The sequence below is a fragment of the Lissotriton helveticus genome, chromosome 8, assembly GCF_964261635.1.
Source record: "Lissotriton helveticus chromosome 8, aLisHel1.1, whole genome shotgun sequence".
NCBI lineage: Eukaryota > Metazoa > Chordata > Amphibia > Caudata > Salamandridae > Lissotriton > Lissotriton helveticus.
In genome coordinates this window covers 1,649,073,356-1,649,217,534 of record NC_136069.1, presented here as the reverse complement: position 1 = coordinate 1,649,217,534, position 144,179 = coordinate 1,649,073,356, and positions in this window count along the sequence as shown.

Sequence of the window (144,179 nt, the reverse complement as noted above, 5' to 3'; positions counted from 1 at the left end):
AGTCGCCCTGGCCGCGGCCCCACACCTCTCCCTTTGCATCCAACCTACAGTTGGATGCACCTGTCAGAGGGGGTACATAGAAATTATCCCAGACTTTAACTTCTGACATCCTCAATCATAGAATGAAGACCCGTTTCACTGTTCGGACCCGCTGTACTGTGGTGTAGTCCAGCGACTACAGTCAACAAGCCTAATAATCATGTGCAGCAGCTAGCTACGGAAGCACATAGTCTGATGCACCTCGACGGAGGGAGTTCTATGAAAACCAAGCAGTAGGTAATATCAAACATCGTCCATTGTGGGATCAAGACACCGTTCCACTGTTGGAACCTAGAGTTGGTTGCACCTGTTCGAAGGGAGTACCTTCATCTCCACTCTCAGACGCAGTTCTAACATGGTCCATTGTGGGATCAAGGCACTGTCCCACTGTTGGTACCTGCTGGACTACTGTATTAGTAGTATACAGAGCATTCCACGCTGCTGGGCCTCAGACTGGGCGCTGTGTGCCGGTGTTGCAGTAGCTAGCGTTGATCTCAGGAACCTTCCAACCTCGGCCCAGGAGCTTCCGTTGGCATGTGGTGGGCCCTCTTTCCCATAATGCGGTAGCAAAAGGTGAACGGTGGGGCATACGTGCATTACAGCAGCCATGACGGTTTCTGAGTACCAGCAATCTGAAAGCATCACTCACGCAGCCATCTTTGCTCACGGAGTCAACCTCGTGGCGGTGTAACCTGCGCAGACCTGGCAGACACGTTCGCCATTCCTGAAACAAACCCCACCCACAGAAACATGCCTTTTATTCATACCCCTACGTTAGCATTGTGTACGCCGGGCCAGCCCCCTACGCTAAATATTTGAGGGGGAGGGGGCACGCACACACTATGTTTTCATAATCTTCCATACTGACTCTACTATCATGGTTGCGTCCACTGTCTACTTCACTCAATAGACCATGAGTGTATGTTCACATGTATATGTCTGTGCTCTGCATACTCAGGTCTGTCCGGCACATCCATTTAACACTTTGCATTGTATACTTTTATAATCGAGAATCACTTGCCACCTTGACACACACTTTGCACCCATCTCTCCCCACACTCTGCATTGTGTGGCAGAGGTGCCATGCCATGTGTGGTTTGTGTACATGGCTAGCCACGGTTCCCACATTATGTAGTGTTGTTGTGTCTGCTAGGTGTACATGTTGTTTGTCATATTGTATGTGATTAGACAAGATAGCATGTTTATTCACGAGCAGTAGTTTGTCGCATTTACATATCTCTGTCTTAAAGAGGGTACAGAACTTTTTCTCACAGGCTAAAAGTGCGACCACAATGGCAGTCATTCATTACTATCTAAGAATGTCCACCTGCATGACGCTTTTAAGCTTACAGCCCCCAATCTTGCGTGCTTTCTTAAAAGCACGCCAACTCCCACAATCAGACCCCCGTCTATTGCCACCCACACAAAACAACTCCCAAACTTCGACTTGACCTTCAATACCTACTTTGAAAACAGATTTCATTAAACTAACCAAACTGAAAGCGCTTTTGTTCAGAACAGAAGTGTCCCTCACTTCTGCAAAAGAAATTTATTGACTGCAGATGGCCCGAACTTCAAGTAAAATACAGTCCCTTTTAAATACGAACCTCCTATTACACTTTGTGAATTATTTTTTTTTGGGAGAGTAAGCATTGTAATAACAAAGCAATCATAGCATCATAATACATGAAAAATAGTCATACATAAATAAGTAAATAAACAGCAGGAACAAAAGAAGATGCCATCATACTTTAAATCAATAAGTAAACAGATAGAGTATAAAGAAAAATTACAAAAGTATACACTCTTCCTTACTTAATCTATCAAAGGTCCCCAACTTCGATAGAACTTCTTCATTGACCGTATGCCTCTGCCCTTAGCTATAGCCATCTCTTTTTCTAAAATATCCCTTAATGCTGCCCACCATTCAAAAGTTCTAGGGGGAGTGTTTGATATCCAAGCACAAGCAACACAAAGGCGTGCAGTTACAAGCTTAATTGATATTGGAGATCTTAGTCTAAGAGGTACATCTGCCTTATAACCAAGCATAATCTCTTTCTCTGTTAAGTAAAGATCAATGCTTATACAATCAGCTATAATATCTCGTATCTCATTCCAGAAAACGGCCAAATCTGGGCAAGTAACAAACATATGTTAAATATCTGCAGCTATCATTCCACACTTAGCACATTTACATTTATCATTTGTATTTATATTAGCAAAATCTATCCATTTAGCTGTACGTTCCGATGTATAGTAAAGCATAAACATGTCCTTGAACTGTTGCAATTTGAGGTTGATAGAGTGAACCGAACTATTCATGTTCTCCATTGAGTCTTCTATCTCAGACAAGTTAACAGCTTGGCCCAGTATCCCAGTCCATTTGAGTGCTATCTTTGGGTACTCATCCTCCCAAGTTTGGGAAAGTATCTGATATGCTTTACTAATAGTCAATTTTGAGTCTGAATGCATATATTGCAATAAATCTGAGCCCATAGGTTGTTTTATCCCTTTAGATCCTAGTAGGTAATCCCTAAGCTGCCGATATTTATAAAACATATTTTTCGGGAGTCCAAATGATGTTTGCAGATCTAAAAACGTGCGGAACCCAGCACTTTTATACAAATGAGTGAGCTGTTTACTACTAAATCTAACCCAGGATTTAGCTACCGCATCATGAAAAATATCAAGAAATAAAAGGTTACCCCATAATGACGTATTAAGATGTATCACAGGCAGAGAATGCTTATCTGTAATTTTCCGCCATATGTAGGCTATATCTTTAAGAGTCTTAAATCTGACTCTCTTAAAATAGTTTGGAACATTTATTCTATAAATGAACATATTACACTCTTTGCCAATGGCAAGATTATAGCAGCTTTGTTTACTCCTAGCATCTAGGAGATCACGAAGACGTTCCATAAAGGAGGCCCAGAAATATAATTTAAAGTCTGGTAACTTAAATCCACCTTGACAGTAAGGAAACTTTAAATATTTTATAGCTCGTCTCGGCTGTTTATAACTCCAAATAAAACTACTAATGGCACCCTCAAGTTTGCTAAAAAAATAATTTGGGACTCTCAGCGGTATTGCCCTGAATAAATGAAGAAATGTAGGTAATACAATCATTTTTATAATATTGCATCCCCCTATAATACTAATTGGTAATTTATGCCAATTCTTCATTTTAGATATTATTGATTTTAATAGAGTATCGTAATTCATTTTTATAATCTTGCGAATATCTGACGCAATCTGTTCACCTTAATAAGTAGCTGACGCACAGACACCAGTTATAGACAGACTTGATTGAAAGTTAAGGATAGTCTACGTCTTACTAAAGTTAAGTTCATATCCTGAAAAATAACCAAAAAAGCTTGCTTCAGTTTGAATTGCTTCTAATGCTTTAACTGGGTCTGTAGAAAATACTGCAATGTCATCGGCATAGGCCGTGAGTTTTATTTCTTCAGACCGTAACACAACAGGTGGAATAGATTGATTGAAAAGCAAAGATTTAATATATGGCTCGATATATAAAGCAACAAGTAGGGGTGATAAAGGACACCCCTGTCTTGTGCCCCTAAGAACCTTGAAAAGTGTAGACTGGTAAGTCAAATAAGTTAGCTTGGCATTTGTAGACCCATATAAGACTCGGACCCAATCATAAAAACACCCCTTAATATTGTAGACCTTTAATATACCCCATAGGTAGTCCCAGGTTACAAGATCAAGGGCCAGATGTAGGAGCCAAAATTCCTGTCGGTAACGGCTGATTTCGGCCGTTACTGACCGGTATTTAGGAATTGGCATGTAGGGGCATGCCATTTACAGAATCGGTAAATTTACCGATTCGGTAAATATACAGAATCGGTAAAATACCTAATCTGTAAATTCACCGATTCTGTAAATGACATGTAGGTGGCACTTCAGAAAGTGCAACAGGCCCTTAAGAGTCGGTATTTTACTGCCCAATCCTATTGGGTGGTAAAATACCGAATACAGGTGTGCATGCACATCTGTGCATGCACACCTGTGCAAAGTGACAGACAGACATGCCCTTAGGGCATGTATGTGTGCCACATGTAGCATGTAAGATAATTTGCAGCTGTTCTTTCTTTCAGATGTTGATTTAACTCTGCCTGTTTTTAAATTAAAAGAAATTATATTGAAGATTGTATAGGAACTACCAGGTGTTGAGAGGTACATTGCGTAATTTCATCTGCATGTGCAACCTCTAACTGTCGAATAGCATCTCTAGTAGCCTTATTTGCTTAATTTTTATTTCTATTCTGCCTTAATACATATTGTTGGGTTGCGCCACTTATATAAGCCTTGAGTGAATCCCAGACAAAAAAAAAGCTGAGCCCTCATTATCCTGTATAAAATTGCTAATACTTTCCAGCATAAACATTTTATACTCACTATCTTTCAACAGATAGCGCGGAAAAGAAAATTGATGGACTAACCTGATCCGATATGTGGAAAAGTAAATTTTGCCATGTTCTGTGTCCCTACGTGTTCCCCATGTTATGTTGTATGTGCATGATTAATATGCATATGTATTCCCCATGATCGATTACAGATGCAATTACAGTTGTGTCCATCTCTAGTATGCCAGTTTCCAGTTCTCGTGAAAGCTACGAGTGTTAGGTCTATGTAAATCTACGTTGCCACGTTTCTCAGTGTGCACGTTATTTCATTGAAAATCCCCGTTTCTAGGCCTCAAAAGGGCCCGGACTCAGATTCAGCTCCTGTCTTCTGAACCCTCTCCGAGGAGCGATACAGCCCCCACCTGTATCCCTGACCCTTCACTTACTTCCTGCCTCACAGTGCCCGGCTCGGCCTGGCTCTGCCTGCCAGTCTGCCAAGAGTATGTTATGATTCTAGTTATCAGTCCAGCTCTCCTTCTCTGCATTCCTAAGCTACTGAATCGCATCAATAGTTTCAGTCATCGTCTAGCCTTTACGTCTCCATGTAAGAGAAATACTGTATTTATGGTCATTTAATATTCCTCAACACACACTACATGTAGAATAATGCATGCACCAGTCTTAGTGTCTGTTAGCCTTTGCCCTGATAACTTTTGGATTCTATCAACATGTTCTCTAAACATCAGATACTAGATAGTGTTTAGGTACATGTCGCTCTGACTCTCCAGACTTTCGTCTCTCCTTCTAGCTCAGAAGTCATAGCCCCCAGCTTCTCCCTAGTAACACGTCATTGCCAGCTTGCGCGCACCACTAGGTTAGAGGTCCCGGCTCCTTAGGTAGCCCCCTCCATGTTTCCGCCCCATTTATGACATATTCCGTTACGTTTACATCACATGTCTATGTATACGCCTCTTGTTACACCTACTTTCTGCCTTATCTTTCACGACTGCTACAGGCCCTGCCCACTGCTACGCCTATTGTATTGAATACCATGTATTTTGTTTAAGTATATATACTTGTGCACTGTTATTAAAAGTTGCCATTCCTTTGTCCCTGCCCCGTGCAGCGCTGCCATCCTATTCCCGTGCAGGTTGTCCTGTTCCTGTCCTTTATGCTGTATTAAACCTGCAAACTCCAGTTACCTCGAATCTTGACTCTTATTTATTGAGCTATCTGTTATTGTATATCCAGTCAAAAATAGAGGTATTATTTATTTATTTACCACATAATGGCGCCCGAACAGGGAATTGCCCTTTCCCCACGCGCCGGTGAAGCCACGCAAGCCCCCTGATCCTCTGCAGCCGTGACGGAACCATACCGTGCACGTGCAGATATTTCTGCTTCAAGTATCCCTCAGGCCCACGGAGGAGACGGAGGTTGCGGTCCAGCATCCAGACGAGGCGGTGGAGGAACGCGGCAAGTCCCGACCAGAGCCCAAGCCGAGAGTCCAAGGTCCGAGGTATCCGGAGGCCCACCCGTAACAGAAGTCCGAAGTTCGTCCGTCCGTCGTCGTAGCAGTCCAGTCCAGTCCGAGGCCTTCCGTTCTTGCTGCCCGGTGAGTACCGTTGCTGGGGTAGTATCTAGACAGGGTCAATTGCATTGTCTCTGGTCCGTGGGTTTGGGTACACAGATCCAACACGAAGTGTCCACTTAGGTGGATGCGGGTCCTGACGCGTCTCTTTATGAGACCGGTAAGTTTCGTACTGTTTTAGCAGTGCATCTAGTTTCTGTTCTAGTCCGTTCTGTTCTCGAGAAATTCATGTATTCTGTTTTCAGTATTCCAGGTAGTATTTTGTCAGAACTGTTATTTTAAATGTCATTCATGTATTTCAATGTCGTGGTATGAAAGTGGTGTATCTTCAGTAATTATCGTGTTCATTGTGCATTGTATTGTGTCTAGACTACAGTTCAGTCATGCCTCTGTTCTCAAAATTACGTCAGTTAAGAACTAGAAAAGGTCTGTTAGAAGAAGCAGTTCCTGTCCCGCCTAGGGACAGTCCAGGTCATTTTATGTATCAAAAGCATGGCATAAGTGCCATATTGTATCTAGATTTGTGGGTGGAGTACACCAAACAGTTAGAAGAAAAATATAGATGGCCCGTATCGGGTACATGGGATGCCGAGTGCATCATGCGAGTAGAAGAAGCATTATGGAAAAAGAAAGCCAGACAGTCACAGAAAGATGCCATCGAATTATGGCGCAAAGAATCTCATAAAAGAACCGAAAAAGAAATCAGAAAGTCAGAATTAAGTAGAGAATCCTCAGAAAGAGCACAAGAAAGGGAATTAATCGAAATAGGTGAACGAGTTAAAACCGAACAGTCAGACAGACAGAGGAATGCCCTTATTAAGGGTATGTACCCTCTTCTTGCCGAGGGCTTGCCAAAAGCAACCCCGGAGGCATCCAGTAATTTTCCGCCACCCTTAGTTCCGACCAAGCTACGTCACAAACCGACCGCAGCTGATATTTTTCTCTCGTCCTATTTGGACGACACAGTCCCAGAATATGCAAATCCTGTTCCACCAGCTCCTGTAAATAATGTAATTCATGGTCCTCCAGCCACCGGGGCACCTGTTACAGTACCTGTTACGGTACCCCCGGTCCAGCCCGTAGTACAAATCCCCACTACATCAGCCACTCTGCCAGCACGAAGAGTATCAATCGATGATTCCAGTTTAGGGGCCGCGGGAGGAGGTCCTCCTGGTACACCGCCGCCAAATAGACGTCTAGGAGCAGTCGAGTTACATGAATGTGCGTTACAGCGTACGCCTAAATATCAGTCCATTGCAGAAATCAGGCGAGTTCTTACTGAATGCTGTTATGATCCAGTCCCAGGCGAGGATAGTATGGTCCTATATTCCGTACGTATAAGACAGGTGTCCGAGTATTTGGTCACCCTACCGAATATGAAAGAAGATCTAGACAGAATGTATCGTTTCATTCGTACAGGACAAGATCCAGAAAGTATTGGTGAAGTCATGTCTCACAGAAAATCTGAGATCCAGTTCATGTTATTAAAGTTTCTGATCAATTGTTTAATTAGGGAACAAGATTCCCCGACTAAAGATCCGACCGAAATGAAAATTCTGACAAGGTGGAGTGATAATATAGCCGAGGGTAAGCACAAGACACTCAATAGTATAGAGAGTATGTACAAAAAAATACGTAAAGAAATAATAAGGTTACACGAACAACGCAAAGAAGCTCTAGGAAGCGAGAAAGAAAATGACTCTTCTACTGAAGAGGTGGAAGACGAGAATACCGCCAGAATAGCGTATGTAGGTAAATCTAGATTTCCAGACCGACAGTCACGCCTAGAACACAAGAAAGTCTTTCATCTTCCAGCACCAGAACAAGGTTCTCTAGAACAAGTATTTCAAGCTACCGATCACATTCTGAAATCACGAATCGGTTATAGTGAGTTAAGTACCATGCATGAACAAGAACTAGCCCGATCAGCAGTTCGATGGACTACTGATTCTACCACTTTTCCAGACGAAATAGTGGCACAAATGTTTCTGAAACTGCCCCCAGCCGAGCAGCGACTGGTGGGTATGTATATGATCCAGCATCTCATTACACTGTATGAGGATCAACATTCTGATCCAGGCCCGTTACATGATGTCCTGAACGAGTTACTCCAGTATAGATGGAAAGGTTTAGGTACCGATTTAATTAGTGTCCTTCTAGAACAGCGCCATAAATCTAGAACGTTTTTGAACCCACATTTTGTTCATGTCTCACCTCCAGAAAGTAAACCGTTTTATATAGATAGACAGCATCCGTTACGAGAAGTACACCCAGTTAGGACAGCGGGTGGTGAAATGCAACGAGTATTTGTTTACACCCCAGTTACCAAGATGGAACTCTTAGAAATGAAGAAGTTAATTCCCTGTCACGACAAAGATCCAGCAGGGTTCCACCGTGAATTAAAGGACATGCTCTGTATGGGAGAATACACGTATCCAAATATTATTAAAATGCTAAAAGTCCTGTTGCCTGCAGGCATATATGAAAAACTCAAGGAAAAAGATTGGGAGGTGGGAGAGAAAAAGATCGATTGGACAGCTCTAGAAGCTGAAGATAAGATACGAGTACCAGGTACCGGTCTTGGAGACAAATGTAAAGAACTACCAGAATTATTGATACAAGTTTTGCCTAGATTATTAGCCACTAAAAAGGAAGACTGGGATGCAATCTCAGCCTGTAAACAGAAACAAGACGAAGACACTAGTGATTTTTATTCTAGATTTGAGAAATGTTTTATAATAAACAGTGGTTTAAAGACGAGTAGCGAGTCATACCCTCATCTTTTTGTTACTAAATTAGTCGAGAATTCAAGTCCACAAGTTAAAAATCGAGTTTTGAAAGTCGAGAGTACCTGGCAAGCTAATACTCCGTCCCAAATGCTCCAGATGCTCCAGTATCACCAGAATAGAATCAGGGAAGAGCAAGAACACGAAAGGAAACGTATGAAAGACACGAAAATGAAAGTACTAGTTGCACAATCTGTTCCACAAGACAGTCAGAAGAGGGGTCCGAATCAAGCCAGTCATCCTGCAGCTCCCGTTAAAGGGACATGCAATTACTGTAAACAGCCAGGTCATTTTATAAACGAGTGTGCAGTTCTGAAACACAACATAGCCACTGGTAAGACTAAAGAAAGACCACGTCCGCCTAGACAAGAACAAGTTTCGCAGACTTCTCAGCCACAGAATGCACAACAGACAGTTACAGCACCGCAGCCTATCGCTGCAACACAGCATGTCACACAGCAGATGTACCAGTATGCACAATCCGAGTATCCAGAGCACCAGCCGTGTTCATGAAACAGCCTAGAGAGGGAGGTAGGCTTGCCTCTCATCGAGATTCCTGTAGATCAAGAGGGTCCCTATGTTCACAGTCAAGTATTAGGGAAAGACAGAAAGTTTTTGATTGATACAGGGGCAAGTAGGACGACTATTAGTCATGACGAGGTTCCAGGGGCTCCGCTCTCAGGCTCTAGAAATGTTTCCCTTGGATTTTCAGGAAAGCCTATTGTAAACGAGATATCAAAGCCAGTTACTCTAGAAGTTGGTCCATTGTCCCGAACTACTGATCTATTACTTACGAAGTCATGTCCAGAAAATTTGTTAGGCATTAAGACATTGAAAGAATTAGGTGCAGTTATTTGTTGTTCCCCAGAGGGAATACGTTTGTTTTTACGTGACTTCAAGGGTCACTATGTTTTACGAGATTTTGATCCGAGATTGTCTAATGTTCCGCAGCATCTATGGGCACAAGGTCCAACTGATGTTGGTTTTATGCAAATCACACCCCATCGTGTGACTCTCAAACAAGGTGTAGTGTTACCACGAATCAGACAGTACAGATTGCCACCTGAGGCTGCAGCAGCCTTATCCAAAATTATTGACGAGCTCATTGCTCAAGGAGTGGTTGTAGAAACTGACTCCAATGTATGTAATTCTCCTATCATTCCAGTCATGAAACGTACTGATCCAAATGCACCTCCAGTATATCGATTAGTGATTGACCTTCGAGAACTTAATAAATGTATCATTCCCCAGTACCCAGTTGTTCCAGATATTTCTTCCCTATTGACAGCCATTAATTCTGAGGCTACATTTTTCACAGTCATAGACCTCAAAAACGCATTTTTCAGTGTCCCCATTCATCCAGACAGTCAGTTTCTTTTCGGATTCTGTTTAAATGGAAGGAGCTATAAATTTACACGAGCTCCTCAAGGTTTCACAGAAAGTCCTAGTATTTACAGTCAAGCACTTAAGAGACAACTAGACAATATTCACATGCCAACTGACACTGCCCTGCTCCAATAAGTCGATGATCTACTGATCACAGCCCGTTCTGAACGTGACTGCGAGCGAGCGTCACTTACAGTTCTGTACTTCCTAGCCGAGATGGGGCACAAGGTGTCCCCTTCAAAGCTTCAATTCTGTGTCCAGCAAGTGATCTACTTAGGCCACTTACTGTCCAAGAGGGGTAGGCAGTTGACACCTGACCGTATCCAGTTAATAGCGAGTCTTCCTCAGCCCAAGACACAGAAGGAGGTACGTGCTTTTATCGGCCTCACTTCTTATTGCCGACAATGGATTCCTCAGTATGCATTTCTAGCCAAACCACTGATACAGTTAACGACACAGGAGGCAGCCGTATCGACTGTTCTCCCTTGGACATCTGAACATACACTTGCTTTTAATGAATTAAAGAAAGCCTTATGCCAAGCTCCTGTTCTAGCAACACCGAACTACAGTAAGCCTTTTACACTTTTTGTCACAGAACGTGATGGTACAGCATTATCTGTTCTCACACAAGATCAAGCAGGACAATACAAGCCCTGTGCTTATTTTTCGAGCACATTAGATCCAGTAGCCCAGGCTCTGCCTGCGTGCCTCAAGTCAGTTGCAGCCACAGCACTAGCTATCAGACAAAGTGATTCCATAGTGTTAGGACACTCCCTGACAGTACAAGTTCCACACTCCGTGGAAGTTCTTTTAAACCGAACACAGACTCAGCACTTGACTATTGCACGATTGACAGGTTATGAACTGACACTGTTCCAGCCACACATAGAAATCAGACGCTGCAACGTTCTAAATCCTGCTACACTGTTACCGTCAGTTACTTCAAATCCTGCCACACATGACTGTGTGGAAGTAGTTAACACTATGACAAAGCCAAGACAAGATCTGACAGATATTCCATTACCAGATCCCGACCTGACACTTTATGTGGATGGTTCATGTATGAGAACAAGTACAGGAGAACTAGTAGCCGCGTATGCAGTGACTACTGACACTGAAGTTATTGAAATACACCGTATTGACACCCTGTCTGCTCAGGCAGCAGAGCTAGTTGCTCTGACCCAAGCCTGCATACGTGCCAAGAACCTGAAAGTTAATATTTACACAGATTCACGCTACGCATTCGGAGTTGTACACGACTTTGGAGTGCTCTGGCAGGAGAGAGGTTTCATGACTTCTCATGGAACCAAGATTCAGCATGGGTTCCTTATTCAAGCTCTGTTAGATGCAATACATTTACCGACATCTATCGCTATCATGAAGTGCAAAGCACATACTAAAGTTACTGACATTATTTCCCAAGGTAATGATCTAGCGGATCGAACAGCCAAGCTTACAGCACAGACACCAGACATACCAGTTAACAAGACACCGACATCCACTCTAGAACAGACTACTTGTATGACAGTTAAGGACCCTACTCAAGATGTCATAGATATCCAGTTACATGCTACTCCCGAAGAAATTAAGAAATGGTCCGAACAAGGAGGGGTCCAGACAGATCAGGGATGGGTGACGAAGGGAAAAGCCACATGGTTTCTCCCCGACTCTATGGTTCAAGTCATTATTAATACCGCACATAGTCCAGCACACTTAGGAGAAAAAGCCATGATAGACAGTATCCAGAACATTTGGTTTAACAAGCATTCACGAGCTGCAGCCAAGCAGAAAGTCCGTACCTGTATGATATGTTGCCAGTTCAATCCAGGTAAAAGTGTCCCGGTGGAACAAGGTGGGTTCCAGCCTCCTGACCACTCTTTTGAAGTCCTCCAGATGGATTATATTCAGATGGAGCGATGTCGAGGTTTCAAGTATGTCCTTGTAGTTGTATGCGCTTTGTCCAGGTGGACAGAAGCATACCCAGTCCCAGATTATACAGCCGCGACCACTGCCAAGCAGTTGGTTCGTGAATTCTTCCCCCGCTATGGACTCCCTAGGGTCGTGTATTCTGATAACGGCCAGCCATTCTCATCTGAACTTATGAAGCATGTTTCCCTTTTACTAGGGTACCAGTGGAAGTTCCATTGTGTACGCCATCCAGAAGCAGCCGGTCTCGTAGAGAGACATAACCAGACCCTAAAAATCCGCATCGCCAAAGTTTGTAAAGAGAAAGGTGTAGACTGGCTAGTAGCTCTGCCAGTCGCCCTATTTTATATGCGCATGGTCGCACATTCCAGATCAGGTCTGTCCCCTTATGAGGTCGTATTAGGCCGCCCCCCGAACATGTGGGGTACACCTAGACCCCGAAGTATTACAGATGTTTCCAGTAATATGCTGACAGATTACCTAGCTTCCTTGATGTCTGCCCTACACTCTTGTCGTTCACAGGTTGCCGCCGCATTTCCAGACAATACCGAGGTGAAACCGCATGAAATCGTTCCAGGAAGTCTAGTGCTTGTCCGGAATTTCGATCGTTCAAGTCCGCTGGAGCCTCGCTGGAAGGAGCCGAAGTTAGTCCTTTTGACCACCCGCACTGCCGTCAAGTTGGAAGGCAGGAAGGGGTGGGTGCACCTGTCGCATGTCAAGAAATTTCACGGACTCCGACTAAAAACTGTTTCCAAGAACATTTCCAAGGATTGTCAAGATTTTAAAGACTGCCAAGATACTATTATCAAGGACTGTCCCGCTATTGACTCTGATTCAAAGGATTCCCTGTTAGAGAAAACTCCACAGCAGGAGTATAAAAGTAAGCTCCGGTCTAGTAAAATAAGTCAGCCAGTTTAATTGTCTAAGTCCCCCTGGGTGAAACGGTTAGACAGGTATCTGACCTGTATGAGATAGACCCCCATAGTGAGAGAGTTAGTCAAAACTCTATCCGATGTATCGTTTTTCTAAGTTTTATATTGTTTTTGAGTTTGATGATTACCTGTACAAGTTATGCATTTCATTTATGTTTTCCGATTTCTCATGTAAATAAGTATTCTAATGCTACAGTAGAGCATACGTTTAGTGATCTGCCTCCTCACGAACTATCCTATCGTCTTGCTATGCGCAACAATACATTTATCCGTATGTTACATTATTCACACCAGACCAGCAATGCCACTAATTGTTGGGTGTGTGGTCGACTCCCCCCTTTCCAGACACCGAAGGGAGTTCTGCCACTGTTTCCTTATCCGTTTTCACATAATGGTTCGTGTGGAGCCTGGTCCACGTTAACGTCATCCTCAACTGATATGTCCCTTCTGAATAGTACATGTTTTCCAGACAAGCAAGGTCTTCCCCACAGAACAGGGTTAGACCTAGAAAATGAAGTTTATAATTTAGGTAATTATTCTTCGAATTTTATGGTCCTGAATGTTCAGTCTGATCCTACTCCAGATTTACCTGCTATTTCAGTATTACCAGTCAAAGGCGAATTATGTGTCCGAAAAAATGGTTCCGCACATGTAGGACATAGTGATTGTACTACTATTGTCAAGTATAGTGACAGTGGGAAATCTATTTTCAAAGCCTCACGTCATTCATATTTTGTTTGTGGTCAGACCGCATATGTTCGTCTGCCCCTCGATTGGGATGGAACCTGTTACATTGCCTTCCTACTGCCACCAGTTTTCCTAGCCCCATCCGATTATCATAGAAACACACATCTAGTACACATTAGACATAGAAGGGAGATTGAGTCCCCGATTGTCGATCAAACTGAAACTGCTCTAGAACAATATACAGATTTCAATAAAGGATTCTTCTTCTTTATAGGACCTATCCAGAATAGTAAGTTAATACGTAGACTAACCAGAACCCTTGAAGCAGTAGTGAATGAGACTGCCTCTGCCCTGGGTAACTTAACGGAAGAGCAATCTGCTATGAGATTTGTCGTGCTCCAAAATCGTCTCGTTCTTGACGTCATACTGGCCGATAGAGGAGGAGCATGTAGAGTCATCGGATCTAGTTGCTGCATTTTCATTCCTAATAACGCACCGTCTGTTTATTCAGCTATAACCAGACTTCATAAAATCGCCCATCAGTTACACCAGAATCCAGGCACCTGGACATGGTCCGGTTGGCTCTGGAGTATAATTTCTGCCTGGGGATGGAAAGTATTGTCATTTCTAGGTATTGCAGTAGCGATCATATTCAGTTGCTGCCTCTGTTTACAATGTGGCCCTGCGATTTGCGGCATTTGTGCTACATCCTGTATTCCAAGTCCTAGTCCTAAGTCCCGTTCCAAGACAATTCGAGACGAGCAAATGATACTGTATGAAATGATAGATGGTATCATGAATATTGATGTTTCCTGATGGAAACGTAGTGACAAGGAGGGAATGTGGAAAAGTAAATTTTGCCATGTTCTGTGTCCCTACGTGTTCCCCATGTTATGTTGTATGTGCATGATTAATATGCATATGTATTCCCCATGATCGATTAAAGATGCAATTACAGTTGTGTCCATCTCTAGTATGCCAGTTTCCAGTTCTCGTGAAAGCTACGAGTGTTATGTAAATCTACGTTGCCACGTTTCTCAGTGTGCACGTTATTTCATTGAAAATCCCCGTTTCTAGGCATCAAAAGGGCCCGGACTCAGATTCAGCTCCTGTCTTCTGAACCCTCTCCGAGGAGCGATACAGCCCCCACCTGTATCCCTGACCCTTCACTTACTTCCTGCCTCACAGTGCCCGGCTCGGCCTGGCTCTGCCTGCCAGTCTGCCAAGAGTATGTTATGATTCTAGTTATCAGTCCAGCTCTCCTTCTCTGCATTCCTAAGCTACTGAATCGCATCAATAGTTTCAGTCATCGTCTAGCCTTTACGTCTCCATGTAAGAGAAATACTGTATTTATTGTCATTTAATATTCCTCAACACACACTACATGTAGAATAATGCATGCACCAGTCTTAGTGTCTGTTAGCCTTTGCCCTGATAACTTTTGGATTCTATCAACATGTTCTCTAAACATCAGATACTAGATAGTGTTTAGGTACATGTCGCTCTGACTCTCCAGACTTTCGTCTCTCCTTCTAGCTCAGAAGTCATAGCCCCCAGCTTCTCCCTAGTAACACGTCATTGCCAGCTTGCGCGCACCACTAGGTTAGAGGTCCCGGCTCCTTAGGTAGCCCCCTCCATGTTTCCGCCCCATTTATGACATATTCCGTTACGTTTACATCACATGTCTATGTATACGCCTCTTGTTACACCTACTTTCTGCCTTATCTTTCACGACTGCTACAGGCCCTGCCCACTGCTACGCCTATTGTATTGAATACCATGTATTTTGTTTAAGTATATATACTTGTGCACTGTTATTAAAAGTTCCCATTCCTTTGTCCCTGCCCCGTGCAGCGCTGCCATCCTATTCCCGTGCAGGTTGTCCTGTTCCTGTCCTTTATGCTGTATTAAACCTGCAAACTCCAGTTACCTCGAATCTTGACTCTTATTTATTGAGCTATCTGTTATTGTATATCCAGTCAAAAATAGAGGTATTATTTATTTATTTACCACAGATAGATGAGCTAAGTGTTAAAGTCAGAAGTAAAGGATTACGATCCGATACTATGTTAGTGCATACTTCACATCTAGCGCTAGTTAGAAAAGAATCACAGATAAAAAACATATTGATTCTTGAATATGAACGATGTGGCGCACTATAGTATGTATAACTGGGCATTAAGGGATGCAGTGTCCTCCAAATATCTTTCAAACCGTGTAGTCTAACCATTTCACCAATAGCAACCCTAACCTTCCTCATTCTGACCAAGGCTCCTTGATTTGTTGAATCAATTCTGGGATTCATAGTACAATTAAGATCACGCATAATTATTAAATCTCCCTGCCAATCAAGAGGTTCCATGGTAAGAGCCTCCAAGATATATGAATCATCAGTATTAGGTCCATAAGTGTGGCTCAATGGTTAGAGCGGCAGACCCTGATGCAGTCGTCTGGCCGGGACCGGGGTTCAATTTCCGCCTCAGCGGGTCTCGGGCTCAAATTCCTCGGACCTGATAATTCTCGCCTCGGTGCCTATTCTAATCATGAGTCCCACTCTGCACCTCTGGGCAATAGCTTGCTTAATCTCTACAACGGCCCCAACAACGCTGAGGATGCCTGACTTCACCTTGGGGGTGCCCAGGAGTAGGCTCCTCACAGGGAAAGGCCAGGAAGGGTTCCTCGGCGGTATTCCTACAAGCGCCGAGATGCCTACGGGTAGTCGTGCGCTATACAAGTGCGTAATCATCATCATAAACGGTGCATAATACATATTTATGACCAATAATAAATAATTGCACTATTATCCATCTGCCACGATTATCATGAGAAGTTTTAAGTACAGTATAGTCTAGCCACTTATCGGCTAAGATAGTAACCCCTCTGATTGAAACTGTCTGAGATGTACAGGCGACTATCTTATATCCCAGTTGTTTGAGTAAATGCCTGTCTTTGTACGCCAAGTGCGTTTCAACTAGAGCAACAATATGAGGCTTGTAATTATAAATTTCCGCCCAAACAAGCTGTCGCTTATTAGCTGTATTCAAACCAGCTCCATTCCAACATAAACATTTCATGATACCCATTATTATAAAACTTGAATCATCACAAGGCCACCAGGCCAAATAACTGTGGTCCCTTTAACAACATTTTTAAATATAATAAGATACAACGGACGTTCCAAACATCTCCTGCTGTATATGTCATTACAAGCATAAAATATTAAATCAAGCCTGTTTTTTCTCCTTACTCCTTCCAATTTTTCATGTTTAACCCCCACCTCCCCCACCCCCAACTCCCCAAGCCCCAACCGGACCAGCGCTAGCCGGGCATGGGAGGCCACCCTCTCACCCCTTCCTGTTCCTTGGGGAAAGAATCACCCCCATCCAGGCTGTCGATAAATTAGCCAGTGAAAACTAGCATCCCCCCGAGTACTACCCGCCCCGTCCCTAGCCTACCGTATAGCTCTTAAAGGTAACTAAGATGATGATATTATTGGCGTTTTAGTATTGTCTTAAGCACTATCACAAACATTATAAAAAATAAACATTTTGCAAATATAAAGTCCTGAGAGGTCTTAGGAAGAAGAATATTGTTTAGAAGACCTCCATTGAATGAAAAAGCCAGGTGTGACCCCCACGAGTGAGTTTCAGTCTCGCAGGTTCTTGGAGGAATACTTGCGTGCCCATACATTTCATAGGCTCAATCAGGTGGCATGAATTCCATCAGCGCTCCATTGTTTCCTTACAGAGATCTGACCTCACAGAGAACGAAAATTAATTAGATGAGCCAGGACGAGCTCGAAAGAAAACTGCTTGTCTAAGCAAAAAGTTCCCAAAGTAAATAATCAGAGGTCTTGGATGCTGTCGGCTGGCACGTGCTTCTTGATTTAAGAACAGAGGGAGCCTATGAGCCCGTTGAATTTGGAAGTCCCAGTCCCAGTCACATAATTCTGGAAAGGATTTAAAAAAAAGCTGGACTACATAGACTCTAGGGTTTATACCCTCTTTTTCTTCCGGGATTCCAAATAGCCATACATTTTTCCTTTGTTGTCTGTTTTCCAAGTCCTTGATCTTATTGTTAAGAGATGCAATCTGAGTTTCATGTATCTCTATCGTAGAAGCTGATGCTGCGACAGTATCTTCCGTAGTCGCCAGGTGCTGATGCAGTTCCGTTATTTCTTGAGTGATTCCAGTGACTCTAGTTACTACCTCTGATAGACCCTATCATATCAGACTACTATCGGCACGGGCTTGCTTTAAGCTGCTTAACATCTCCATTCTCTTATCATGGAGTAGTTGAAAGATAGCAGATAAAGTAGGTTCATTGCTATCGTTTTGTCTCTGATCATTTATATTTGTAGAAGCAACAGGGATAGATGCGCTGGTAGTTGGAAGAGAAGGGCCCCTTTCAATAACGTCCACACCGCCTGCTGAATGGACTAAAGCTGCTTCGCCACCACTAACACCACCACTAGCACCGTTCACAATGTCCATGTCAGAGCCCTGACATAGGCTAGGGTCCAGTTCCAGTGATTTCTGTATTTGTGACTGCATCTGATTGTTTGGAGAAGATCCAGATAGCCTTGAGATCATAGCTTTCACGTCCCCTTTGGCAGTGACCCATTTTCTGAGGGGGCTGATTTTGTTAGTGCAGCCGTCTGTTGAGATTGATTTCAATGCTACAGAATGTAGCAAAGCCTGATCCTTGGCCTTCTGCTTCTTCTTCAATTTTGCTACCTTGTTACAATCATTACTGGTCTCAGGTTGGCAATTTATATCAGCAGACCCCTTTGTTTTAGATGTAAGATTACTTCCTTTAGTTACTGGAACAGATGTAGCAAGTGTGGCGGCAGGGATAGAACAGTGGTTGGGGAGGCATAAAGAATCTGGGACAGCATTCAATAGGTTATTTTCAGCTGAGTCAGTATCCTGTTCTGGGGTTAGCACAGATATGTTACATATCCCAGTTTCATATGTTGCACTTTCATTAGAGTCGATTCCCCCGGGATCATTACATAGAACCGGACCTTCCCCAACTTTCTCTCCTCCATTAATAATTCTGCCATAAGAGTGGGCGATTATTGTATTAGCATGCTCTGATCTCTCTACAGAAGAGCATGTAGCAGCAGACGCTTCAGAAATCACAGTTAGTGTATTGCAGGTATTACCGCCCACATTTAACGCAATTGATACGCTTGGCTGGGTCATAGCTGTGACTTCAGTTGTAGTTACTGTTAGAGACTCAGATATTAAAGAATTCTCCTCACTCTCTGCTGAAAAGTGGTCCGAGGCAGAGGTAGTGTTAAACACCAAACAATTATTTCGCATAGCAGATGAAGTCGTCAGACTGGCGTTTAAATCAGTAAGAGGAGAGCAGGATATCAACACTTCTCGATCTCTCTCCTGTCCTCTAATATGTTCTAGCTCCACCGCTTCCAATAAAGCTGCTGCCACGTAGACATCAGAAGGAGTCACACAGGACTGTATAGCAGCTGTCCCCTTGCCCAACTGAAGTAATTTAAGAACAGGTTTCCCAATGCGGTTATTATCCCCCCTTGCATCATTGACAATGCATGGGGGAATTGTAGTAGATTCAATATTTTTTGCACACCTACCATCTCGCACTGGTGAGGCATTATTGGGCACTATGGCAGGGGTGCATTGATTTCGGCCACGCGGAGGAGCCATACTCTTCTCCAGATATGGTAGACCACTAGAGCTGAAAGATTAAGTACTCCAGAAGCCGCGGAGTAAGTTTAAATCCTGCCACGGAGCAGCTGTAAACCAGGCTAGTACATGACAGATACGCAGTGACCGGCAGGCAGTGCTCAGCATCGGTACCCTGCTCCAGCAGCCTCCAAAGAAACCACTTCAGGCAGGCACTTCTGGCAGGCAGATCAGTAAGCAGCCAAAACGGTATTCCAAAGAAGCGTTCGAGCACGTCTTCGGCGTCCGCGAGTCAGCCAGCATGGAGCACAGTCCGTTCGTAGCAGCCAGCCCATGTGGAGCCAGCACAGAGAACACTCTATTGGCACATCAGCGTTTAATCAGCATTTCTCAGCACTCCCCATCAGGGGACTCCCGGAGAACCAACAAGCCGACCAGAAGTCAAAACAGGTCCGTAGCTACCGTAGTAGCCGGGGCCAAGGCAGGGTCAGGAGCGGGAGCAGCCGGGGTTGCTAGATCACAGCATCAACCCGCCATCTTCCTTCCCCACGTGACACCCAACGTCAAATCTACACTTTGTGAATTGTTACACAATTTTCAACACATCTCACACTCAAGGTCTGGCACACTTTTTTAATACGGTCTCCTCCGGCCTTCTCACAGTCTTTCAAACTGTTTTTGGTATAATACCAGACTTCATTTATTCGATCATCTATGGAATAACAGGAACAGTGCCCATAATTCTCGTTCTCTTTGCGGCCATCCTACTACTATTTTTGCTTGTGAAAAATGGCTGCGCTCCCTGTGCTAACAACCATGTCCGACAGAATAAGCCTCTATGCGAAGCAACATCAATACTGTCAAAAAATGGAACAACTTTTTGGCTGCCTGCCTCTATTTATTATCGGAGTCAGCTACAACATGACATTTATTTACACATATGCAATTCACATAGTCATACAACCAATAATGCTTGCTCTCATTCACCCTTATACACACTAACATACATGTCGACTGACCCATACAGATACCGATATGTGTTTCCTGAGTCCCAAGATCCACATTCACATCAGCACTCAAAATAAAGTTCATTCAAGTTCAAAAATACTGGTGATTACATCTTATTCATGTATATTGTTTTCATATATTTTCATTTGTTTCCAAACCATGAGTCGTTATTTAATCTTCATAACTTTCGTCATGTACTTAATTCATTTCACAATACATCTGCCCGATGCATTTCGAGCCAAACAGCTCTTCATCAGGGGACTTTTTTTCTGAAAAAATATGTCAATACCATGTATGGGTACAATGCAAATTCTGCTTTCTTACATCAACATCAATGCAACTGTTTAATGTTCAACTACGGTCCCCACTTTTTTGTAAATCTTATGTACTCATTCCTTACACCCCTTAACTCCGAACCTCGTGATTTCATAAACATTGTCATATGTGACATACATTGAAATGTGTATTCCGGGTGGTGTTTCTATACGGTGCTCAACCCGTGCCATAAATAGTGTACTGACCTGGGTGGTTCATATGAGTATTCAAGCCCAAAACGCTGTAATGACAAATGTAAATGCTAAGTCACCACCGGTTTTCACTGAAAAAATGTGAGTAGATTAGTTGGATCGAATGTCATCTACGGCTTTTAAACGGTTTTTAATTCTTACCGTGCATATAAACACCCGCGGCGTCTTCGCCTCCCTTATCGGTTTGTGGCCTGCGTCGCTCTATGCTAGTTCATCTCTATGTATTTTTGGTGTCCGATCACGTGGTGCGTAAATGTCACGAACACTGTGGACGGACTACGTTAGTCCCGTGGTGTCCATTCGGTGATTAAACAATGTCAATAAACGTGATAGACGAGCTCTGCCTAACATTCAATGTACGTGTTGTCACCCCTGACTCGGGTGATCTGAAATATATTGATGTCACCCTGTCATCGCGATGCGATAGCTCGGATATGAATGTAGTGCATATACCTGTGTATGTCGTTTGGCCCCGGTTCAATCTTCAAACTTAAACCAATAAACTTGAAACAATACTGTAAATATCACCTTATCATGACCATTAGTACAATAAATTCCTGAGAGTTCCACGTATTTACAATCAACATTATTTACAGATAACAATAAATTCCTGAGAGTTCCACATATTTACAAGCAACATAATTTATAGATAACAACTTAATTCCATCCTTTCATTCAGCCCTTTTGGGTGTAGGGTACATAAGTAATTTATCCAGAATATTTCCCTTCTTAGTAACTGAGCGTTTTTGTCTCTTCCTGGCTGAACGGTCACTATTTCCAATATGGAAAACTTTAACTGTGATGGATTATGTTTTGCTTCATTGAAATGTACTGCCACGGTGGTTTTTTGTTTTTTTTACCTTATATTGCTTTTATGTTCGATTAATCTGGTTTTGATTTTCCTTTGTGTTTTCCCAACGTATGATAATCCGCAGGGACATCTCAACATGTATATAACATTACTGCTGTCACACGTTCCTGTTACTTTCAATTTGATTGGAGTTCCTTTCGTGGGGTGATTAATCACATTCCCTTTGATGATGGCCGAACAGTTACCACAGTTGTGACAACGTAACGTTCCTTTGTACTTGTCACGCTCTTCATGTTTTGGTAGTTTGATTAATTCTTTCAGATTTTTTGTTCTTTCAAATGTAAATATGGGTGCTCTCGAAAATATTCCCTTGAACTCCTCTTCCTGTGTCAATAATGGCCAATGTTTAATTATTGCTTTTTTGATTGCATAACTACGTGTTGAGAACTTCGACACGAATGCCATTCTTTGCTCCTCCATTTTTGTTTTTGAAGATAACAGATGTTGTCTTTGTAGTTTATCAGCTCTTTCTTCCGCGGCATTCAAGATGGATTGTGGATATCCTCTATTTTTGAATTTTAGTAAAGTTTCTTTTTTGTGTTTGATATATAATCCTTCAGTGGATGCTATCCTTTTAATTCTTACGAGTTGTGAAAACGGGAGTTGCCTTTTTAGTGATGGTTGGTGGAAACTGTTATAATGTAACAAGTTGTTCCTGTCTGTGGTTTTTGTGAACACACTTGTAACAATTTTTCCTTCTTGATTCGATATTTCTACATACAGAAATGACATTTTTTCTTTACTGATGGTGAACGTGAATTGGATTCTGTTATTAATGTGATTGAGTTGTTGTAAAGCTTCCTCTAGATTTTCTGTTGTTCCCTTCCATAACACAAATATATCGTCAATGTACCTTTTATATAGAATCAAGTTTTCTTGCCAAGTTTGTTGATTCAATATGTGGACCAGTTCAAATCTGTGCATGAACGTGTTCGCATATGTGGGTGCCGCACGGTTGCCCATTGAAGTACCGGAGGATTGGACATAAAATGTGTCTTTCCACACAAAATAACTATGGAATAAAGTGAAATGGATGAGCTCCATGAGAAATATTTTAAGATCATCACTCTTATCCTCATAGACCAAAAAACTTTCAACTGCGCTCATTCCAAAGTTGTGCGGGATGGAAGTGTATAAGGACTTTAAGTACACAGTTGCCATAATCATGTCTTTCGTGAAGTTAATCTTGTGTTCCTCCAGAATGTTTAAGAAATGGGTGGTGTCTTTTATGTATGTTGATGATTTCTGAACTATGTTCTGTAAATGTTTGTCAATAAAACTTCCCACTGGCTCATGTATGGATCCCACTGTAGAAACAATTGGACGTAAAGGTGGTCTTGTGGCATGTTTATGGATTTTGGGTGTCAAGTATATGTAGGGTATGGAGGGATTAGATTTCAGAAGATAATCTTTCTCTTTTTGACCTATTACACCTTTCTCCACTGCATTTGAAATGATGTGAGTTAAAATTCTTGTGAATTCTTTGGTTGGGTCAGATTCCATGCTCATGTACGTATCTTGATCTTGCACATGGATGTTTACTTGTTCTTCATAATATTCCGTGTCCATTATAATGAGTTTGCCTCCTTTATCTGCTTGTCTGATTGTTATTTGGCGGTTGTGTGCCAGTTTCTGTAATATTTGTCTGTCTTTTTGCGTAAGATTAGTTTGTCTCGGGCTTGGTTTTCTAAAGATTTCCTCGACCCATACAGTCACTCATGCACCATCTTTTTCCATATAAACTAAATGGACGCTAAGCTGGAGCTCTGCGAATTAGCTCTGGGGCTGGTGATCACTTTTTGGTGAGTATCCCCGTTATGCCCGTACAGCCACCCTTTTGCTCGACACCGCAGCAGTGAGGACTGTAACCTCTTGACGGTGGTCTGCCGCTTTTGCCTGGGAAGCTGCCCACAAGCCTGGACTCCGACTGCGAGGATGAGTCAGCCCCTGAATTGCTGCTGACCAGGGAGTGGACATCAACAACGTTGCAGAAAAGCGCTGACCATATGCACATCCGCTCTCCGCATATCTCCACATATCTCTGCATATCTGCATATCTCAGCTCTCCGCATATCTAGGCAGAATCGCTACCAAGGGACCCCGGGAGGTGCACCAACCTTCTGTACCCTGACCCTGCAGCCGCGGGCTGAGACAGAAAGCTTCTCAGCGCACCCCAAGCTCCGAATGCCACAGTGGGTGAAAATGGAAGGAGCTGTGCTGCGTCTTGAGTATCATGTCCCGCATCCACTGGTGAGCCGGAAAGCTCCGCCGCACGCCCCGGTTTCTGAATGCCACAGAGGGTGATAGTGGAGGGAGCTGTGCCATGTCTTGTGAGTCCCGTCCCTGCAGCCATTGGTCTCCAAGACAAATGAACCCTTCGCTCATCTCTGCAGACTCTACAACAATATCCCACACACAGACACACATTGAGAAAGACTGGAGGGTGAAACCACTACTGACTCTCTCTGCATGTTTGAGCTTCCTATGAGCATTCTTGCAACACAGTGTCACGGAGCATCAAATTACGCTCTGAGCTCTGTTTGCTATGGAGGCGGAAACTTGAGGGAGCTGTGCCACATCCTGTGATTCCCGTCCCCGAAGTCACTGGTCTCCAAGACAAATGAACCCTTCGCTCATCTCTGCAGACTCTACAACAATATCCCACACACAGACACACATTGAGAAAGACTGGAGGGTGAAACCATTACTGACTCTCTCTGCATGTTTGAGCTTCCAATGAACATTCTTGCAACACAGTGTCACATAGCTCGGAATAGGTGGCCATTTTCATTTGTCTGTCCCCGCTGAGCCATTTTTTATAAATACTGGTATTGAAAAAAAAACAGAAGGAAAAAATCTTGAAACCCCTCCACACAGAAACTGAAAGAGGACTGATGCAAGAAACTCATAGTAGTCATAAAAAGAGGACTGACCGAACCTCATCATTAGCTCTCTTGGCATCGGCATTTGACCAACTACACTCTTAATCTATTCATCTGAAGGAGACCCGATAATCCCCACTGTACAATAAGATGGCGTAATTTCCACTTGAAGTGATTTGAATTTTCTTTGGCTATACTGTTGAGCATTTTAAGTGGGGCAAGGCATCACCCTTTGCAATGATGCCAATTAATCCATCCACATCCCTAGGTCCAATGACAATAGCTCAATAGTGTGCCCTCGCCCCGCCCACAGCAGCAGCAATTATGCCTCCCAGTGAGTAATCCTGAATTTTCCCTCATTTGAGGCACCGCAGGATGCTTCCGGGTGCACTCCTCCCTTTTCCCAGTTATCTGGCACATCTCCAGAAAATCACTGAGCCTACATCCTCCCTACTCGATCTCCACACGGCTCCGCCCCCCCCCCTCACCGGCACAAACCTCTTCAAAACAGACAATGCAGCACGCAACAAGGCACAGTTTACCCCTGATGTGTCTCCCACAATACCCATCCCACTAACCAATCCCAAAACCCACCTGTGTATCCCCCTTTCTCCTTACCCCTTAATCAGAAAGATGCCAACCAACTGATATCCCCAAGAGACCGCCCCATCAACCCCCACCTCTCTCCAACCTGAAACCCCACGGCCCCCCTCCTTCTCCATCACCTACCCACCCAACCTTTCAGCTAATGCCACCAAAATCTTCAAACATAGTCTACTCAAGCGACACCCTGACACACTCATAGCTGGCCTCTACCATAACTCCTCCAAAGGCAAGACTAAAACATACCTTATCTTCTACACCCCCCACCAAGCTAAATGGAAAAATAATCTAGCTAACCACCTGCAAGTTACCAAAACCACCAACATCCCCCACGGCCAAAGACTAATTATCTCTAAGTGTTCTCCCTTCACAATCAACGCCACACTAACATTATACAGAAATGGAAAAGTCATGTTCCAAGCCAACAACTTCAACCTGCACCAATTTGAACTCGCCTTCCCCAAGCTGCCAAACTCTATCCTGACCCCACCCAACTGTTCCACCCCTTCCCACCTTGCCCCCAGACCTCAACCCAAGAAAGACCGGCCGCTAATCCTGTCCCCAGCCCTCAACTACCTAACTCTGGAGATCTGCCCCCTATCCCAGGCCAGATTCCCTGCTACCCCCACTCCTATCCCCCCAACCACACCTGCCACCCTGAGATTCTGTGCCCTGCCCCACCCCCTCACCCCTCCCAAAACATTCACCCCAATACCCCACTTGCATTAACACGAACATCTGCCTAACAAACGTCCAACCCTCAGACAAAACTACACCAGTATTCTCGAGAAACATCCTTAACAATCCCCCCACCACTGCCTATCGGAAGACGCACGCCTCTCCACTTCGCCTAACCCTCCCAACCCTCAACCCTCCCTGGCCCAATCCACACCCTCAACCTAACCTGCCCCCTGACCACTCCTCCTTACCTTAACAAACCTCAAACCTCCTGTCCCAAACGACAGACTCAGTTGAATACTTCCCGCAAACCCACCCCTCCCCCAACCCCTAACCTGGAAACAATGGAGGTAATAACTGAGCATCTCACACACATAGAAAAACAACTCACCTCCCTCTTACCTATGACCCCGACTCACCTGAGAACCATAGCTGAAAACCTGTCCCTACTCCACAGCCAAATCAACACAATCACGCAGGCCATTAACGAAATCCTTCTCAACACCACTGCGCCCTCCTTCCCCACAAACACTTAATACTCCCCTCCCTCATAAACTCCAGTGAGCCACCTCAACAGCCAAATCTCTATACGACCAGCTGACGCTTCTCCCCTCACAACACCCAATCTCTCAGACCAAAAAGAATGATCCCTGATATGTCTCTGAGAGAGACAATGACACTCGCTAAAACCTGCAACCCCAGAGAAACCCAAACCCCCCCTTCTAACATCCAGGTACTCACCGGAATAGGTAGAGACAACAACCATCCTAGGCCCACAAAACTTCCCTCCCAACGCACAACCATTCGTCAAGTTCCCCCCTCCGCCCAAAATCCATTCCAACAGCGGCAAGGTAAACTGCATGCTTATGTACTGCAGATCCGCAGCCAAGCACACAATAGAGCCAGTTGATGCCATATAGAGACACAACAACACTGGCATCTCATTCATCACCGAAACCTTGCTCAATGAAACATCATACCCGCTCCTTGACCTCCTAGTCCCCCCTTGCTTCTCCATCATTAAACAAGACAGAATAGACCAACGCATTGGCGGTATTGCCATCATCCATAAGAACAACATTAATATAGTTGAAATCAAAACCCACTCCTTCTCAACCTTTGAATACCTCAACCCCAACATAACACGTCAAAACAACAAAGTAACAAAATGCCATCTCATCTACCACCCCCCAGGAACTTCTCCTGCCTTCGGTAAACAAATCTCGGACCTACTAACGCAGGGCTCCCTAGCAAACTCCGACAACAGCATCCTGGGTGACTTCAACCTCTCTTGGAATAACAAAAAGGACACTGCTATACAGTCAGTAAATGAACTCCTTCTCACAAATGAGCTCACCCAACACTGCAAGGGTCAAACCCACAACAAGGGCTCTACCTTAGATGCAATCACAGCCAAAAGCGAAATTATAACCATCAATAACATTCTCCCAATCAACTGGTCAGACCACCATATCATTATATTCAGCATCAATCAAACAGTAGCTCCACAATTCAAAACACAAATTACCCATTAAAGGAGCAGAAACTTCAAGGACATTCCCCTCCCTGCCCTTCAAGAAACCATAACATCACTGCTCCCAACCTGTAGAGACAACCTCAACACGTTTGAGCTCACTGCACTGTACAACAGGACAATGACAACTGCTCTTGACCAACTAAACCCCATAAAACTTAAAAGAGTCAGAGACATCCCCTCCCGAGCATCGTTTAAGAATTACCTCAACTCCGAATTCCAAATTTGTATATCTAGGGTTGCGGACCCTCAGCAAACCCTCCCGATCATGGGCAGAGGTCTGATTGGCTGCCCAAACTTTAACCAGGAAATGTTTCCAACCATCTTGGGACTTGGCTTCAACTGAGTCCCACAAAAAACATTACAAAAAAGGAAAGGGGGCAGGTTATGAATACTCTGACCCATTAGCTCCGGTTATGGGGTCCCAGGCCAAAAAGCACTTTTAAAAAATGTGACGGAGCCAGGAATTCTCAGCAAAAAAAAGTGTTTTTTTTTTAAATACAGCTTCTGTATGGGCCATGTCCGAGAGCATTTTAGAAAAAGGAGTGGGTGCATGGGTCCCCAACCTCATTGAGCTCCGGGGACCGCTACTGTAATTCTCACTTGTAATTTCCTCAGGGGCGAGATACAAGATCTGAAGTAAGGTCCCACTTCCCACACCCAGCAGTGCAGGCCCAAGAGCATCAACGCCAACATGGTGGAAATGGGGGACAAGGGGAAACAAAACAAAGAAAGAAAAAGGCAGAAACGTTGCCAACTCACTTCAGGAATGGATATTCTCGTTGAGTGGTCTTTATGTGGTTCCTCTAATGAAGATAAGATAATTAATATTACCATGTGCCTGCATTCTAATGATAATGCTTACAATCAGTATCATTCCACTAAATAGAATTATCTGTTTAAGGCCCCTCTTCCGCTTAAGTATATATGATATCAAAGAGCAGAATCAGTTGTATCATCTTTTAAGGAAATTAAATCATTAGGGGTATTCTACTTAGTACAACAGGGCCTTACGTATTCATATCTAATAAAAAATTTGGAAAAAAAACATATTCTCCTGAAAATGGAAAAAGTTAAAGTAAAAGAAATATACACATAAATGTGCAGGGCAAAGATACAATGTAATGATCAGTCCCTTAAATACTCAGGAGACTAATTTATATTTCCATAGTTCTTACAACCATCAAGCAGTGTTAGTAAGAAAGCAGAATTTCCATATAAAATCATCACATATTATTATTCAAGTCAATTTAAATGTTATCGCCTTAAGTGTGTGGATTCTTTATGAATTAATTGTCTGTTTCTATTTTTATATTTCAGGTGCCATTGTGAAGGCCCCCACAGCAGCACATGAGATGCTGATATGCAGAATATGGATTCCCACGAGAAAATGCTAAAAAGCTTCACTGGAGCAGCATGAAGGTCCCCGCGGCATCGGACAATCACAGGGAAGCCAGGGGTGGAGCCCAACGAGGAACGCTGGGAATCCTGTCCAGAGTAAAATGATTCTGCATTGCCGGATGAGCAACATAGAAGTCGAGAGTGGCACCTGATGAGGGAATGTAGACAAGCCCCTGACTAACCAGAAAGGAAACAGGTAAGTGAAGGGAGGAGCAGGTTGGAAGACCCGCAAGCATTGACTAGAACATTAAGCACTCGTCAGCACTCTGCCCCGTGCCCACATATGATCAGGAGCAGAGCAGTCCTGACAGCCACCGACCTGGGGCTTCTCTTGATGGGTGGCACACAGGGCCCGTCCATGGCCTCTCTACGCCCCAGGGACCACCCCTCCATGGCTAAATATTTATACAAAAAATGGAAGAGGGTTTGTGCAGCCCCTCTCCAAGGCCACATATGGCCCTGGGGACAATCACCTCCACAAGGCCAGCCATAAAAAATAAAGGAGGGGAAAGAGCGGCCACCCTCCTGGAGCCATACATTGCTCTGGGGACCCCCCAAGGGCCGGCTCTTGCTATATCCTGGGACACCCATCCCCAGGAAATAGCTGTTTGCTTTAACTAGGCTGCAGCTGTGACAGCTCCACCAAAGCAAACACTCTGGTTGTAGCAGGAAGGACTCGTCAAAGGGTTCCTGCCCAATGGAAGTAGAGGTTTCATCTCTTTTTCTGCCCACAGACATGCAGGCAGGGAAACAATAGCTCCTGTATGGAGGGAGCTGCCTTTCCAGTAACTTCCTCTGTGCAGCAGGAATGCTGGCTCCCACTGGAGATGGGAAAAAGGCTGGGACTGCGGGTTGAGCAGAAAAAAGGCTGAATAAAGTTCAGTCACTAGCAGTAAGAGGCATGTTGAGGGTGAGAAATGAGTGGGAAGAGGCAGAATAAAGGTCAGAAAGGAGCAGAAAGAGGCAGAATAAAGATGAGGAACAAGCAGAAAGAGGCAAGAAAAGATGAAAAACAGGCAAAAGGGGTCAACAAAATAGGTCAGAAATTAAAAGAAAGAGGCAGAATAAAGGTCAGAAATGAGCAGAAAAATGCAAAATAAAGGAGAAAAAACCAAGCATAAAACTACAAATTAGAGGTCAGCAAAAAGCAGAAAGAGGCAGAATAATGGTGAAAAACAAGCATGAGGAGGAAGAATAAAGGTCAGCAACAAGCAGAAAGAGGTAAGCTAAAGATAAGAAACCAGCAGAAAGAGGCAGAAAAAAGGCCAGCACTGAGCAAAAAGAGGCAAAGTAAAGGTGAGAAACGAGTAGAAAGAGGCAGAGAAGACTTCAGAAATGACAGGAGGCAGAATAGAGGTCACAAATGAGCAGCAAGAGGCAAATTATAGTTGAGAAACAAGCAGAAAGAGGCAAAATTATGGTCAGAATTTAGGAGAAAGAAGCAGAATGAAGGTTAGAAATTACCAGAAAGAGGGAAAATAAAGTACAACGAAAGGCAAAAAGAGGCAACATGAAAATCAGAAATTAGCAGAAAGAGGCAAAATAAAGATCAGAAATTAGCAGGAAGATGCAAAGTAAAGGTCAGAAAATAGGACAAGAAGGCAAAATTTAGGTCAGCAAAAAGCATAAAGAGACAAATAAAGTTGAGAAACTATCGGAGAGAGATAAAAATAAAGATCTGCAATGAGCAGAAACAAGCAAATTAATTGTGAGAAACAAGCAAAATAAATGTCAGCAACATGCAGAAAGATGAAAATAAAGGTGAGACACAAGCAGAAAGGGCAGTATAAAGGTCAGGAACAAGAAGATAGAGGCAACTAAAATTGTGAAACGAGCAGAAAGAGGCAGTATAAAGGTGAGAAATGAGCAGAAAGATGCAGAATAAAGGTTGGCAATGAGCTGAAAGGGGCAAAACAGGTCAGAAACATGAAGCATGAGGCAACATAAAGGTGAGGAATGAGCACAAAGAGGCCAACTAAAGGTGCGAAACAAGTAGCAAGAAGCAAAATAAAGTTCATAAATGAGCAGAAAGAGGCTGACTAGGGGTCAGAAAGGAGCAGCAAGAGTCAGGATAATGGTGAGAAATGAGCAATAAGGGCAAGATGAGTGAAGGAAATGAGTAGAAAGAGGCAGATTAAAGGTCAGAAACTAGCAGAAAGATGCAAAATAAAGATCAGAATGCACAGAAACAAGCAGAAAAAGGTAAAATAAAGATGAGAAACAGGCAAAAGGGGCAGTGAAATAGGCGAGAAATTACCAGAAAGAGGCAGAATGAAGGTCAGAAAGAAGCAGAAAGACCAAAGATAAAGGTGCAAAATGAGCAGAAAGGGGCAACATAATGATTTGAAACGAGCAGGAAGATGCAAAATAGAGGTCAGAAACAAACAAAAAAGAGATCGGCAGAATGAGGCAGATTAATGGTGCAAAGCGAACAGGAGGAGAAAGAATAAAGGTCAGCAACAAGCAGAAAGAGGCAAGCTAAAGATGAGACACTAGCAGATGTAGGCAGAATAAGGGTGAGAAACGAGCAGAAAGAGGCCGAATATAGAGGTCAGCAATGAGCAGAAAGATGCTAAATAAAGGTGAAATACTAGTAGCATGAGGCAGAATAGCGTTCAGAAATTAGCACAAAGCAGCACAATAAAGGTTAGAAATTACTAGAAAGAGGGAAAATAAAGGACAGCAACAAGAAAAAAAGGCTAAATAATGATCAGAAATGAACAGAAAATGCCAAATAAAGGTCAGAAACAAGCAGAAAAAGGCAAAATAGAGGTCAGCAAAAAGCACAAAGATGCAAAGTAAAGGCTGGAAATTACCAGAAGGAGGTAAAAGAAAGGACAGCAACAAGCAAAAAGAGGCAAATAAAGATCAGAAATTAGCAGAAAGATGCAAAGTAAAGGTCAGAAACTAGGAGAAAAAGGAAAAATGTAAGTCAGCAAAAAGAGGCAAATAAAGTTGGTAAAATAGCAGAGAGAAAAAAATAAAGATCTGCAATGAGCAGAAAGAAGAAAATTAAAGGTGAGAAACAAGCAGAAAGAGGAAATATAAAGGTGAGCTAAGATGCAAAATAAAGGTCAGAAAAGTGCAGGAAGATAAAAATAAAGGTGAGAAACAAGCAGAAAGAGGCACTATAAAGGTCAGTAACAAGTTGATAGAGGCAAGCTTAAATTCTGAAACAAGCAGAAAGAGGCAGTAGAAAGGCGAGAAATGAGCAGAAAGAGTCAGATTAAAGGTTGGCAACAAGCAGAAAGGGGGAAAATAGGTCAGAAACCAGAAGCAGGAAGAAAAATAAAGGTGAAAACGAGCAGAGAGCCGCAAAATAAAGGCAAGAAATGAGTAGCAGGAGACACAATAAAGATCACAAATGAGCAGAAAGAGACAGAATAAAGGTTTGATATGAGCAGCAAGAGACAGAATAAATGTGGAAACTGAGCAGAAAGATGTAGAACAAAAGTGAGCAATGAGGAGAAAGAGGTGAGACATGAGCAGAAAGGGGCAAAATAAAGGGGGGAAACCAGCAGCAAGAGGGAAATTAAAGGTGGAAATGAGCAGCAAGAAGGAAATTAAGAAAAGCAATGAGAGGAAAGAGGCAAAATAAAGGTGAGAAACCAGCAGAAAGAGGCAAAAATAAAGGTCAACAATGAGCAGAAAGAGGCAAAATAAAGGTGAGAAATGAGCAGAAAGAGGCACGATGAAGGTGTGAAACAAGCAGAAAGAGGCAGAATAAAGTTGAGAAACAAGAAGAAAGGCAGAATAAAGGTCAGGAATGAGCAGAAAGGGGCAGTATAAAGGTACGAAATTTGCAGAAATCTGCAGAATAAAGGTTGGCAATAAGCTGAAAGGGGCAATATAGGTTAGAAGCAGGAGGCAAAATAAAGGTGAGAAATGAGCAGAAAGAGGCCAAAAAAAGGTGAGAAATGAGTAGCAAGAGGCACAATAAAGCTCACAAATGAGCAGAAAGATGCAGTATATGGGTCAGAAAGGAGCAGCAATAGTCAGAATAGAGGTGAGAAATGAGCAATCAGAGGCAAGATGAGTGTGCGAGAATGACGGTCAGAAAGAAGCAGAAAGAGACAAGATAAAGGTGAGAAATGAGCAGAAAGAGATAAAATAAAGATTAGAAATGAGCGGAAGATGCAAAATAGAGGTCGGAAACAAGCAGAACAGACAAAATAGAGATCAGCATATAGCAGAAAGAAGCAGATTAATGGTGCAAACCGAGCAAGAGGAGAAAGAATAAAGGTCAGCAACAAGCAGAAAGATGTAAGCTAGAGATGAGAAACAAGCAGATGGAGGCAGGATAAAGGTGAGAAACGAGCAGGAAGAGGCAGAATAAAGGTCAGCAGTGAGCAGAAATATGCAAAATGAAGGTGATATCCGAGTAGCAGGAGGCAGAATAGTGTTCAGAAATTAGCACAAAGAGGCACAATAAAGGTTAGAAATTACCAGAAAGTGGCAAAATAAAAATCAGCAACACGCAATAGGAGTCAAAATAAAGATCAGAAATGAGCAGAAAAAGCCAAATAAAGGACAGCAAAAAACACAAAGAGGCAAAATAAATGTTGGGAACAAGCAGAAAGAGGCAAAATAAAGGTCAACAATGAGCAGAAAGAAGCAAATTTAAGGTGAGAAATGAGCAGAAGGAGGCAGAATATTGGACAGACACCAACAGCAAGAGGCAAAATAAAGGAGAGAAACTGGCAGAAAGAGTCAACTAAGGGTGCAAAAAGCTGCAAAATAATGGTCAGCAAAATGCAGAAAGAGGCAAAATAAAGGTGAGAAAGGCAAGCTAAAGTTGTGAAACTAGCAAAAAGAGGCAAGAATAAAGTGAGAAATGAGCAGGAAGAGGCAAAGTAAAGGTCGGCAATGAGCTGAAAGGGGCAAAATAGGTCAGAAACCAGAAGCAGGAAGCAAAATAAAGGTGAGAATGCACAGAAAGTCGCAAAATAATGGCAAGAAATGAGTAGCAAGAGACACAATAAAGTTCACAAATTAGCATAAAGATGCAGAATAAAGGTCATAAATGAGCAGCAAGAGACAGAAGAAAAAATGTAGGAACTGATCAGAAAGATTTAGAACAAAAGTGAGGAATGAGGAGAAAGAGGCGGAATAAACATGAGAAATGAGGAGAAAGAGGCAATAGAGGAAGGATAAAGGTGAGAAAGGAGCAGAAAGAAGCAAAATAAAGGTGGGAAACCAGCAGCAAGAGGAAAAATAAAGGTGGACGCGAGCAGTAAAATGCTAAATTAAGGTCAGCAATGAGAGGAAAATAAAGGTGAGAAACCAGCAGAAAGAGGCAAAAATAAAGGTCAACAATGAGCAGAAAGAGGCAAAATAAAGGTGAGAAATGAGCAGAAAGAGCCAAGATGAAGGTGTGAAACAAGCAGAAAAAGGCAGAATAAAGGTGAGAAACACCAAGAAAAGGAAGAATAAAGGTCAAGAATGAGCAGAAAGATGCAGATTAAACATTGGCAATAGGCTAAAAGGGGCTAAATAGGTCGGAAGCAGGAGGCAAAATAAAGGTCACAAATGAGCTGAAGGAGGCAGATTAGAGGTCAGAAAGGTGAAGCAAGAGTCAAAATAGAGGTGAGAAATGAGCAGTCAGAGGCAAGAGGAGTGTGAGAAATTAGTAGGAAGAGGCAGAATAAAGTTCAGAAACAAGCAGAAAGAGGCAAAATAAAGATGAGAATAAAGATCAGAAACAAGCAGAAAAAGGGAGAAAAAAAAGTTAGAGACAGGCAAAAGGGGGAGGGAAGTAGGCCAGAAATAATCTGAAAGAGGCAGAATAAAGGTTAGAAAGTAGCAGAAAGAGATAAGATATAGGTGAGAAATTAGCAGAAAGAGGCACAATAAAGATTAGAAACAAGCAAAACGATGCAAAATAGAGGTCAGAAACAAGCAGAAAAATACAATATAGAGAACAGCAAAAAGCAGAAAGAGGCAGAATAATGGGGCAACCCGAGCAGGAGGTGAAAGAATAAAGGTCAGCAACAAGCAGAAAGAGGCGAGCTAAATATGAGAAACTTGCAGATCGAGGCAGAATAAAGGTGAGAAACGAGCAGAAAGAGGAAGAATAAATGTCACAAACATTCAGCAAGAGGCAGAACAAGGGTAAGAAACAAGCTGAAAGAGCTAAAAAAGTATCCAAAATGAGAAGAAAGAGGCCGCATGAAAAATTAGAAATTACAAGAAAGAGGCAAAATAAAGGAAAGCCACAAGAAAAAAAGGCAAACTAAAGATCAGAAACAAGCAGAAAGATGCAAAATAAAGGTCAGAAACAAGCAGAAAAAGGCAAAATCAAGGTCAGCAAAAAAGCAGAAAGAGGCACATTAAAGGTAAGAAACAAACAGAAAGAGGCAAAATAAAAGTCAGCAATGTGCAGACAGAAGCAAATGAAAGGTGAGAAAGGACCAGAAGGAGCAAGAATAATGGACAGAAACGAACAGCAAGAAGCAAAATAAAGGTGAGAACCTAGCAGAAAGAGGCAAAATAAAGTTCAGCAACAAGCTGATAGAGGCAAGCTAAAGTTTTGAAATGAGAAGACAAAGGTGAGGGATAAAGGTGATAAATGAGCAGAAAGAGGCTGAATAATGGTTGGCAAGAAGCTGAAAGTGGCAAAAGAGGTCAGAAACCAGAAGCAGGAAGCAAAATAAAGGTGAAAAATGAGAAGACAGCGGTCAAATAAAGGAGAGAAAGAAGCAGAAAGGGACGCAATAAAGTTCACAAATGCACAAAGCAAAATTAAGGTCAGCCATGAGAGGAAAGAGGCAAAATAAAGGTGAGAAACCAGCAGGAAGAGGCAAAATGAAGGTCAACAATGAACAGAAAGAGGCAAAATAAAGGTGATAAACAAGCAAAAAAGGCAAAATAAAGTTAAAAAATTAGCAGAAAGAGGCAAGATGAAAGTCTGAAACAAGCAGAAAGATGCAGAATAAAAGTGAGAAACAATGAGAAAAGGTAATAAAGGGGTCAGGAATGGGTAGAAAGGGGAAAGATAAAACAGAGAAACTATCAAAAACAGGTTCTAGAAAGGGCAGAAACAAGCAGCAAGAGGCAAAGGTCAGAAATGAGCAGAAAGGTAAATTAAAGTAGAAAGAGTTAAAATAGAGGTAAAAATGGAGCAGAAGAAGGAAAAAGAAAGGTCAGAAATAAGCAGAAAGGTAAAAAAGAGAGCCACAACTAGCAGAAAGAGGCAAAATAAAGGTCAGAAGCAAGCAGAAAGAGCCACTTACCTTAGTATATGTGTTTAACACTCTTTTAGAAAACACTCACAATCACTTGAGGATGTCTTCAGTAATGTAATCAGTGATGCCATTTGAGATGTCATCAGTGATGTCACTGACCATGGCATGAGTGATATAATGTGTAAGGTAATTAGCAGTGCATTGCGGGGGAGTAAGTTACAGTTAGGTGAGCTAACTATAACTACTGAAATTTACTAGTTTTGTACAAATTAAATGTTAGTATAGCTATATCATCTCTACATATATGTCTGCTTTTCTATCAAACTTTTTAAGCATGGGATTAGCACATTGCCATCCATGCTGAGATGGAAATGGGCAAAGTCTTTTGCCATTTCTACAGTAAAGTCTTCAAGTATTGGAATAGCTGAGTGTAAGATCTGGGGGTCTCTAGTTGGCTATGGTATTCAGCTTTGTCCAAATAGGGACCCTTACTTCTAAGTCAGGATAAGGGGATTACACTCCTTAATAACCCCTGCTCACCCCCTTGGTAGTTTGGCACAAGCAGACAGGCTTATCTCAGAGGTAGTGTGTTAAACATTTGTGGATACACACAGTAATCCAGTGAAAACACTACAGATGGACACAACACAGGTTTTATAAAAATAAGTATTCTTTACATAGACTTAAACACAAGATCACAAATGACAAAAATCCACAATTCTACACATAAGATTGCTTAAAAGATGATTAAAGTTGCTTAGTTCAAGTTGATGATAAATGCGACAATGTTCTCAACAAAGTACCTGGATGTGTAGCGCAAAGTAAACAAAAGGCTCATAAAAAGGGAGATGCGTTGGTTCCATGATCTGGGGGAGATGATGCGTCGCGCCTCAATGCTTGCGCAGAATAGGGGATGCGTCGAGATCCTTACCGCTGCGGAGGTGTGGAGTAGATTCTCGGCCTGCGGGCCCGTTGCGGTGCGCAAGATGGTACCTTGATGTGATGATCCGGTTGCGATGTGAAAGATGGCGCCCTTTATGCGGCAATAAAATGACGATGCGATGACGCCCTGGCAGCCTTGCAACAACTCTGTTCTTTGGAGCAGCGACAGTCACAGCAACACGCTTCTCCGGTGATGCAATGGCGACTCTCTCAATGGCGTCACGCATCTCCGGTGATGCAAAAGCAGGCAGCTTTGATGAACACACGCTTCCAGGGAGATGCGGCGAAGGCTCGCTTCTCCAGTGATGCAACGATATCAGCTGCGGCTGCAATACGCTTACTCTTGATGCGTCGTGCTTCCAGCTCCCAGCGACACGCAAATGTCTGGAGTTAAGAATTCCCAGCAAGGAAATTCAGAGGGGAGCTGGAGATGAAGTCTTTTATCCCTGAGACTTCAGCAGGAGGCAAGCACAGTTCAAGCCCTTGGAGAATATTCTATAAATGAAGAAAGTCCTTAAAAAGTTCCTTCTCCTTTCCTTGGCAATGAAGCAATCACTGCAGGCCAACCCAGCAAACAGCACTCTGGCAGAGGGGCAGTACACGTCCTGCAGCTTCCTTGGTTCTTCTCCTTGGCAAGAGGTTTCTTGTTCCAGAAGTGATCTAATTTCTTGGGGTCAGGGTCCCAATATTTATACCCCAACATCCTTTGTTCTCTGAAGGCAGAGAGGCCTCTGCTTAGTCCAAACCAGATCCTGAGCACTTTGTTTACATGACTTTCTTCTTCCTTTCACTGTGCAGAGCAGAGACATCAGCCGCCCCACAGGAGGTGGAGCCAGCACAGGGGAGGGAAGATACAGCTCTGGAGCACTCTGTTGACATTTTTCCTCCTCTCCTTTTACAGTGAAGGGCAGAGACATCAGACAGGCCACAGGAAGTGGAGCCAGCATTGTAGAGGGAAGGCTCAGCCCTATTCAAGTCCCAGGTGCAATTCCTCCCTCCCATCTAGATGGAGATCCCTGCATTCACCACCGGGCTGCCACAGCCTGTCTCCAGGAATCCCCCAGCCCTGTCACTCACAAACCCAGACAAGGAATACACAACCTAGCAGAGGCAGGCCTGGGCAGTTAGGCAAGAAAATACCTACTTTCTAAAATTGGTATTTTCAAACATAGAATATTAAAACCAACTTTACTCAAATATGTATTTTATTATTCTGAGTTCAGGCATACTAAATTCGAATGTCTACCATGTTCTCTTATTCAGTTAGGATTATAGGAATATAATAATCTAACTGCCCATTCTGGCCTATGTAGAACAGGTAGCCTTCAATAGTGAAAAACGAAAATGGCTGTAATTCACTATTAGGACATGCTACACACATCAGAGTATGTCCTACCTTATACTTACAATGCACCCTGCCCTTGGCCTACCATAGGGGTGTCTAATATGAAGCAAAGTTAAGGTTTAGGGACTGGCAAGTGGGTGCACTTGGCCAAGTTGACATGCAGTGCTGGACTGCACACAGGCCTTGCAATGGCAGACTTGAGACACACTTTACAAGCTGCTTCTGTGGGTGGCACAACCAGTGCTACAAGCCCACCAGCAGCATTTGATTTACAAGCCCAGGGCACACATGGTGCACTGTACTAGGGTTTGACAGATAAATCAAATAACCCAATCATGGAATAACCAATTAGTACATACAATTAACATAGGGAGCACAAGAGCATATCATCAAGGAATACCATATGTGAGACTGCCAATATAGCATGTAAAGAAACATACAATAACATAGTTATTTATTACTTAGGACCTCATTATGATGTCCGTCGGAAAGCATCTTCTCATAAGCCGACAACCCGAGGGTCCGGCAGCGTATAAACTCGATATTATCCGGAGCTCATGGTGGGCGGGGATAAATAAAAGGTTTCATATTTTATAATACATACACAACAAAAAGAAAACACAAAAAAGAGTTTGAGGCAAAACCAAGCAATATAAGGACTGTTACATGCGATGGGGGGAGACAAATGAGCAGCAAGCACAGAAAAACCATGGAAAAGGGGAGTGGGGATCGAGAGTGAGCAATACATCACAAATAACAGTGAGGCAAAGTACCGAAACGTACAGTCAAGGAGATCGTGGAACATCAGGGGACTCAACAAAGGGAGGATCACATATCTCTCCACGGTATGAATTCCACTGACCCATATCCTTCCCCACTTCTTAGGTCTACCACGGGAGATGTACACAATTTTTTCTCTAAACACTCTAAACATGCACCAGTCCATGTTCTCTTCCCAGGTCGAGACCAGTGGTGCCCTCTGAGATCCCCACAATTGAGTGATATCTCTCTTTGCTATCATGTTGCCCAGTGTGACCCATTGAGTCTGAGCAACCGTACAGTCATTCGCTTCCCAGATATTCAGCAAACAACGTCTGGCCTCGGGGAGTAGCCCAACACCAGTGACCTCACTCATCACCGCATGCACTCGATTCCAGAAAATCACTACCTCCGGGCATTCCCATATAATGTGGAGGAAAGTAGCAAGCATACCACAACGACGCCGACATGATCCATCCTCAGAATAACCCATATGCATCAACCGTGGACCCGTGACATAGATACGATGCAGAATCTTCAGCTGCACCAGTCGGAGACGCGCCGGAATCGCGACTTCTTTAGGGGAGGATATTGCAGCCTGCCAGTCTTCATCGTCTATCTCCAAACCATCACCAGTCCATGTATCCCTTAGCTGTATAAGAAGGTCCAAACGGGCATTAATACGTTTTTTATATATGAGGGAGATAGTGCTGTCAGGGACATGCCCATCCAGCACTCTATCCTCCATGGGAGAAGACTCAGGGATCGTAGTACCAGCAGGGAAGACCGAGTCAAGAGCGTGGCAGACCTGAAGATATCGGAAATACTCCCTATCACTCAGCTTATACTCCCGTTTCAGCTCGTCAAATGACTTGACTCTATCAGTGGCCCAAAGATCACCCACCCTGCTGATACCAATAAGGTCCCATCTATCGAAACCCCTCGAGGACCACAGGCCACCCAATCTCTCAGCTGCATACAGGGGAGTTGCTCTAGTCAGTTTATCCGTCCAGCCCGTGGCCGATGTTGCACTATCCCATACACGTACCACCACCGCAGTGGGGCCCGTCAGATTCCTCCTGGCTGTCCTGGAATAGAGCGCTCTATTATAATCGCCCCCCGGCAATTGCCACCTGTTCATCTCATAAGCGGGATTTGGAACAGGACCATAAATGGCATGATTGATAGCACTCAACTGAGACGCCCAATAATAGCGTTTAACATCAGGCAAAGCTATACCGCCATCATACCAGGGCAAAGTCAGTTTTGCCAATGCTATGCGAGGCCGTCCGCCCCAAACCAGTTTCCTCTGGAGGCCCTCGATTTCACGAAAATAGCCAGCCGGAACCAGATCAAGCGTGTTTTGGATGGCGTAGAGGAACCGGGGAAGAGACATCATTTTAAACAAGGCCGCTCTACCCAAAGGGGACAGAGGCAGTCCACACTACGCCGCCACATCCGACTGAAGCCGGGCAAGCGGAGGAAGTAAATTCCGCTGATAGCGTACTTTGGGGTCCATCGAAACGTAAATCCCCAAGTACTTGAAGCCAACTCCGGAGACAGGTATAGGGCAAACGCGAGGCAAAGAAGGCTGTCCACCTGTAAGTGGATAAATACAGGATTTAGCCCAGTTGATGACCAAACCAGAGTTCTTTCCAAAAGAATTCAGGACGTCAAACAAAACACCCAATGACTTACGGGGAGAAGTAAGGTACAACAGTATGTCGTCGGCATAGAGCGACACACGATCCTCGAAGGTAGGGGACCACTGTATGCCCCAGAGCAAGGGCTCCCAACGGAGCCACGCGGCAAGGGGTTCAAGAGCAAGTGCAAAAAGGAGAGGCAACAGAGGGCAGCCCTGCCTCGTGCCACGCCCAAGGACAAAAGGATCCGAGGCCCTTCCGTTGACCACCACCTGAGCCAGTGGTTGCTCATACAAAAGTCTAACCCACCCGACAAACTTAGGACCAAAGCCAAACTTGGCAAGGGCAGCCCACAGATAAGGCCATTCCACCGTGTCGAAGGCCATCGAGGCGTCAAGGGAGACCAAGACGGCCGGCTCCTCAAGAGACCCCGCCCTTGCCAGGACACCATGAAGACGTCCAAGATTGAGTGCGGTATTGCGGTGGGTGATAAACCCGGACTGATCAGGGTGTACCAAATCACCGATCACCGTAACCAGTCGGCTTGCCAAGATCTTAGCAAGGACCTTGGGTTCCACATTCAAAAGCGAGATCGGCCGATATGACGAACAGTGGTCACGAGGTTTGCCATCCTTCTGGATGACCACAATGGACGCTAGTCTCTGATCCGGTGGAAGAATCCCGAGATCTCGCGATGCCAAAAACGTCCGACGAAGATATGGCGCCATTTTGTCTGGGCTCAGCTTATACAGTTCAACTGGTATACCGTTCGGGCCCGAAGCCTTACCCGAACGAAGCGCACGGATAGCGAGCGCTACTTCATCGGTGGAAAAATCCGCCTCCATAAGCTCATGGTCCGAGTCCGACAGTCTAGGCAACGCTATATCGCGGAGCAACAGGTGTGAATCCTCCTCTGGTCTGTCCGAGACCGGTGCATAAACCTTCTTAAAGTGCTGGGCAAAGACCTCCACTATCTCGACCGGGTCCACCACTCGCACACCATCCACTCTCTCAATAACAGGCACCACCCGATTCAATCTTTCCCGTTTATCAAGCCAAGCAATTAATTTCCCTGCCTTGTCACCCACATCATACAGACGCCCCTGCTGCTCACGACTCATTGCCATAGCTGCATCAGTCACCAGAGCTTTGTATTCAGACTGTTTAAGCGCCAAGGAGTGCAAGCCATCAGGCGTAGTTCCAGACTCCATCCGCTCCTCCAACTCAGTAATATCGTTTTCCAGTCGCACCACTTCCATAGTTCTGCGCCTCCTCTCGCTAGCAATCAAAGAGAGAGTCTGACCACGGATAACAGTTTTATAAGCCTCCCACAAAGAAACAGGGGAGGATACTGACCCCTCATTCTCAGCAAAGTAGTAATCCATATGTTTAACCACTTCCGCACCAATGTGGGGGTTACGAAGATGCCACGGATTAATCGGAGCAACCCGACCCCTGGACTCTAGCCGCACGTCAAGAGTGAGCCAGAGTGGGGAGTGATCCGAGAGTCCCCTAGCCAAATGCCTAATTTCCCTTACAGAGACCATCTGCACCGCTGGTAAAAGGATGTAATCGAGTCTCAAAAGACTACCATGAGCTCCTGAGTAAAAGGTGTATTGGAGCTGTCCAGGGTGAAGTTGCCTCCAACAATCAGCTAATCCCAATGAGTCTAAAAAATTCCCCAACCACAACTGCGACGTGGGGAGGGTCCTACGAGGGCTACGATCCTCCTCTCCACTGACGACTGAATTAAAATCGCCACCCACTACCAACAAGCCATCGGGGAGCCCGAGGACCACCCCGCCCAAATCAGAAAACGTGGTGGACTGTAGACCAGGGGGAACATACACAGACAAAATGGAGATCGTCCTTCCCTCCCATCGACCCACAACAGCGGCATAGCGACCCCTATCGTCCAGCACCCTGTCGTCTATTTCGAGGGGGAGGGAATTTCTAACCAGGATGCCCGCCCCCTCGATCCAGTAGTGAATCCAGAGTGGGCCACCAAACGGTAGCCTCGTCTATTCAGTGCGTGGCACGTATTACCTACAAGATGTGTTTCCTGTAGCAGAACGATATCCGGGGAGTGTCGCTTCAAATACTGCAACACTATCCCCCGTTTAATCCCATCCCCGAGACCATTAACGTTCCAGCTCAACACTCTTAGCCCCCTACCCCCATCCCAGAAATGAAAAAACAGTCCCCCCCACCACGAAACAGGCACAAATGATAGAATACCAACCAAATTGTAGCCTTGAAACAAACAAACAAGAAAAGACCCCCCACAACCCCCGAGGAAGCCTCAACACACAACCCCCCACCCTGCACCCCTGCGGTAGACCAAAAAGCCACCCCAACTTGCAGTGTGCCTGTCGCCCCATTAAACTAACCTACAAGAAGAGAGAGAAAAAAGTCCCCTGAGGAGGAAGAGTCCCGAATCCCCCCACCCCAGGGTATCTACAACGTACAAACATTGCTATCACAGAGCCACTGCAAAGCATCCAGAAATTGGCTCGTCGGCACAGACTCACTACTCCTGTTCTTCCAAGCCGCCCTCGGCTCCCCTCGAATTCTCCGGGCTGGTATGTTGCATCGGCAGGTTGTCCAGCAAGTCACTGGCCACCTCGGGTCGATCTAAAAAGAATGCACGGTCATTATGTTCAATTCTGAGGCGAGCCGGAAAAAGCATGGCGTATTTCAGTCCCATGTCCCTGAGACGTCTTTTCACCCCCGTAAAGCCCATACGTTGCTTCTGTACAGCCTGCGTAAAATCCGGATAGAAGCTGATCGACACATTTTCAAACTTGGTAGGGCCATGAACACGGGAGGCCTGCAGGATAGCGTCTCTGTCTCAGAAGTTAAAAATCCTGGCTATTATGGGCCTCGGAGTGGCACCAAGCTTGGGCTTCCCACCCGGAATCCTGTGAGCACGCTCAACAGCAAAAAGATTACTGAGGCCCTTTGGTGCCAAGTGGTTCCGGATAAGGTCTTCCACCAAGAGGTCCGTAGGCACATCTGTAGAATTCTCCGGCACACCTACGATGCGAACGTTGTTGCACCTGGCCCGGCTCTCGAAATCGTCCAGTCTACGGGCGAACGAGTCCCTCGCCGTTCGGAGATTACGGACTTCGGTCTGGAGATCCGAGACATCCGTAGTCAGGCTTGTCGTCTTGATGTCCAGGGACTTGTCCCGCTCATTGGTTCGCCCCAAATCCGTCCTGATAAGATTCACCTCAATCGCCACCGTGTCCAACTTAGTGGCTAGTGTTTCATATTGCTGGCCCATCGCGGTCTGGATACTGGTAATGGGGCCCATGACATCCTTTAAAGTCGGCTCTTCAGTCGCAGGCGTATCGTCACCAGTCTCCCCAAGGGCCTTGTTCGCTCCACCTGGGGATCCCTTCGGGCGAGTAAAGCGATCTATAGTCTGAGCTTGGGCAGCCCCCCCATGGTTTTGGCCTCTGGTGTTGCGCCTCTCAGAGTCCGCCCTGCCCGTCATGATAGGCGAAGAGCTCCGACAGGACCTTAGTAATCTGGCCAAAATAATTCCCTCTAGGGCAAGCCTGTAAAGTCGAAAGGGCGAAGATCGACGGCAAAAGTAGGGTTAACGACCAGACCAGGGCAGCAGTATAGATCAGCACTGAGGTGGCGTCAACAATAACCAAAATCGAAACCGAAAGTACCACAGGGGCAGCAGAAGTATCTCTCCAGCCGTTGTTGTTCAATTGCCACCTGGGTATCTCTGGAACTCAAACCCTCGGTTGGCCTACGCTATAGGCCTCAAATTACGAGGTGCAGCAAGTCCCGTTCCCGGCAGCCAAATCGAGTTGTAGAAAAAGTTTTTAGTATCAGCAGGGCATCAGCAAGAAATACCCGTTGTCCAAATCAGGATTTGCTTCAGGATAGATGAGGATGGCGGAAGGGGTCTCGGGAACCCTGTGCTCACGCGTCCATCTTGGATCCGCGCGTAGCTCCTCCTCTTCTCATAATCTTTTTCAACCTATTTGGATTCGGAGAGTCCAACAGACCCATTACGATGGTTCCGAACACTGTTTGGCCGGACTCCCATTGACTACAATGGGAGCCTGTGTTCTGACTGCCAACACCGGCTCCCATTGAAGAAAGGGGTGGTTGCGTAAAACCCTGCACCCTGTGGCAGGTGCCCCATGGTGTCTACCACACTGTGCATTGTTGTAAAGAGGGGACCCATGGGTACCCCCAGAGGCCCAAAGCAGAGGCCTCTGGGTCAAGGAGGGCCTGCTTTGGGCCTCCAAATTTGGTTTCACACAGCATTCCCTGTCAGATATAACAAGTTGGAAAGGTTGTCCGAATACAGCATCATAATTGCTCGGGCAGAAACACGGTCCCAGCTCCAACCGACTCAGAGTCTCTAAATGCCAGTTGGGACTGAGTCGGAAGGACCAAACGATTACTTTCCATTGTAATCTGGTGGTCAAAAATGTTTCCGAGTCAGTCGGAATCATGGGTTTCGACATGGGTTAGGAAAAACCTAATGCCGTTCGGAGCCTTTCTGACCAACATCGTAATGAGGCCATAGTGTTTTTGACTTGCAGGTATCTTACAGCCTTTATGAAGGACAGAGGCTTTGGATTGCCAATCAAAATGTCAAAGTAAATGGGATATGTGAATGGGTCACTGCAAAATAGATCATATGTTCTGAATCCTGAGGAGAACCCTAAAAATGAGGAGAAGGGTTCGAAATGCGACAATACTTTGTATAATACAAAGCAAGTGGTTTCCAAACAGAATACTACTGGAGATTTGAGTTTCTAAAATAGTAGAAGGATAGGAGTAGTGTAGTATCCCCGAGCTCTGTAGGAGCACAGTTTAGGCTAGGCCACTTGGTTAGGAGCTCCAAAATCATTTAAAATCTAGATATAAAAAAAGCTTCTTTGATGCATGTACAACATCAGAACACGAGCAATGTAATGTTGGTTTGTTTGTATAATTGTGCCAAATTATCATTTTTTGTTAATATTTGCTTGTTTTGTATTAATGATGCACCATTTAGAAATTTTTACCCTGTATATGTTGGTCGAGCATCTCTAGAAAGTTCCAGAAATTAATGTGTAACTTAAGAAATGTTACAAAAAAAAATCCCAAAAATTGACCAAGTAAATGGTGATCGTAACAATTTGGGTGTATGATCAAGAATTTGAGTGTGATTGTGAAAGCGCATAAGTAGTGGAAGTGTGCTGTTTTTAGACTTTTGAAATGATGGAATTTTTCTTCTCTTAGCCCTGTGCGCCGGCCACCTGTCTTTAATAGACTTCTGGGAATGGTAACAGCTGGGCTTTGTGCATTCCCTCTGGGCAGCCCCACTAAAATGGAGCTTAGGTGCGACTTGATTGGCCATCCATATTCCTGATGGGCTATCGAGTGCTGGATGGAGGGAAGCGCTGGACTCAGCCTCACACATCTCAATAGGCTGTGTCATATCCCGCACTAGGACTGTTTAACCCCCTGTAGTGAATCAGGAGTCATGGAAGGAAGGGAGGACCTTCAAAGGCACCACTGGATATAAGAACTGGACTTATGGCTCTACTAACAAAGTACACTTCTGAACCAGGGAAAATGCTTATTAGAAGAAAGCCTGCTGTGCTGCAAAAAGACTGCCACTCTGCTGGACTGCAACTCTTGGAGAACTACTTTTCTTCTGTGCTGACCTGCCTTCTGCCAGCTGCACTTCTTGTCTGGGCGAGAAGGGCTGAATCTGTACCATGTTAACCCAGAATGACTCCAGAGGACGTACTAGCTTCCAGACACCCTGCTACAGCAACTGCACTCTGTTATCTGTGAGGTTTGCCCTGTCAAGTTTTGCAAATGCAATCCTGGGCCCTTGGAAGTGGGTATCAAGTGCTGTTTCAGCAGAAATCCAAGCATCAAAGCCATTGACCACTCAAACCGGCCCATCTTCCTCGACAAAGACACACCATGGATACCATGAGGGTCAAGGACATCGCATTGCCAGCAGTACATTCCCTCCATTCCTGGAGCACCCTTATTTTGTGCGGTTCAAAGCTGACGCATTGCTTTCTTCCTGACAATGAAACATCACGCCTTTGCTCTCATATCTTGGCACCGTGGACAATGAAACTAAGGTAATTTGTAACCTGTACCCAAGTCATCTGACGATCCATTATCAGCTTGAACTTTTGAATGTGTCCCTTTCTAGTGCAAACAGATAGCTCGGGTTGGTGCTTTATGCTTTTAGGCACTATATTTCAATATTATCTTTAAAATGTGATAACTTTAGTTCTACATTTTGTAGTGGAGAAGTGTGGCTCAATGGTTAGAGCAGCAGACCCTGATGCAGAGGTCTGGCCCGGGACCAGGGTTCAATTCCCCGCCTCGGCGGGTCTTGGGCTCAAAATTCCACAGACCTGAGAATTCTCGCCTCGGTGCCTATTCCAATCATGGAGTCCCACTCTGCAACTCTGGGCAATAGCTCGCTTAATCTCCACAAGGGCCCCAACAACGCTAAGGATGCCTGGCCTTCACCCTGGGGGTGTCCAGGAGTGGACACCTCACAGGGAAAGCCAGGATGGGTTCCACAGCGGTATTCGTACAAGTTCCTTGAGACCCTTGCGGGTGAGTAGTGCGCTATACAAGTATCAGTTTACATTTACATTTTTGATTTTTGCCATTCTGATCTTGTTTTGTTCATTAAATTGCGCTTCACTTTTCTAACTGGATGTGGTATCTTTTGTGTGATGTTTCACTGATTTACTGTTTGAAGTGCTACACAAATGCTTTACACATTGCCTCTCAAATTAAGCCTGACTGGTCTGTCTCAAGCCATCTGCAGTCCATGCAGGCAAAAACAGTGGACCGGGTGGTAGGGGATTTTGACAGAAGATGAGGGAAAATTAATGATTTATTTAGATTTCCTCATGTTCACCTGCCAAATCTTCCCTGACCCGGCCACACCGCATCACCACTCTTACCTGCACGGGCCTCAGATGTACCAAGCTAACAGAAGTTCAGAGAATGTTAATTTAGGGTGTGTCTGTAACTTATCTTGACTAGGATTGTAGCTCCTGCTTGGACAGGACGCATACCTCTGCCAACCAGAAACCCCATTTCTAATAGTATTATGGATTGAAATTAACACCTTCAAATCCCAGAGATCATCTAGAAATTTTGGGTGTGGTTCTTTCTACCCTTTTAGTTTATAAAGCAGAAACTAATGTTTTATTGTCTGTCCTTAACTTGAAAGGTATACCACAAAGGAAATATTTTAAATGGTGTACTGCCTGATATCATGCCAATGCTACACTTTCCACCACAGAATACCTAGACTTATGATCAGACAATTCAGAATCAAAAGCAACTTTTAATTGTTTTCCCTTTATCTATTTGACTGAGAGGTGTTCATGTAACTTTAGTGCTGGCATTTGTCATTAAGTATAGTGTTTTTTTGTATCAAAACTTCCAGGAAACAGAGCATTAGTTATTTCTTCATTTTTGAAAATCTGTGTGCTGGATACATTTCTCATTCTTCCTTAATATTTTTCTGAGAGGATGAGCGAGGTCATCAAAATTCTTTACAAATTTGGAATAATATTCTGGGAGTCCCAGAAATGACTTGATATCATGTTTGCTGTTGTAAATTGAGGAACATTTTATAGCCGCTTCTGGGTCATGTTTGAGCTTAATTACAGTTTTCAATATACATGGCCAAGATATGCAACTCTTCTCTGCGCAGTTTGACATTTATCTATCTTCAAATTAACTCCTGATTCCTTTAACCTGTTTTGCACATTTTTAAGGACTAAATTATAATTTTCTACGTGAGCGTAAATAAATAGATCATTTTGGAAACATAATACATCCTCAAGCTCTTCAAAATTTGCTGCATGAACCTCTGAAAACCTGCCACAGCAGATATACGTCCAAAGAACATCCTATGGAACATATTGACTCCAAAAAGTATTATGAAAGAAGTAAAAGATCTGAAGAGAGATCAATTACTGTGAAAATATTTGCCTCATTCATTATGCTGAAAATGTCATTATTGTTAGGTAAATGGTGACGATCCACCCGCATGTTGGTATTAAGATCTTTTAAATCAATGCGAAATCCTGCATCAAAGGTTCTTTCTTTGGGGGGGGTACTGGTCCACATTATGTGCACTACAGGATTAGGATTAGCCTTTAGATGTTTTCTATCTTGGAAGTCTTTTAAATATTCTAGCTTGCTAACAAACATTTCAGGAAATTCATCACATCATTCCTTACCACATACTGATCTTTAAAACAATAGACCAGGGTCATCTAAAGTAGATTCCAGTTTTATCCCTAAGTTTCTCTGATGCCTCCATCTAAGATAATAAGAACCTCTTTTTGCAACATATCTTTTTTCTAGCATACTCTGTTTTAAAAAAGAGATTATCCTGGTGGCCATCCAATCTAGAGTAGTAGGATTTGTATTGTATCCAACCGGGATTAAATCATGTTTCTGAAGTAAGTATATTTCCTTATCAAAATAAGCATGAATGTGTCAATTTCAATAAATGTGAAAGGTGAACATGAGTCAGCAAATACATTGATTCTCTGATCATCCAAATAATTTCAACTGACTAGTTTTGGATTATGTGTTTTGTCATTCCATTGGAAGACACATGTATTTAGGTCTTCTTCATTGTACTCTTACTGTTGACCATGTTAATTCCCAAATCTATGCTTACACAAACAAAATAGACTGTAGCTAGGGCTTTTTTTTCCTGATTTTTCAAGTTGTTTTTTGCAACATACCAATTGGTCCCTTTTAAAGGAGTCAGTTGAATCTCCAACACTCACAAATGTTAGCTAATCTTCTCAAAGCAGTTGTGAAATTTGCTACTTTCTCCAAATATTGCATGTCTTTCAAGTACTCATTTTTTTTCTTAAATTATTCCTCTAGTTGTTAATAGTAGATACATATTCATATCACCAGTGCCATCATTATTACTAGCAGGTTCAGAAAGCCTTTCAAATGCTTTCCTGCCTTCAATTCCAAAGTTGTGCAGTAATATATACTGATGCCAAACTGAGGAAGGTTTATAGGCCCCAGTGGCAATAAGGTAATATTCAAATAATTGTAACCATCTTTTCCATGGTAAAATTGGTTCACATGAGTCATATAATAATGGAGGCGGTTGGCTCATACTCGCTGCAGCCATTGTTATCTGATACAAAGATAATACTTGAAATATTCAAAAGAAATGTAAAAAAAATATAGAATCAGTACTAGAACATGTACAAATATACTTAATTCCAAATATTATAAAATACAATACTAATTTTACTGCTGCACAGAAAACATTACTGCTTTGCAATAGTTGGGTCAAACAAATAGACAAACAGTATACTTCATGTTTCAAAAGAAAATATGAGATAATATTACATGGTCAACTTGCTGACTGCAGCACTGAAATGACTGAAACTCAAAGATTTACTGCAAATGGTCAAGGAGGAAAATGAATTCCAGCACCTATCGTCAACAATTAACATAAGCAAAAAAAAAACTAGTCTCCACCTACAAAACAATGTCAAAGTACTCCAAAGTAACTTTATCACAAAGGTAGGACGATTCCTATACAATGTGGGCATATTGAAGATCTGGCACGTTGTGAGATGCAACATGCAGCAGAAAGGATCTATGATTCTGCTTGAATTTTCAATGACCAAAGCTTTATTTTACAAAAGGAATCTGAAGGTTCTTTATAGATAGAACTAGTTTATTGATCCGACCTGAAAGTTCATTTAGCAATGTTCTATCTGGGAAGACAACATTCTAGAAAGTTCTGTTATTGTCTTCTTTTTTAATTCAAATTAATTTATCTTCATACGTTTTTTACCCATGTGAAAATGAGACCATCTCATATGGTGCTAGCAAAGTTACACTTGCAGCACACAACACCTGAATTGCTTAACCATGAAACTGGTTCAGTCTGAAATGGATGATTCATTTAACGTCTCCTGTACAGAGGCCCCAAACAGATTTTGGGGCCTGTAGCAGCCCCCCTAACTCCCTTGTCCAGGTGTCTGCCACGTAGTCCATGGATATGTGTGGGGTGTTTGCTTTGTCTTGTGGTGACTGCTGCAGAACTATGCACCCGCCGCAATACAAAACATGACCGATGCGACTGCCACAGTGGTGTTGGCATCCTAATTTGCCTGTGGGACTGCCGCCTTTTAAGCAGGCGGTCCCAAATACGAATGACATCCTAATAACCCCCTATGAGACAAATGAAGTGATGCAAAATCGAAGTGATGTGTAGTCGCATATTATTTGTAGTCCAGCCATGGAAAAAACTTAGGGGCTGAATAAGTTCTCGGTGGACTGCTTACTCTGGCTCAAGTGTGATGGATATACCCTCTGCTGAAATCTAAATCCCATTGAATCAAAAGCGATTTAGATTTCGGGGAATGGGATATTCTGCATCATTGTTATTGAGTAACTCGTCTCCCGAGATTGTCCCTTAGTTTGGTAGTCTCATGTAATAAAAAATGTATTATAAAAAGACATTCATATATGCACATGGAGAGTACAAGTACCCTTGCTATCATGGCCAGGTAAGTTCTGCTTGTCTCTTAGTTAGGCCTAGGTTTGTTCCAAGGTATCAGCTTTAGTGGAAGAAACAGACAAGCTGTGACCCACACATATCCCACAACTTAATTGAAGATAAAACACATGGACAACTATCACATCCTGTCAGAGACTGTGAGAACAACATTTGATTTTAGTGGGTTACTGCAATGAATTTCCCTGACGACTGCACACACACAACGAATCCACACTATTAATTAAAAAATGCTACGTTCATGTGAAAAAGCCCTGTTTCAGTGCAGATTAAATGAAATAGCATATGGTACTCCTAAGCATTATGGTGAGCAAAATAAAGGCAATATGATATTAAGATTGGGATCATGATAAATGACAATCTTTGATGACTTTGTTGATGGGATGCCTTGTTGCCTAGCTTTAGCTAGTGTCTATATTAGCATTAAAACCTTGCCAAAAAATAGGAGATTCTTAAATGACACTCACTAATAAATGCTCCTTGTTCATAATCATCCAGACTGTCACCTATTTTAGACTCTGTTTTGTCTTTGTTCTCATGAGTACCGCATAGCAAGCAAGACAGAAAGGTCATGGCACAGACTGGTTGTCATGGATGCCTCTGAAATATCCTCTTTGTTCAGGATTCATATCATATTTCTTAACTTTTTGGGGAAAAACTGTTCTCTAATACTACCCTAGAACAATAATGTGTGAATTCTATTGCACAATTCTTCATATTAACTGTGCTTTTCTGAACATTTCACAATTAATAAAAATATATACCATAAGAGCTAGAAATATACCATCAAGTAAATGAAATATTGTTTTATAAATGCACATAAATTACATTTTAAGAACTGTTATCCAGGCTAAAACATAGGTGAAGATGTAGACAGCAATGACTCTATCAATCAAATATACATGAGAAGAGGGATGAGAGGATGAACTAAGTCACAGCATACAACACCACCAGATAATACAGCATGGTTGAATGGATCAACACACTTCTGGTATTGGCTTTCTTGTAATTGAATTTGATGCAATTCATTCTTATTGCATTTGCACATCTGCTTTATTATGCTAATGCTTTTTTGTTTGCATTCTTTAACCTTTAATTTTCTTTAAGTCTCAGTTGTTTGTTACCCTTAGCTTAATGATAATCTAAGCCAGCAAATGTTATCTTTGCACCAATAGGATCATTATTTCATGTGGTGTTCAATAATAGCAAAACATGTTCTACATATATTCTAAGTACACCTCCCTGCCACAGAGCACCTTTCCTGTCCAATTAAAATTTATCGGACGCTGTTTTTCTTTAAATGCCTCAAACATGCCTTAATTAGTGTACTTTACAATAGAACAAAACTATTACATGTTTTTTTAGGCGCTGAGTGATTAAGAGGCCAATTATGATGTTGGTTGGCCTCTTAATCTGTAGTTCCCGGTCCAACCGACCGATTACGATGCCAGTGGTCAGAACATTCTGACTCTGTTCCGACCAGCTCTTGGAGTCTTCCGACCATTCGGAACTGCACCATAATCCCCTATGGACATCATTTCTGCAGTCAGAATTATAATAATGTTGGTTTCACACAGTGTTTCAGTGCCAGCTTTTCAAACCTAAAACGGCTGTCAGACAGAGACTTTTTGAGCCCTAGCAGGTGCACCTTGCCTCCGTGGCCTACGGTTGGTGGTCGAGGGGGTACCTACTGTACCCCCTGTAAAACCCTGAACTGTGTTGCAGGCATGATGGGGTGCCTGCCACAGGGTGCAAGGTTCCCCCCCCCATTTCTCCATGTGAGCCTGCATTAGGCCGGTTTACGGCTGTGAAACAAGGTCCCATAGAGAACAGTGGGAATCCAACCAAACAATGTTCGGCCACATCGTAATCAGGCGGTTGGAATCGCCGACCTCAGGTCGATCGGTCCTGCGTAAAGATGGTGTTGGTCGTAAGAAACTCAGACCAACATGGGAAGAAGACCCCAAGTGATTCGTAGATGTGGGCATAACTTGTGTAAATCTCTGTAGTGTTATCACTCGTAATTACTTAAAAATGTATTATAATTGTTTGTAGTTGTGGGAGAAGCCTAATCCATCATTTATTGCTTCGTCCAAAACGGCCCATGGATGTATTTTGCGCTAAGTAATTATCATCAAGTCACACAGGCCATAGCTGTAGTAGAGAGCAGCCAGTTGCTCTTTCTTAATGAATTTTTCCTGTGCTCCTGTGTTAGGTTTGTTGCCCAAAACGACTCTTAATTACTGGTGTAATCGCACAATCTAAGTAATTTCACATCATAAGACTAAAGCATAACTACTGAAACTACTCTGATTACATTGAAAATATGTAAATGTTACCCTGCCCTAGTGCTTGGCCAAGAATCACAGAATGTTGATCTGTGGCTATGAATCAAACAAAGTCAGATGATAAATTCTGCCCATAAGGAAACAACATACAATAGATAACCATTTCATCAGGTTACCAAGGCCAGATAAACATTGCTTAACTTGTTATTAATTGCTTAAAGATATTATTCTTTATCAAGTAAAGCATTTTCAAAGGTGTTTTATTGGACTCCTTGCTTCACCGTGTAAATAGTGTATTTGCCTACTTGTCTAAATCCATTTTCCTTGTTAATCATAGTGTTCTATTACATTTTATTAAATAAATTAATGCTTATCCCACTTTACTTTATTGGTTTAACATATTTTTAAACACCATAAACATGCAAAAAAACGCTCAACTGGAAATTTTAGGGCTAGAACAACTGTTGTCCTACACCTGATGGCTCGTCAGGTCACTTGATGGGCACTGGATTTATTATATTTTTTTTATTAAATAATGTTGATTGCAGTAGATAAGAGCATCCATAGTAATAAAAAACAGTAAAAGCATGCGCTTTAAAAAAATATCCCACCGGGTGACCCAGGCCTGGGGGCGGAGCAATTGATTTTAAAAAAATGTACCCAGAGGGGTTGATGGGGGAAGAAGATGTGCAGAAACAACACACCCCAGTCCTCCCAGAGGCCCAGGAGGCAATGCTTGATTAATGGGCAGATGGGTGGGCAGCCCTCTTCCACAAGCCTAAAAATTGCCCCCGGTGTTGAAATTCCAGGGAGGAGGGCATGCAGTGCCCTTCCCCAAACCTCAAAAAGCCCCAAGTACTCCATCCCCTCAGGGTGCTATTTTAAAAGGGGAGGGGGACATGCAGCCCCCTCCCCGACCCTCAGAAGACTATTTCACACCATCCCTTTGGGTTGAAATTCAAAATAAGGGGAGGAGGACATAACAACCCTCCCATGCACCTCAGAAGTCTCAAGGACCCCCATTCTCTGGGGCTGCTATTTCAAAAGGAAAAGGGGACGTCCAGCATCCCCTCCCAAGCTTCAATCAGTTGTTGTGTTCCCGAAGAACTCACCCCAGGGACATTGTCTCCTTGTCCATGTGCTCAAATTAAACATTTATAAGTCAAGTAACGGCGTCGGTAACTTGTACCCTAAAGAAACTATAATTCGTGCCCTCAATAGCACTACCTATGACCTCACATATTACATCACTCATGACATGTTCTGTGACATTATTGATGGCATGACTGAAACATCTAAAAATGACATGATTGCTGACAACACTATGAATCATAGGGGTGCAAATTATTGTTACTTAAGGACACCTCTTGTGTTACTTGATATAACTATAACTGGTGAATTTCAGTGGTTTAGTTCATTTTAAATAGTATGTTTCATATGACATTTTCACCTAACTATAACACCCCTTTAACTTTGGGGCCCTCAGACAAATCTGCAAGAAACTTTCCAGTAAAAAGTTCATCAAAAATAAAGCTTGAGCCTAAAAGTATGATTTCACATGTTGATTCTGAAAGGAAAGTTTGCTCTCTGTTACCATACCAAAAAAATCCTAGGCCAGAGAATAATTTAGATTACTCCTGTGTAATTCCTGTAATTCCAGAATTTTGCATTTTGCTTGCATTATGCCATTTCACAAAAGCATGCTCCCTTAGTGGTAAAAATTTAAAATATACACACCATTTGAGGTAACAATTTGGTAACGAAAGAACGCACATTACTAGTACACAGTGCTTTTGGGTTTGTTTGTACTTATGTTTAGCTTTAAATGCATTTCTTATGTCATAAATTGACACAAGGATACATTTTTTCACTAACTAACTACTAATGAGAAATGATTGATTAACATTTAGTGTAATCATGTGTAAATTCACATAACTTTCCCTACATTTCACATCTCTCACTGGAATGACACAATATATGGCAAAAAATTAGAACTATCCTAATAAATTGTGTTTTAATTATTCAGTGTAAGTCCATTCTGCTGTTTTCAAGAAATGAGTATAAAGAATTGCCCAAGGTGGTTAGTCATAAACTCAGCCGAATATTCTCAAAAAACTCAAACATTTGCTGAAAAAAAACTAAGGTTAAAGTGCTGTCATAGTTATGTTTTGAATTGAAATGAGAGTTAAAAACCTGAAAATTCACTGGATTTTGCAAGTTATAGTTTTGTGATTATCTACCATTGTCTGTCTGGGCATGTGCCCCTGTTAAATAGTCGTAATACAGTGCTTCTGACAATCTCTAAGTAACCACTGATGTTTTTATGGTGTGGATGTTTATTTTTAGAACTTCACTCGAGATTGTGAGGTACTATAGATTTTTTTATTAAAGTAGAATGTATGGGTGGCCCACTTATGTATTATTCAACTCGCACTATCAGAGGCAAATGCATACCTGTCAGCCTCTTAACTGCGGGTCATGTGAAGCCTTTAAGAGGGTGGTCACGGTAAGGGAAACATAATATGAACTCTTCTTTGGAAGATGTTCAAATGTTTAAAGGGGGATGACTGCATTAACATCAATGAAAACTTTTTGTTTGATAAATGGGTAAACACCACCACAAATAGGGTAACACCCACCCATAGTGGGTTACTTGACAGATGTTCTATATGTCAGCATGTGGTCAAACGTTAAGTCCAATAATACATGAATGGTGACAGACAATTGGCACAGGTGTAGCTTGATGAATTACTTCAATGCCATAAACAAATAATATAGGACACTGCCACAATGACTGAATGATGTGATCAGTAATGTCATCAATCGAGACACATGTTTATTTTGTCACTTATATCATTGAACATATCATGAGTGATGTGCTATGTGAGATTACTAGCAATGCATAATGGGGTGCAAGTTATAGTTAGTTCGCTAAACAATAACTGGACAATTTTGTGTTTTTTCTGCTCCGAACAATGTGTTTCTCATTCCAAAACTCAACTAAAAGGTTTCTTTAATTCTTGTTTTATTAGTGAAATTATACATATCTAGACTGCAGAGGCATTTTTCGTTTCCTTAATAACTTTGCCACATTTTGAAAAACAAAATCTGTATGTGGCTTTGAATAAGAAGTATATCCATTTTGGCACTGGTGCCTTGTACCTTATCACTCAGTGTAGCCTACCGTGTGGTACTGTATTGCAGTTAAGTTGTACCACAGTACTACTGAAATATTAAAAAATAAGTACAGTCTGGTCATAGATCAGACCCTGCGTCTAACTTCCATTAATCTTGCTGTAGGCTGTGTACAGTGGGGTATGCCCATGTGCAGTTGTTTGGGACATGTGCCAACCCACCTCTGTGCAGGGGTGAAGGATGTGTGCAGCAAAGAACTTGGGCACCCACTACGGCCCCTCGCGGCGGGATGCCTGGCTTTCACCTTGTGGACACCCTGCCGGGGTTTCTCACAGGGGAATACCAGGACGGGTTCCCTAAGCAAGCGCCGGGACGCTTACGGGCAGCCGTGCGCTTTACAAGTCCAATACATTTACATTTACATAAGGTTTCCAGAACCAGTGGTATGATCGGCACCTCTTGCGATGCTATGCAATGCATGTGTAAACACAGTCATTCTATGCTGAATATGACTACACTCCCTTTCTCAACAACTTAATTTTTTTAAATGATATGAGGGGTATTGGAATGACGTTAATAGTAGTAGCATGGACGATGTCCTTTGAGATTTCAATAGTAATGCCATCCAATATGTAATTTTGCGTTATATGTGCTTTTATAAGCAATGCATGACATAGGTACATTTTATGGTTTTAAACACTAGTTCTTATCTCATCTCAATACCTAACCATACAATTAATTTATTGTGTGGGTTTTTTCAGTGCACATTCAGTTAATGTTGTATTTTGGTGAGAGTTTTCATAGAAAAGGCATTTTTTGTTTCTTTAACAGCGTTGTGCCTGTTGATGAATCTTCATTTAACTTTTTAAAAAATGAATTCACTTTAGCTCCTTCATAGAGAGTTTCATGCTAATCTGTCAAGTGGGGGGCCAGGAAAACGGGAAAATCCCAAATGTGCAATGTCCTGTTTTAATTCCCATTGGAAAGTCAGCACCTGCAGTAGTTCAGACACTGTAGAATGTGACAAGCTACCATGCATGCTAATCCACCAATTCCAGTATGATTTCAAAACAGATCTTCCAACCTCCAACTCGATTACCCAATGTTGTGGCATGCTAAAAGACTGATCACCTGGAGGCCAATCTACCACCAATGGATCCACCAAGTTCCTCCCAACATAGCCCACCTTTGCTCGGACTAGCTTTCCCCCACTGCACTTCACAATACTGGGGATAACCAAATGACTGAAGACTTTGATGATGACTCCACTGCACTCCTCTACAGGGGCGTAACACAGGCCCCTGCAGCCGTGCGGGGGGGCCTCAAGCTCCAGAGGGCCCCCTCGGCACTACACTCTGCACAGAGAGCTCCAGATTGAGCCTTGAGGGGGCCCCACCGCGTGCCGTGCAGGAAGGCCCCCTCCGTTTTCGTTACGCCCGTGCCCCTCTATAGGCAAATCTGAACCTGATGAATCCTGCTGCTGCCACTCTAACCATGTCCACCAGCACTGAGACCCACAATCTGAGGGGGCCTGCGGGTTATCCACTAAGCTTCCCCCAAACATGCCCACCAATGCTCGGCAAGTCACTTGGGCTGAAGGGCAAAGTGAAAATTCCGATACCTGAGGATTCTCCAAATCTGGCACCCACCCCAATCCACCAATGCTGAGGCAAGTCAAATGGGATGAAGGGCATTGTGGCAGCCCCAGACCAGCAGAATCCCAGAGATTCCCCACCCTCGTTCATCAACAGTGTATAATTCCACATTTTCTGGCCACAGGAGCTAGGCCCAACTCCGACTCCAAAGGAAAATGTAAAGAGTTGGGGGGATCAAGCTGGACTGCGACCTGTCAATGGGCAGCCAAATCTCTGCCGTTGTTGGGAGCTGCACGAATATTATCAGGCAGCTACGTAAGCTAGCGCCCATCGTCTCCCAGTCTATGTTGCGAACAGTTGTGGCAGCAACAATCATGTCAAGAATAGACTACGGGATGCCCTCTATCTAGGTCTCCCAAAAACTCTCATGAACAGATTGCAGGTCGTGATGAATGACGCGGCGCGACTGATTTTTAGACTCCCCAGAAGCACTAGAGCATCTCCTCTTTTACGGAGCCTACATTGGCTCCCTATAAAGGAGAGGGTAGAGTTTAAGAGCATGTGCACGGCCCATAAGGCTATTTATGACCATGCTCCGGCATATATTAGAGATCGGCCTGAAATGTATTGTCCAAAATGAAATCTTAGATCTTCTGAATCTCAGCTGTTGACCTGCCCTCGGTTCAAGCTGGCAACTAAGGGAGGGAGAACATTCTCTGTGTTGGTCCCTCAATTATGGATTAAGCTGCCTGAGGAACTACGCAGAGAGGTGAATCTCCTGCGATTCAGAAAGTGTCTAAAGACATTATTGTTTGGGAGGGCTCTGGGTACAATATAGTCCGGCTGCTGTATTACCTTCTTGTGGGACATATAGTTATTGTATGAATCCATCGATTTCCGAGCGCCTAGAGACCTGTAGGTGATTGGCGCGATACAAATCTAAATTAACAATAACAATAACAATTTTCTGAAGGGCTTGGTGGTGACACATCAGATCTTCCAAGCTTTCCCGTCCCTTATCCAAAAACACTGTGTTGAGCAACACAGACTAAAGGTTTTGATGGTGACTCAGACACTGGCATACCCGCTAAGCTACCCTGGACCCCACTCCAAGGGACTCTGTCACCAGTGGATTAGCCAGCTGCCTTCACTACCTGGTCTACAACGCTGGAGCAAGCAACATTGACTAAAAGGCCTGGAGGCTTTTGCCTCCATGGTCTACCATCTCAGGGCAAGTTGTAAAAACTAAAGGGCCTGGAAGCCACTTCACTTGCAGAAGATTTACCAAGTTGTCCCTCCTAAGTCCACCAAGGCAGGGCAAGCCCCTTAGAATAAAGGGACAGTCAGTGACTCCACCATTGGTGGATTTGCAGATCTACCCCCACAGTCCACAAACATTGAGTCAAGCCTTGTGAATTGGAGGGATCAGCAGTAACTCACCCACTACCAGGTAAACTGATCCCTTCTTTACAGAGTCCCACAATGGCTTGGTGAACCCCAAGGAATAAAGAGACAACCTTGAACTTCACCAATGGGGGATCCATCAATCCCCCATAATCCACCAACATCAGATAAACAACATGGTCTGAAAAGCTCTGAGCTACTACATCATCAGCTGATCTGCCAAACTCCCCTTCACCCCACTCTGGACAACTTTGACACTGGTGTATCATTTAGGTTTTCACTCCACCACAGGCCACAAATACCAGGGCAAGCCAATCAATTGAAGAGAAGAGAGATAACTCTCAAACCATTGGATCTGTCAAGGTCCCCCCACCCCATTATACCACACTTAAGGACCTAGTGGTTACTCCATCACTTACAGATCTGTCAAACGCTCTCAGCCTGGTTCACCAACTCTCGGCTGAGGCCCACTGACTGATGGGGCAGGTGGTGACTTTGTATCCAGTGGATCCAGCTAAGTCCATCCTTCCTTACTCCAGAAATTCCAGGGAGAGCCACATGGATTGAATTGCCTGATGGTGATACTGCTACAGGCAACCCCAGCTGGCTTCCCTTGCCCACTACACCAATGACAGGGCAAGCACCACAGACTTAAGGACCCAGTGGGATACCACCACCCACAGTTCTGCTAGGACCTGCCACCATACCTACTCCACCCACACTAGGGAAACCTTTCCAAACTGAAGATGTATCTGTAACTCAAACACTCCACCCCACCCTTTGCCACTGTTGGGTCCACCAAGTGCCTCCAAACCAGTCTACCAATGCCAAGGAAAATCCCACAGATTAAGGGGCCCAGAAGAGTCTAGGCCAGGTTTCCCCCAGACCAGTTCACCAATGGTGGAGGAAGCCCCACTGACTAAATTGCCTGCTGTGAATCTGCCAGTAGTAGATCCACAGAGCTCCCCCCACAGTGGTCCACTAATGTAATGGCAAACTCTGTGAACGGGCTACTGGTCACTCTTTCACCAACATATCCACCAAACCTTTTCCTACCCTGGTACATTAATGTCTGGAAAACCCCTTGGAGTGAAGGACCTGGCAGTGACCCCACCACCAGTGGATCAGCAAAGCTACCACCCACCTCTGTCCACCAAAACTATGTCAAATCCCACAGAATGAAAGGCCCAGTGGCAACTCAGCCACCAGTGGACCTTCCACATAGTTCAATATTCCCAGTGTTTCAATGATGGCGCAAGCCCCAGGGTCTGAAGGGAACTGGCAGTGACTTAATCACTTGCATATCCACCAAACTATTCCCACACTTGTCCATCAATATAGGTGCAAGTGCCACCGATTGAAGGGCTCAGTGGCAATTCTACCAATGGCAGATCCTTCAGACATCTGTCACTTCTGCTCTACCACAGAATGCAGGGCCCCAGTAGTGACTCTGACACAATATATTTGCCAACATTTTTCCCTCCTGTTCCATCAATGCCAGGGTGAGCCCCATGTACTGAAGAGTCAAGTCCATCCACCAAGCGGCCTCTGATCCCAATCCACCAACTCCATGGAAGTACCCACAACAACTCTGCCACCTACTGATATGCTATGCTGTCCCCCACCCCATTCCACTGAAGCAGTGACAAGGACCACAGACTGAAGGTCCATTGGTGTCTTCACCACTGGCAGAGCTGCCACTTTTTCCCCTACTACAATCCACCAATGATGGGGCAAGCCTCACGGACTGAGGAGGACAGCTAAAACTCTGCTAACAGTGCAACTGCCAGGCTGCTCGCCACTCAAGTTCTCTAAATCTGCAAAAAGACAATTGCAATGAAGAACTCCTCAGTGAATCTACCAATGGAGAATCCACAAAGCTCCACCCCACCTAGTCCACCAATGCTGGTGCAAACCACCGAGGATGAAGGGTCCAGTTATGACGTCTCCACTGATGGATATGCTACATTCTCTCCTACACACCCCAACAATGATTGGGCAACCCCTACCGATGTAAGGGCCTAATGCCGATACCAATGTATGTAAATTATCCATGCACCCCCTCAATTCAGTCCACTGAGCCAGCATCAAGTTGTTTAAACTGAAGGGCCCAGCAGTAGCACTGACTCTGGTAAATCTACCATGCCCTAACCACCCTGCTCTACCAGCACTGGGACATATACAATGAACTGAAGCGATCACCAGTGAATCTACTGAGGTCATCCCCAACCCAGTCTACCAGGGTAATCTACACAAACAGAAGAACTTGCTGTTGGGATTGATCATGGACTGAAGGGCCTGCTGGTGACTCTACCAGCAGTTCCTCAAAGCTGCCCCCACCACCATCCACCAACAGACGTCTAGGGCCCAGTGGCAACTCCTTAAATGGTGGACCTGCCAACCATCGCAGGCAACCAATACTGGTGCTGACTCACCCAGCTTGAACAACGGCAGGGTAAGAACAATGGACTACAGCGAAAAGTAATTACTCTACCACTGCCAAATTTGCCACGATCCCATCTACTTCATTCCAATGCCACCAGAGACCACACTGTTGCCAGTGGATTCCAGGACAAGCTCCACAGACATAAGGGCTTGACTCCTGCTGATCTGCCATGCTCCCACTCCCTTATCCCCAACACCAGTGTAAACTCCATAGAACTAATGTACCCAATAGTGACTCTGCTCTGCTATTAGCAGATTGACCAACCATCCTTCCGTTTCTACCAATGCAAGGGTAAACTCCCCAGACTGATGACCGCTGTGGCCAAAGTGCCACCAACGATTACACCAAGGTCCCCCAATACACTCTATTACCTCCAAAGATAGCTCTCATGGCCAGAAAACCCCGCCGGTGTATCTGCCTGATCTCCAGTCCAGCAACACCAGGGCAAGTTCCACAAACTTAAATGTCCATCAATGAATCCGCCACTAGCAGGTCTACCAATTGCCCTGCTACCCTTTCTACCTACACTGGGGTGAGCTCCAATGTAAGTGTCCCAGATGTGTCTCAGACTCAGTGGATCTTCAAAGCCTATGCCCACCCCAGTATACCAGTGCAGAGACAAGCACCACTGTTTGAGGGACCTGTCAGCAACTCCACCACCTATGTACCTGCCAAGAACCCCCATATCCTGGTCCACCAACAAGAGTGCAAAATTCATGGCCTGAGGGATCTGAAGCAGCTCAGTCTTTGGCAATTTCACCAAGTTGCCCCTTCCTCGCTACACTAACCCTGGTGCAAAATGCATGGACTGGCAATGACTCATTGGTGGATCTGTCAAATCCACCTTTCAACATGGTTCATCAATGTTGCATAAAAGCATATGGACTGAATGGCCTGGTGACAACTCGGCAATGAGGGATCTAACAAACTCCCCCCGAACACAGTCCTTATACACCAATATGAACCCAATGGTCTGAACAGCTTGCCAGCTATTGCCCCCACTCCCTCCTACCCCAGTCTACCAACACTGGGGCAAGACCCACAGATGTATTACCTGGTGGTGCCCCGCCTTTAGATTAGCCAAGCACAACAGACAAAAGGGCCCAGACATGACACCACTAATCACAGAAAACACCAACTCCACTCCATACGACTCCAACAATGCTATCGGAAGCCTCATAAACAGAAGGGGATCTGGCAGCACAGGCATCAGCTAACCCGCAAAACTCTCCCACTCCATTTCACTAACACTGGGTGTCCTGTACAGACTGAAGGGTCTGCCTGTGACTCTGCCACTGTTGGATCTGTGGCACTCTCCACTGCCTTCTTCCAATAACACTGGAGTGAACCTCATTGACTTATTGGATCGCAGTGACTCTGCCCCTAGTATATCTGTCAAACTTTCCCCACTCCAATCTACCAATGCTGGGGCAAAGATCACAGATTGAAGGGCCAAAGTCTACCTCAGCCTATCAATGCCAGGGCAAACACCACAGACTGGAGGTGGTGACTCCAATACTAACAGATCAACCAAGCTCCCATACCAGTCCACCAATGCAAGGGCAAACTGCATGGAGCATAGAACACAGTCTAAAACTGTCATGGTGAAGTGGGCAAGCTCTCCACCAACTTTCTCCATTACTGCTATGGCAAGCTTGCAGGACTAAAGAGCCTAGCAGCCAACTGAAACCACCAGACCTACCTAGACCCCATCCACCCCAATCAACCAATGTCAGGACAAGCACCACTGACGAATGTACCCAGCAGTGAGACAGCATCAGCAAATTTACCAGACTCCCCCTACCCTATTCCACCAAAGCAAGAAAAATCTCCACTTACTGATTGGTTGCGCGGTTACTCGCCCACAGCTGGAGCTGCTAAACGTTCCTCCACCGTGGTCCACTAACACCAAGGTGAACCCTATTTACCACCTAGTTTCACCTTCTCGATTCCATCAATGCCAGGGAGAGTCATCTGACAATGGTCCACCAACAACAGGGTGAGCCCCACAGACCTAAGGGTCCACAGCCACCTGGATCCACCAACACCGGAGTTATCTTCAAAGATGGAAGGGCCTGGCAGCAATACCACCAATGAACAGATACACCAAGATCAAAATCGCTCCACTCCATTAACCGTTGGGCAAGCCCCACTGACAGAAGGTCCTTACAATGATACCACCGGACGTAAATCTTCCAAGCCCTCTCCATCTGGCTTCATCAATGTCAGGGCGAGCCCCATGGACAGATGTGTCATAGGTGACACCAACGCCAAATCAAACCCTGTTGGATAGAAGGTTTGTATTACTAGATGCTGTCTTATCTGTCATTGAATGTTTGCTCATTCACCTTTCAGTCTATTTTTAACTCCATTCCTTCCTTTAATGTATCCCTTCACCCTTGCTCAGAACAAGCATGAGCTTTAACTACATCTTTGCAGTAGGTCCCAAAATAGCAGATTGCAATAGTTAATTCAGACCTATACTACACTCTAGACTATACTACAGTCTAGAATTAAGGACATAAAAAGCTTTGTGGAAAATGAGCAGTGAACAAAATACATTTTCTAATTCTACAATAATTGATTATGATATCAGAATCTAAGCATTTGTGCCTCCTATTTCTTTTTCAGAGCTGCAAAATGATGTTGGAGACAAGAAGTTTACTGACCATTAACTCCACCGCTGGACAAGTCACAGAGTTCATCCTCCTTGGTTTTCCAGGGTTTGAGTCCTGGCAGCTCTGGCTCTCCATCCCTTTGGCTCTTCTCCTTCTTCTTGCTGTGGTGGCCAATGTCACTCTGATAATAACAATATACAGAGAACAGAATCTGCATGAGCCAATGTGCTACTTTCTCTGCTACCTGTCCATCGTGGACCTACCAATAAGCATGGTTGTCACCCCCAAACTTCTGGCTATCCTGTTGTTTGACTCTACCAATATTAGTCTGCCTGGTTGCTTTACACAAATGTTCTTCGTTCACATATTGCTCATGTCAGAATCAGGTATACTTGTTGCCATGGCTTTTGACCGGTACATTGCCATCTGTAGCCCTCTAAGGTACACATCATTTCTCAACAACAGACTTGTGATAAAACTCATTCTTGCAGCAACTGGAAGGGCTCTATGTTGTGCTCTGCCTGTGCCCTTCCTTGCAGCCCGATTGAACTATTGTTCTGCTCAAATAATTTGGTTTCCATTTTGCAACAATCTGGCAGTTACAAGACTTGCATGTGATGACATAACCATTAGCAGCACATACCAAGCTTCTGTGCCGAATTTTGTTCTGGTTGGAGACGTGACAATGATCTTCCTGTCCTACTGCCTGATCATATATGCAGTGCTAAAGCTTAACACAGAAGGAGCCTTAAAAAAGGCCTTCAGCACCTGCAGCTCCCATTTGATAATTATTTTAATTTCGTATTCTTCCATAATAGTAATAATTATCCCTCGCATCACAGATAATAAATATGCAATTTATTCTGTGGTGCTGCTCAATGTTCTCTTGCTCATTGTCCCACCAGCTTTAAACCCTGTTGTATATGGGGTAAGAAACAAAGAGATCAACCAGGCCATCAGGAAGCAATTCAGCTGTGTATGTGGTTCCTAGACTTTGTAATTATAACATTCTGGTTGCCAGATAATGGACAACTACTCATAATCGAGGGGGATTTACATATGCTAATAATACTGCTGTAATATACCTATTCCCAGAACATTACTCTTTGCTTTTTAGTGAATTGCATGTACCAAAGCACACATATGTCTAATATCCAGTTGCTGAATATTTCAGTTGAAATAAAATGTGATCTACCATCAGGGATCCTCACAGTCTTCAGATGTGAATAATATCTACCTTACACCAATTTACAGACATTTAGAATCCAGGCTACTTGACTCATATTTAAGTTTAAATATATCAATAAACAAATTCTAGTGTTGTAATGCCCAAATTGCACAATCCAATAGATGTCAAGGATATTCAGATGAATAAGCATGTGGCCAATGTATGCGTAAATATCATCAGCAAATAGTATTGCCATGGTTTTGGTCATTTTGTGAATCCCAGTGTATTTCACTACTGATTGACTTGATAAGTGCAACCTTTCAATACACTTTGAGCAGCTCTGTATTGCCTGGAAGATGAACGTCAAGCCCTTGCATCTTCACTATGGTTCCTCTGGCCAATGTCTTGAATGACACATTTCAATCACAGTTGTAAGCTATTTTTCAATACCATCAGTTAAATGCTTTAGTTTAAGGCTAGCAATTCAGAGAAGGTAGCTGGTACCTTGCAAGGGCATGGATAAAGTGAAGAATTGTTCTGTCCTCTCTGTCCCACATGGTCAAGAAAATTTGCAACTCAGAATATAACTTAATTATATTGTTTTCAAATGACTCTCCTGCTAATCTTGGGAACATTTAGACAATGTGATCCTAGCTCTCTTTCATGGGTGAGGTTTTTGGAACAGGCATAGTGTGTGCGGCTTAGTCAGGAAAGGTCAGTTACAAAACATGCACGTGCTTATTTGGAGAGTGACCAGGTAGTTAATAATTGGTGGATGTTTATTAACTGTGACCATCTAACTGCACCTTACTTCATAACAACATTATCAACATTTAAGCGCTTTACACACATACGCGGCTTTGCTAGTCACTGGAATGGAAGGAAAACTGACAATTCTTTTCCATCGCCTAGGCCCAAACTTTTAGGACTCAGCTGCTGTTTGTCTAATATGGAAATAAACAACTGTTAGACCTGGCATCATTGGCGTGGGTCTCCCTTCCTCTGTTCGCTTCCTGTCTTTCATGTTGGCTGGATTTAGATGCTCTGGGCGCTGTGCTACTGCTAATCAGTGCCACAGTGCAAATGCTCTCTGTGTAAAGATGACTGTATGAATTGGGATAACCATAATGCCTAGGTCTGTGTAGCATGTTCTAATAGCGAGTTACCCTCCATTTCACTGTTTACTATTGTTAAGTTATCCGTTCTCATAGGCCACAATGGGCAGGCTGAGAATTGCCTTCCCTACTCCTATCTGACCCCAGGAACTTGATAGGAAATTCGAATTTGATATGGTTAAGCTCAGGACATTGAGCTACACCTTTTAGTAAGGACCCTTTATATATACCATGCTCGTAAAAGCCTCTTCTGGAAATGCGGTATTTTCTTGCCTTAGCTCCCTGTAGGCTTGGCTTGTATGTCTATTGGCCATCTGGTTTTTAAGCAGCAGGGCCGCCAACTGGGTCAGACCTGGCTGAGGAGAGAGATTGGCATTCAGTGCATGGGGCGGGGTGACTCTTTGATTTGAGCAGGGCCGTGCCTGGCAGGGTGAATGATGGCTCCAACTCCCACTGAGCCTCTCATAGCAGACCCCCTCATTCTGAAAGGACAGGTTGTTGCCTTATAAACTAAGAGTTCCCCAACCCCACCAAACTGGTTCTGGCTGGATTGAGTGACATGTGGCTTTAGAGAACAAAGACTTTTTAGGTATAAAATGCTGCGCTAGAACCTTGTTCAAGTGTGTTCCATCTGGATGTCAAGGCAAAACTCTGTCCAAGTGAACAGAGGAAAGGACTTTGAAACTTTCACCAAGCTTTCCAAAGAAACTACCCGAGAACCTGAATTGAAAGCGCCTCCTGCTGAAGTCTCAGGGACATTAGACTTCACCCCGTCAGCCGTCGGAATCCCTGTGTGAGGAATTCTACCTGCAGGTGAGGCCTCCGTCGAGTAATCCAGAGCCTCTAGTGCTACTGTAAGGAGCGCGTACTGGTAACCCTTGTTAACTCTGTGTGTGGGCCGCTGCAGGTAAGAGGGAGCTGCCTCCGCTGGGAGCCCACCTTAATTTGAACCTTCAGAACCTTCGCTGAAGCTGGGTGGGTTGCTGCAGCTAAGAGAGAGTTGCTGCCGCTGAGAATACGCCTTGAATTGTACCTTCAGAACCCTCACTGAGTCTGTGTGGGCCGCTGCAGAAAAGAGAGAGTTGCCGCCGCTGAGAGCCCTCCTTGAATTGAACCTTCGGAACCTTCACTGAATCTGTGAGGGCCACTGCAGATAAGAGAGGGTTGCCGCCGCTGAGAGCCCGCTGGATTTGAACCTTCGGAACTTTCGCTGAATCTGTGTGGGCCGCTGCAGCTAAGAGAGAGCTGTCGCCGCTGAGTGCCCACTGTTGTGCCAGCCTGGTCGAGATCATCCTTTGACTCTTAGAAAAGATCACCTTTGCAAGGTGGATCAAAACACGTCACAGGCCCATCTACAACAAATAATTACTTAAAGTGATCACATATATATCTCAAACACATGACAACTTAATATCTGATAAATTTATTTTCTTTTTTTTGTATTTTTATTTCATTTGATAACAATGATCACTTGTTTTTAAAACATTTCCCACAGACAGATATTTGTTCAAGACAAATTTTTTACGTATAAAACAGGTTGTTTTAGGGCACATACATTTGATACTAATAATTACTCTCACAATGATCTTATCACTACAAATAGATTAGTTATTTACAGAAGAAAAAAAATGTTTTTTTCAACATGTGCATTTCATTTCATCATATAAAAGCACCATTACTTTCAGTATATATTCAACTTTTTCTTAATCGTGAATTGTCCTGTGGGCTGCTGCAGCTAAGAGAGAGCTGCTGCCGCTGAGTGCCCACATCGTGTTCACCATTGTCGCAGAGCATTGCTATCGTCTCATGGGCCACCATAGCTAAGAGAGGGCTGCTGCCGCTCTGAGCCCACCACATAGCCGCACGATGAGAGTCATCGCCATCACCAACCCGGACTTCCGCAGCCGCATGCTGCTGCTGCTGAGAGCCCGCCTGTCCCTGTGTGCCCGAATCATTGTGGGTGCACGCTGTGGACCACTGCAGCCAAGACTTGTGGTTGCTGGGAGTCTGCCTGTCACCACCTCCACTTCTTCGAGAAGCTACGTGCTGAGTCCCCTTCCAACGGCAGGTATCTGGTGCACAACAGGCCGCGTAGACCCGGCCTTGAACTCAGTCAGTGCCACGTTCTGGTGAACACGTTAATGCATTTTTAAGTCCCTACTGATTTATGTGCATGGTAGCTTGTTAAAACGCTTTGAGAGTCTTGAGTTAAACTTTAGATAAAGATACTATTTTTCTATACCCACTTGAGTTGTGCCTTTTTGTGGTGTTGTTACTGTCTTATTGTGCATGGTCATAAATGCTTCACACACTGCCTCTAGGGTAGGCCTAACTGCTAGTGCTACGTTACCACAGGGTTCAGCAGGGGGTTATCATAGGGGGTAGCACACTTGCCCTGACATAGGAAGAAGGGTGCCTATTTGGATATTGGCACCAGCCATTGCCAACTGGAGACCTCCATTTCTTAAGTTTAAAATGCTTTACAGAGACGGTGTCCCGCGGACAATACAGAGATGGCCGGTGCTGCATACTGAAGCTTCAACCCTGTGATTCAATTCCCACCCGAGGAGCGTGAGACAAGGGTCCCCCTCGAAGGAAGCAGTTGACCAAAATCTTACAACTTCAAATCTGTGATTTAATTTCAACCCGAGGAGCGTGAGACAAGGGTCCCCCCTCGAAGAAAGCAGTCGACCAAAACCTCACAAAAAAAAAAAATCCGGCTATATTACCCCCGTCCACCTTCTGGTCATCGTCCGGTTGGTGCATGTGGAGCTCTCGTGCAAGTTCTGAGGTCCTGATGAGAACCCCACTTAATAGTTAAGGGTTCGAAACGCGTAGACCATCCTTCCGCACCATAAGAACAAATTATTTGTTGTGTTATTTTTGCTAAAAGAAACTGAGTAATAGTTGCGAAAATCTATTTTCTATGGTGTTTTTCCATTGTTTGTATTTTTCCTACAATCTGTTTATGACATTTCATTTATATAGTGAGTCTGGTATGTATGAGGTGTATGAGAGAGTGAGTGATGTATGCATATGTTGATCAACTTAGTATGAAAGATTGCAATTTCACTAATTGTTGTGGTTTCATTGTTTGTTTTAAGCAAAATGTCATTTTTATGAATATTGTCCTCTGTATGGTGTAGTATTTGTACAAGTTTTTGGTAAAATTTCAACCAACCTATTCTTTCAAAAAATCCTCAAAATAAAAGAGATTAAATCAGTGATTTGTTTCACTTCCCTGCACTAAGTTTAATTCTTTGCGCGCAGGTTAGTTTAATTCAGTTGAGTAGAAGTCACAGTATTGGCTTTCCAGTTGTCTAGTTATTTGAGTCCCCTTCCAACGGCAGGTATCTGGTGCACAACAGGCCGCGTAGACCCGGCCTTGAACTCAGTCAGTGCCACGTTCTGGTGAACACGTTAATGCATTTTTAAGTCCCTACTGATTTATGTGCATGGTAGCTTGTTAAAACGCTTTGAGAGTCTTGAGTTAAACTTTAGATAAAGATACTATTTTTCTATACCCACTTGAGTTGTGCCTTTTTGTGGTGTTGTTACTGTCTTATTGTGCATGGTCATAAATGCTTCACACACTGCCTCTAGGGTAGGCCTAACTGCTAGTGCTACGTTACCACAGGGTTCAGCAGGGGGTTATCATAGGGGGTAGCACACTTGCCCTGACATAGGAAGAAGGGTGCCTATTTGGATATTGGCACCAGCCATTGCCAACTGGAGACCTCCATTTCTTAAGTTTAAAATGCTTTATTGAAAGTATAAGAACAATGTAAAACATCATTACAAAATATTAGCAAGATATAGGAAAAAATAACAACTTGGAATGCGTAGCAAAGGCAAAGAGATACATTATCCTATAAATAAAAACTGTACTTAGTAACAGGAGCATTTTGGTAATTGTTTAACAGAAGAAACAAAAAAGAAGAAAAGGGAGAAGAGAAAGAAGAGAAAGGGAGAAAAGAGCAAAAGAAGAGAAGTAGAAAAGGAAAAAACATCAGTAAACAAAATTGCAATAAGAAATATGTAACAATTAAGAGATAATATCAACATAAGTCAAGTTAACTTCCTAGACAAAAAGGTAGTTAAGGGTAACCATAATAAGTCTCTCTTGATTAACAGGGAGGTGGAGTTTGCATAAGCTCTGTCCATTCTGTGGTGATGACATAATACATTCCACCAAGCTTGGTAAGAAATTTTAGAGGTATCCTTCCAGTTAACAGTAATACTCTGAAAAGAAATTGCTAAAAAGAGGTTAATAAAAGGGCCTACATCCTTATGGATAGCAAAAACTGGGGAGAGACTGCCCAAGAACACATGGTGAAAATGAAAAGGAACATCTAATTGGAGGATATCATTAAGTTGACTCCAAATAGTGGTCCAAAAGGTGTTGGTCACAGGACAATGGTAAAACATGTGTAATAAGTCTGCCGTAACATGAGGATATGGCCAGCATTTAGGGGAGTCTATCAAGTGAAAATGATGATCGCAAGGGGTAAAAAAAAGTCTATTATAAAAATAATATAGGGTTTGCGTTGTACTAGCAGAACGGGAGGTAGTATGAATCCTGGACCAAAGTAATTCCCAAGTGTGTATAGGAAGATCAATGCTTAAATCTTTTTCCCATTGTAATTCTAAGGGAGATTTAACTCTTGTGACCTGAGAATGAGATAATAATTTATATATAGTAGCTGCCTTAAATTGAGTGGAAAAATCAATAGTGTTAGGGGGATGTATGACATTACAACGCATGCTTTTACCACGCATGCTGTTACAACGCAGTTTTTACAACGCATGCTGTTACAACGCATAGCGCTTAGGGGTGCTGGATAGTGAATAGTTTAATTTACTATTTCAACTCTAGTCCCCGTGGATAGTAGGGAAGGTGTTGGATAGTAAATTAAATCCATTCCCTATCCTAGAGCGCCCCACAGCGCAATGCGTTGTAATGACATGCGTTGTAATAGTTGCGTCGTAATGGCACTGCGTGGTAAAAGTTGCGTTGTAAAGGATATTTCCCGTGTTAGGGGTGTGAGGTAACAGGTCAGAAGAGATAGTGGGATAGGAATGCGCAGGAGTGTAATAACAAGTGAGGACATCCGTGAGTGCAGTATAATGAGAAGCAAAATGTGAGGAAATGTGATAAAGGAATTGAAGGGCAGAGAAGGGCATAAAAGCACCATCTTTCATCAAGTGTTGAGGGATTAAGATACCCTTATCAATCCACTCCTTCCAAAACAAGGCGCGATTATTAATCTTAAAATGTTTATTATACCAGAGAGGAATGTTACTGGAGGAGGAATTAAAAAAAGGATGAGCGCGTAATGAAGAAAGAGCTAACGCCTTAGAATGAGAAAACGTGGGGAAAGAGAAACGTTTTGGAGGCAAAGTAATCAAAATGGCAGAGAGAAGGCAAAAGGGAGAACATTGGGCCTGTTCTAAAGAACTCCATGCAGTACAAGAAGAGGAAATAGAATCAGAAAGGAAAGTCCAGATTTGTTTCAAAGTGAAGGCTGAGTGATATCTTTTAAGATTGGGAAAATTAACTCCCCTGGAATCTTTAGGGAGTTTAGTCTAGCTAATGACAATCTGTATTCGCGATTATTCCACAAAAACTTAATAAATATAGCGTTGATGGTACGAAAGAAAGTGTTAGGAAGAGAAATGGGAAGCATAGAGAGATAGAAATAATAATAGGGAGAAGCATCATTTTAATTGAGGCCAATTTACCCCACCATGAAAGGAAAACAGGAGACCAACTATTAATGAGGGCTGATGTTTTCCTACAAATTTCAGCAAGATTAATCTTAACAAGAACCTTGAGATTGTTACAATAAAGAACACCAAGACATTTGATATGGGACGAGGACCATTCAAAGCCGGAATCAGAAAACATAGAGGGGAGACAGAATTTGTTGCGGGGTAAAATTTCAGATTTATCAACATTTAACTTATAGCCAGACACAGCAGAATAACTGCTCAGTAGTAAAAAAAATTCTGGTAAGGAAACGGAAGGGTTGGAGATGAAGAGAAGGATGCCATCGGCATAAGTAGTGAATGTAATATCAACATTCTGAAAGTGAAAACCGGTATATTGTTTGGGACGTCTAATGGTTTCAAGGAAAGGTTCATGGGCAAGAATGAAAAGAAGGGGAGAAAGGGGGCAACCCTGTCTAGAACCTCGAAGGAGAGGGAAATAAGCAGACTGACAGCCGTTAACCCAAACTGAAGTGGTCGAAGCAGAATATAGAAGTTTAATAAATTTAATAATAGTGGGGCTAAAGCCGTGCCATCTCAAAGAGCCAAAAATAAAGTCCCAACTAACCCTATCAAAAGCTTTTTCAGCATCTAGGGTAACGGCTGCAAGAGGAGAGTCAGATTTTGAGGCTAGATGTATGATATTGAGCAGGGTGCGTGAGTTGTCGGTAATTGAACGGCCCTTCACAAAACCAGATTGGTATATGTTAACTAAATCGGGAATAACCTTATTAATACGGAGAGCTAGAAGCTTAGCATAAATTTTACAATCGGTATTAATAAGGGAGATTGGTCTATAGTTCTTGCACAGGGTAGGGTCTTTATCCTTTTTTGGAATGAGGCAAAGCTTGGCCTGCGTGAAGGAGCCCTGTGATTCACCAGCAGATAAAAAGGAGTCCACCAGTGACAATAAATATAACTGTTTACAACAAGGGGTGGTGAGGGACAGAGTCTCTGAATTAAGCAGAATACTCTCACCCAGTCAAGAGATCAGGGCTAGATCCAACACCGTTTTTTAGCTCATTGCACTATCCCAGTTTCAGAACCTGGCTGTATGCAAATTAGTCTGGTCCTGTCCCAGTGCATGATGGGAACAGGGCAAACCAAACTACAAAAGCCAATTCTTACACTGGGAAGGAAACAAGCTTCCGGGGACCGGTTTCTGGCATTACAGCCGTCTTCGGCCCGGCTTGCTTGAATCCTGATGGTGCAATGAGCAAGGGACTCATGTCTGAGTATACCCTTCCACGCTTAGGGTGGACAAATTATTTACAACAAGGGGTGGTGAGGGACAGAGTCTCTGAATTAAGCAGAATACTCTCACCCAGTCAAGAGATCAGGGCTAGATCCAACACCGTTTTTTAGCTCATTGCACCATCCCAGTTTCAGAACCTGGCTGTATGCAAATTAGTCTGGTCCTGTCCCAGTGCATGATGGGAACAGGGCAAACCAAACTACAAAAGCCAATTCTTACACTGGGAAGGAAACAAGCTTCCGGGGACCGGTTTCTGGCATTACAGCCGTCTTCGGCCCGGCTTGCTTGAATCCTGATGGTGCAATGAGCAAGGGACTCATGTCTGAGTATACCCTTCCACGCTTAGGGTGGACAAATTATTTACAACAAGGGGTGGTGAGGGACAGAGTCTCTGAATTAAGCAGAATACTCTCACCCAGTCAAGAGATCAGGGCTAGATCCAACACCGTTTTTTAGCTCATTGCACCATCCCAGTTTCAGAACCTGGCTGTATGCAAATTAGTCTGGTCCTGTCCCAGTGCATGATGGGAACAGGGCAAACCAAACTACAAAAGCCAATTCTTACACTGGGAAGGAAACAAGCTTCCGGGGACCGGTTTCTGGCATTACAGCCGTCTTCGGCCCGGCTTGCTTGAATCCTGATGGTGCAATGAGCAAGGGACTCATGTCTGAGTATACCCTTCCACGCTTAGGGTGGACAAATTATTTACAACAAGGGGTGGTGAGGGACAGAGTCTCTGAATTAAGCAGAATACTCTCACCCAGTCAAGAGATCAGGGCTAGATCCAACACCGTTTTTTAGCTCATTGCACCATCCCAGTTTCAGAACCTGGCTGTATGCAAATTAGTCTGGTCCTGTCCCAGTGCATGATGGGAACAGGGCAAACCAAACTACAAAAGCCAATTCTTACACTGGGAAGGATCTAGCCCTGATCTTTTGACTGGGTGAGAGTACTCTGCTTAATTCAGAGACTCTGTCCATCACCACCCCTTGTTGTAACTAATTTTGTCCACCCTAAGCGTGGAAGGGTATACTCAGATGTGAGTCCCTTGCTCATTGCACCATCAGGATTCAAGCAAGCCGGGCCGAAGACGCCTGAAATGGCAGAAACCGGTCCCCGGAAGCTTGTTTCCTTCCCAGTGTAAGAATTGGCTTTTGTAGTCTGGTCTGCCCTGTTCCCATGATGCACTGGGCCAGGGACAGACTAATTTGCATACAGCCAGGTTCTGAAACTGGGATGGTGCAATGAGCTAAAAAACGGTGTTGGATCTAGCCCTGATCTTTTGACTGGGTGAGAGTACTCTGCTTAATTCAGAGACTCTGTCCATCACCACCCCTTGTTGTAACTAATTTTGTCCACCCTAAGCGTGGAAGGGTATACTCAGATGTGAGTCCCTTGCTCATTGCACCATCAGGATTCAAGCAAGCCGGGCCGAAGACGCCTGAAATGCAGAAACCGGTCCCCGGAAGCTTGTTTCCTTCCCAGTGTAAGAATTGGCTTTTGTAGTCTGGTCTGCCCTGTTCCCATGATGCACTGGGCCAGGGACAGACTAATTTGCATACAGCCAGGTTCTGAAACTGGGATGGTGCAATGAGCTAAAAAACGGTGTTGGATCTAGCCCTGATCTTTTGACTGGGTGAGAGTACTCTGCTTAATTCAGAGACTCTGTCCATCACCACCCCTTGTTGTAACTAATTTTGTCCACCCTAAGCGTGGAAGGGTATACTCAGATGTGAGTCCCTTGCTCATTGCACCATCAGGATTCAAGCAAGCCGGGCCGAAGACGCCTGAAATGGCAGAAACCGGTCCCCGGAAGCTTGTTTCCTTCCCAGTGTAAGAATTGGCTTTTGTAGTCTGGTCTGCCCTGTTCCCATGATGCACTGGGCCAGGGACAGACTAATTTGCATACAGCCAGGTTCTGAAACTGGGATGGTGCAATGAGCTAAAAAACGGTGTTGGATCTAGCCCTGATCTTTTGACTGGGTGAGAGTACTCTGCTTAATTCAGAGACTCTGTCCATCACCACCCCTTGTTGTAACTAATTTTGTCCACCCTAAGCGTGGAAGGGTATACTCAGATGTGAGTCCCTTGCTCATTGCACCATCAGGATTCAAGCAAGCCGGGCCGAAGACGCCTGAAATGGCAGAAACCGGTCCCCGGAAGCTTGTTTCCTTCCCAGTGTAAGAATTGGCTTTTGTAGTCTGGTCTGCCCTGTTCCCATGATGCACTGGGCCAGGGACAGACTAATTTGCATACAGCCAGGTTCTGAAACTGGGATGGTGCAATGAGCTAAAAAACGGTGTTGGATCTAGCCCTGATCTTTTGATTGGGTGAGAGTACTCTGCTTAATTCAGAGACTCTGTCCATCACCACCCCTTGTTGTAACTAATAAATATAACTGATCAGAAGAGTTTTTAAGTGTAGGAAGAAACGAACAGTGAAACCATCCAGACCTGGTGTTTTATCTTTAGGCAAAAGGGACAGTGCTTCAACAAGCTCCGCAGCACAGATGGGTGAATCTAAAGATGTGAGGTCAGGAACATTTTCGAGAGACTTAGGAATTTTTTGAAAAAAGGAGTCAAGAAGGTCAGAAGAAGGAGAAGTCTCCGGTGTATATAAAGAGGAGTAGTATTCATAAAAGCAATCAAGTATGGAAGAATCAGAGAAGTGTAAAGTACTTGAAACATCTTTAATAGCTGCAATGCTGGACTTTTGTTTTTTAATCTTCAGGTAATTCGCTAGAGATCTACCGGCTTTGTTACGACCGCCATACATCTTAGCATTAAACTTAACAAGAGCAGTGCTGGCCGAATCCCTGGAAAGTTTGTTATATTGCATCTTGGTGCGAATAAGAAGAGGTAAAGTATCAGGAGAAGAAGTCGTAAAATACTTATGCTCAAGAGCTTTAATTTGCTTAAGAAGAGATAAAGAATGAGAAAGAGCTTTCTTTTTCTTTCGAGAAACGTAATCTATAATAAAGCCCCTAGCTGAGGCTTTAAAGGTGTACCAAAGAACATGAAATTGAGAAACGGAGGATAGATTAAGTTGAAAAAATTCTTGAGCGAAAGCAAGGAATTGTCCAGAGAATTGAGAATCTAAAAGAAGAGAATTATTAAAGCGCCATCTCTTAGAAGCAGAGGATGGAACCAATATCAATTTTATTCACAAATTGAAAAGCGGGCTGTGTGAGGAAGAAATATTCAATCCGTGAGTGCGATTTATGAACAGGGGAAAAAAAGAAAATTCAAGAGTATCGGGCTGTGAAGTACGCCAATCGTCTATGAGTCCTCTATTGGCAATAGTCTTGGAAAAACCTTTCTGCATTCTATTAGGGACATATCTAGTCTGAGATTTACGGTCAAGGAAAGGGTCCATTAGTTGGTTACAATCTCCACCAAGGATTAAATGCTCAGCAGAGTGAGAGCAGAGGAGGGTGGAAAAATCACTCCAGAAAGATAAATCAACACCATTGGGACCATAAACATTACACAGAGAGAAAGGGTGATTATTAACCATAACATCTAAATATAACCATCTATCATTGGTATCCGAGAATTCATTTTGCAAAACAACAATAATCACAGCGTTCTTATTATTAACAGCAGATGAACAGAAGATCTCGCCAACCCAATACATGCGTAACATGGACATGTCTTGGGTTGTGAGATAAGATTCTTGCAACATAGCAATTTGACAGTTCAATCTAGCAAGGTGCGAAAGCACTCGATGTCTTTTAATGGGATTGCGCAATCCCTTAACATTCCAGGTTATAATGCGTAAACCATTCATAAGAAAGGAGTAGAAAAGGATAGGGGGTTAGAAGAGGAAACATTTTGAAAAGGAAAAGAAAAAATAAATAAAGTCAAATAGATGAGAGAGAAATTGAAAGAGAAAGATGAATGGTTAAGAATGAATAAAAAAGGCAGAAATGCATGGAGAAAAGATAATTATATAGAGGGTGAAAAGAAGATAAAGAGGGAAAAAGAACCCGGAATTATGAGATGAACCAAAATATGAGAAGCGGAAGGAAACCTGAAGAGAGAATAAGACGAAATAGGAATAGGAAGTCGTGGAGTGCAAAAGGAGAAAAGTGAAACATGAAAAGGAGGACGAAAGAGGCAAAGAGAAAAGAACAGAGAAAGGCAGTGGAGGATAGGACTCCACCAGAATGGATAACAAAAAGAAGATGACCGAGAGTCCACAGACTCTAGTCAAATAGCTGCAAAAAGGAGGAAGCATTAAAGAGGGAGAGGGGCGACGAAAGGCCAAATAGCCACACAGAAGAGGAACACCGAGAGAAGTAAAATGATAAAATGGGACAGTAAGAAGGAGAAGTGCACAGTGGAATGAAAAAGAAAAAGGATGGAGAGATTGGTACTTGACAAAAATACAAAGAAGGAAGGATAAAGGGGACTTACCATACAATAGGGAGGAACGGAGCCATGGAACAGTACAGCACATGGAGAACGAATAGGAGGGCAACAAATGGAGGAGGAACCACCAAGCAGGACGAGGAAAACATACCTGAAAAACAAGAGGGGAGTGATAAGGAAATAAGGAATGAAAAGTAGGAAACAGTAAACAACAAGCAAATGACAATTGCAAGAACCAATAAACAGTACAGGAAACAAACTACAGAAAAATTAAGATGTAATCATGGCTTGCTGAGTTCCATCTGTTCTCCTCTGTGTGAATGGGTAAACTTGCAAAGGTCAGCTGGATCCTCAAAACTCTCAAAGTTCTTTCTGTATATGTAACCTTGTAGAAACAAGGGTGGATTAGTCTGTAGCGAGCGTTCATGGACCGAAGTGCAGGTCTCAAAACGAGAAATTCTTTCCGACGACTAGCAGTGGACTTGGAGACATCTTGACTAAAAAAGATTCTGTGACCAGACCAAAAGAGTTGTTTATGCTGTTTCGCTGCAGTGAGAATAGCCATCAGGTCTGAATAAAGAAGAAAGTAAGCAATGATGCCACATGGTTTGAAAGATGTAGAGGTAGACTGGGGTCTGAGTCTATGTGCCCTCTGGATATTAAAGCCCATAGTTTTAGGGAGACTAACAAGCTGGAGGACTTGCGACTTCAGGAACCTTATTAAGTCATTGCCTTCAGAATTTTCTGGAATTCCATAAACGCGCAGGTTATTGCACCTATTACGATTTTCCAAATCATCCGTGGTCCTTTTCAATTGAGTGACTTCTTTTTGTAGGGACTCAACAGTAGTAACCACATCTTGGGCATCACTGATCTTCTGTTCAACATCAGAAAGTCTGGAATCAAGGCTTGTCCATTTGTCCTCTATACGCTGCAAGGAGGCAGCAGTATCGGTCATAAAGGGCCAAATGAGGCGCAATTCCTCCATAATATCTTCAAACATAAGTGGAAGAGGCGACTTAGAAGGAGATGGCGGGTCATGCTCGAGGCGTCTACTAGAACTGGCCTTGCTATCTTTACGACCTCCAGTCAAGGGACCCTGGGGTTTCTGAGAATGTTTCATGGTCAACCAATGCAATACAAGCCAAACAATGCTGCGTCAAAATCAAAAAAGGCACCAAAAGGGCTCCACAGAAAACGGGAAGGATAAGGAGAAAACAAGCTTATCCTGAGGAGCAAGCGTGTAGGAGGAAGTAAGGCAGTAATGAAGGAAGTAGCTGCAGCACAGAGAGAAACACAGGCACTTCACTCAGCAGGAGTAAATCCCAATTAAGAATATTGCGGGAGGCTGAGGAGAAAAACAGACATATTCCCCTTCAAGCAAAAACATCATAGTCAGTGCAGTTGAAGGACTGGAAAGAAGGAACAAGACATAAAAAGCGGCACCACAACATCGCGCTAAAAGGGTAGAAAAGCGTGGGAGAAATTGCACAAAATGGCGGCCGTAAAAGCTTCGAAATAAACGGGAGCAAAAAAGAGTCAAAAAGATACTTGCAGGGGGCAGTCTCCATGTGTTCCGACGCCCGAAACTGCTGGCAGAGACAAGCGGGAAGAAGTAGAAGAGGTCCCTGTTTGTTCGAGCACTGCTCGATGCGACGGGACTCCTCAGGTGGCGGCCATCTTGCTTCGCCGCGTGCAGCGTCTCTTTGAGACCTCCATTTCTAACAACAACATTATACTTTAAATAATTATTTAGCTTTAGGGATTTATTACCAGACCTTAATACATATTTGTCCATGTGATGTGTTACAGAAAAAAAAAGATATAATTAACAGGACTTGTGGATTTGGGGTGCATGACCCCATTGGACCTTTGCAGCCCCAGGGGTCTGCATCTCCCAACTTTCAGTGTACCAGAAGGCATACCTGCAGCCAATCACCAGTTGATGTGGCAGGGCCTCCTCCTCTGGGGAGCACTGATGAGCAATTCTGCATACCCATAGCAAGGGATGTGCACAGGCTGGCTCCATGGCAAAACCCAGGCGAAAGGCATGCCCATCTGCACGCATCCATGGACATACAAGTTATGGCTTGGCCCACTCTTTGACACTGTACCTTTAGGGTGACTGCTGTCCACCCTTTTCATATAGTCTTTAAGTGAAGTGCCTGCCTGTCTGGCCCAACTGTCCTTCTAGTTTTGTTATTGTGTTGCAATTTTTCATGTATCTTCCACACTGAAGCAACATGGCTAAAAGGGAAGATTCAGGAGGCACTGTTACTTTGTTCCCTCCCCATGAAACACAGCATAGATATGCTGCAGAGAGCCATGAGGATTATTTCTACCAAAAACTGCATTGACCAGTGATAACAAGACCTCCTCCAACGTTTGAGGGTGTACCACTTCTTCTGTTCCACCACTCTTGCCCTGTTACTTCAGCTGAATCCCATGGATTGGTTGATAATCAAGTATTTTCACCAAGTGGTTAACCCACCCTTTATCCTACAAGAGCACGACTCAAAGACTGCATATGGAATTCTAGAGCTGCCAAGCAGACCATGTGGCTGGCTTTGTATCAAACTACACTCGCCTCTGCCAGCTCTCCTGTAGTACTTGCTGTACTTGAGCATTCTAGTTCTTGTTCGATGGGGATTGTGCCCAAACCACTTTGGTCAGAGGAACTTATGGAGGATTGTATTGGTAAAATTAAAGCCATTGTGTTAACGGATTTCTCTCCTTTTCTAACATGTTTGGCAGCTATTAACCAGGGCCTAGTGACCATCACAGAATCACAGTGCCTTGTACAATCAGCTTTTGGTACAGTTCCTAAGGGGGCCTAGGAACCGTCTTCCAATCAGTTTGTAAAGGGAATTGATCACACACATAGTGCGACTTTGTATACCCAGCACTCAGATGCCCATAATAATTGCACCTATCAGTTACGAGCTACTCACCCAATAAGCATTACCAGTAGAATTCAGGATTCTGGTGTTTTAATGAGCCACAAGGGCAGTGATGCAGAGAAGTCTTTATCCATGCCAAATGATCATGATCCATACTAGAGACACCCTTTGATTGACCTCCCACCTACATCCTGTCCATGCGTGGAAATCCTAACATGTTTCCCAAAGTTGCATGTTAACCAGAGGGAGGGCCAGAAATAGTATACTAATGAATGCTTGAACTGGCTGGTACAGTAGAGAAATTCTCCCTTTTCTTTAGCCAATAACATTGTACTTACACACAGGGTGTGATGCATGGGGCTTGGGCTGGTGGATATCTCTCGGATTTGTTTTGTTAAAATTTCAGGACCCCACAGGTAGTGAAAGGTTTGCCAGATTGCAACGGTAGTAAGTCAAGAAGAGAGTCCGGCATTGAATTGGTACCCCTTGGGTGTTTTTATAGACCTAGCTATGTGCTGGGGGTATGATTGCAAAATTTATACGCTTCACACTCAATCAGTATCAGCAAGGCTGGTTGTTTTTAGTGATCACACAAGTAGACCGGATGCATTTAGATTTCCCATCTCAAATCGCTTTGATGTCTTAGTGAGCCCTTCATCAATATATTGTTTTATAGAGGCAAAGGTAGGGGGTGCAACCAAACAGCTGGGAATGGATGGCCCTGGTAGTACCGCAGACGCTGCATGGAAGCCGCACAAGATCCACTTGGCCCTAGGGTGCAGCAATTGGGGAGCTCTCAACGTTTCATCACAGACTTTGTTAGAGGCAAAGGAGATCATGGGGACAGAGTTATGTAGTCCGCTAAAGAATTATAAACACCTGGAGGCTTTAGGAGAAGACTTCCAGTTAGCCCATAGTGAGCTAGGCCAGATACATTCCAACCACAATGGTCTACTGCCTTGATATTCTTGTTTGTTTGATAGCTCTTTATTTTGCTTGAACAGCCATAAACAAATACAATAATAATACAGATTTCAATAAAAACAGGCAAACAAATATACAGTAATAATATAGATATCAAAAAAAATATTCAATGTATCAATTATGACAGCATACAATAAACAGGCATAAAGTAATACAACTTGCATCATTAAAAAGAAATCAGTGGGTCAATTACAGCAGCATTAACTAACATCATATAATGACTGGCCACACACCTAAAAGCATCACAAAGAGGGCTTTTGAACATGTTGCTACCTAATATAAAGTGCTTCTCTAATAAACTTGATAGCAGCCGGGCAACCTTCCAGGGTTTCCAGGTTGGTTAAAAATCTATAGCCTTCCAGATATGAGTTAAAAGAGCAAGAGTGCCAAATGGGGATTAAAAACTTTCTCATCACAAATTTATAAAGTGTACAAAAAAGTGCGAAATGCTTTGACTCGAGGTACCATCAAACGGGCATGCTGGAAGATTTTCTTAACACCCTCCTTGGACCGGAAATGTCACTAAAAAGTGTACAGTACCCAAATATATGCTTGTCAAATAAAGACTGTATTAAGAATTTTTCATAAACCTAAGACAGAATTTCACATCCTAATTAAAAATCATGTGTTACAAATTTGCAGAAAATGTGAGAATATGCTTGTCCTGGGCTTGTTCATAGTAGGCAGTCATAACTAAGCCTTTCGCTGCACGTGATATTTGACTTTGGTTCTTCAAAAAGCCCACTGAGCCCCCGGCGGCATTAAACTGTGGGATACATATGCAAGTAAGGGAATAGTATCAGAGTTATTCTCGGCCAAACAACCCTGAAGTATGAGCCTAGAGAATCTTAATGCTGGTGTATTCCACACCTTTTTCCACAGAAGTAACAGAGCCAAACCCACACATACAGTCTGTAGAAATTGTAGGCCCACCTCCAAATGACAAAAAAAGGTCAGAGTTCACTGAGGTTCCATCAATGTTGTCTGAAGAAAACAATTTTCTAATAATTGGAGCAGCCAAAATAACCCCCACACTCCTGCCTTATATGAAACAATGGAAAGACACTTGGATTTGAAAAGATCAATTATTTATTTTACAGGTCTATGACCCAATATTACTGCAAATTGGAAGATTGGTTTAATGGCTCTATTGGTTTGTTGAGCCTTTAAAATTAACGGTGGGTCCCAACTTAGCTGTGAGTTAAAAAAAGGCCAAAATAACAGAAGTTAGGTATCTCAACTGCTATATTCTCCTGGATGTAGAAAGCCTTGGACTTTGTTTTTTTGGCCCACACACCATTATGTAGGAATTTTGATGATTTATTTTCAATTCCAAAGGGGCCATCCATTTTACAAAGACTTCTTGAGCTTTTTACAGACTTTTTGCTGTTCTAGCTAAGATGAATGCTCCGAACACCACTGCTGCTGTTGCCTTGTTGCTGGGGGGCCTCAGGACCACAAGCCCCAGAGGCCTCTACTCCCTGGAGTGTTGCAATCCTATACACTTATTGACCCTCCCTTTATCGAAACTATTGATTTATAATTTTATAATTCCATAATACCATCATACCCAATTGTTCAGTTGCTGGATGTTTTTTGTGGTCATTTGGTGGCCCTTTATTTCGGCTGGGTATTTTTGTTGTGCCTTTTCTTAGGGAAAACAAGGTCCCCTAGGGAGGCTAACAAGTGGGAGCAGTCTCCTTTTTGTCGTAGGAGGATACGCCACTCATGGGGAAAAGGAAAGTGGCGGAAGGTGGGGGGTATGGGATAGCGGGGAAGTGGAAATAGCAAAGAAATTGAAGAAACACGCTGGCAGTAGCTGTGTTCTGGATCAAATTGATTGCTTACTGGAGGAATGTGACAGCATTCTAAACATCGAAGCATTAACCCCATCAAGCCCATTAGGAAGTCAAACCCCCCCCAAAAAAAATAACGCCCGATCGAGCACTACGTCATCCATCGCAATAATGGTTAATACATTTACAAGTAAGAATCTCACCCCTAGAGAACAGGGAGACACTTGCCACATTGCGAGTGTTCATTCACCATAAATTGATACACACAAAGAGCCATCCCACCTTTAGGGATCCAGTGCAGCAATAGATATTCTTCTCTTTCTGACTTAAACATTGATCCAAAAAATTACAATATGCACCGTCTCACTGAGGTGGCATATGAGATAGTTCCACTTTTTCAAGATCACAACTCGAATACCACCCAGCTCATTAGTGACCTGAGGTCAGAAGTGGTGGTTTTAAGATCCATGATTGCTGGTTTAGAAGGGTTACTGACACAACTGTTGGAAAATAGCTCAGGGACTGCCCCTCCGGTTAGGACGGTACTGAGTGAACCCAGCCAACCCGTTCACTCATCCAAAACACTAATGCCCCCTATTAAGCATTAAAGGGTTCCTTCAGCTCAGAGCAGCCAAAATTCTGTGATTGATTACCATGGCCAAGGGGTATCAATCATAAATCTCCCTACAACTGGTCTCCCCCTAACCTAATGGCTGGGAGCAAACTCCTTATTCATCATGTGACAAGATATATGGTATACTAGGAGGTTCCACTGGTCAAACCGGGCTGGTTCCAGCAAATCCCTCAAGCCCAAGCACCTTTAGCCCATACGCCACTCAGAAGATCTATGTGACCAATGTTACCAAACTGGGTGAGTAATTTGTGATGACATCCTAGGGGCAATTTGATGTGTAGTCCCAAATCAGTCCACTGATTGCATAGAATTAATTCTCAAAGGGAATGAGTTAGCTGAGAATGTTCTAGCCTTAGAATATAGCAGCTGCCCACCAGGTTCTTCTCATATCCAACTGAGACAATATATTCCCATTAATAAACCCCAAGCGCAATCAAAGCCATCTATCTTACTGGAACAGACAGGCCCCAAATCATCATTGGACCTCATTGATTGACTTCAGAGGAAAATCATCGCCAAGATAGAAATTCTTGCACTACTACCATGATATATACCCCTAGTTTTCACCAAAAAGGTGCTTCCTTTCCAATCGAGGGGGGGAGTAGGACTGTCAAAATTGAAGGTGGTAGAACATAGAATCAAAACTTGGTGGGGTGTTTCTGGCTCAAAATCTGAACCTAACACTGATAAAACAATCCCAGCTGTTACCAACATTTGTCAGCACTCCAGGCCAGGCCCAATATAGTATCCTGGAATGTGGCAGGACTGGGCAACAAAATGTCCTTCCCCCATTGGAACAAATTCATACAGGGCTTTGATGTATTGCATTGTATTGTATTGTATTGTAATTGCATTTATATAGCGCTTACTACCCCTGACGAGGCGTCAAAGAACTTTTCCGGCGAGTAGCATGCTACTCCGGGACCCATAGAGGATTAGTGTTGAATTAGTATAGTGAAACGGATGTATGACGTTACAACGCAGGCTATTACAACGCCTGCCTTTACAACGCGGTTTTTTCATTGCAAACCTTTACAACGCATAGCGCTTAGAGGTGCTGGATAGTGTTAAGTATAATTTTCTATTCCAACTCCAGTCCCCGTGGACACTAGGGAAGGTGTTGGATAGAAAATAAAACTTATTCCCTATCCTAGAGCGCCCCCCAGTGCAATGCGTTGTAACGGTTTGCGATGTAATGACCGCGTTGTAATGGTAGTGCGTTGTAATAGTTTCGTTGTAACGGTTGTTCACCAGTGAAACATGCAAGTACATTTTATGTGGTGGATAGGTTAGTCAGTTATTTGGATTTGAAATGATAGCAGAAGTTTAGAGGAGGAAAAGGGTTTGTATTTATGTAGCGCTTGTTACCCCTGATGTGGTGTTGACGCACACTATTCAGGAATCCCATAAAGGATGAGTGGTGAATTAATATGGTGAAATATGAAGTATTTTCAGTGGTGGATATTAGTCAGTTATTTGGAGTGAGAAGGATAGTGGAGGGATAAAAGGGGAAGAAAGGTTTGCATTCATATAGCACTTGTTACCCCTGATGGGTTTTGGAGCGCTTTTCTGGAGAGTAGCACGACACTCCGGAGCCCATAAAGGATTAGTGTTGAAAATTAGTATAGTAAAATATGAAGTAATTAGAGTAGTTATTTGGGTAGAGAAGGGTAGGTGGCGGGATAACAGAGAGTAGAGGTTTGTATTTATATAGCACCTGCTACCCCCGATGGGGTTTTGAAGCGCAAGTAGCACGGTACACTGGAACCCATCAGGATTAGTGTAGAATTAGTATGGTGAAACATGAAATTAATTTTAGTGGTGGATATGTTAGTCCATCAGTTATTTGAATTGGGAAGGGTTGGGGAGGGGTAGGGAAGAGTTTAGAAAGGTTTGTTTTAGGGGATTGGTATAGTAAAAGAGGTGTCAGATGATGCAAGGAGGGGTAGAGTAGGAGAGAGTCTAGAAAGGATTATTTTAGGGATCATAGTAGTGGTATGGGATTTGGGATAAATGAGAGAGTGGATGTAGAGGATATATTGATAGATGTATAGGCTGAGAAATAGGGTAGTGCATTTGAAATGCTAAATTAGAAGAACGTGATAAATATATAGATCCATAAGAACATTGAAAGTATATAGATGTATAAAGGAGGTAAGTATATTGGCAACTGTCCTTGTCCTGTCCATCCTTAGCCTCAACACCCGGGCTGAGACACCCTAACCCTGGCTTCTTATAGCCCTAGTAATCAGGTGACCCCTTCAGCCAATGTGAACCCTAGCCCTAACACTATCCAATCACAACACTACTCCTAACATTTAGAACATATAGTAGACCAGGACATTACAGCCAATCTTAGCCCTGATCCAAGCACCCAATCAGTTCAAAAACCCTGATCTCTACGTCCAATCGAGGCCCTAGTCCAAGCAACCAATGGCACAGGAAGCCTTAGTCAGTACTTCCAATAGAATGCCTAACCCTACTCTTAGTCCCACAACTAATCCAGCAACCAATCACACCAGAAGCCCTGAACGCTACTTCCAATTAAAGGTCTAACCCTAGCCCTGGTCCCACCCTATTCCCAACAACCAATAACATAGGAAGCCCTAGACCCTACTTCCAATAAAAATCCTAACCCTAGCCCTAGTCCCAACCCTACATTGATTGAATCACAGACCCAGAAACCAATCAGAACCCTCAAATCCCCAACCAATGAGGGCACTAACCCTAATCCAAAAGAAACACCAGATACAACCACCAGTCAGTGTACACATGTAATCAATCAATCAATCAATCAAAACATTTGTATAGCGCGCTACTCACCCGGAAGGGTCTCAAGGCGCTTGGGGGAGGGTTCCGCTACTGCTCGAACAGCCAGGTCTTGAGTTATTTCCTGAAGGCGAGATGGTCCTGTGTCAGCCGGAGGTGAATGGGGAGGGAGTTCCATGTCTTGGCTGCCAGGTAGGAGAAGGATCTTCCTCCGGCGGTGGCTCTTCGGATGCGTGGTACGGCGGCGAGGGCGAGGCTCGTAGAACGTAGCTGGTGGGTGGGCGTGTAGAAGATTAGGCGGTCGTTGAGGTACTTGGGGCCCAGGTCATGGAGAGACTTGTGTGCGTGGGTAAGGAGCCTGAACGTGATCCTTTTGCTGACGGGGAGCCAGTGCAGGTCCCTCAGATGGCCGGAGATGTGGCTGCGTCGGGGGATGTCCAAGATGAGTCGGGCGGAGGCGTTCTGTATGCGCTGGAGTCTTTTCTGTAGTTTGGCTGTGGTTCCCGCGTAGAGGGTGTTCCCGTAGTCCAGTCGGCTGGTGGCGAGTGCCTGGGTGACCGTCTTCCTGGTTTCAGTCGGGATCCATCGGAAGATCTTTCGGAGCATACGCAGGGTGTTGAAGCATGAATAGGAGACGGCGTTGACTTGTCTGGTCATCGAGAGGGAGGAGTCCAGGATGAAGCCCAGGTTGCGTGCGTGGTCTGTTGGCTTGGGAGCGGTGCCCAGGGTGGGAGGCCACCAGGAGTCGTCCCAGGCGGAGGGCGATGGTCCCAGGATGAGGACTTCCGTCTTGTCTGAGTTCAGTTTCAGGCGGCTGTTCTACATCCACTCGGCGACGTCTTTCATCCCTTCGTGTAGGCTCGTTCTGGCGGTGGCGGGGTCTCTGGTGAGGGAGAGGATCATTTGGGTGTCGTCGGCGTAGGAGATGATGTTGAGGTTGTGTTGGCGTGCGATGGCTGCAAGAGGTCTCATGTAGACGTTGAAGAGGGTGGGGCTGAGTGATGATCCTTGTGGTACGCCGCAGATGACTTCGGTGGCCTTGGATTGGAACAGGGGGAGGCGGACTCTTTGTGTTCTTCCGACGAGGAACGAGATGATCCACTCCAGTGCCTTTTCTTGGATACCGATGTTGCTGAGGCGTTGAACTAGGGTGCGGTGGCAGACGGTGTTGAACCCTGCAGAGAGGTCCAGGAGGATGAGGGCCGCTGTTTCCCCGTTGTCAAGCAGGGCTCGGATGTCGTCGGTGGCTGCGATGAGGGCGGTCTCGGTGCTGTGGTTGGCTCGGAAGCCGGACTGCGAGGGGTCGAGGGATCCGTTCGTCTCGAGGAAGGCTGTAAGCTGTCTGTTGACGGTCTTCTCGATGACTTTGGCAGGAAAAGGGAGGAGCGAGATGGGGCGGAAGTTCTTGAGGTCGGTGGGGTCCGCTGTTGGTTTCTTCAGTAGGGCGTTGAGCTCGGCATGCTTCCAGCTCTCCGGGAAGGTGGTGGTGTTGAAGGAGGATTTGATGACGTCCCGGAGTTGGGGTGCGATGATGGAGTCGGCCTTGTTGAAGACGTGGTGGGGGAAGCACTATTAGCACTAGGATTAGCACTATTCAACATGCAGAGTAGGTTTCAGCACTACAAGCAAATATACATCTTCATTCCTCAACTACCTGTGCCTTGGAAAAAGCATCAAACTCCAGTGTGGCTTTCAAGTGTTTGTTTATTTTTAGGGAAAGGTGTTTCAGTAACCCATTTTAAATTAATGGATTCCTGCAGCCTCTATCGTGATTGTGCCCCACTAGACAGTATCTTTAGGTAAGATGTAGGAAGAGCATGTTTAGAGCAGACATGAAAAAGGTACTTTAAATAAAGTATTTGCAAGCCTAGCAGACTTATTTCCTAAGGAAAAAATATTATTTCAGTCTCTACTTTAGGGACTTGAATGAAAGACTATGTAGATGTATTTATGGTATAGGGGTAAAAAACAATCTGCCTTTTTTGCCATAAAATTGAGGCTGGTGGTGATTTTGTTGTTTTATGCATTAGTTGCAATTGTTTGGTGTACTGACGCATACACTGTAAGAAATTGTGTAACCTGAAAGCCACTGGTTCATATTTCTACTGTTCCAATTCAGCCTCTCTTCCTTAGGACAATGAAAGTAGTACTAATAAATTGGATGCTAAAGCCCTATGTTAGTCAAAAGCAAGCACTTTGGTGCTAATTTTACTATCTCCTGAACACTGGAAAAATTATTCAATACACTTTACTTACTGGTTCATAGTATTTCTCTCTTTCAAGGCTTTCCAGTTCTTCTAGCAATAATTTGTTTTTGCATCCCTGCAGTCTTGAAAGGGAAATTATGCCATCTGGGGTTTGATTATCTGGGTCAAGATTTCCCTGTGTTGTAAGATCACACAACTTTGAATTTGGATAGCCCAGATATTCTTGGGCTACGAATTATGGGCCAACCAGGAAAATCTATTGAGTTATTTAACACATACATGAGAGGAACAAAGGGGTACAGACAATCAGTTACCCTTGCACATTTGGGGGAACTATTCGACAAGTGTGCAGTCCAGTCAAGACTTATGGTAGCAGGTGACCTTAATATTTAATTCGAACCCTTAGACCTAACTGATATAACAGGGACGAGCAAAGTAGACCGGATGTGGGGAGTCCCCGCCCTTGACCTGCCGCCAGTTAAGAGATGGTAACAATTAGGTATTCAAGTAACTCCCCTAAACCTAGAGTATGGGCTGAGGGCAGTGAACGGGAGATCAAAATCTAATCCCTTAGTAGCACACACCTTCAATAGAGCAATTAGTCCATCTTGAATCGATTACATCTTAATAGACCTGAGGCTATGGAGCAGTGTTGTTGATATGATTGTGGGTCAAACAACTAACAGTGACCATAACCCGCTTTGCCTAAACATGAAGCCAGTGTAGGATGGCACTGCCAATGAGCTTCCACCCTCGAACATTTCAAAAGAGGTCCTTCCAACGAACTATGGCCCCAGATTGAAATGGCATAGGGTTATTCTTGAATTACAATCCTTACCCAAGAGCTGTGAAGGGTTAGTAAAAGTAGGTTATGCCCGTTCTCGTTTCATTGATCAAACAGGCTCCTATTTTACTGAACCAGGGAACAAACCAAGTGCTAGAAAACCGAAAATGGGCCATGCAAACTGGTACAAGAAGGACTGTAACACACAAAGGCAAAACCTTGCGTTGGCTATTAAATCTAAAGATACCATCCAAATTAGAGTAAGAAGTAGCTATAAGGCTCCATCAATCATGCGAAAAAGGAGTGGGACAAATCCTGCTGGCCGACACTTAAGGAAGCTTGTGTCAAAAAAGATACACAACTATTCTGGTCCTTATTTGTATGGCAGAATGACTCAGAGGGGTCCTCACCCCCCAACTATATTGAAGGCCAAATTTAGCATGATCATTTTAAAAAACTATACACTGATCCCACGGACCCACTTTCTGTGGGAGATATCTTGTGCCCTCACTAGGATATGGACCTGGGTTTTTTTTTTCTTTGAAGGAGATTGAGGGTGCAATTGGGCAAATATTCCAGACCAAAGCCTCAGGGCAGGACGGAGTTCCTGGGGACCTTTTTCTAGCTGATACTTCAAATTGGGCCTGTTATATACTTCTTCTTTTCAACGCCATTGACAGTGGCGCCCCTGTTTCAGGCTCGTGGCTGGGGCGGAGGTGGTCCCTATCTATAAAAAAGGGATTTAGCCCAGCCTTGTAACTCTAGGCCTATTAGCCTAATAGATGCGCTCCAAAAAGTTTTTATTAGAGCCCTCCTTCAGAAGATTTTGGCTTGGGCAGATAATAATGCAATCTTCATTCAATACTAAGCTGGCTTCGGAGAAAATACAGGACCAATTGACCAGGTTTTTCAATCATTATTGCTCTTTTGGCAAACCGTAACTATTGGTCATGGTAGCCTGTATCTGGCTTTTATAGTTTTGAAGACAGCTTTTGATTTTATCCGTAGATCTAAACTATGGCAAATGCTGAATGATGTGGGAATTCCTTGCCCTATCCTGAATTTAGTTATCTGATTTACAAAAATAATTTCGCTTTAATAAGGTGGGGAACACAGGGGCAGCTTACTGACTGCATTCTTGTTAGTAAGAGTGTTCGCCAAGGTTGTGTCCTGGCGCCTATCCTGTTTTCACTCCCCATGAATGAAGTTGTATGTTTTTTATCTCGAGAGCCAGCTGATGCCGCGACTTTAGGGGGAGAGAAGGTAGTGACACTCTCATTTGCTGACGACATGTGTCTAAAACTCCAGCAGGTTAGCAGTCATTATTTAATAGATGTAATCACTTTTGCACTGTTCAGGGACTTGAAATCAATATTTCCAAGACAAAATTCATGGCTTTTAACCCTCACAGGTCATACAATCGTAAGCCAATTTTAGGAGGGACACCTCTGGAGAGAGTAAGTGCATTCGATTATCTAGGGATCAAGATCTCAGAGAAGATGTCACATAACATAAATTATATTAAATCACAAATGAGTAATGGGAGCACTAGCGAAAGAACACCGTTCTTCCCATACCAGACCAGTTGCCCCTGCTCCACAGGTCTACAACCTCAAAGCTGTTAGCTCTGCCCTGTACGGTTCCAAATTATGGAGATTTGAAAAGATATTGGAGCTCACTAGATCGGAGCACAAATTTATAGGGAACCTTTGGCTGCCCCAAAATACCTCAATATCACCACGTATGCTAGATATTTGCCAGCATCCTATTAGTGACATTGCTAAGCTTCGTCCACTGCTATTCTGGGCCAGAATCAAGAGGACCCTGGAGTTGTCATCTTATGCTGAAGCTATAGCTGAGGTCATCCGTCTAGATATTTTTAACAAAGTGGGATGGCTGAGCAACATAAAGAAGCTTGTATTCGGCATGGGGCTTAAAGAAGCTTGGGAAAATGACGACTCGCCCCTGCTCCAGTAGGCGGTTTTAAAGAAGCAATACTGGGAAGGGGTTGCACAAGTCAACATTGGTGGGGTTGAGAGGGGGAAATTAACCTCAGAGTTCTTACTCCAAAAACAGACCAGATTTCTCGAACCCTATTTTGATCTAATACAAGCAACCCAAGATAGTATGCTCTATGTCCAATTCAGGTTTGGCACGCTTCCAGTAAATGAGGTAAAAGCCAGATGGCAAACTAAAGATCCATGCCTCAGTAAATGCCCAGGATGCGAGGCCCCTGTAGAGTCCACAGCCCATTTGTTGTTTACTTGCCCTGCTTAAGCATGCCCAAGAAGGAAATGGATTAAGCCCATTTGCCAGCAACTGGGCACAAGGAACATTTGGGAAGCCCTCCGCATCCTAAGATCGGACACAAGAGCTGTATTTGTTTGCGGAGTTGCTAAGTTCCTTTGCCACCTGTGAGACATCAGGCTACAAAAGCAGGGAAGTCACTCAGCATGTAGTAGAGTAGCTAATAGCATCTAACTGGTCTATCATTTGAGGCAATATATAGGGGTCATGTTACCACAAGCTGTTGGACAACAATCAAGGAGGCCTTAACTGTACAGCCACTACTAAAGTGATTTTGGCTGTTTTAATATTGTGTTTATATATCCCTTTTTATTTTTCTCTTTTTATTCCTAGTGATGTTCTGATGGCCATTATTTTATATTTGTATGCACATTTATCTGTACGAATGTGTTCTTAAAAAGAATGATTTTATCTAGCTGATGTATGTGATACTTTTGAACGCATTTTTGCCAAAATAAAGTAATTTGATTGATTGATGACTGCATTGTCTGCATAAAGAGGAAGGGGGATAGGCCGAATGCCCATTATTGGGAAATCCAACTTCTCTTGAAGTAAGCAGCCTTTAAACCATTTATGTAGACCAGGAACAAAAAAGGAGCAAAGATACATCCCTGCTGGATGCCCTCAGTAGAAACAACAGAGGGAATACACTCACCTACCAGGCCATACTGAACCTTCACCATAGTATTAGAATGTAGTCACCAAAGGAGAATAATGAGGGGTACTTCCCCCCATGTTTTTTTCCAACTGATCTCTGTACACAGCATGTGGAGGTCTGTAAAAGTAGGCAAAAAGTAAAGCTCTAATCTGTGTGAAAGAATCTGCCAGATAGTTTACGGCTAAAAGAAATTTCCTCACCAACCACTGTTAATATTTCATGTGAGAGATCGTTCATCCAACATGCATTTGATCTCAAACAATGCATAGTGTTATGTTTCAAGTCCTCCTCCTTTTCTTCCTTTCCCTCTACAGAGGATTCATCTACCTCCCTTCTCCTCCACACCCAAATACATCATCTGCTGCATCCCCCAGGGTCCCTCACTTAGCTCCACTCTCTTCAACACCTACATGGCACCTCTAGCAGATATCTCCCACACCCACAGACTAAACATCATCTTGTGCAACAACGTCACTCAGCTAGACCTCTCCCTCAAAGCAGATGCTGACACCACCAAGACCAACTTCCTTAACACCATGACCGACATTGCCACTGGACAAAACCGAGGTCCTCATCTTTGGAAATAAGCCCTCCCCTTGGGACGACACCTGGTGGCCCACTGTTCTCAGGCCCTCTGCCACCTGATGGAGCAAAGTTTCGTACGTGAAGAAACGTGCTCGGATTCAATCCTCTCGAATAACATATAATAATGTAACCAACATGTTCGTGGTAAATTAATAATTGCATTACACAACATTTACTTCATCTAGATGAAGCTTTTAAATGTGCTTTACTGACCAGTAATCCAAGTGTCTTAAAATGGCTGCCAAAAATGCGGGAATCTTCTGCGCATGCGCCTTCTGCATCTACGTAGTATAACGTCTTTTGCTTTGGTGGGAAATCTTTGCAGCTGTGCAGTAGTAATAAAGATGGCTGCTTTGAATCTCACATGTTAATGCACATGGCTTTGCTTAAAGTAAATCTTGCATGTCTTATTAAACTGCTAATGCAATAGTAAATTAAAGGGATTAGAGTCGGAATAAGTGGTTTTTAGATCACCTCTCACTTTTTCACGGCCATCACTTAAATTTAGTAGTGCATCCCTGTCTCCAGGTGTATGCCCACCCTCTATCAAACAATGTTTTTAGAGGGCAAGGACATCCGATGATGAAGCATGACACCGGGCGGTGTGTGAGTCCAGTTGTAACTTTTTATGAGATGCCCCCATTAGTGCTGCATCTCAAGATAACTCTGTAGGAAACCTCTCCTGGGGCAGCCCATTTGTGTGTATACATAGTAGAGTGGAGGCTGGCTTGCCCCTAGGCTCCGTGCCTCTAGTTCCCATCCCCAGCAAGGTCTGGGGTTAGTGTGTGTGGTTTGGGATTAAAGCATGTGAAAATAAGTAAGGGGATGAAACATAGAACAATGAGCTTTACAAAAAATGACATTAAATTAGTATGGTGTGAGGACCTCTCCCCATCCCATTGTTCAATCACCAGTAGGGAGTATGCGAATATTGAAACATTAGGGGGTGGTATATACACTGAGAATAGTATAACTAAGGTAGGCTCAGTCAGGTAATTTGTCAGACTTGTCACCAACCCGGCACCGACCCATCATTGCTGCAGAAGATACTGGAGGCCACGAAGGTCAGAGACCTTGATTGAGCACTCCGGCAGAAGATTCACGAAAAGAGAGCCGGAAAGAAAGAAGAGCCGGAGAGATCGCTGAGGGAGAAGAATCTGTCCATCCAGAAGTGGGAAGAATTAAGGAGAGTAGCACCAGAGAGGGGTGTAACACTGGTGTTGCACTTAGAAGAGGTTACCAGTCCTGTCCTGAACCTGTCCTGAACTGTTGGCTGCTGACTACTCGGGAGTCCCTTTCCCAGCTCCTTGGCCAGGGGTTGGTCCTCACACCATTCTAGGTAAATATAAATCTGTGTGGTTTGTCCTTGTACCGTTTTCTTTTCCACCCATCCCAGGTACTAACATCATGAGATTTTACTAAGTTTCTTTGCAAATTCTCTTTGATCATTCTCTTTATAAATTGGTTTTTGACATGTATTGGTATTTGACTCACAAAATGATTGCATAAATACAGTTTTTAAAACTCTCCCGAGCCTGTGGTCATTCAAATAAAGGTAAATGTCATTTATACCTATTATGCTAAGAACCTGATCTATCGACCAGAGGAAATTGAGAACTAAGATGATAAGGTATTGGTAAGAAATGGTGTACAGTTATAATTCACTAGAAGGTAAATATAATTCCTGATCACCAGCGTATGATTGCCAGCTTATTGTATGAATGTTTACTGTGTCCAGGTGAGTATGGTATTTTTAGACTAAACCCAAACAGGTAATCTCGCTGCATCACACTCCTTCCGGCCACACACGCAACCTCCGAATTGTCCTGGACAGCCAACTGACAGTGAAGCAGCAGATCAACGTTGTCTCCTCTGCCTGCTTTCATACCCTCTGCATGCTCCGTAAGATCTTCCAATGGATCCCCGTTTCGACTAGGAAAATAGTCACCCAGGCCCTCGTCTGGAGCTGACCCAACTAAGCAATGCACTCTACTTCAGAACCACAAAACATCTCATGAGCCATCTCCGGACCATTTGGAACTCAGCAGTTAGACTAATTCTTGACCTTCCCTGGGGAATTAGTACCTCCTCTCACCGCAGAGCCCTCCACTGTCTTCCTGCCAAGGAAGGATGCCTCTTCAAACTCCTCATTCATGCCTACAAAGTCCTTCACAACTCTGGACGCCTGCATCATCAAACAACTGATGTTCCACCAGTCAACCAGGGAGCTCCCCTCCTCGACCCTCACCCTGGCCCATATCCCCTGTATTTATGGAAGTAGCTGTGGAGGTTGTTCCTTCTCCTACCTCACCACCTACGCACCTCCCCCTCTCTGGAGGACATCAGGAAGAAGCTCAAGACCTGGCTCTTCGACCACCACAGCCAAGCGACTGAGGCTCACTGTACCCCAGTGCCTGGAGACCCCCCGGGGTGACAAGTTGCGCTTTACAAGACCCTCTGATTGATGGATAGGATTGGGAGATTATCCAAAATTATCACATGCGTGGTAGAATCCGAAGATAGATACAGGCATGGTGGAATTGAAGTGGTTTCCTTAAGGCTATGGTTCATTATGTTCCTTGCTCTCTCGCCAGTTAGGCAATAGCTATACCAGCAGTGGGGGCCGAGTTCCTAGTAGCTACCCTAACATTTTTGCCCAATGCCATATTACCAGTGGAAGTCTGTGTAGCACACCGTGAATCTTGTGAGTCCTGTGTTGCAGAGTTTTGCGCAAAAAGCTGATCATTTGTTATGTGGGGTGGAATCGTTCCTGAATTTAAAATCTGTTCCTCTAAGGATTTTGAAAGTTGACTGAGGGCAGCCTCAATGGCTGTTCAACAGATGTAGAAAGGGGATAATTTGACATTCAGGAGGTCACAAACTTGTTTGCTTAGGGGCTCCCATAAGCTGGCATTGGTAGAGTGTAAAGTTGCAACTAAAGTTGTAACTTACAGGCGCCTCCTTGGAGGTTATCGATTTGTGTTTTGGCCTTTTTTTGCGTGACTTTTACCTGGACATGGCTGATGGCTCTGGATTGGGAGAACACACCTGGTTTCCTCCAGGGGATGTGTTAAGTAAGTCAGTAATGGAGATAGGGACTTCAATTATTTCAACGTTCATTGTTAGAGGAGGCACTAAAGGCTCAGGAGGGGAAAAGATAATCTGATCCAAATGAAAGATGCTGGGCTGCCAGCTCTATCTCATTAGCTTTCACTAAAAAAGCTGTCAGTGTCTGTGCCGGGATAATGTTGTGGTTCTGCACTATTTGCTGGGAGTGCATTTCTTTTCCCCAGGAAATCACAGATAGGAAGAGGCGGATAAACAAACGGAGATAAAGGCAAGTAACAAAGTGGTTAAAAATAAATAAATACCTTCGGGTCTGAGAGGCTGCACCTCTTTCAGTGGATGGGAGGATTTGATTCATGGACCAAGAAAGTATGCCCGGCGCTGCGGCAGCCAAAGGCAGTTTTTAAACAGGTGCCTCCCGCGCAAAAAAAGCTTTCTGCAGTATTCCTACTGCATGGGAGTCTAGGGAATGTGGTTTCAACATCTCACCCGGCAGTGCTCTCTCCATCTCTGTCAATCGTAGCCATAATTGATATAGCAGATTAAGTGGGCTGGCGGTTTACTAGCAGGGAGAGTGCAAGCCGCACCAAACTAGTTTCGGGCTACTTCCACACCCTCTGGCTGTAAACTGCAGCCTCCTAGGGCCTTGCCTTGGTCGCCTCAATACCCCTCTGCTCAGCACTCCGAGAGCGGAGCATGCAAGCTCGGGCTACGCTGTGTGAGCTGGGGCAAGCACGCAGCCTGGGTGGTGGCCAGTGACCGATTGGGGGGCATACAAGTGCCAAAGGAGCAAGAGAAATTCACTTTTTTTTTAACTTACTGCTCTCTTCACGCCCCTCTCCCTCCCCACCACTGGTGCCTCGGTTCACTGTGAGACCAATCCTGTACTGGAGACATGTCTGGGCAACACCCAAGCTCAACTCATCATGAGGGGCTGAAGAAAGTTTTAGGTATCACTGGCTCAGGAAGTATACCTTGGATGAAATATACAAGAAAGCCCCTGGGAAAGATGGAAAGTGGGAACTGGTGGGATGCCCGCAGGCAGCCGCAGTTATTAATTATTAGAACATTGGAATGTTGGGAGCTCCATTGAAAACAATGGAGTGCTCCGGGCTTATAATGGCTGGTATTAGCCTGGAGCTCCAACATTCCAATGTTTCTTTGTTCACAGCTCTGGCTGTGAACAAAGGCTTCAGGGAGCCTGAGGGGATTCCAATCCCCTCACGCTCCCATAAGGCTTTGTTTTTTTTTGTTAGAACATTCTGCCCTCTAGTGGTAGAATGTTCTAATAGCCTTATAGCCCTTCGTAGTCGGGCTATACGGGCTATTAAAGTCCCTCTCCCTTGTTAAAGGCCCTCGTCTTCGGCTCGGGGCCTTTAACGCTGGAGAGGGCCTTTAATGGCCGGTATAGCCTTCTACGGCGGGCTATAAGGCTATAATCAATCTTAAAGGGAAATTGAGGTCAGCACAAAACGAGTCAACTACAGCCCAATCCACTCCTGGCATCTTGACTAACTCCTTCCTTTTGATAAAGCATGCATTTAAATTAGAGCAGTTTCTTGATGAGATCAAACCTCCATTAGAAAGGAAGCTTTATCTGCAGTTTTGGTACAGTACATTACCACTTGCCCCATTTTACTGCTAAATGAGCTTTCACGCCTGAGCCAGACAGATAGGTTTGTCCCTTTTGTGGAGCCATCAAGGAAACAGAAGTTTGTTCTTCTGTCCAACCCATCTGAAAGGAAGGAGGAAATGGCTGGTTCCAGTTTGTCGGAACATAGGTGTCAGGACACATGCGGAGGCCTTTTTATTTTAAAATCTGATGTGGGGCAAAGTATGGGCTTTGCTGTATCTCGTTATATGTTATCAATGTGGTGAAAAAAGGTGAACCCGCAACCTATCACCATAGACACACCAGAGATATAAGTCTCCTCCCGAGCTGCACTCATTGTTGCACTTAGCTTTTACTTGTTAAAGCAGGGCATTATGCACTGATCCCATATATGAGATACATTTTGTGATAACATATTTGAGAGGGATTTTTTAAACTGTTTTCAATTAATTATGTATGTGTTTTGATGTACATTTTGCTTAATGATTTTATCTGGATCTGTAAGCAAATAAGTAATACATCTGTATTCGATTATGCATCATAATCATAAAAGGTAACATCATAAAAACCACATAAACACTTTGAAAAACATTAAAATATTAAAATAGACAGTAAATCATATTGCGCCCAAACTGCACTATCTGTAAACATTGGGTACAAATTATAGGAAAACAAGCCAAATTAGAGGGAAAAAACTGTTTAACTATCAAATCATTTTGAATTGGGTGCACATGATTTTGTTCCAGTAAAGAGCTCCTTTTAGACAGGCAGTAACCGCTTGCATCACAGCATGACCATGCAATAGCTGTAAGTGTAAAAAGGCAGGTCGAAATTGGACGAAACCCCAGGATTTTAAAAGCGGTTTTAAATACTTTGTAAAAAAAAATCATAACATTTACAGAATAAATCCAGATGTTTCCAGGTTTGGGGGAGCAACCCTCACACGGGAATACTAAAAGTGCATGGAGATCAAACTGACCCAGGGGAAACAGATCAATGTGAGGATAGAACCTTTACAAAATTTTGTAAGCAATGATCTTTCCCAGGGATGTTTAACAGCTGTATGGTACGGTTCGATACCTGGTACAATTTTCAGGAGTAAGAAAGATCTTTTTTTGTGTTCACCAGCACCTTGGCTTCCCTCTCAACTCTCAGTTGGATTAAGAAGCGTTCCGTAAGAGGCGCTGATCTCCTTTTTTGAGAAAATGCAGCCTAAATTAAGTCCATATAGTCTAGAGAGCATGCAACAGTTTTAATATGATTTAACAAAGGTTTCTTATGGCCATACATGCGCTCGAGACAATCCTGAATCACACTCTTGTTAAAATTCAGACTCTCGTTACACCATACTGCAATCCAGGCTAACAATGGGGCCAATTTTGGGGGGCGTGGCCAGCAGCATGGCCAGCTAGGACGTGTCTTCTCGTAGCTCCGGACGAGCTGCTACTAATCCGACGAACTAAACAAGCCACATAGCCCAAAACAGAGTTTTATCACGTCCTTTGGTCTCGGTACCTCCCTGTGACCCGCAATTCACCGTATTTGTGGAGGAACTGGCAGAAAACAGCGAAGTAGAGACGGACGCGCGCCCGGCCGCGGAACCCAAGATGGCGGCGCACTGAGTCCCCGGCGTATTCCCGGAGAGAGGGAGCTGAGCGGAACTCCGCGAGGACGTCGGAACAATGCTGGGCGCATCCGATCGCCTGAGAGACCCCTACGGCTGGGTGACAGTGACGGGCGACTGCGGCCGAGAAGCGCACTGAGGCTGCGGGGTCTGGCGGAGGATCCCAACCGGGACGACGAACCATCCCCCCCTCCCCCTACGGAGCAACGGAGGCTCCAACGCCGGCCCGCACCCGTCCGCGACTCGGACGGGGCGCAATGACAGAAACGGCCGCCGTGGAGCATTAACTTCGGCTGAGACGGCCGGTGCGGGGCCTGCAGGCTCCGCACAGTGTCGCCGATTCCCGGGAGGTGGAGAGATCTCCCGAACCCCTCTCACAAAACGGACACCTGGCCTCCTGGCTCGAAACCGGCACGAGCAACCTGCGGCGGGCCCTGCAGGTCGGAGAAGGCCTGATGCGGTAAGCGGGCCCTGTACACGTTCTCCTGTGGTGCGGGATGGCTCCCTCTCTTCCCTGACCCTTTGGCAGCTGGGGCTGGGACCTGGTGGTGGCCCGGTGTGAGATGCATGACCTGGGCCCCAACGCAACCGCGTTTTTGGAGGTGAGATGAACTCCCTGAGGCAGAGGCAGTCCTTTGGTCTGTGGGTCCCCGGGGGCAACGGCAATTGCGTGGAATTTCCCCAACTGACTACCTTGCTTGCATGCCACTTCGAAGCCGGCGAGGAGGACCGGGTTAAGGCGGGAGAGAGGCAGGATACCACGGACCACTGAACACACACACGGCGCTCCACCTGGGGGAGCGTGTGCCTTGTACCCCGATCTCTACGGAGGGTGCTGAGAAGAGCGTGGGCTGCAGCAAGGACCCGGGGCCCGAATCGGGACTACAGACAAGACCTAAGGGCCACGACTCGCAAATCCGCAGACCCATAACACAAGAGGGGGAAGTCTAGGGCCCCACGTGGAGGGCGCTGCGTGGCACCATTAAGCATGGGAAAGAAAGATGTGCCACCCAGGACTGCCAAACAGGGCCCCATGGATAATTTTGCCGCACCACGGCCAAACACAGAGGCCGCGCCTCCGGCTAATGGCACACGAACAGACACGGACCCCTTGATGGCGGCTATCCAGGCGTCCAGGGCCGACATCCAGGAATCCAGGGCGGCGCTGGAGGTGAAAATCGGCGAAGTGGGATCGGAGGTGACGCTGCTGCGACAAGACTTTCGGAAACTGTCAGACCGGGTGACCTCGGCGGAGACACGAATAGGGGAGGCGGAAGACTCGATCTCCACGTTAAGGAAGGATATGGCGGGGGTCCAGGCCTCGCATCGTCAGCCTGCTGTGGAAGGTCGACGATGCAGAAAATAGGGCGAGACGCAACAACCTGCGCTTCGTTGGATTTAGGGAAGGAGTTGAGGAGACGGACATGGTGGCCTTTCTCCACACCTGGCTAACAAAAACCTTCCAGGCGGTGCAGTTCTCGAACTGTTTCATCATCGAAAGGGCACATAGGGCCCTACTGGCACGCCCACCGGAGGGAGCAAGACCCAGGCCCGTCATTGCGCGCTTCCTCAACTTCGCAGATCGGGACCTGATACTGCGACAATACAGAAAGCTTGGGGAAATACGCATGGAGAATGCAACTATTATGATCTTCCCAACTATAGCCAGGAAGTGCAAAAGCAACGCTGATCCTTCGATGCAGTCAAAGCGAAACTAAGAGACATGAACGTCACCTATATGCTGCTCTTCCCGGCGAAATTGAAGGTGATCTACAAAGACAAAGAACACTTTTTTAATCATCCCGAGGATGCTTGGCAGTGGCTGGAGGAACGTCCCATATTCCACAGACAAGAAAATACTGCGAGGGGCGGACCAAGCGGACCGACTCCGCGACGGCCGTTGTGGGAACGCCCGAAGACCCGACGACCACAGGCGCAGAGAAATAGAAGACGGACACAAACTATGCCCTATCCGGGACGTACTCAGATGAACAGGCGAAAAGGACAATCGGCATCACCCGGAGGGAGAGACGCGACGGGGACTGGATCCAATCGTCTAAACAGGACCTCTCGCTCGGAAGGAGAAGAGAGAGAAGACTCCGTAGCTCACTCATCGGGGGAGGATGAGGGAGAGGCACGCTCCATCCATCCGCTGGAAAGGGCGATCCATGACCTGGAACAGGATACTTCTGGGCAACCGGCGGATCCCCGTCCGGATACGCAGGACTCACATTCTTGACCAAGGGCAGATTGGGCAGCCGAGATTGCAGCTCGCCGCTAAGAAGACACGCAAGTTGTTAACCCTCTTTTATCTATCGGCTCTGTTGCGCGCAGACTCTTTAGCACGCATTTCATGAATTTGACTCTTAAGACTATTCCATGGGAAAGGAGATATATGTTTTTTGCACTGAGTCCATCAGAGTAGGTTAAAAGGGAGGGGGACCTTTGGGAGGGCGATAGACCTTCTTCTACTGACGGTTCTACCTTGCATTGGGATGGGACTGAAAGGGGAGGGAGGTGGGGTGGGGGGAGGAAAGGGGGGAACTGTTGTGTTGAAGCAGAATGTTGGGGTTAGCGCAAGGGGGGAGGGTGAGGGAGTTGGGAGGAGTTGGAGGGGAAGGGGGGAGAAGCACACCATCTGAGTACCGCATATGTATCCCGAATGGACACGCACAAAAGGCAGCACATCCAACCACACACAGTCAGAGACTACCCACCGCTACATGACGCATTATGTAAATTAGCGGCCTCTGCTCCACGACAGACACTGTCCCAGAAGCTTCAAGGCCAGGCGTTCATTCCACGCCAGCATGACAATGGGGGACTCTGAGAGGGGGATTGCACGCGAAGAGGGCATTAAGGTGATGACCTGGAATGTCAACGGACTAGGCTGCAAGATTAAACAAGGCTTCGTGAACTATTACATTAAGAGGTCTGGGGCCGATATTGTACTCCTTCAGGAAACACACCTGCAGGGTAATAGATGCGCCTTTTTGGCAAGGGGACATTACAAAGTCTTGGCACATGCAGGGTTCTCCTCGGGGTCTAGAGGGACTGCAATACTCATTAAAAAAAAAACGCCAATGAGAGTAACACAAGTCTGGACTGATAGGCAGGGCACATATGTGGGGGTTCGGGGATCATGGAGAAGGCGGGAGTACACACTCATATCAGCCTACGCCCCGCCCAAACTGCAGACAGACACTATGAAGGGCATTTCGGACATAATTCTCAACACGTCGGACACGATCCAAATTCTAGGGGGGGACTTTAATGATGTGATGAACTCCTCTGCAGATCGGACAGGTGAACGAGATAGGCCTCAAAACAAGACCCCTTTAGCTAAATCTATGGAGATATTGGGCCTCCTGGATGTATGGCGCTGGCTACACCCAGATGTTAGGACATACTCTTTCTTCTCGGGGGCGCACAAGGTCTACTCTCGCCTAGACTACATCTTCATGGCACGACAGGCGCTGCAGGCTACGGACTTAGCGGACTATCACGCTCAAGGGATATCTGACCACTCCCCCTTGGTGATTCAAACAGGTAGACGACAGAAGAGGGATCCCGGGACCCTCCGACTTTCGGCATGGGCTTTACAAAACCCGGACATTAGGAAGGGGCTCAGAGCCGACGTGAAGGTGTTTCTGCGGGAAACCGAGGGATCTGTGGATTCCCGTGTAGTCCTATGGGAGACGCTCAAAGTAGTACTGCGTGATAGGGCCCACGGTAGACTGGCGGAGGCTAGGAGAAGGAACCAGGCTGAAATACAGACCCTGGAAGCACAAATACTGCAACTAGAATAGGAACACCTACTCACGAAAGATATAAGGACACAAAGACGTCTTGTAGATACACAGGCACAGTATAGACAGCTAGTGACGGGAGAGGCCAGGACGCAAGCACTGGCAACCCTACATCGCATCTATGATATAGGTGATAAGTCTGGGAGACTACTGGCCTGGCTCAGTAGGAAGGAGAGAGATGAACGCTGGGTGGAGAAAATAAGGGTCGCCCCGGACTCATGGGCATGCACAGATGATAAGATATCGGAAGCTTTTGCTGAATGCTATGAAGCTTTGTACACGGCCCGGGATCTGGGCTCCAAAACAGAGGCACTGCAGTACATGGCGCCCATTACCCTCCCAACTCTTGAGGAAACTGACTGTGAGGACCTAGAGGTCGACATTACGGAAGACGAGGTTCGAGAGGCACTGGCCAAACTCCGTACAGGGAAGGCAGCAGGCCCGAATGGCTTTCCTGCGGAACTCTTTAAAAGCATGGCTGACCTCTTACCGCGCCATTTGTTGGGCATGTTCCAGGATGCAGAAGACAAGGGGCAATTCCCACTAGACCTGAGGCAGGCTACGATTGTCCCGATCCATAAACGAGGGAAGCCCCCGGAGGACTGCACCTCATATCGCCCCATTTCACTGCTAAACGTGGAGGCCAAGATATATGCAACCATACTGGCGTCACGTATGAGAAGGGTCATCCCAGACTTGATACACATGGACCAAACAGGGTTTATCCCGGAAAGGGCCACCAGGTATAACCTGAGGAGGACACATAACTGGCTACACGTGGTAAAAGACAGAGCCGACCCACACTGGTTCTTATCCCTCGACGCTGAAAAGGCATTTGATGCTCTCCACTGGCCCTTCCTTGAGGCGGTATTTGAACGGATGGGGTTTGGACCCAAATACAGGAAGAAAATCGGCCTGCTGTATGCAGGTCCTGGGGCCCGAGTAAGGGTAAATGGGGTGCTGTTGAGGACTTTCTCCATACAACGGGGCACCCGGCAGGGTTGCCCCCTGTCACCACTGCTGTTCGCCCTAACAATCGAAGTGATGGCCTCCGCGGTCAGACAAAACGAGAGGATCACGGGGTTCTATATCAACCAAACAGACACAGGGGATGAAAAACTGTCCCTCTATGCAGATGACGTTCTCCTCTACGTCTCACGTCCTGAGAGCTCAATACCGGCGCTGTTCGAGGAGCTGGCAAAATATGGCGCGAGATCAGGATATCAGATTAATTGGCACAAATCGGTACTATATGATCCCCGAGGACGAGAGGAATGGCCCCAGCTGCCACAGAACCTACAGAGGACCGACATAGGCTTCCAGTACCTAGGAATATTCATCACTGCTGACAGAGACGCCTCACATGTTCATAATATTGCACGGATCGTGCGCGACGCCAAAGCTGATGCAGATAGGTGGCAATCTCTTCCCCTGACACTACTTGGTAGGGCAGCGATGTTCAAAAGGATATCGCTCCCAAAGTTCCTCTACGCCTTCCAAAATGAATATTACCAGATACCACCTAAAACGCTCCGAAACATACATGAGGACCTCCGGTCATTTTTATGGCTGGGGAAACACCCTAGAGTCGCACTGAAAACGCTGCAGAGAAATCAATATGAGGGGGCGATTTCTCTTCCTGACCTAGAGACCTATTATTGGGCAGAACACCTAGCTCCCATTAATGACTGGATCCACGCGCCTGCCACTCACCCCACTAATGCTTTAGAACGGTACCAAATGGCGGCCCACTCAAGTCTACACTACATATATGAGGGAAAGAGACAGGCCAGACTGTTGACGGCCACAAGGATTACACTAGAGGCGTGGAATAGAGCCTTGAAGGCCATCGGGTGGACGCACAGGGCTACGAAGCACACGCCATTGTGGGAATGCACCTGGCTCAAAGAATTACACAAACTGAAGGGGTTCCGGGGGTGGGATGATATCGGCATCTCCACACTCGGGGACGTCGTTAAAAATGGCACGTTGAAACCCTTTGCCTTCCTACAGGCTGAATTTGGGCTACAACACTCTCAACTTTTTAAATACCTACAACTCAGACACGCATACATGGCGGAAGAGACACTGCGGGAGCTACTCGCCAAATACGCACCACTAGAGGGCCGTTTACTGCAAGAGAAGATCCCAGAGAGGGCGGTTTCATTAACCTACAAAACAATCATGAATAATAGACCGAACATGCTGATAAGCCTCAGAGCCATGTGGGAGCAGGAAGTGGGGGAAATGGATGAGGTAAACTGGGGGGGGAGTGCTAATGCACCCTAGAGAAGTAGCAATCAAATCGCGCTTACGCCTAATCCAGTTTAAGATCTTACACAGGGTATATTACGACAGGAGAAGACATGTAGAATGGGGAGGGTGTCAGACCCCAGCTGCGTACGATGCAGACATGAGAGCGAGACTTTCCTGCACATACTATGGTCATGCCCGCATATATAGGCCTACTGGAGCGAGATTACTACTGAGTTAAGTAAAATACTAGAGATAGACATTCCACTGGAACCGAAGTTGGTCCTACTGGGAATGACCAATGACATAGATCTGCCCCGCCCACAGCTAAAATTTCTGGTACTGGCATTGGTGGTGGCCAAAAGAGATGTAGCTAAGAAGTGGGGAGCGGCCGACACGCCTCAGATCGGGGAATGGAGGAAGGGATTGGACACCTACATGGCGGCAGAAAGAGTTACATATAAAGTAAGAGGCTGTCCGAGGAAATTCCGCAAAGTATGGGGTAAATGGAGACGCTATCATGGTCTGGACGGGGGTCTCTGAAGGGACCAAAACACATAGGAGCGGGCCAGTAGGCGTGAGGGAAATGGGGAGCCCCGAGATGGTGGATGAGAAGCGCAGAAAGGCCTGTAATAGAGGAACACCTAGACTGAAAAAATACGATAATGTACACTTAGACGGAAGAGGGCGGGATAGGGGGTCTGGAACGTAGGGCCACTGCCGGATGAGTGCAAGCATGGCTAGGATACTGCCTTATGGGAATGGGATACAACCATTCTAGAACAACTGTATTGATATTGTGCTATTGCCTCCTGGAGTTATAACAAGTTTATATGTTGGGTATTGGGTGGAGGGGGGTGATAATAGAAAAGCAGATGCAAGGACTTCCTGCTGAAAAGTTACACTTGTCCTTTCTTAATATGCATATATTGCTTTTATGAATAACGCCGCCCATCCTCCGGGATACGGGTCCGATGGCTGTGTAATGTTTTATTTAACGACTTATTCCTTCTCAATCTCACGGCAGAAATGTGGATAAGAATGATTATGCATTGTATGTATCGGCAATAAAAAAATTATTTAAAAAAAAACAATGGGGCCAATTTAACTTGATCCTCCACAAAATCTGATCCCAGTTCTTCATGTATAATAAAGAATGCACTATTTATTCCCGAGCCCAATAATTTTCTACAAAATCAGTCCTCTTCCTCCTATATTGCCTTACAGTTATGGTACCTCTAAATTGACACCCATAAGTCAACACTGGGAAACATATATTCCATAGATGTGCAGTAGGGGCAGAAGGGGTTTGTTGCCTATCGAAGAGGAAAATCTAAAAAGAGCGATACAGGCTTGACTAAATTTAGAGCATCAGTTGGATATACCAGTAAGCCAATTCTTATGATCAAATGAAACTCCCAAATATTAAAATGTAGATACCCTATTAATTGCTTTGATCTGTATTTTAATTTGCTTTCATGGCAGATTGCCCAAAAAAGATTTATATCGATAATAATAACAATTAATTTTGAAATGGAACAACGCAGACTTCTCCAGATCCTATTTTGAGGAATGCTCCCTTTTATGACATATTTGCCCACTTGGCCTTAAAAAGTAATACTTTTAATGGTTCTTAACTATAGCACTGAAGACTGCTGACTGGGTAGGCATATTTAACAGGTAAAATATTGTAAAATGTCACATCAATTTTTAAAGATGTTCTTGAATCACTTTTAATTTTTATTAATAACTCTACATGCTATTCAAGTCTGTATTTGAATGTGGTTTTATAAGCCCCTACTTTGTAACCTTAAAAAGCAATTTACACATCTTTTCATTATTTGTGCCAGTTGCAATAGGTTGTAAGTCGTACAAAAAGATATCCACCCGATGATGGCCCTTGCCCTCACCATTGCTCATAAGGATCATCTGAGTAGGATGGACACCTTCTCATAAATGACTCAGCCTCTGACCAACTACTGTACGCAGGGTTTGTAACATTAGCCCATTTTAATTTTTTTAATGTACTTAAGGTACACATAAATGACTGTTGTGCTGCTGTTGAAACTTGCTTGTATTTTGCTTCTTCAGTATTTAGGAGTTGAATGAGAACTTCTTTTGCAGAAAACACAGAGAACATCTTCTAGTTTTCATCAGTTACATCACTGTTCCACGGTGGATTGTCTTCAGAACCCATGGCAGTATAGTCTGTTGTGCCAGCCTCTTGGCCTGATACAATAGGAGTTCATGTAAAATATGAATGCATGCTTTTTGAGGTTGCAGAGTGTTGGACCACATGGAAGGGTCAGTGATGAGGAATTCACCTGTAACTCTTTTTTTATGTTTGAAAAGCTTTATTTAGAATAATAATGATAACAATCGACATCAGTAAGGAGAACATAAATCATAGAAGTCAAATGAGAGTTACAATATTGCTAATGTCAAGCTAGGGAACTAAAAGCATTTTAGGGTATTTTGAAGGGGGGATGCAGGGGGAAGAGGGAGGGAGCAGGGGGAAATGTACTACAACAAAACAATGCTTAAAGGAGAGCGGCAAAGGAAAATATAATACACGTGAAAATCCAAAAACTGTAGGAGATATGTATAGAATCATAATAAAGAGAAACTGTAAAACAATATTGAAATACACAAGTAGGAGAGAGTAAAAATATTCATGGGGGTTTAGAATATTCGGAATTGGTAGAAATTGGCTTCTTTTGAGTTAAACGGGCTAGGTATGTGGTAAGAGGTAACCAATATAGGTCAACATTGCGAGTTGGTTTACAGGAGGAAGCGAAGGAAACATCTAGTCTATGAAAGTACATAAAGAGTTCCACCAATGTTGTGTGGAAACATTTGTAAGGGATTTTCAATTAGAAGAAATATGTTGAAAAGCAAGTGCAAGCATAAGATCAAAGAGACCCTGGGAGTGTGAGGGAAAATGTAAAGAATCTGAGAGACTACCAAGAAAAAGAAGAGGGAGTGAATAAGGAACAGTAAGTGAAAAACACGGGAAATGCAAGACCAAACTTGCATCCAAAAAGTAGAGACCGTAGGACAGAAGAAGAACACGTGTAAAAGATCAGCCTTAGGTGATTGACAGGTCCAACAGTTAGAGTCAGAGGAAGATGTGAAACGAGAAAGGGAAAGGGGAGAAAGGTAAAGCCTGTGGTTAAGAAAAAAGAGAGATTAAGTGAGGGACGCAGATCAGGAAATCTTCAAGTTTTTGGAATAGAGCTTATCCCAAAGAGAGATAGGCCAAGTACAACCTAGGTCTGATTCCCAGGAAAGTTCCAATTTGGACTTGGGACGGTCTGGATTAGGAGAAGAAAAGAAGTTATAAATAAGAGACGCTTTAGGAAGAGTAGAGAGAATTACAAGAAGATGAGAAGGAGAAGAAGGGGAAGGCGAAGAAAGGAGAGAATAAGAACGATCAAGAATGATTCCCATAAGAAGAGTGTATTTCTGTAGAAAGGGACAAGGACAATGAAATTGAAGTTGAAAATGGGGAAAGGAAGGAGGCAAAACCCCATCAAAGAGCTGATGAATCCATATGATACCCTTGAGTCTCCAAGAGGTCCAACAAATAGGTATATTGTTTACAAGAATGAGTGAATTATACCAGATGGGTAAATGTAAAAAGGAATTGCGTGAGAGAGGTGACAAAGAGAATAGAGGTTTAAGAAGAGAGGAAGTATGTTTAAATAAGGGGAGCAAATCATAAGGGGATTTACAGGAGAAAGGCACAATCTCTTCAAAATAGAAGGGCGATAAAAAGGATTGTTCAATACAGAGCCAAAGAGGGGAAAAGGGAGAAGATTCCGATGAGAACCAACATGAAGCCTGACAGAAAGAGAAGGATTTGTGATATAGGCGAAAGTCTGGGAAACGAACGCCACCATTAGATTTAGGCTTGTGGAGAGAAAGAAGAGAAATTCTAGCTTTTTTATTTTTCCAAAGAAATTTTGATATGGAGGAATCAATACGTTTGAACTATAGAGCTGGAATATGTACAGATAACATGGAAAGAATATAAATAAGAATAGGAGCGATCATCATCTTAATGGAGTCTAGACGGCCCCACCAAGAAAGAAAAAGAGGGTTCCAAGAGGAAAATAACTGATCAATTTGCGAAAGAACAGCAGACATATTCAATTTAATGGAGGAGGAAATAGAGCTGCAGAACCATATACCAAGATATTTAATCTTAGTGCTATTCCAGGCAAAACCAGTGGAAGAGAAGACATGAGGGAGACAAAACTTAGTTAGAGGGAGAATTTCTGTTTTATCGGAGTTGATCCTCTAACCAGAAACAAGGGAGAATGTTTCAAATTCAGATAACAAGAGAGAAATAGATGATTATGGGTCTGAAATAATCAAGAGAATGTCATCGGCATAAGCAGAAAGTTTTAATTGGTGGTCACCGTGGGGAAAACCGGAAATAGAAGTATTTTGTCGAATGGAGGATAAAAAAGGTTCAAGAGACAAAACAAAAAGAAGTGGATATAAAGGGCAACCTTGATGAACTCCTCTGTGAAGATCAAAGGAAGAGGAAAGTTGGCCATTCACAAGTACAGAGGCCTTAGGTGAAGAATATAATAAAGAAATAAAAGATATAAATTTAAAACCGAAGCCATGCCAGTTCAGTGAAGCAAATAAAAAAGACCAATCAACTCTGTCAAAAGCTTTATTAGCGTCGACAGAAATAGCAGCCAAAGGTATGGAAAGAGAGGGGGCTTTATTTAAAACATTCAGAAAAAGACGGGAATTATCGGAGGTGAGCCTCCCTTTGATAAAGCCGCACTGCTCCTTTCCAATAAGATGGGGCATGAAGGAATTTAATTGCAAAGCAGGTAATTTAGCAAAATGTTTGTAATCAACATTGACTAGCGAAATGGGACGATCATTTTTACAAAATTTGGGATCACGACCTTCTTTCGGAATAAGGCAAATGGTGGCATCGTGAAAGGTACCAGCGGCGGTACCAGAGGAAGAAAAGGATTGAAAAAGTAATAAAAGATGAGGTAAAAGAAGGTCAGAGAAATTTAATTAAAACTCCACCGGGAAGCCATCAGGACCAGCAGTTTTACCCTTAGTGAGAGAAGATAAAGCTGTAGCAAGGTCAAGGTCAAGAGTTGAAAAATTAAGGTTAGATGAAGAAGGTTTAGGTAGCTTTTGAAAATAAGAGTGAATCATAGACGAAGTAGGAGGGGACTCTGGAGTATAAAGTTGTTGATAGAAAAGTCTGAATTGTTCAAGAATATGTCTATCCGTATTGAGAAGAACATTATCAGAGGAAAAGATGGATTCAATGGAAGTACGTTCCTTACGAGATTTAAGGTAATTAGCTAAAAGCTTGCCAGATTTATTACGACCTCCATAATAACGCGCACTACTGTGAAGAAGAATTGAAGAAGCATTATCTGTGGTAAATTTGTTGAAAGAGATCTTCGCACCAAGGAGTTCTGGGGACATACACTTATCGGAAGAGGTATAAAACTGATGTTCTAATTTTTTCATATATGCGAGAGTAGACTTACGTTTTTGAAGAAATTGTTTCTTTTTCCTAGAGACAAAATCAATAATAAATCCTCTCGCAGTAGCCTTAAAGGAGTCCCAAAGAATATAAGGAGGAGTACTGGGAGTAGCGTTAGTTTGAAAGAAATCATTAGTAAAAGTTCGAAACGAAGAGGAGAAAATAGGATCAGTAAGCAATGCAGAATTAAAGCGCCAGCGAGAGGGTTTTGGAGGAGGAGGGAGAAGGTCAATATCAGTTATAATGGGGGCATGATCTGAAATAACAATAGGTTCAATAGAGGAGGATGAAAGATTTGGGTGAGCGATTGAGAGAGAAAAATGTAATCAATCTAGAGGAAGATGCATGAGGGTGTGAGAAAATGGAATAATCCCAATTGTCTGGATGCATGAGTCTCCAAGAGTCGGATAGATGCATTTGAAGTATAGTGTTCAAAAATTGCTTGTGGGGTTTGTGGGGGATGAAACGGACAGAGGATTTGCGATCAAGGAATGGATCTATAATCTGATTACAATCCCCTCCTAGAAGAAAGAGATCATCCTTGTGCTGCATACGCTTGCTTGTGATTAAAGGCTAAAACAAACAGTCAGGTTGAGTAGGACTATAGATATTAAAAACAGTTAGAGACACAAAAATAATCAATAACTTAACCAAAATCCATCGTCCCTCCGAGTTTTTTTCTTCTAATAATACTTTACACTTCATTTTTTTATGGATCAGAATAGCAACTCCATTTTGTTTATTGGAAGAGGGAGAACATAGGCCAGTACCCACCCAACTTCTTTTTAACTTAAGAGATTCAAGATCATTAATGTAAGTCTCCCGTAAAAGAACAATATCAGGGGTATAGGAGGATAAATGAGAAAGTACTCTCTGCCGCTTAATGGGGTTAACAAAACCTTTTACATTCCATGAGATAACTCTGAATTTGCAAACATGGAAACTATTATAACATCAAAAAGTGTAATAAAGGATATACAGTGTAAAGCCGAAAAGAGAAATGCCAACAACACCAGGAAAAGGAAATGATTGAAGGATAGCAAAGGAAGGGTAAAGAACAAGGGAGAAAAATCTTAAGATAAAGAAGAGGCAGTGCATATCCAAAGGATGACTGAAGGAAACATACCTGAAGGGGAAAAACAAAAGGAAAGATGGGGTAATGGTGGCACTCATAAAGACAAGACGAACCACCCAAAGAACAGGAGTCCAACCGCACCAGGATACAAATAGGGAGCCAAGGGATAGGAGTCATACAATGTATGGGATCAAGGGATACGAACAATGCGTCGGGATATTTGAAGACAAATAAGAACAAGATGAAAACATCATTAGGAAAAAGCAAAGCAATTGAAACAGCAAATAGACATATATAACAGAACATTAAAAAAATTCCTTATACTAAATTTGATAAAAAAAAGCTAACAGGATAACTGTGAAAAGATAAAAGAAGCAATACAGATGCAAACATCAACTTCAATCAGCCAGTAGGAGGAGCAGAGGTATCCATGCTGCTATTAGACTGAATATGAATGAAATTCTTAAGCTCATTTGGATCCAAAAAAGTCCAAGTACGATTCCTGTGGGTAACCTTGAAAGTGCATGGGTGAAATAAACCGTATCTGGCGCCAAGCGATCTCAAAGGCGCACCAAGATTCAAGAATTCTTTTCTTCGATTTGCAGTAACATTGGAGACATCCTGAGAAATAAACACTCTCTGACCATTGCAGGAGATTAGACGCTTGGCTCTTGCTGCAGAAAGGACCAAAAGTTAGTCAGTAATTTTCAAGAAGAGGATAATGACTCCACGTGGTTTCGATGAAGTAGATGATCGGGAACCAAGTCTGTGAGCTCTTTGAATGCTAAGAGAAGTAGAAGGAGAAAGGAAGTGAAAAAAGTTACGGGATCATCACTCTCCAGGGATTCAGGTAATCTGTAAATACGAAGATTGTTCCCCCTGTTCCTGTTTTCTAAATCTTCCGTGTGCTGCTGAAGAGAGTGGACAGACTTTTCCAAAGCAGAGATACGTTGAGAATTGGAATGAATTTCAGTTACATGTTGTTCCACTGAGGTAAGTCTGCTGTCCATAGAAGACCATTTCTCCTTCAAAAGTTGCATATCCCTACTAGTCTCCTCTACGAATGGGCGTAAAGCGCGAATTTCCTCCAGAATTAACTCCATATAGATGGTAGAGGATGACTTATCAGGAGACGGAGGATCATGTTTCAAGCGCCTGTTGGACGTGTTAGGAGGAGACGCTTTGGTAGATGTAGATTGAGTAGAGGAAGAGTGATTAGGTGTTACGCCAGCCATTTGAATACCAGTGATAGGAGAACCTGGGGTTGAAGGCTGTGATGGTCGAGCAGAGTTGGAGGGAATAAAAACAAATTTGGGTTTACGCAGTTTTCCCATATAAGTGGAGTGTAGTAGATGTGGTCTAAAATGAAGAGCCTGGAGCAAAATACCAAAATAAAGAGTTGATCTGCAGGTAGATCGCAAAAATGAGCCGGCTAATGCAGCACATCCAAAACATCAGAGAAATTCCATTGACCGTGATGCAGCAAATGGAGGGAGAAGGACCATTAGGTAGATAGAGCAGTGAGCTGCAAAGTGATGTTAGAAGTTGTACAAAAGTTACACAAAAGGAAGAGACATGTGACTTTGAGGCCAAGTACAACCTAGGTCTGATTCCCAGGAAAGTTCCAATTTGGACTTGGGACGGTCTGGATTAGGAGAAGAAAAGAAGTTATAAATAAGAGACGCTTTAGGAAGAGTAGAGAGAATTACAAGAAGATGAGAAGGAGAAGAAGGGGAAGGCGAAGAAAGGAGAGAATAAGAACGATCAAGAATGATTCCCATAAGAAGAGTGTATTTCTGTAGAAAGGGACAAGGACAATGAAATTGAAGTTGAAAATGGGGAAAGGAAGGAGGCAAAACCCCATCAAAGAGCTGATGAATCCATATGATACCCTTGAGTCTCCAAGAGGTCCAACAAATAGGTATATTGTTTACAAGAATGAGTGAATTATACCAGATGGGTAAATGTAAAAAGGAATTGCGTGAGAGAGGTGACAAAGAGAATAGAGGTTTAAGAAGAGAGGAAGTATGTTTAAATAAGGGGAGCAAATCATAAGGGGATTTACAGGAGAAAGGCACAATCTCTTCAAAATAGAAGGGCGATAAAAAGGATTGTTCAATACAGAGCCAAAGAGGGGAAAAGGGAGAAGATTCCGATGAGAACCAACATGAAGCCTGACAGAAAGAGAAGGATTTGTGATATAGGCGAAAGTCTGGGAAACGAACGCCACCATTAGATTTAGGCTTGTGGAGAGAAAGAAGAGAAATTCTAGCTTTTTTATTTTTCCAAAGAAATTTTGATATGGAGGAATCAATACGTTTGAACTATAGAGCTGGAATATGTACAGATAACATGGAAAGAATATAAATAGGAATAGGAGCGATCATCATCTTAATGGAGTCTAGACGGCCCCACCAAGAAAGAAAAAGAGGGTTCCAAGAGGAAAATAACAGATCAATTTGCGAAAGAACAGCAGACATATTCAATTTAATGGAGGAGGAAATAGAGCTGCAGAACCATATACCAAGATATTTAATCTTAGTGCTATTCCAGGCAAAACCAGTGGAAGAGAAGACATGAGGGAGACAAAACTTAGTTAGAGGGAGAATTTCTGTTTTATCGGAGTTGATCCTCTAACCAGAAACAAGGGAGAATGTTTCAAATTCAGATAACAAGAGAGAAATAGATGATTATGGGTCTGAAATAATCAAGAGAATGTCATCGGCATAAGCAGAAAGTTTTAATTGGTGGTCACCGTGGGGAAAACCAGACATAGAAGTATTTTGTCGAATGGAGGATAAAAAAGGTTCAAGAGACAAAACAAAAAGAAGTGGATATAAAGGGCAACCTTGATGAACTCCTCTGTGAAGATCAAAGGAAGAGGAAAGTTGGCCATTCACAAGAACAGAGGCCTTAGGTGAAGAATATAATAAAGAAATAAAAGATATAAATTTAAAACCGAAGCCATGCCAGTTCAGTGAAGCAAATAAAAAAGACCAATCAACTCTGTCAAAAGCTTTATTAGCGTCGACAGAAATAGCAGCCAAAGGTATGGAAAGAGAGGGGGCTTTATTTAAAACATTCAGAAAAAGACGGGAATTATCGGAGGTGAGCCTCCCTTTGATAAAGCCGCACTGCTCCTTTCCAATAAGATGGGGCATGAAGGAATTTAATTGCAAAGCAGGTAATTTAGCAAAATGTTTGTAATCAACATTGACTAGCGAAATGGGACGATCATTTTTACAAAATTTGGGATCACAACCTTCTTTCGGAATAAGGCAAATGGTGGCATCGTGAAAGGTACCAGCGGCGGTACCAGAGGAAGAAAAGGATTGAAAAAGTAATAAAAGTTGAGGTAAAAGAAGGTCAGAGAAATGTAATTAAAACTCCACCGGGAAGCCATCAGGACCAGCAGTTTTACCCTTAGTGAGAGAAGATAAAGCTGTAGAAAGGTCAAGGTCAAGATTTGAAAAATTAAGGTTAGATGAAGAAGGTTTAGGTAGCTTTTGAAAATAAGAGTGAATCATAGACGAAGTAGGAGGGGACTCTGGAGTATAAAGTTGTTGATAGAAAAGTCTGAATTGTTCAAGAATATGTCTATCCGTATTGAGAAGAACATTATCAGAGGAAAAGATGGATTCAATGGAAGTACGTTCCTTACGAGATTTAAGGTAATTAGCTAAAAGCTTGCCAGATTTATTACGACCTCCATAATAACGCGCACTACTGTGAAGAAGAATTGAAGAAGCATTATCTGTGGTAAATTTGTTGAAAGAGATCTTCGCACCAAGGAGTTCTGGGGACATACACTTATCGGAAGAGGTATAAAACTGATGTTCTAATTTTTTCATATATGCGAGAGTAGTTTTCCCCATATAAGTGGAGTGTAGTAGATGTGGTCTAAAATGAAGAGCCTGGAGCAAAATACAAAAATAAAGAGTTGATCTGCAGGTAGATCGCAAAAATGAGCCGGCTAATGCAGCACATCCAAAACGTCAGAGAAATTCCATTGACCGAGATGCAGCAAATGGAGAGAGAAGGACCATAAGGTAGATAGAGCAGTGAGCTGCAAAGTGATGTTAGAAGTTGTACAAAAGTTACACAAAAGGAAGAGACATGTGACTCCGAAATTGATGGCATGGAAATTCTGAGATGGCAGTTAATGACGCAGGAGAAGAAGCAAGGAAGACGTTATTAAGTACGATGTGCTGTAAAGATCTGAAATGGCTTCACTCTATGGTCTAGGTATTCTGCAGAACACCGTTGCTGACAGGAACCCACAACCACATTGACAGCAAGAGTAAAGATGCTGAGAGAAGGTCGGTGGAGATGAAGTGCTTTGTCATGCAGCCATCTTGAAACGGCGTTGAAAACACTCCTCAGCTTATATTACCTCAGATATAATATGTCAGCTAGAGCGTGCAGCATGGAGCATACAGAGCTGTTAGTAGGAAGCTCAGCAAGTTGCAGTCACTGGTCAGCGCCACTACCATGTCAGTAAGGCTATGTGTTGTTGTTATGCGTGTACCAAGAAGCTCTCAACTCTATGGAAAGGCAGCCCCTATTGTTATGAATAGGCTGACTGAGGCATAATGGGAGCTGATAAATAGTTAAGGACACGCAGGGAAATGGCATAACACAGCTCCCTTGCTAGGTTTGCAAACCGTTCCATAGGCAGCAATGTACAGTGTTGCATTTTTAAATATTAAGTCCGTCATAAGGTGATGCAGCGATACACGCTGAGGAAAGCATCAAAATGGCAGCCATTGGCTCCGAAAATGCCGCGGGTGAAATAATTTCGGGGAGACACGCTGAAAAGTTCAAAACTGCCTCTCCCCGTGCCCGAGGCACTCAGCAGCATACTGGCGTTGAAAAGGACCCCCAGTCACAGGAATAGCAGGAGGAAGCCAGTGATGAAAGTATCGGCTCGGAGGAGCTCCGTCTCAGGCGGCCATCTTGCCGCGGCACCAAAACCACGCCCCATGAACCTGTAACTCTGTTAGAGATTCTTTTAAAAATTATAAAAATGCTGAAATCTTACATCATGGAATTTCTGAATACGCAAGTTAGAGTTTAAACAACTGTGTTTTATTATTGCTGCTTCAACAAAGTGCTCCAGGGAGAGTCACCATGCTTTGAGATGTGTGCATACTCCAAATTGCACCATTCCATGAAGTCTACTGATGAACCTTTTCTAACAGAGCTTATTACAAACCTCCAAAAGAGGTCTATCATCTTGGCCTCCACATTCTATCCGCTCACAGATGTACAGCTATCCATGCCTTCACAAGTTCTTATCTGAGCAAAATGGCTATGACGAGCCACCCGATCCCAAAGACTACGTTAGTTGTGGCATTTGCAATACAGACATGTTTTTGAATTACATATCCCACTTTAAATAGGCTTTAGAAGCAGAAAATATGGGTTCATCTGCACGTGCTCCAGATGAGGCACACATCATAAGAAGGGGTGGTGAGACCATGCACTCTTTTCCGCCTCAAATGCTCTTAAAACAGTGACTTCCATGTTCTCTGCCCGGAGCCATTGGAATCATCAATGACATGCTGAAGAAATCATTGCGGGATAATCAATATAGGGTTCTGGCCTGAAATCAACAAGGCTGGGCCAACTAAATAATAAAAAACACAGAAGTGCCAATGCTGATACCACTTATACGGAAACACTATCAATCACTCGTGCCACTCATAGGGATTAAAAATAATTTTTCAAATTATTTTTAAATTGATTTCTTTTTATTTAGTGTTTAAATCTACTATTTGGAACCTTTTTTTCTTTTGTATACAAATAATCAATTTCAACTGGACCAAACGATAATATTTACATTGTATACATAATTACATCCATATACATTTGTACAATGCAATCAAGCTATAAGTCCACTTTCCGACAAAAAATCAAAAAGAGTAATTATAATAGAAAACAATCAAGAAGAGAGAATGAAAAAGATTTTAGGAGAAAAATAGAAGAGGAGGGATAGATAAAATCCAAACAATTGGTGGCAAAATTAGTATAAGCTTCAGGTTTAAGCACTAAAATTCTGTAGATTTAAATATTCTTTTAAGTCAACCTGACACCTTTATTCTGATAATGCTTAATTTTGCCAAACACAAAAGGTCTACGCGTGAAGAGTTCATTGCAGCACAGACTCGGTGTACTGTTTTTCAATTGTGACATAACACTACAACTGTATGTATTCAATGTACTCTTGTATTTCTTATGATGGTTGGCGGATGCTGAGGTTTTTTTCTTGAATTAATTTACGGAGTTTTGCTCCTGAGTGGAAGATGGAGTGACTGGTCTTCCACACCCTGCTGCTCTTTACCCCTACAATTGACCAAAGGACATAAGAGCGGTCTCAATGCCTCAGCCTCTTCTTGTAAATCACCGGTTGATTCTGAGTCTGCTGATCTATACTTTTTGGAATTGCTGAATCTGGAAAGATTTCTTTGAATAAAAGGCCAACATAGTCCGTTTTAGAAAGTAGTAAAGTATGCTGTACTTTTTTCTCCATGCCATTGGTAGGAACACTCATATTGAATTGCAATGTTTGCTGTAATTTTATTGCATTTGCTTTCTTCCTGTGACTCTCAGTACTGCACTGCACTTGTATGCTTCTGTCTTCTTGATGGTAATATTTCATTATTTTGAAGCAAGCAACACACTTATGCAAACAGATCATTATGCTTTCAATAGACAGGGTATTCTTTGCCCCAAGATAGTTTTTACTGTGTTTTGTTCTTTGCTGCACCATTCAAACCCCTCATCTTAGTAGGAATTGATGTTACTGCTTGGGGGGAGATGAATCATGAAACTCTACTAAAGCAACAACCACAATCCCTGTGAGGGTGAGGCACAAGCAAACCCTACATTGGCCTGTTTTCAATCATCTAGTATTTTGGCACAGAGCAGCCAGGTTAAACTTGCAAATTATGCAGCACTTTAAACAGTAGTGAAATGAGAACACACCATATTTAAAATGCAACAGCAATTTAGAAACATATCGCAAAACTTAATAAATAATTTGACAGCAAAATAATGAAGGGGTCTGTTAGGATGGCGGGCGGAAAACCATTCTGACCACTGTGGTAGCGGAAATGAACTGTCCACAGGTACCGCGGAAAAAAACTTGCGGTCCGATTAGGATCAACCGCCAGAAAAAAACAAGTGCGACGGAACAATTCCACAAAAGACTGCCGGTAGCGGGCGGAGCAGGTGAAAATCTGTTCGATTTTGCAGCGGAAAAAGCCAAAAACACTGCAAGGCCAGCGGATTGACCGCACGTACAATTAGAATTCCATTGAGGTGACAACGGAACGATCCACTGTTCCTGACTGCCTTGATCGCAAACAGTGATGAATTGGAGAGCCGGCAGAAGGGCTGTTGCTTACCCAACGCCGTGGCGGTAGCGGAACAATTCTGGCGGTCGACAAAAAAACATACAACAAGGCCACCAAGTGTACACATCAAACAAGCTCAGCCCCCAAAAACACCTATCACAGCCCAATGATACACCCCCATGGCAACTAAAAAATACAAATCCCAGGACAACCCACACAACACACCTGAAAGCAATACTCCATTTTGACACACACACATAGCTGAGTATAAAACCAGCCCCTTCCCTAACCACAGACAAAAAAACAAGTCTTGCTAATCAAAGCCGACACGGGGACCTACGACACACCAGAGTTGGATCTGCCTCAAATTAGCACACAAAAGTGGAAAGATACCAGCAAATACAGCCCTAAATAATGAGGTTGAGGTCGATTCCATTGAACAAAATAATTGGTTATCTGCGATCAATAATACACTCATGACAGCAACGAATGCCCTCAATTGGCAGTCAAATAAACTAGAGGTCCAAATGGACACAATGCGAACTATAGCCTTAGCCATAGCAAATATAAGCCTCAAGCTAGAAGCACTAGAAACTTTTGTAAATATCGAGGACTGCCACTGCAGCCATCATAGAAAAACTTTCAACCCTTTTGGAAGTCTTGACTATGCTAATTACAGTAACGGAGGAAATAACTCGGAAACAAAGGCCGAAATCACGCGCACAGCAGAAAATATAGAGGTACTACTGATACAACTTAGTTTAATAACCCAGAGTAAGGAGACCAGTCCAGCCTCAGCCCCAGTAATTGCCAACCCTCAACATCGCCCACGTAAGACAACAATAAATAAGGCCAAAAAAAAACAACAGTTCCATTATCAATTTTACTGCTAACTTAAACCCCACAAAACTCTCACAATCTGCCAACATGAAGCAATAGTAGTCAGAATCTACAGGTGGATACATCAGATGAGCACCTTGAGATCAGGTGAATCAGTAGCCCAAAGCCAGCTACCTCTGCCATAAAGGATAATAAGCCCCTGTCTAGACGAGAGAAAAAAAGATTACAGAGACAAAAAATGAATAGGCAAATTCAAGCTCAAAAGGCCTAGGAACACTCAACCACAGAAGGGAAGATAACTCCCATAAACAGAAAACCGCCAAGCAGGAAGCTTTTCTCAATCTTTGAAAAACAGAGGAGGACCTCCATGAGGAATGCACCAGTCCATGTTCCATAATTATTGGAAACTGACAAAGCATGCAGGAATTCAATTCGCAAACAATCTTATGAGGACACAGAGCCAGGGTAGGGGTAGTGGGGAGCAGCTCAAAATCTACTCATAAGGCCAAGCCTGAGGAGAACAGAGGAAGTCTAAGACAAACAAAATCTCATGGCACAGATGTTGTCTGTCAGGCATTGCAGGAAGAGGGGATGGATGGGAAGGGAGCGACCACAGTGGGAGCTGGGACAGAGAGAATTGCTACAATGGAGCAAACCCAAGTGCATCTAACAGAGTACAGATCCCCAGGAGCACATTTAAACATCAAAGAGAACTACACGGTACAGGCACCGACCTCATCGAAAGTCATGTTCTGCTCCAGTATAGGTCATGTTGAAGGATAGACACCCTTAACAGGGGATATATTTTTAAGCTGCTTCATCTCATCCCTACGCTAGTTCAAATACCAAACAAAGAGCTCCTCAGTATACACAAGAAATATTGTTTCTGCAAAGGAAAAGATCCAGAAGGGGGACATTCATTGCCTGCAGGAAACATGGGCCACAGAGGACAACCACCTACAAGGGTTTGCCGGTACTCATGTACCAGCCAGGAAACTACAATTTTTTGGTAAGCTCTCGGGAGCCTTTTCAATCTATGTGAATCATGCAATGGAGGTCTCAATTAAAGAGATTGTAAGACCAACGGACACTGCACAGTGCATTGTGATAAACGATTTATGGGGTGGTAAAACTAGAAAAGAACTCCTAACCTCAATGTATATCTCAACCACAAGGGAATTTCGAAAATGGCAAATACCAAACAGATTATCTCAACCCTAGAGGAAGTGCTCTGTGAATTCAATCATTTGGACTCGATTATCACTGGGTTTTTAATCTCCATAACCTGAGCCCGGAAAAGACCAAGGCTCCCCTGCGGAAAGTGAATATAATCATTTTCTAAGGTTATTTGATCTAATCACAGTACAGGCTTGGACTGAGCAACATAACCCCATTTGACTATATCTTCAAAAGTATGAGGAATAGAATTCAGGACTTCCAGATACAACAACATGAAACCAGCGACCATGCAATGCTTATTGCAGAATTCAAACTCCAGTGCGACCGCCATGAGGAATTGGTGCCCATAAGCAACAGCTGGGTGGGAGGAGCACAAACTTGTGAAGAGGATTAGATTGGACCACTTCATGGTTTTAAATTGGGAAAACTGCAAGCAGAGACTAGTACAGAATGGACATAGTAGACTTTTCTTCTCTATCATCCAGAGTTGGGACAGTTGAATCGAAGCACTGCGGGCAGTCCTATTGAAAGGGGCAAGGAACACAAACTACAAATCGGGGAGGAAACAAGAACGATGCAGTAGATACAATATAAATTTGAAGAATAGCACCTCAGACAGACCAGGCGAATATACCGTAAAAGTGGCATCCTGGTGGCAGAGTGAGCCTACAAAGACGCTCATCGGAACCTGAAGCACTTAGTATAGAAAGAAAAATGCCAGATGATGAAGAAGGAATGGATCACACTATTCGAATTATGCAAACTGAACAAACAGAGGCAATTCTAGGAGTACATAGCCAAGATGGAAAATATAAAAACGGACAGGTGGAATGCAGTTACAGCAGACCATACGGCAGAAATATATACAATGAACCCAGGTGGCCAAAATGTCAGCTCTTTCACCGGAACAGATGGGGCCGAAGTGGAGGAAGACAACCAAATACATATGGGGGGTCAAGTGAGGGAGCCGAAAAAAGTAATGAAGATTTAAAAAAAGATAAAACGGGACTGAGCCCCGGACCCAAATGGCCTACCGGGCGGACTGTTTAAGCATAATCCTAAGGAGTGGACAGACCTGTTAACACTGCTATACAGGGAATGCAGAGCCCTAGGTGACGTGCCAGATGCCTGGCTAGAAACTCCATTGCAACCAATATATAAGAAGGGAGCAAAAACTGACCCTAAAAATGATAGACTCATTCCTTGCTAGACATTGAAGGCAAAGCATATGCCAGCACTTTGTTACACTAACAAACAGCCTGGATAGAGGATAATGAAATGCTACCTTTTTACCAGACCGTATTTCGAAATGGCTGCTCCACTATAGTTAACATTATGGCCCTTTCGTTCCTGGCATACCAGGCAAACTCTGGTAAGAACCCGCCAGTATTTGCATGTTTCATGTTTCATAGATTAATCAGCCACCTTCGACGGGGTTAAACGAGGTAAGCTGTGGCACAAATTGTCCCGCTGGAAGATCCCCGGAAAACTATTGAAGGCACTGATGTCATTGTATACCAACACGTGGGTGACCATCAAACTGGTGGGAGATACAGTCACACATAAGATGTCAAATGACCGTGGCCTAAAGCAGGCCTGCGTTTTAGCACCCACACTTTTTAATCTTTACACGGCAGACCTGGGGAAAGCTTTACAAGGAGCAAGTTTGATAATGCCAAACATTGGACAGCAACGACTAAATATACTTCAGCACGCTGACTATCTGGTGATTCTTGATCACGAGAGAGTAGGTTTACAAAGATAGTTGAACGCACTAAACAACTACAACCTGGAAAATGAACTTGTGGCCAACCCCAGTAAAACAAAAGTTGGGGTGTTTGGTAAACACCTGAAGAAAACAGGTTTAAAGTGGAGACTGGGCAACAACAGCATAGCTCAAAAAGAGCATGCCAATATTTAGGAGCATGGCTGAATGACAAAGGCAAGGCAACCTTGCACCAGGCCAAGAAGCAAGCCAAAACACAAGCCACAATTTATGCCCTCTGCAAACTCCAAGGCAAATTATATAGCCCTACCAGGGAACCCATCATGAGAGTCACAAAATCAAAACTCCTTGCGGTTGCTGGGTATGCATCACAGGCATTCCCAGGTAAGATGGAAATGATGATGGAAAAAGCCTAGTGCCCGTGTTACAAAAGGCTTTTTAGGCTCCCCAGGTACACAAGAAATGCCCTGATTCAGCTTGATTTTGGCCTTGTATAACAAAAATATGAATGCAGGAGCACCCAGGTTAAATTTTGGTTCAAAACGACAAAAGCTCAAAAAGGATCCCTTAAGGAGGCATTGAGAACAATATTTGAAGGGTAGTGAAACGCATGGCAGAAATACTGCCTGGCAACAGTGGCAGAGTTGGACCTATCTACAGCATCCTGGTCACAAAAAGAACTAAACTACCTTGCAATAAAGAGGGTGCTAAAAAAAGCACACCGACCAGATATCAAGGAATGAAGCAATAGCAAGACTGAAGGTAAACAGAGGTCTGCCAGGCCTAACTAAAGCATATGAGTTGCATAAAATCCAGCCATACATGAACAGTTCTCTAGGAAGGAAGATTGGGAAGGTAATTCAATGGGCACGATTAGTCACCCTACCAATAAAAGAACTGAACCCGGCTTGGAAATTATTGAACAATATAGTCAGTTGCAGGCTGTGTAATTATACTATGCTTCCCTGCATTACTACAGCATTAACGTATTCTGACCAATGTTTCTGAGACATGGGACCAGAAGATGCAGCGATGCAGTGGCACCGCTACAGTCAAGTATAGATTCTTCAGACCTGGCCAAACTTTGCAAATATATGAACATGACACGAAGGGCCCAAATCAGAAACAACATAGAGGAAAATGTGGGGTGGCAACTGTTGAGCCCCCAGAAGTAACATAAGGAGCAGTATGGCGAATAGCCCATCCCAGGAAGGAATTGCACGGCAACTTTACACCCCACAATGAATTGAGAAAACCCAGGGAATACAGACCCTTGCTAATATTTAGTTTTAAAAAACAATGAATATAAGAACAAGATCACATTTTAGACATGGTCTGATACTAAAGACCAAACGATAGTCTTACATTTTTTTACAAGTCTAGAAAAATGTTTTTTAATGTCGTAAGATTTGCATTATATTGTAATTCTGGATAATGCCCTCAATTTTGCAAAGATTTTAAGTAATTATGCAGAAATAAAATTCATTAATTACCTGACCAGAATCCTTTGCAATACTCCACCCCTGAAGGAATGAACCCTACAGCACAAAGGAGAGGCAAACTATCACACATCTCACCAGCACAACAACACACACACACCACTTACGTCACTACCACCAATCTCACACCTGCACCTTTAACACATTTGCACATCACACACCATGACACAGAAGAAAATGCCAAAATTCGCTGACAATGAGTTGTCAGTCATGGTAGATGAGGTAATCAGAGTAGAACCACAATTGTTTGGTAACCTGGTCCAACAGACACCATTAGCCACCAGAGCACAAAGGTGGGGAAGGATAGTCAGCAAAGTCAATGTAGTAGGTACAGTCCCGCGCACCAAGAAGTAGATTGTAAAGCAGTGGCATGACCTCAAAAGCAAGGTTCAAGAGAGGAATAACAAGAACCTCAAGCTGGCTCGGAAGACTGCAGTGGCCCATTCCACCAAGACCATTAACTGCATGGGAGGAGAAGTTGCTTGCCATAATGCATCCAGAGAGTCTCACAGGAATACCCGGGGGAGTGGAGGCTGGTGAGTACAAACAAATGTCCTACATCACACTGCTATGTACTGTCTTGCACAACTACAAAGCTACACCTCCTAGGCCCAATTTCATTCATGTACACCATACTCTCCCCAACACATATCTCATAGATCCAACATTCACTACCTGTGATTCACCCCAAAGGTAGCTAGAAACATTACCATGGGGGGATGTGTACAGGCAGCCAGGACTACAACTCCCACCATGTCCTCATGTCCCACAGCTCAGCAAGATGGAGTCCTCCACCCCACCCAGAAGCATGTGGCAGCCATTGTATTTCACCAACCAAAGTTACAGGTAGGTAGCCATCTTCACAAGGAGGGGGGGTGGTTAGGAAGACTGCAGTACTACTCCCAACAGGCCCACTTGTCCCACAGCTCAGCAGGATGGTGAATTACCCCCACCCACAACCATGTGTCAGTCCTTGCATTGCCCCATCAAACTAACAGGTAGGTAGGCATCTTAACAGGGAAGGGTGTTTGCCCACATCACACTTATAGGTAGGTAACCACCTTAACAGGGAGGAGTGTGTGTGGTGAGGTAGCCTGCACCAGTGCTTAATTTGTGCCAGTGCTTTCTGGTGCTTAGCTCGGAACTTATTTCTCAGGGCTGGGACTACACCGCAACATGTGTGACAAAAAACGATGAGTACACCTGTTAACAAGTCCTGCACTCTGACTGTATATGTTCGCGGTGAAGAGCTGAACTTGAGCGGAGTGCTGATTTAAAACTATGCCTTCATTCAGTGTTGTCATGTTTACGTACATGCGTAACCTTTTGAAGCTTTCTTGCTGCACACCCACCCTATCATTATTTAGGGGCACACACGGACGATGCACCATCGACCATATTGTTTTAAGCAGCACGTTGTGTGCTGCAGCAGGCTCAGGTAGGCATTTCTGCCATATCCAAATGAATGCAGATTTATAACTGTCTTTCGTAAATTCACAAAACGTTCAAGGAATATTTCTGTGAAGCTGCAAGAGCCACAGGACTCCAGTTGCCCTCCTGGAACTTATGTTGTTATTCGTTGTTGTGTGTGCTGTTCCTAGAAACACTACTTGGCACCCCTTAAGTGACTGGCTGGTTAAGGCTGGAATCATGGTTGAGCAGGGTTCAACTCACCTCAGAGCTGAGAACCACATTGAGACACACTCCCCCGCGGCGCTGGAAGTCCTGCACTATCTTTTAAAGAGCAGTGTGTTGTGTGCAGTGTGCAGCAGCAGGCCTCAGTTAGGCATTTCTGCCAACTTTACTGACAAGGGGTGGATGGTAACATTTATTAGGAGGTATTTTTGGATGTCATGGGACCTCAGTAGCAAAAAAAACCAACAACGAGCACTGACGGCCAGGCAAATATTTGAAAATGAAGGAGCAAGATGAATTCTGGATGGTGTTTCACTTTTACCATGGCTGATTGTTAAATTGTGCTTGTGGAAACAACTAGTTTTATCAATGGAATCAGCGTTTGGGATCCTGGTCGAGGATGCACCAAGGATGCTATTTTTCATATGGAGAAAAAAAAAACTAAGACTTTTAATGTGTAATAGCACGATTTACATGGTACTGACACATGCATAAATATATACTATGTGCTATGTGCTATGTGCAATTAAATCTGTAAAACTGCCACCATCTCTTGGACTTCACAGTAAAATTCCAGTTCTTCATAGTGGTATTATTTTTGTGGTGAATTAGCAAAAATAGGAATATTGTAGAAAATGGTAAACGTATAACCTTTCCAGTAGAAAGTAAACACAAAGGCCAGAGAGTTGGTTCCCCCAGAAACTTTAACCCATAAAGTAGTCACATGCAGGACTGAGTGGAGGAATGAAAGAGCGCACCAAGAGTTCATGTCATCACCATGATCTATGTGAGGAAGGTCACCCCTGTACCCACTACACAAGAAGATATTATGCAAATAATCCAGAACTATGATATATACTTAACGTAATGTTAAAACTTTCATATTATGCATGATGAAAAGAAACTTGACTGGGTTTTGCAATATTTGCACGTCTGGTGACAGACATTTCTCACATCCTCCCCTGATGACATTATGAGCTGGGTTCGTGCTTGCTTTGGCCAGTATCCCAGCCATTGTATGTTTAAGTGATTCTTCTTCCTCCAGTTCTCTCTGTTGGTCATGTTCTTCTCATACAGGTACGCTCATGCATCAACTATATGATTGCCATTCTGTTTTTTCCTTCTGGAACTCTGTTTGGAATGTTTGCATGCGTATGTTTCATTATTCCGTTCCATTATCATTCTTAAGTATATTTTTAGGCTCTGTTTCCGATGATATAGACATTGCTCCTCCTAGTGCACGATTACTTGATCTTTTCATTGCTATTGCTTTCAAAGTGATCCTCTCATGTTGGAAGGATAACTCCAAATGATCTGTACTTACATGGTGGAACTTTATTTGTGATGAACACAGGATTGCTATTGCTTCCTCCTCTTCTGTCTCTTTAAAAGTTAAATCTGACCTCCTCTGGCTCCCTTTTTCTACTTATCTTTCTTCCACTTCGCCTGACTGATTACTGAGCCTTTTTCTCCTATTGCTTTTCCTCCTGCTTCTTTCGATACAGATTTTCTCTTCCTTTTCTTTTTCTTTTTTCTTCCTGTACTGTCCTCTCTTCCTTTTCTCCTTTTGTCTCTTTTTCTCACTTCTCCTTTCCACTCTTTTCTTTTTCTTTTCTCCTATCATTTCCTGCTGAACCGTTATTTGATAGTCATTTTTATGCCTTATGTTTTTTCTCATTCGCTTCTCATGTACTATTTTATTATCTTGTATTGTGTTTCTCTTAAAACCAAATAAAAATTTCCTAAACTGAAAAAAAAAAAAATGATTCTTCTCTGGGGTCAGCCACCCACAAGTGGGCTGAGTTCTCCCATGCTTTTGTAGTGGTTGTTTTGGTGTTTCTGAAACAACTTGAGCTTTCCAGATACATTTGGTAATGGTGCTTGGGCATGTGAACTCCACTGTTTCTCCCTTCTCTGAAGAGAGAGCAACCCGATCTCCTCATTGATCTGCAACAGGCACAGTAAAGTGGGAAGTATTTGTCAGCAACCAGTTAAAATAATATAGATGTCTCCCAAAAACATCATCTGCACATCCAGAGGGTGCTGTCTTACAGCTGGTATGTTAATGCCCCCCTACAAACAAGATGGCGGAAAACTGAACAGTCCTATAAAGCCTTGTTACCAGGGTTAATAGGACCTGTTTGTTAACATGTATAGTCAATGGGACTCTGAAAATCTTTACATTGGAGCTGCATTCACATTAAGCAAGTGAAGACATTATAAATGCTGGGGTTAGCCTGTATGGAAGTGCTTCCAGTTTCAGCAGACCAGGAGACTGAAGCACAGAGATATCAACTCAGTCCACCTTTAGCCCTATTTACACAGACTAGTCAGTCTGTGCATGAAGATAACTTCATGGTCCGCTTTCCAGATCACTGTCCTAAGTCCTCACTTCTTCGGAGTCTTGTCCCTTTTCAATGCATCAGTCGTTTAGCTAATTTATTCTCAAAATGTGCTTTAAATGCTTTTTCAAAATGTTCACAGGGCGGGGGAACTCCCTATCAAAATGTTACTTGAGGCAAGTTCCCTTGATAACATTCAGATCGGGTATTACCTCTGACTGTCAGCAGTGCTAGTTGAGGATGTGGGTGTAGCCAATAGAGTAAGTGGGCAGAGCTGGAAAAATGGGTGTGAACTCCAACAAACATTTGAGCAACTGGACTTCATATTTTACAAATTAAGCACTGCCCAAAAAAAGGAATTCTGGTCTCTGCTTTATCAAACATATGAAAGTGAAGCAGCAGTTGCTAAGGCCAGGGGTCCCCGATCTATCGAAAAAGGTGGAACACATCTGGTCTCGTCTTTTATGGTTATAATCTAATTTTTATAGATGTATCCATGTCTCCAAACCAACTTTTCTTTTTCAATGTTCTGTTCTTCTTCATGTACCTGCATTGTGATGTCTTACAAATGCCTGGAATAAACGATGATTTAATGTATTAATCGTTCTAACTCTTGGTATAATCAAATAAAAATTTAATAAAAAAAGAGCACAGTCCAACACCACCATGTTGTCCCTGATTTATTGCCTGTGTTATTGCGTTTCTATATATTAACTCATCCTCCCTTCAATGTGTTGTATGTCTTTGCTTATGCCTCCCAGAGAGCAGAGTTCACTCCTCCTATGCCTACAGCTGTGTATTACCAGTACTTGAGTTTAATAATTAAAAGGCTGGAAAAAACAAATAATCATGCATTTTCATATGCTCTGCTACTAAAGCTTGCAGTAAAGATGTCATGCTTAACAATGGACCAAAGACAAGGATTTCTACCAAGTGCCTTGATATTGTTGGTGCAGCAGGTGCAGTGGCACAGGGGCTCAGGTTTGTGAAGGGAACACTGCACTCCAATGAATACTGTCATTTTTTTAATTCTTCAGAGCCCAGTGGGCATTTCATTTTCTTTGCTAGCTCTGTTGCCCATGACTCCTATCCATGGCACTGAGGGGATACAATATGTGTCATCACTGGGCAGGTACCTGTGGGATATACATGTGATATCTTTGGAGAAAAGCAATTAGCACTGGTTCACTGGTACACCAAGTGGCTGAAAAAGCAATAAATAGATCTGATGGTTGAAATGTGCCCTTGAAGTAGCTGAGGGCCCTCCCTTGAAGACCTCCACGAGCATGTCCGGTAAGTGCCAGATCTGATCTGATCACTCAGTAGTATTAACTTGTCATTTCACAGATTAACAAAGCTTGCATTTATCTGACTTATTAGAAGAAAACAACAGAAAAAGTACTGAGGCTAATCTTTGGAAAAAGCACTAGCAGAATGTAAAAAGATAAATTGTATTCTAACACATGTATAGTATATTATACAACAAAAGACAGGAATCAAATCCATTACCAGCACAGCATGGACATTTGCCCTGAGATCAGGTGCAGGGCTTGGTATATCTGTAATGCACAGAGCGAAGGGTTCTTTAAGAGTTGGAAAACTACTCACACTCACATAACCATGTACTTTGTAGTTGGTGGTAATTTGCGATTTCTTTTACAAATGCACTTTTTGGCATTTGTAAAGGCATGTATGTGCGCCATATGCATACACATGTAAATTTCTTTGGACACTCCTGCACCCTTGAAATTATTCTCAATTTGCGATTAGTAAATTGCGAATCGCAAATTGAGAATAACTTCCCATTCCTTCCTATGGGCCTCCTGGCCCATTGAAATGAATGGGAAAGTATTTCTAAATTCGCAATTAAGGAATATCAAGAAATCGCAAAAAAATTTCGATTTTTTTGATACATATCATTTGCGATTTTCAAATAGCGATTCTCAAAAAATCGCTATTTGAGAATCGCAAATAGGTATCTTGATACATCTGCCCCCTAATTACTACAGACAGGACGCGCTGAGAGCAGATGCAGGGACTGCAGTTAAGTAGCTATATGTTTGTAGTTTTAGCATTTCACGTTTCCTATATGATTCTGCAGAGAGTGCAATATATATGGATGCAGAGAGTAGACAGAAGCAGGATGCACAGAGACGACAATCCTGGTTGGTCTGTGGTTGAGGCTGGCGACTCCACAGCAATCCTTATAAACAGTGTCTCGTCATGTTGGACTCTGTTGCTAAAGGGTGGTTACAGGCTGCAGACCGCTCTCTGCACCTATGAGCTAGTCACAGCCTGTAAATTATGCCTTCACCTATCAAGTGGTTACAGGATGCTGTTACCGCTCTCTTCAGATATTAGGTTGTTACAGCCTGTAAATGATGCCTTCACCAATTAAGTGTAAAACTCGTGAAAACTTTAAAAAGTATGTCAATCTTGTCAAGTTACATGTGATTTCTTTTTTTCTTGGAAGTCAGATTCTTCATAATTCCTTTAATATTTCACACTGCTCGTTTCACATGTGTGATGTGTCATAGTTTTCTCGCCCATGAGGAAAGGCGAAGCATGTATGCTCTTGTGTACACAACTCTTCCAACTGTCAATGACATATTTTGAGAAAAAGAAGTCAGAAAGAGAGTGCAGTAATACAAGCGTTTCACAGCTAAAAGGGTTACAGCCATAAAGTGTCGACAGTCTGTCCATTATGCTTCCTGCAGCTGCACAATCGTTCCAGGCTCCTGCAGGCATGAAGTGGACGCAGGATGTGGCATATGCCTTCTGCATCTATGCGGTGATTACATTCTGCATGTAATGCTTTCAGTAATTATGCAATGGGTGGTTACAAACTGCCAATGTTGGTAGGAAGTGAGAACAAGCTGTGTAGATGCTGCACTTTGCATCTATGAAATGGATGAAAGATGTGCATGACGCTTTCTGCGGATGCACAATGATTACCATCTCCATCCCAAGCCTCATGCATCTATTCAGTGGTTACAGGGTGTACATTTAGTTTTCTAGCCATGCAGCGGTTACTTACAGACTCTCAATGCTGCTTTATGCAGCTAAGAAGTGGTCACAGCCTGTAGATGTGACGTTTGCAGTTGTGAAGTGCACACAGGATGCAGCTGATGCTTTCTGCAGCTACTCAAAGGTTACCATCTGTATCATGCTTTCTACATGTATGCAGTGATTACATTATGTAATTGTAGCTTTGTGCAGCCTCTCAATAAATACTAATTCTAGCCAATACTTTGAGTATCTATGCAGTGGTTACAGAGCGTAAATGATGCTTTCTGTTGCTATGCAACATTTCCTAGCTGCATATCATGCTCCTTGACACTATGAAGTAGTTAAAGGTGCAGGTGATGCTGTCCATAGGTACCACTTGGTTACAGTCCATAAACAGTTGCTACCTTCAGCTGTGTGCTGTTTACATGTTATTACAGATGATCTTTTCTACAGCTATTGGGGACCACACACTCTGCCGGGTGCTTTCTACCTCTTTGCACCAATTACAGATTGTAAATGATGCTTTCTATAACTATTCAGTGCTGACAAGCCACATTTTAGGCTATCTGAATCTATGAAGTAGTTTGTGTGGTAGATGATGCTGGCTGCAGATGTGCTGTGGTTACAATGCATAGATGAACATCTCACACAGCTATGTGGTGCTTAAATGATCTATATATGTCTTTGGTAGCTGTGGAGTGGATGGTGCTATTTGAGTCTGTGGTTTGAGATCAGGATACCAATAGGAAACAAACCTCCCCGCAAGTATCCCGAAGAGCCTTTTTAGTGAAATTTACATATTTATCAGTATCTACTTGGATATAGATATTGACAAAAAGGATTCCCATATCAAAAGGTGTCATTGAGCAAAATGTGTACTAAGGGCACCCCTGCAACGCATGAACAGGGTATACTTTCCATTCTGTAAACATAGGGGGATATTTATCTGGAAATATTGCAGCATGGCACTGCACACAATTTAGCAACACTGCAGAGAGTCATTTAAAAAATGCAGGGATGAGCCGTATTTATAAAAATATGGCACACCCCTGTGTTTTCCCTTGCACTGGGACACAAAAAGCTGTCTAGCGCCAACACAGATCAATCAATCAGGGGCTTATAAAGCGTGACTATTCACCCGTGAGGGTCTCAAGGTGCTTGGGATAGAGGGGCTGCTGGTACCTCTGGGTGTGGAGGATCTTTTGAAAAGCCAGGTCTTGAGGTCCTGCTTGAATTGGGTCAGTGGCGCAGTGACGGGGTTAAACGAGGTAAGCTGTGGCACAAATTGTCCCGCTGGAAGATCCCCGGAAAACTATTGAAGGCACTGATGTCATTGTATACCAACACGTGGGTGACCATCAAACTGGTGGGAGATACAGTCACACATAAGATGTCAAATGACCGTGGCCTAAAGCAGGCCTGCGTTTTAGCACCCACACTTTTTAATCTTTACACGGCAGACCTGGGGAAAGCTTTACAAGGAGCAAGTTTGATAATGCCAAACATTGGACAGCAACGACTAAATATACTTCAGCACGCTGACTATCTGGTGATTCTTGATCACGAGAGAGTAGGTTTACAAAGATAGTTGAACGCACTAAACAACTACAACCTGGAAAATGAACTTGTGGCCAACCCCAGTAAAACAAAAGTTGGGGTGTTTGGTAAACACCTGAAGAAAACAGGTTTAAAGTGGAGACTGGGCAACAACAGCATAGCTCAAAAAGAGCATGCCAATATTTAGGAGCATGGCTGAATGACAAAGGCAAGGCAACCTTGCACCAGGCCAAGAAGCAAGCCAAAACACAAGCCACAATGTATGCCCTCTGCAAACTCCAAGGCAAATTATATAGCCCTACCAGGGAACCCATCATGAGAGTCACAAAATCAAAACTCCTTGCGGTTGCTGGGTATGCATCACAGGCATTCCCAGGTAAGATGGAAATGATGATGGAAAAAGCCTAGTGCCCGTGTTACAAAAGGCTTTTTAGGCTCCCCAGGTACACAAGAAATGCCCTGATTCAGCTTGATTTTGGCCTTGTATAACAAAAATATGAATGCAGGAGCACCCAGGTTAAATTTTGGTTCAAAATGACAAAAGCTCAAAAAGGATCCCTTAAGGAGGCATTGAGAACAATATTTGAAGGGTAGTGAAACGCATGGCAGAAATACTGCCTGGCAACAGTGGCAGAGTTGGACCTATCTACAGCATCCTGGTCACAAAAAGAACTAAACTACCTTGCAATAAAGAGGGTGCTAAAAAAAGCACACCGACCAGATATCAAGGAATGAAGCAATAGCAAGACTGAAGGTAAACAGAGGTCTGCCAGGCCTAACTAAAGCATATGAGTTGCATAAAATCCAGCCATACATGAACAGTTCTCTAGGAAGGAAGATTGGGAAGGTAATTCAATGGGCACGATTAGTCACCCTACCAATAAAAGAACTGAACCCGGCTTGGAAATTATTGAACAATATAGTCAGTTGCAGGCTGTGTAATTATACTATGCTTCCCTGCATTACTACAGCATTAACGTATTCTGACCAATGTTTCTGAGACATGGGACCAGAAGATGCAGCGATGCAGTGGCACCGCTACAGTCAAGTATAGATTCTTCAGACCTGGCCAAACTTTGCAAATATATGAACATGACACGAAGGGCCCAAATCAGAAACAACATAGAGGAAAATGTGGGGTGGCAACTGTTGAGCCCCCAGAAGTAACATAAGGAGCAGTATGGCGAATAGCCCATCCCAGGAAGGAATTGCACGGCAACTTTACACCCCACAATGAATTGAGAAAACCCAGGGAATACAGACCCTTGCTAATATTTAGTTTTAAAAAACAATGAATATAAGAACAAGATCACATTTTAGACATGGTCTGATACTAAAGACCAAACGATAGTCTTACATTTTTTTACAAGTCTAGAAAAATGTTTTTTAATGTCGTAAGATTTGCATTATATTGTAATTCTGGATAATGCCCTCAATTTTGCAAAGATTTTAAGTAATTATGCAGAAATAAAATTCATTCATTACCTGACCAGAATCCTTTGCAATACTCCACCCCTGAAGGAATGAACCCTACAGCACAAAGGAGAGGCAAACTATCACACATCTCACCAGCACAACAACACACACACACCACTTACGTCACTACCACCAATCTCACACCTGCACCTTTAACACATTTGCACATCACACACCATGACACAGAAGAAAATGCCGAAATTCGCTGACAATGAGTTGTCAGTCATGGTAGATGAGGTAATCAGAGTAGAACCACAATTGTTTGGTAACCTGGTCCAACAGACACCATTAGCCACCAGAGCACAAAGGTGGGGAAGGATAGTCAGCAAAGTCAATGTAGTAGGTACAGTCCCGCGCACCAAGAAGTAGATTGTAAAGCAGTGGCATGACCTCAAAAGCAAGGTTCAAGAGAGGAATAACAAGAACCTCAAGCTGGCTCGGAAGACTGCAGTGGCCCTCCCATTCCACCAAGACCATTAACTGCATGGGAGGAGAAGTTGCTTGCCATAATGCATCCAGAGAGTCTCACAGGAATACCCGGGGGAGTGGAGGCTGGTGAGTACAAACAAATGTCCTACATCACACTGCTATGTACTGTCTTGCACAACTACAAAGCTACACCTCCTAGGCCCAATTTCATTCATGTACACCATACTCTCCCCAACACATATCTCATAGATCCAACATTCACTACCTGTGATTCACCCCAAAGGTAGCTAGAAACATTACCATGGGGGGATGTGTACAGGCAGCCAGGACTACAACTCCCACCATGTCCTCATGTCCCACAGCTCAGCAAGATGGAGTCCTCCACCCCACCCAGAAGCATGTGGCAGCCATTGTATTTCACCAACCAAAGTTACAGGTAGGTAGCCATCTTCACAAGGAGGGGGGGTGGTTAGGAAGACTGCAGTACTACTCCCAACAGGCCCACTTGTCCCACAGCTCAGCAGGATGGTGAATTACCCCCACCCACAACCATGTGTCAGTCCTTGCATTGCCCCATCAAACTAACAGGTAGGTAGGCATCTTAACAGGGAAGGGTGTTTGCCCACATCACACTTATAGGTAGGTAACCACCTTAACAGGGAGGAGTGTGTGTGGTGAGGTAGCCTGCACCAGTGCTTAATTTGTGCCAGTGCTTTCTGGTGCTTAGCTCGGAACTTATTTCTCAGGGCTGGGACTACACCGCAACATGTGTGACAAAAAACGATGAGTACACCTGTTAACAAGTCCTGCACTCTGACTGTATATGTTCGCGGTGAAGAGCTGAACTTGAGCGGAGTGCTGATTTAAAACTATGCCTTCATTCAGTGTTGTCATGTTTACGTACATGCGTAACCTTTTGAAGCTTTCTTGCTGCACACCCACCCTATCATTATTTAGGGGCACACACGGACGATGCACCATCGACCATATTGTTTTAAGCAGCACGTTGTGTGCTGCAGCAGGCTCAGGTAGGCATTTCTGCCATATCCAAATGGATGCAGATTTATAACTGTCTTTCGTAAATTCACAAAACGTTCAAGGAATATTTCTGTGAAGCTGCAAGAGCCACAGGACTCCAGTTGCCCTCCTGGAACTTATGTTGTTATTCGTTGTTGTGTGTGCTGTTCCTAGACACACTACTTGGCACCCCTTAAGTGACTGGCTGGTTAAGGCTGGAATCATGGTTGAGCAGGGTTCAACTCACCTCAGAGCTGAGAACCACATTGAGACACACTCCCCCGCGGCGCTGGAAGTCCTGCACTATCTTTTAAAGAGCAGTGTGTTGTGTGCAGTGTGCAGCAGCAGGCCTCAGTTAGGCATTTCTGCCAACTTTACTGACAAGGGGTGGATGGTAACATTTATTAGGAGGTATTTTTGGATGTCATGGGACCTCAGTAGCAAAAAAACCCAACAACGAGCACTGACGGCCAGGCAAATATTTGAAAATGAAGGAGCAAGATGAATTCTGGATGGTGTTTCACTTTTACCATGGCTGATTGTTAAATTGTGCTTGTGGAAACAACTAGTTTTATCAATGGAATCAGCGTTTGGGATCCTGGTCGAGGATGCACCAAGGATGCTATTTTTCATATGGAGAAAAAAAAAACTAAGACTTTTAATGTGTAATAGCACGATTTACATGGTACTGACACATGCATAAATATATACTATGTGCTATGTGCAATTAAATCTGTAAAACTGCCACCATCTCTTGGACTTCACAGTAAAATTCCAGTTCTTCATAGTGGTATTATTTTTGTGGTGAATTAGCAAAAATAGGAATATTGTAGAAAATGGTAAACGTATAACCTTTCCAGTAGAAAGTAAACACAAAGGCCAGAGAGTTGGTTCTCCCAGAAACTTTAACCCATAAAGTAGTCACATGCAGGACTGAGTGGAGGAATGAAAGAGCGCACCAAGAGTTCATGTCATCACCATGATCTATGTGAGGAAGGTCACCCCTGTACCCACTACACAAGAAGATATTATGCAAATAATCCAGAACTATGATATATACTTAACGTAATGTTAAAACTTTCATATTATGCATGATGAAAAGAAACTTGACTGGGTTTTGCAATATTTGCACGTCTGGTGACAGACATTTCTCACATCCTCCCCTGATGACATTATGAGCTGGGTTCGTGCTTGCTTTGGCCAGTATCCCAGCCATTGTATGTTTAAGTGATTCTTATTCCTCCAGTTCTCTCTGTTGGTCATGTTCTTCTCATACAGGTACGCTCATGCATCAACTATATGATTGCCATTCTGTTTTTTCCTTCTGGAACTCTGTTTGGAATGTTTGCATGCGTATGTTTCATTATTCCGTTCCATTATCATTCTTAAGTATATTTTTAGGCTCTGTTTCCGATGATATAGACATTGCTCCTCCTAGTGCACGATTACTTGATCTTTTCATTGCTATTGCTTTCAAAGTGATCCTCTCATGTTGGAAGGATAACTCCAAATGATCTGTACTTACATGGTGGAACTTTATTTGTGATGAACACAGGATTGCTATTGCTTCCTCCTCTTCTGTCTCTTTAAAAGTTAAATCTGACCTCCTCTGGCTCCCTTTTTCTACTTATCTTTCTTCCACTTCGCCTGACTGATTACTGAGCCTTTTTCTCCTATTGCTTTTCCTCCTGCTTCTTTCGATACAGATTTTCTCTTCCTTTTCTTTTTCTTTTTTCTTCCTGTACTGTCCTCTCTTCCTTTTCTCCTTTTGTCTCTTTTTCTCACTTCTCCTTTCCACTCTTTTCTTTTTCTTTTCTCCTATCATTTCCTGCTGAACCGTTATTTGATAGTCATTTTTATGCCTTATGTTTTTTCTCATTCGCTTCTCATGTACTATTTTATTATCTTGTATTGTGTTTCTCTTAAAACCAAATAAAAATTTCCTAAACTGAAAAAAAAAAAAAATGATTCTTCTCTGGGGTCAGCCACCCACAAGTGGGCTGAGTTCTCCCATGCTTTTGTAGTGGTTGTTTTGGTGTTTCTGAAACAACTTGAGCTTTCCAGATACATTTGGTAATGGTGCTTGGGCATGTGAACTCCACTGTTTCTCCCTTCTCTGAAGAGAGAGCAACCCGATCTCCTCATTGATCTGCAACAGGCACAGTAAAGTGGGAAGTATTTGTCAGCAACCAGTTAAAATAATATAGATGTCTCCCAAAAACATCATCTGCACATCCAGAGGGTGCTGTCTTACAGCTGGTATGTTAATGCCCCCCTACAAACAAGATGGCGGAAAACTGAACAGTCCTATAAAGCCTTGTTACCAGGGTTAATAGGACCTGTTTGTTAACATGTATAGTCAATGGGACTCTGAAAATCTTTACATTGGAGCTGCATTCACATTAAGCAAGTGAAGACATTATAAATGCTGGGGTTAGCCTGTATGGAAGTGCTTCCAGTTTCAGCAGACCAGGAGACTGAAGCACAGAGATATCAACTCAGTCCACCTTTAGCCCTATTTACACAGACTAGTCAGTCTGTGCATGAAGATAACTTCATGGTCCGCTTTCCAGATCACTGTCCTAAGTCCTCACTTCTTCGGAGTCTTGTCCCTTTTCAATGCATCAGTCGTTTAGCTAATTTATTCTCAAAATGTGCTTTAAATGCTTTTTCAAAATGTTCACAGGGCGGGGGAACTCCCTATCAAAATGTTACTTGAGGCAAGTTCCCTTGATAACATTCAGATCGGGTATTACCTCTGACTGTCAGCAGTGCTAGTTGAGGATGTGGGTGTAGCCAATAGAGTAAGTGGGCAGAGCTGGAAAAATGGGTGTGAACTCCAACAAACATTTGAGCAACTGGACTTCATATTTTACAAATTAAGCACTGCCCAAAAAAAGGAATTCTGGTCTCTGCTTTATCAAACATATGAAAGTGAAGCAGCAGTTGCTAAGGCCAGGGGTCCCCGATCAATCGAAAAAGGTGGAACACATCTGGTCTCGTCTTTTATGGTTATAATCTAATTTTTATAGATGTATCCATGTCTCCAAACCAACTTTTCTTTTTCAATGTTCTGTTCTTCTTCATGTACCTGCATTGTGATGTCTTACAAATGCCTGGAATAAACGATGATTTAATGTATTATTCGTTCTAACTCTTGGTATAATCAAATAAAAATGTAATAAAAAAAGAGCACAGTCCAACACCACCATGTTGTCCCTGATTTATTGCCTGTGTTATTGCGTTTCTATATATTAACTCATCCTCCCTTCAATGTGTTGTATGTCTTTGCTTATGCCTCCCAGAGAGCAGAGTTCACTCCTCCTATGCCTACAGCTGTGTATTACCAGTACTTGAGTTTAATAATTAAAAGGCTGGAAAAAACAAATAATCATGCATTTTCATATGCTCTGCTACTAAAGCTTGCAGTAAAGATGTCATGCTTAACAATGGACCAAAGACAAGGATTTCTACCAAGTGCCTTGATATTGTTGGTGCAGCAGGTGCAGTGGCACAGGGGCTCAGGTTTGTGAAGGGAACACTGCACTCCAATGAATACTGTCATTTTTTTAATTCTTCAGAGCCCAGTGGGCATTTCATTTTCTTTGCTAGCTCTGTTGCCCATGACTCCTATCCATGGCACTGAGGGGATACAATATGTGTCATCACTGGGCAGGTACCTGTGGGATATACATGTGATATCTTGGGAGAAAAGCAATTAGCACTGGTTCACTGGTACACTAAGTGGCTGAAAAAGCAATAAATAGATCTGATGGTTGAAATGTGCCCTTGAAGTAGCTGAGGGCCCTCCCTTGAAGACCTCCACGAGCATGTCCGGTAAGTGCCAGATCTGATCTGATCACTCAGTAGTATTAACTTGTCATTTCACAGATTAACAAAGCTTGCATTTATCTGACTTATTAGAAGAAAACAACAGAAAAAGTACTGAGGCTAATCTTTGGAAAAAGCACTAGCAGAATGTAAAAAGATAAATTGTATTCTAACACATGTATAGTATATTATACAACAAAAGACAGGAATCAAATCCATTACCAGCACAGCATGGACATTTGCCCTGAGATCAGGTGCAGGGCTTGGTATATCTGTAATGCACAGAGCGAAGGGTTCTTTAAGAGTTGGAAAACTACTCACACTCACATAACCATGTACTTTGTAGTTGGTGGTAATTTGCGATTTCTTTTACAAATGCACTTTTTGGCATTTGTAAAGGCATGTATGTGCGCCATATGCATACACATGTAAATTTCTTTGGACACTCCTGCACCCTTGAAATTATTCTCAATTTGCGATTAGTAAATTGCGAATCGCAAATTGAGAATAACTTCCCATTCCTTCCTATGGGCCTCCTGGCCCATTGAAATGAATGGGAAAGTATTTCTAAATTCGCAATTAAGGAATATCAAGAAATCGCAAAAAAAATTCGATTTTTTTGATACATATCATTTGCGATTTTCAAATAGCGATTCTCAAAAAATCGCTATTTGAGAATCGCAAATAGGTATCTTGATACATCTGCCCCCTAATTACTACAGACAGGACGCGCTGAGAGCAGATGCAGGGACTGCAGTTAAGTAGCTATATGTTTGTAGTTTTAGCATTTCACGTTTCCTATATGATTCTGCAGAGAGTGCAATATATATGGATGCAGAGAGTAGACAGAAGCAGGATGCACAGAGACGACAATCCTGGTTGGTCTGTGGTTGAGGCTGGCGACTCCACAGCAATCCTTATAAACAGTGTCTCGTCATGTTGGACTCTGTTGCTAAAGGGTGGTTACAGGCTGCAGACCGCTCTCTGCACCTATGAGCTAGTCACAGCCTGTAAATTATGCCTTCACCTATCAAGTGGTTACAGGATGCTGTTACCGCTCTCTTCAGATATTAGGTTGTTACAGCCTGTAAATGATGCCTTCACCAATTAAGTGTAAAACTCGTGAAAACTTTAAAAAGTATGTCAATCTTGTCAAGTTACATGTGATTTCTTTTTTTCTTGGAAGTCAGATTCTTCATAATTCCTTTAATATTTCACACTGCTCGTTTCACATGTGTGATGTGTCATAGTTTTCTCGCCCATGAGGAAAGGCGAAGCATGTATGCTCTTGTGTACACAACTCTTCCAACTGTCATTGACATATTTTGAGAAAAAGAAGTCAGAAAGAGAGTGCAGTAATACAAGCGTTTCACAGCTAAAAGGGTTACAGCCATAAAGTGTCGACAGTCTGTCCATTATGCTTCCTGCAGCTGCACAATCGTTACAGGCTCCTGCAGGCATGAAGTGGACGCAGGATGTGGCATATGCCTTCTGCATCTATGCGGTGATTACATTCTGCATGTAATGCTTTCAGTAATTATGCAATGGGTGGTTACAAACTGCCAATGTTGGTAGGAAGTGAGAACAAGCTGTGTAGATGCTGCACTTTGCATCTATGAAATGGATGAAAGATGTGCATGACGCTTTCTGCGGATGCACAATGATTACCATCTCCATCCCAAGCCTCATGCATCTATTCAGTGGTTACAGGGTGTACATTTAGTTTTCTAGCCATGCAGCGGTTACTTACAGACTCTCAATGCTGCTTTATGCAGCTAAGAAGTGGTCACAGCCTGTAGATGTGACGTTTGCAGTTGTGAAGTGCACACAGGATGCAGCTGATGCTTTCTGCAGCTACTCAAAGGTTACCATCTGTATCATGCTTTCTACATGTATGCAGTGATTACATTATGTAATTGTAGCTTTGTGCAGCCTCTCAATAAATACTAATTCTAGCCAATACTTTGAGTATCTATGCAGTGGTTACAGAGCGTAAATGATGCTTTCTGTTGCTATGCAACATTTCCTAGCTGCATATCATGCTCCTTGACACTATGAAGTAGTTAAAGGTGCAGGTGATGCTGTCCATAGGTACCACTTGGTTACAGTCCATAAACAGTTGCTACCTTCAGCTGTGTGCTGTTTACATGTTATTACAGATGATCTTTTCTACAGCTATTGGGGACCACACACTCTGCCGGGTGCTTTCTACCTCTTTGCACCAATTACAGATTGTAAATGATGCTTTCTATAACTATTCAGTGCTGACAAGCCACATTTTAGGCTATCTGAATCTATGAAGTAGTTTGTGTGGTAGATGATGCTGGCTGCAGATGTGCTGTGGTTACAATGCATAGATGAACATCTCACACAGCTATGTGGTGCTTAAATGATCTATATATGTCTTTGGTAGCTGTGGAGTGGATGGTGCTATTTGAGTCTGTGGTTTGAGATCAGGATACCAATAGGAAAGAAACCTCCCCGCAAGTATCCCGAAGAGCCTTTTTAGTGAAATTTACATATTTATCAGTATCTACTTGGATATAGATATTGACAAAAAGGATTCCCATATCAAAAGGTGTCATTGAGCAAAATGTGTACTAAGGGCACCCCTGCAACGCATGAACAGGGTATACTTTCCATTCTGTAAACATAGGGGGATATTTATCTGGAAATATTGCAGCATGGCACTGCACACAATTTAGCAACACTGCAGAGAGTCATTTAAAAAATGCAGGGATGAGCCGTATTTATAAAAATATGGCACACCCCTGTGTTTTCCCTTGCACTGGGACACAAAAAGCTGTCTAGCGCCAACACAGATCAATCAATCAGGGGCTTATAAAGCGTGACTATTCACCCGTGAGGGTCTCAAGGTGCTTGGGATAGAGGGGCTGCTGGTACCTCTGGGTGTGGAGGATCTTTTGAAAAGCCAGGTCTTGAGGTCCTGCTTGAATTGGGTCAGTGGCGCAGATTGCCTGAGGTGGAGAGGCAGGGACGTCGTCCGGATTTGGACTTGTCGATCCAGGGGACGGAGGTTTGGGCACGTTGTCTGGCAGGTACGTGGAATGCGAGGCGGTGGTTCAGTTATGCAGGTCCTATGTTGTGGAGAGCTTTGTAGGCATGTGTGTTGAGCTTGAAGGTGATTCTCTTGTTGACTGGGAGC